Genomic DNA, 142,352 nt, shown 5'->3' on the forward strand with positions numbered 1-142,352 from the left:
AGATGGGGGGACTTAATAGCATCTCAAAAAAGTTGAGCATCATTTGTTACATTTTTTCCCCCTCTCTTATTGGTTTGTTGCTTTTCCGTCATCATGGATTGTTCACACGAAGTCATGGAAATTGTGAGAGAGTGGTGACGACTCAAAAGTGTTATATTCTAAAAACATCTCAAATTCAATTCAAAATATATGCTCTGTTATTTAAAACTTACATTTGAAGACTTCTTCTTCAATAGTGATTCATTTGGTACAATCTAAAATGTGTGTATGGACTATACAACATATTACAATAGTTCAAAAGTAATTAAAAGTAAAATTCAAATATAGCTAAAAACTATCTAATATTGTATAGAATCAATTCAATAGAAGCACCTGCCACATGATAAGACCTTTTATTGAGCGATTAACATACAAACAGTGGAGGAAAAAACTTGGATTATTTGGCTAATCAACAGTGTTGTCTCCAAGATAGAGGGAAGCAAACATATAAAGAAAATTGAGGAGAAAGTTGAGATGTAGTGTCAGTTAGGATGTTCCTATATCGAGGATTTCCTATTGATAAAGGATAAAAATCCCCGTGGAGCTATGACTACTACAGTCCAGAGTCTGGTGATCACTTTTGTAAGGAAAGAACAATTTTTTTTGGCAGGTTGACAATGCTATAACATGTTCCATAAGGTAAACCAAATATTAAAGCCACTGAAGTGCTAAAAGGAGTTCAAGCAGTAGTGGGCAGAGTTGGAAACCCATTTGGTAAACTCCTAATGTTTTTATTGTTATTGCAAATTATGTTAACTTGCTAAATTCCTAAATTCAATACTCACCTTGCAAAAATAGTGAAGTGAAAGATGGGGGAGGAGGATGATAAATGAAGGGGATGAGAATGGATGGTGGTACTTTAATTTATTTATTGATTTTGTTTTGTTATACGGTTCCCTAACTGTCGAACCTGTAAAGACTCAAATTCTCGTTAAGGGTATTTTCGTAAATTACATATCAAACCTAGGGACATTTATGTACTTGGTCGGTTGGGTTTACCTTTCAAACTTACATAACTTAATGAAACTTAACTCCGACTCATAAGCCACGTTAGGTAAGCAACTCATATGCGAAAATTATACAAAAATGTCGTTTAGCGGCTTTTCCGCGTTCAAAGCTGGCACGATTTAACAGCTTACATGCAGGAGTGGGTTATCATTATAACATGTGGTGGGATAGGATGTAGGAAATTAAATTTAGCTTGATGGGCCGAAAAATAATTATGATGCTAAGTCAAATTAGTTAGTGGGTAGAAGTTTAATTAAGACCTTAGGCTTAGTTTAGATATTGTGGGCTTGGGCTTAATTAACTTAACATGTAAAAAAAAAAAAAAAAAAAAAAAAAAAAAAAAAAAAAACAACTTATCGCACCAAACCAAAAATCGCCCAAAGTTATCGCACCCAATTTCTATTTCTTCCCCATTTCTCTACCTTGAACCCTAGGAGAGAGAAAACCCCATTCGTCCATTTTCATCGATTCAATCCAAAAAAAAATTCGCAACCCATCTCTTGTAAACACTAAAGTCAAGTGTGAAGTTTCGAAATATGACGTAGGTGTGGCTATCGGATTTTCTTCTCACGACAATGCGAGATTCGAATTTCCTCAAATTTCGGTTGTACCAAAGTGAAAGGTGAGTTAGTTTTATTCGCAATTAGATAGTTTAAACCCAATTTCGATGGAATTGGATATATTGATGAAAATAATTGAATTGGGGGTTTTAAATTTCGGCAGTAGCTATTGGTGGAGATAGAGTGGAGCGTTATTGGTAGAGCAGAAAGCTAAGGAGCTATTCTTACTGACTTGGTAAGAATCATATATATATTCACTCCATTTTGAGAAGTTATGATGGTTCTATACCCTGTTTAAGATTATGTTGATTATGGATTGAATGAGAATGAACACACACCTATTTTATTACTAGATTTAATGTGAAAGGAAGGGTGTGAAATTTGTTGTAGTTGGAATTTGGAATGGATAGGATTGGTGTTGGCATAAGGTCCTACAGTGGCTGTAAATGGACTACCGAGCCCTGTCAGAGTAGCAGTGCTAGAAATGGCCTATAGCGTTGTTGACATTAGTTATAGAGGAAAGTTACCGGAAACCCAAATTCTTAGCGTCGAGATTTATTCTCGGCTTAGATTAGATAAGAATTACTCGTTAGTGTTATAAATTCTAATAACCTACGTATGTATATGATGTTATAGGAGTAATTACGAGTGGATTCGGTTAAGTGGGATTCGAGGAGAAACGGAGCTTGCTAAGGTAGGAACTTACATACCAATATATAGCATGCTTATTTTCATGCATGATTTGATTGTTTTAAATTGGAAAAGATAGTTTGCTTATCAACCATGCATGTATATGTGCTATTCATGTTTTGCAATTGTATTTTTCCTCGATAAAAACTAGAGATATAAATAGCTTTTGTGTGAAAAATTGAGTTTGCGAAATCGGGGTAGCTGGGATTGTTTTACTTTGTTAAAAGAGAAAAACTGGGTTTGGGAAGGGCTGTCGTCTCTTGTCTCCGGAAGAGAGAGAGAGAGATGGATTTTGTAATGTGGGTAAAGATTACCCGGTTGTTTGTAACTATGTGTGAGGTTTTGGATTGTTCCATAGATGTAGTTTGTTGTTATTTACGATGATTCGCCGTTTGGGAATCATCAGTTGTCATTTACTATGACTGGCCCGTTTGGGAGTTATAGGTTATATTTATTTGATTGTTGGAAATCCATGAACTTACACATACAGGACCAACAATTTAAAAGGAAAACTAAATATGTAATTATAATATTTTGAAATAACCGGTAATACGAGTATATAGTACTATTCTTATCATGAGGGGATTTGGAAAAGAATTGGTGAATTCCTATAAAGAAGGAACTGTTGTCGCATTTCCGGAGACGGCAGTTCGCTCTAGGATTCCAACTGTGGTGTACACCTTTCGAGGTGGTGGCCCATCTTTAAAGGGATGCGTCACAGGATGTAGTATGGGAATTCCTTTTCTACTTTTCTAGATAACCATGCTTGTACGTGTCACGCTGTATGGTGATTAACTTGTGTGGGATTACATGTTACCTCGATGAGGTTTAGACGCGAGGAGTGAGAGTTTAGTCCACTCCTGGACATGTGTCAGGATCCGAACAGTCTGCAGTTGTCGAACGGTTGACCACCGTAAGTTAGGTGACAGCCCGTATGGGGATCGTGGTCACAGGGCCCACCTGAGCCCTAAAAGCTTTGAGGATTTTGTGTGTACAAACACAACAACGACATTTCATCTCCCTGCCGGTAAAATCAGGAAAACAACGGTGCATGGTTCACACTGGGAAGTACTGAACCGAGATATGCTTGTGACTGGGGCTGAGTACCAGTTGTACCCTCACCATTATAATAGGATGCAGCGGCCACAATAGTTGTATGATGTTTGTGAAAACTATATTTTGAATATTAACAAGGCATGTCGAAATGATTTCTGCTAGTTAGTGATGTATTATATAGTCACGATATTTGGATATTATTATGAAAATCTACATGTTTTAAATGTTTTGCTATAAGTAGTCTATTTATTGGTTATTTGCGTTTCTACTGGGCATAATTTGTTCATCCTACATTAACATTTCAGTCGAGCCAAATGCGGAGGAGGCTTTCCCTACCACCGATGATGATGGGTATGGGGATTTGGGTAGTTTCCCCCATGCTTGACGAGGGACAGAGTCAAGTTCATATTTTGGGTTGTATAGAGATAGTCTAGTTCATTTTTTGGTTGTATATATAGAGAGCTCCATTCATTTTGATGTATACTCGATGTAATTGAGTAACCGATACTCTTAAACATTTTGTGGATATATGTATATACATCACTGTTGTGTATAACGTAGATTTGTATATATATATGGTTGTTGGAAGAATGAATGTTGGGATTTCCAGGTTATGACAGGTTGTAGTATACGAAACGTCGATTAAACAAAGGAAACTCTGCCAAAATTTTGTTAGAATTGGGATAGTGTCGGCCTCGAGATTCACTCCTCGTCCTCGGGATGTGTGTTGGGTCTCGGGGTGTGACAAAACCATTTAAGGCGTATATCTATAAACTATCTAATAAAAATGAAAACATTATCTTAAACAGATGAAAAGAAGCCAATTTACTAACCCTTCATTGAACCTAGTTGAACTCCTGATATAGATATGGCATTAGGGCATCCTCAAGAAACGGGATCCTCCATGACAATGGAAGAATGTAAATCCTAAAAGACAGAAGGTCGACTTTCAAAATGTTTGAGGCACATAAATAACAACTTTTGATTAGAATGATGTCACGCAAATGTCACATATTAAAAATTGCTTACCTGCAATTGGCTATTGGATAGAGGATAGAAAATTGGCGAAAGTAATTATGGAGGTTGACTGATGCGAGAGTTATAGTTTTGTTTTGAACGGGCATCCCTTCTTTTGCTTCAACTGCCTGGTGCAGTCCATTACTCCATCGTCTAGGGTTTAGATTATCTAAAAATGAGCAGACATGCAATTCTCATCCCATATCAAGCACTCCACATTGGTCTGGATGGTTTATGTTACCTAATTGAAAGTCTATTCCTGGAGACTAATGAAAAATGTACAACCTGCACTCAGTTTCATACCTTCCCAAAGTATTCTAGTCAGTTCTCTATCACATAACCGTGAATAATACATGACAGTAGAAACCAGCACAATAAAACAATCTTTAATATATGTATCAGCCCCCGCTACCCAAAGGCTATTCTTAGGCAAGTAGCAAATGCTACTATATATCTACAACAGGAAAGTTAAACCATTATTTAAACACTCCTAATGGTTAGATATTATAAGCCTAGGACCAGTAACCCGTATCCAGGCTACAACGTTTAACGGTCTAGCCGGCGCCTTGAAATGCATAAAATAAGAATCATAATTTTGTAAACTACACCAGCATATGAGAATGATCAAGAGCGATAATAAATTATTAAAATGCGGAATTCAAATATAAGAAATACCAAAACTCGAGCAAAAATTACAACTATATTAATACCTAAGGAGATGAATGATCAGAGATAGGAAAGACTACCAGAGTTTTGGGCAAACTCTCATATCTGAATTATTCGAAAATGTAAGAGTTATAACTTATAATCATTTTTTTGAAAACTTTACCAACATCTGAGAAACACCAGAGCAACAATAGTTTATCAAAAGGAGGAAGTCAATTTTAAGAAAACCCAAAACCTGAGGAAAGTTATATTTATTATCACCGCAGGAGATGAATGATCAAACATAGCAAACCTTCTTCATGGTCTGACAATGAGACCTCGACTCCTCATCCTCTAATGAAGAATGGCTTGAGAGGAAAGAGAACAAAACGTATGGTTTCAAGTGTAAAAGATGTTAACATTTCGCTTTTCTACGGAAAATTGGCCCATAAAGAACTATAAAACTGAATCCACTCTGGACGAATTAGGCTTCAAACCATACACCATTATAAACATCTCTGAGTTAGCTTTCTAATGCAAAAAATGGATTGCCAAACTGATTCTTGAGCAGAAAGTTATCGCAGATTTCGTCAATCCTATCATAGCAGTCAAATTTCAAACGAAGTCGGACTCGTGAATTACAAAAGGAGAAAATCCATTAGAGTAATCTTTCTAATAACATGTTAGTGACTTATATCATGAACCATAAACATCAGCACGCTTAATGTCATGTAGTTAAAGCAACTTCACACACACAAAAAGAAATATGTTAACATGATGTTTACACACCTGACCTATACATCAAGATGGTCAACAAAGCGTCTGTGTCAAATACTCAAATCCCTTTTGGCTATACTTTCTTTTACTTAGCTTGAACAGTTCTACTTCAATTGCCGATAATATCGTTGATATATAGCCAGACAAAACACACAAAACACAGTGTAAATTGGCTTAATTGTCAGAATTATGGTCGTAGGCATTTCATCAGTTATTTCATGGGCACGTCGATATATCATGTGATGAACTTATAAGTTATATCGATCATAGAAGAAAAAATTGTTTGCGTAAAAAGCATAGACTTGGCTAAATACATACCTTTTTGTGGGACCTTCTTTGACGCAAATAATGATATTATAGTCACATAAAAAGGAAAAATGATATTTGCATCATGGAGTCAGGTAACAGCCACATCCAAGAAATTGGTTTTGAGTAGTGGAACTATTTTGAAACAGAGATTTTTTTTTCTTTGCTTCTAATAATATTCGGCAGTGGAGAGATAATCGGCAGTAGAGAGGGGATCTCTGGTTTTTTTTTTTGGCTTTTAGCTTTTGTAAGAGAGCGAATGAGGGGAGATTTTGTTTTTGGTAACTGAATGAGGGCCGGGAGATTTGAGAGATATAAAACTCATAATAGAGAAAAAACGTCTGGTTTCCTCGTATTTAAATTCGTTATAAATGGTAATATAAATAGTAATAATTTGGCAATTAATGTGAAGGCTAAGTCGCGAACAATTGAATAGTGGCGTGTAGTTGATTTCCAACTTGAATTTACACATACGTCCTTAAGATACTATGTAATCTTAATGGTATAAATGATAATAAATTTTGAAATGACGAAGTAGTCTTTTTTAAAGGCATTGAATAATTTGTTTGAATATTTTATCAAGGGTATTTAGTGGTAGAAAAAAAAACTGGTCCAATTTAAATGTCCATATTAATTATAGTGTATATATATATATATATATACAGCCCCGCTCTAAAGCGGATGTACTTAAACGGACTTTATCTAAATATTGAAATTTCGCCGAAATAAAATTCATGGTCCCTCAAAACCAAAAATCTCTCCCTCGATCTTTCTCTCTCTTATTCTCTCTCCCATCTCTTTCGTTAGAACATTCCTCTTTCCCTCCTAGCACTCTCTTTCTCTTTATATCTCCTGTTTTTCTGTTTCTCTCCACTTATAACCTTTTGATTTTAAGTTGGATGCTCATAATCTTTAAGAATCACCATAACTGACCTTGTTCCTGGACACTGAACACGGCAAGTTTGTAAATACTTTATAGGATGGTTGAACAACACCAAGAGATATTGAGGTGAAACTAAGAAAGTTTTTATCCGGACTTGGAAGTATCATATCAATGTTATTTATTATTCTTTGATAAATTGCATCAAACTTAGGGCAAAATCAAAAAGTTGAACCTTCGTTCTGAATCAATAATGTTTTGAATGCCATGCGTATTTGTTTATATTAGCTTTGCACGCGTATCAGTGTGCGCAGTTGGAGGTATGCTCCTGTTGTGTGGTCTATTTATACTCTACTGGGTTGACCAAGATGATGCAAGACATAGCTTTAGACATGCTGGAGGTATCTTTTATATTCAATCTCGCATTGCATTACTTCGAAGTTCTAAGAGAATAATGTATGTTAAAAACTCAGGCATGAAAGTGCTTATAATATAGAATTGATCATATAATTGATTGGATTTTCGGCAGGTTTCCTTTGCCCATTTGTTCCACTCCTCCCCATTGCGTGTATTCTAGTTAATGTCTATTTAATGATAAATCTTGGGTGAGTACTTTCTATTCTCCGATCGTGTGTTGTTTTAATTTATTTTCTTCTCTTCCTGTAGACGTGTAGCAAGCGTCCTTCATTTTCCGTGAATGTTTTGGATTTAGTACCGTGTTGTACCCTACCAGTCAGTAAGGTCTAATCTCATGTAAACTTCTAAAACATTTATCCTAACCTCAGAGCTGGCACATGGATTTGTGTTTCCATCTGGATGATTATTGGAATATTTGTCTATCTATTTTATGGAAGAACCCACTTTTTGCTTGAAATGCGGTTTATGTGACAACTTCTCGCTACCGTGAGGAGATCTACGTAAGCTCTTCTTAACATTTGGCCTAATAATAGAATGAATACATTTCGAGTGCTAAGTTCAAACGTATGAGTAAAAAACATGTACTAGTAGTCACATTGTTACCAAATTTTGTCATATATGAATACACATTTATATTTAGCGGGGCTGAATGACTTCAATCTTGTTTTTATAGCAATTCTTCGGTAAGGATGTTGTAAATTATCTCGCTACTCGAAAGATGTTAATTATTTTCTCTGTTTGATATATGCATTGAGATGTGTTCTCTACTGCAATTTATAGAATACTTGGGTTTTGTTGGCAGAATTGGGATCATCAAGGCCGCCTCGCATACATTCCAAGTCCATTGCAACAGTTGTTGTCCTTTATCGACCCCCGAGTCAAGTTCCGGTTCTTACAGAGATTCTTCCGGGCTTCCGCCACCAGCAGCATACATACATCTTCTCATTATCATCCCCTCAAGTTCATCAAGGAGGACCACTAGGTGTTGGTGGTCGAAGTGGGAGGTGCAAGTAACTTGCATAATCGTCTTAGAGCCACAGACTAACCGTTTTGCCCAGTTACAAGATCACCACCACCGCACTGTTCAACTCCAAGCACTGGATCATCTTTTTCCAATGATTCTCGACGGGCATAAGGGGGTAAATACAAAGACATGTTGCAAGATCTAATGTTTTGAACGCATTGCTATCGATCGAACCGGAGGCCCGGCCGGGTCGAATGAGAGGAGCTCTATCCGGGTCGGGCTTATTCTCACGTTCTTAGCAAGTATATGGTTCGCCAACTCAATCGGTTCAAGCCGCATCACCACCACCACATACAAACAGCCACTTTTAGTGTTTCTCGGAACTCCGGATACTCATTTCCAACAACATTAATTCCCATAGATCTTCACAGCAGGCTCAAACAAGGATTGGAGGTGCTTGCATCATCCCTAGTCATCCTCTAACTGTAGTCCTTTGTATGGATGTGCAAATTTTTGTCACCTGTAGATTGGAGGGTCAATTCAGTTAACGCTTGTGAAGTTTTTGGATTTGGAGGTAGTGATTAGTCTAGTGATTGTAAGTGTTTTTGGTAAAGCCGGGAAAAATGTTTGTTCAAGATCCCGCGGCTCTATCTACATGGAGCTTTGTTTCAATGAAGACGGCGACGACAACAAAGCAAGAACCACCAAAGCAAGCGGCAACAACAACTACAAAAGCTATACACCACACCGCGACTTCAAACACCGATGATTTATGTATAATGTTGGTGTGTGAATGTCTATGTCGATGTTTAAGTTCTTGTATAATGTTGGTGTGTGAATGTCCGTGTCGTCGCTTAAGTTCTTGTTGTGATACTACGTTTTAAAACTGTCCTAAATTAGCCAATGGTTGTGCAGTGTGCACTCTCTGTAGTTTTTTACTGATATATGAAGGGCCCAAACTAAGTACTCCTCGTTGCCTTGAAAAAACTTGCTGAATATTGATGTACCGATTCTCTGTTGACCTCATGAAAAAATATCTCCCCACGCTTGTTTTGAAGATCTTACACTTTCCCTCGTCCTTATCGCTCACTTTAAGAGTAAGATTGAAATGATGGAAACCCCGACTATTAGAAAAAGTTGATTCTACCATACACGCTCCCAATACCTTCACAAATTCGAGTTTTACATAAACTTTCCCAAAACGTTTGGCTCTTCGGTCGAACATAGCTCTCCAACTACGTAGTATATCCAACATTTAAACATTTGTCAACTTCTCAAAGCAATATATACTACGGTTACTACCACAGATAACAGAAACTAAATATAGTGTTACACATAGATGGAACTAGGGCGGTTTATGTAAATTCATCAAGTATGTAACGTATAAAGTATAAAGTGGTTGAAATGTTTGTAGTAAATACGTTGGATTACAAAAAATAAAGAAATGTTAACAGCAATATGTAACGTATGAGCATTCTGCAGTCCCATAATTCCCTTTCTTGTTTCTTCAAGATGTTAACAGCCCTCATAGAATCCGAGGCCACTTCCACCTTCAGAAGTTGTAGCTTCTGACACCCTTGCAGACCAGAAGTTTGTGATACATGACAGACCTTGGACTACTAGCTCCAGTGTAAGCTAACACTACTCTGCAACTTTTTTAATCAAGCGACATTCCTACACAAAAACATATGAATATTCAAAGCTATGAAAATACAATAAACATACATATAAAAAAATAATTAAAAATGTATATTTACCCGAAGATGAATAAGAATCATCATCTGTGGTAGAACCCAAAGTTGCGTCCTCGTCGTACAAGCAAGTTTTTTCACTGCAAATCAATTAACATAAGAAAATAATTTGTGAATACTTTAATAGGAATAAAAAGAAAGGAAGAAAAAATTTGCATTTCTTACCCATTGTTTAGCTCTTCTTTACCCTTCTTCTTAAGCTCCGGACAATTCCTTTTATCGTGTGACACTCCAATCTTGTTACATCCATTGCACCGTCTCCTTTTATATTTTTGTGCCTTTTTGAGTGCTTTCTTTTTATCTCCTTTAAGTCTTTTTCCACATCCTTTTGGTCTTGCTTGACTCGGTTCATGATAATTAATTGCCGAATTAGAACTCTTTGCTCCAGAAACTCCTACACTTGTATCACAACCAAACTCTTGACTACTTTTCTCATGTAGTGCTGCTACACTTGTATCACCACCAACCAACTTACTAATTTTTTCAAGTGCACCACTTAAAGCATCTGTAAACACTTTAGTTGCTTCTTCACTTTCGAGGGATTTATCAACTACAAGTGTTGACATTTGAATCAATTCATTTAAGCTTCATGATGTATAATTTATCATCTTGAACCTCCATTCCACCATCATCATCAATGACCTCCGACTTTTGCAGTTTTACACCATCTTTTCAAAATGTATTGATTCGCAACTTATCAAAATCATGCATCTTATTCAAATAAGCTAAAATATGCCTACAAGGGACCCCTAAGCTCTCAAACTTTTTACAAGTGCATGAAGCAAAATCTAGATCTTTTGATAAGAAATTTCCCGCGACTCTAGACTTTTCGGCTGCCATTTTTCTATCAACCTTATAAACGCCAACACTTCTCATTCTCACTAACAAGTACAAATCTATAATTCAAGCTCTCCCATAACTCATCTTGAAATTTAAAAATAACTCATGTGTATAAACATCAACCATGTGTACCAAAAAGCTATGGGGCATTTTCATTTTGGTTTCTCAATCATATCTTTGTTATCGCCATTAATTCTTCATGACGTTGGCGCACAAGTCCCCTACCAAACTGAACCATAAAATCTACCAGAGAATTTTCTTTTGAAACATACATTTTGAAAAATGAATGAGCGCTTTCCGCTCGTTGACTACTTGACATACCTGCAGAGAAGATGTGATTCACATGTGCGGGCACCCATTGTGATCGGATTTCGTACATTGACTCCAACCACTTGTTCTCATGTAAACCACTCTGCTGAAGAATACCATTCCACTTCAAGTCAAACTCATCTTTCATCTCAGATCCCCAAATGCAGTTTGAAAACTCAGTGTAGTACTTACTATATATAACTGAATCTATTTTCATCGAAAATTTCATCAGTATGTGCCAATTGCAATACTTGTTGACAGAGTACCCAAAATTTCAGCATGTAAAACAAATAAAAAAAAATAACGTTTGCAAATTAATTATTAAAATAAATAAATAAATAAGAAACCTGTGAAAAGTGGTTGGAAGAGTTTGAGAAATGGCTTTTGTCATTGCTGGATCTTGATCTGTAATAATCATCTTTGGGGGATTGCCTGGCATAGCTTCTAAAAATTGGTTGAACAACCAAATAAATGATTCTGTGGTCTCATCACATAAAAATGAACAAGCAAAAACAACTGTCTGACCATGATTATTAACCCCAAACAGCGGTGCAAGAATCAAGCCATATCGATTAGTGTTGTAGGTAGTATCAAAGATAACCACATCTCCATAAAATTTGTATGCTCGTCTCGAGGTTGCATCAGCCCAAAAACAACGTGTAATTCTCTGTTCATCGTTTGTCTCAATTTTAAAAGTGAAAGAAGGATTCCTCCCTTGTTCCAATTCTAAAAACTCATAAAACATATCTCCATCATGGCCTTTCATCTTATTACGCTTATCCCTTTCCTGGTTATTTAAATCTTTCTGTGTGAAACCAATATTTTCTATCCCTCTTGACTGAACTCCAAGAAGACTAAACTGCTGATGTTGTGGTATGTTTACCATGCCAAGTTGTTGTGTTAAACATTTTTGGGCACTGGAAACACCACGGTGAGATCTTAGAAGATGTACTCTTCGCGGGGTCGACAACGGGTGAGAATGCCCTTCAACAAATACAGTAACGACAAATGTACCAGAGTTTGACTTCGTCACAGCAACTTTTGCTTTACAATCTTCTTTTATATTGCCCCGACGTCTTTTTGTATCAACGTCCGCTATTTCTGAATTTTTTCCTTGCTTGTAACACACATATTCCTTTCTTACACATTCACCATCTTTCTTCCTTTCAGACCAACTACGAACACTGAATCCAGCGGCTTTGGCATAATTATTGTAGAAACTGTAGACATCATCAAGTGATTCAAACTCCTGTTCTTTTCTAGGTTTGGTATCATATGATACTTGGGGATTGTAAATGTGATTGGGTTTCCCACCTACACTCCCACTCTCAATTTCGAAATCCTCATTTTCCATCTCAATATAATCTAGAAAAAAAAATATATAACAAAAACCCAAGTTTAAATAAGCAGAATAACTAAACAATTGAAATTATAAAAAAAATTGTCGACATCGACAAGCAACGCATAAAACAATGTAGGAATAGAATAATTACATGACCGAAAATGACAGGACCAATATGTAAAGCTAATATAGCGATAGTTTTTTATCTGTAAAATTGAATATATGTAAAATTGGTAATAGTTTCATACTCTGCATTTCAACACAAACCGAATAAATAACTATTTATTTCAATACAGGTCAAATGAATGATATAGCTATAAGGAAATAGATGCAGGAACTTTAATTTATGCATTCACGTGTCAGCAACCACATTTATAAACAGCTTCCACAATCATTACATCACTTGGACCAGTACAACATTGAATCTTTAATGACTACACTATCTGAAAATAATCCCTCATTCCCTCATTTGCTTCAGAGATTCGTCTTTTACCTCAAAAAAAGTAATTTTCGTAAAGTACCAACTCTCTTTGCTTCCGCGGTGAACAATTAGATGATTCCAAATTGTGTGTGCCTGTCTTAAGGGTGTTGTCATGTGTACATTTTCCCCAAGTTAACTAGCAACAGTTGTGATAAATAATGGGGTGCTCTGTCTATCGATCGGTTTTGGAGAAAATGGTTCTTAACCGACACTAAGCAAATTTGAATTCAACGAGGTCGGATTTCAAGTAGGCTAAGCGCCGAGAATGAGTGGGAATATACGGGCGTGATCGAGGGGGAAGATAGGTCACTCTGTGTTTGGAGAGAGAATAGGAGAGAGGGAGCCAGTGAGAGAGTTTTGAGGATCCAGCTTCAAAACCCTTCGGTGAGATTATATTTTGAAATTTCGGTTTTTAAGTAAAGTACGTAAACGGACGTCCGTCTAAGAGCGGGGCTATATATATATATATATATATATATATATATATATATATATATATATATATATATATATAGCTACCTTGACAAACTCGTCCGTCCGTTTGATCACAACCCATCCAACGTCCAAGAACTATTCCTTATCAAACAAAGAATTCAGGGTGGGTATAATGGTCATTTTGATTTTCTATTCATAAAAAAAACAAAAAACCCAATAAAACACCCTGAGACTTCTTCTTCCTCTCTCTTCCTCACTCACTCTCTACAGAGAAACCCACGCCGGTTTCTTCTTCACAAAAGATCACCCGACTATTCAATTGGAGCCCATTATCTTTCTTTTTCACAAAAAATCACTATACTATTTTTTTGGAATTAGCCATCTCTGTAAACCAAGGTAAGTTAATCTTATTTTATCGTTCTTTTGGTTTTTCCGATTTGTAAGAAGTTAATATTTTTTGCTTTGATATTGTCCTTTTGAACTTAAGTGCTTTCTTTTCGAATTAGAATTCTTAGTTGCTTGTTCTCGAAGAATTGCTCTATAGCCCTCTTTTATACCATAATCGTTTTTTTCTAATTAGAATAGACGTTAAAATTGTCAATTTAATATATGGGAGACATTAATATCTATTTTGCATCATTTGATATTTTCTCTGTTTCTTTTTTTGCTAGAAATGGAAGAAAATGTTAGAGCTTTTGTTGGCACTTCTTCTTGTTGTACTGATTCTCAAAGTAATGACGTTAATAAATTAGTTGCTCCACACTTAGGTATGAAATTTAATAATGTTGATGAAAGCAAAGACTTACTATAGAGAGTTTGGTAAACAGGAGGGATTTGAGATTCGTGTTCGGACTACGGATAAAAAACAAACGGGTGTGGAATTGCCTTCTAGTTGTCTATTGGTTTGCTCACACGAGGGGGTCCATAACAAGAAAGAAGAAATTGAAGGTGTAGCTTCGAGAAGTATTTCGACTATTAGATGTGGTTGCCAAGCTAGAATGCGAGTTACAAAAAGAAAACTTGAAGATATATATGATGTGAGTTTGGCTGAAAATCGCCATAGCCATGGTTTCGTCACTCCATCAAAGAGACAATATATGAAAGGTAACAAAAATATGCCTGAAGCTGCAAAGAGTTTGACAGAGGTTTTTCATGACAACGGTATACCTGTAGGGAAAGTGGCAGACGTTTTCCATGGGGATGAGATTGGGTTTCGGAGAAAGCATTGTTGGAACCACCATTATGGTTTGACGAGAAAAATGCCTAAAGATAATGATGCAACAGCCGTGCTTCACTATTTTAGGCAGAAGAGTGCTGAAAATCCTCAGTTCTACTATGCCGTTCAATTAGATACAAAAGGTGTAGTAGTAAATTTCTTTTGAGTTGATGGAAGGTCCCGTGTCCAATATGAGTACTTTGGGGATGTCGTATCTTTTGATACAACATATAGAACTAATGTTTACGGTATGCCGTTTGCCCCTTTTATTGGAGTCAACCACCACATGCAGTCCATTCAGTTTGGTTGTGCCCTGCTACTTGATGAGACAGAAGAGACATTTGTGTGGTTGTTTCAGACATGGCTTGCAGCTATGGGTGGTCGTCCACCAACTTCAATACTTACTGACCAAGATTTAGCGATGACTGCAGCAGTTAGAAGAGTTTTCCCTACTATTCGACATCGATTTTGTCTTTGGCACATTATGCAGAAATTTTCAGAGAAGTTGTCATTTGTCTACCATAGGTTCGATGCTTTGTGTTCAGAGCTTACATATATTATTTGGAAGTCATATAGGATTGTTGATTTTGAAAGCGTGTGGTCTGCACTCATGTTGAAGTATAACTTGACCGAAAATACTTGGTTGACAAAATATATAAAAAACCGTGACGCCTTGGGTTCCGACTTATCACAATGACATTTTTTTTGCTGGTATGCATACGACTGGGCAAAGTGAATCAATGAATTCTCATTATGATCAATTCGTTAGTTCGACGACTACACTTATGGAATTTGTCCATGGTAATGAGAGGTCTTTGGAATCAATAGCCAGGAATGAAAGGGAATCTGATTACCGTACCGAACATACTTCTCGCATTGTGGCTAAGGATGTTTTCCTCCTCAAGCATGCAGGTAAAGTTTATACCATTAGTACTTTCAATAAATTCAAGAAACATTTAGAAAAGGCTAAAATGAAGTATAGAATTGTTGGAGAAGAGATAGACATACATGGAACAGGAATTTATACGGTGAAGACAAGAGACATTAAGCAAACTTCAATTTGGAAAGTGACTTTTAATAGAGGAACTTTGGAGGGTGACTGAATGTAAGAATTTTCAGTTCAAGGATTACTTTGTGCTCACATTTTAAAAGCTTTTTAGTGTTATGACATCAAGAGATTCCGGATCATTTTATTTTGAAACGGTGGATCTAAAAAGGCAAACACATACGAGCGGTGTTTGATGGTGGACTAGTGGCCGTCATGAAGACCATGAGCCGTTAAGAGTTGCCCATTGTATCAAGGTTGCTACTCAATTGGCTTATGATGCATCAACTAGTGTTGAGACATATGCATATTTTATTCAGAAGATGAGTGAAATGTCTATTGGAGTTTCGGAGCTCAAGGAAACTATCAACAAAACGGATGCAATGAATAATGAAGCACCTCCAAATTGAAGAGCCTATAGTTAATACCTCACAGGTAATTTATTTAGTTTGTTTTTTTTATCTTTGCAATGATAAAAATCCTATTTGATTTTAACTCTTAAATCTTCTTTTCAGCTCTTGGTTTTAAATCCCAACATTTCTCAAACGAAGGGGAGGAAGAAGAAAACGGAGAGAATGAAAGGCCCCAGGGAGGAAGCCTTAGAGAATCCAGGAAGAATGTGTAAATCTTGTAATAAGATTGCTAAGCACGACTCCAGAAATTGTCCAGAAAAATTAAAAAACAAGAGTGTGGAATGACATGCTTGTTGAGTGTGGAAGGACCGTTGGTTATGTTCTTACTGTCTTGTTTTTTTGGGTGTTTTTTTTCTAATTGTAAGAATTATAAAACTATCCAATTTTTTGGGAGCTTACACCAATGATTTCGGTTTTTTTTATGTCGGATAATTGATACTAGAAAAATGGTATGAGGCAGCTGATCCTAGGTTGTAGAAAGTCCGAGTGATTCGATTGTTGTTCCTGATGGAGCAACTTTGTCTACATATCAGTATTTTGAGAATGTGAGGAATTTCCTTGTAGCTGTGGAAGAAATGGGACTTCCCAATTTTGAAACATCTGATCTGGAATGGGTAGACACAATTTTGAGAAATTTCGGTTTTTGAGGATGTACATTGTTGCTTAGGTAGCTGAATTTGGACAGGCGGATGTGGTATGTCAAGATTTGGTGGGAGTCTAAAACCTAGCAATTCCGGAAAATATTTCACAAGGAAAAATTAAGAACCTTTTACGAATTCCTTGTCAAGGAACGCATCCAAATCATTGGTGTGGAACTGAATTCAAATGTTGATCTTGCCCATGATATTGATATGGTTTGTAGACTATAATTATTTTTCGGTTTGTGCTCAGAGTTTTCCATGTTATGTAGTGAGTTCAAAAGTTAAAATATCTACAAATTAAATTGGTGCAGAATAATCGTTCATTGAACATGTTTGTCCATACTCTTTTTTTCGGAGAAGAAACCGTAAGATGTCCCAATTGTAAGAGTTCTTTCTCGGTTTAGTTATTTCCTTTCAAGATATTAGTAAAATTGTTGTCCCAATTGTATGAGCTATGAACAATTGGACTATGAACAATGAGTGTTCATAGTCCATACTGTACTATGAACAATCAATGTTCATAGTCATGAGCTATGAACATTATTTGTTTTTATCACAATTGGACTATGAACAGTGATTGTTCATAGTCCATACTGTACTATGAACAATCAATGTTCATAGTCATGAGCAATGAACATTCTTTGTTCATATCACAATTGGACTATGAACAATGATTGTTCATAGTCATGAGCTATAAACATTCTTTGTTCATATCATTCAAAAAATGAGTTGGTGCAATATTGTCAGCATGCGCCTATATCCCAGGCACTATAAGAGGGCGGGCGCCTATTTGGGTTTAGGGGCATACGCCTATAGCCCAGACACTATAAGAGGGCGGGCGCTTATTTAGGTTTAGGGGTGCGCCTATATCCTAAACACTATAAGAGGGCGGGCGCCTATTTGGGTTTAGGGGCGTGAGCCTATATCCTAAGCACTATAAGAGGGCGGGCGCCTATTTGGGTTTTACTTTTCAGTTGTTATTTTCGGTGAGTAGATTGTGGGCTTTGTGACTATGAACAATTGGACTATGAACATTGATTGTTCATAGTCATGAGCTATGAACATTCTTTGTTCATAGTCCACAAAGAACTGTTTCTGTATCCAATTGGCATTCAAATACAACAATAATGAATGAACCCATATAAACAATAGCATAGCATTGAATTATTTTTTACATTGCTGATAACAAAGCTTTAAGTTTACAAAGCTTTCAATGTATACACTAACACACCTTGATCAAATACTTGAAGCTACACAAAACAGGTAACAAAATACAAACCAAGAAATGGCTAGATTTTCTTAATCAAACATTGCTTTTTCTTAATTCCCAAAAAAAGTTATTTAAGCTTAGCTCAAATTGCAACATGAAACAAGCTTGAGGGAGCTAGAACGAGTAGAACCTCGAGTAGCTCAAGTTCACTAATACTTTGTCGGAAGTCAAATTTCAAAGATGTTCGGACTCGCCCATATTACAAAGACAAAATGAACTTGCTCGAGCCAAGAATGAGCGGCGTCTGAGTAGATCAGTTAGTTTAGCAACCTTACGTGAGGCGGGGGCTTATCGGTGAGTTTAATAGCTAAACGACCAAGTGTTACAACTAAGTGAAGTAATACATTAAAATTAAGTCAGAATGAAACTTATTGCAGCTTCAGATGCTGTAGTGCCAAAAAAAAAAAGCCTTAGTTTTAAGGTCCAACATTATAGCCTTAAGGAAATCGACTTGAGAGTCAAAAGCCTTTCATCTTCTTTGTAATATATCAACAGTTTGCTTGGATGTTCGTTCGTCATAGTACCCTTCTCCTAACAGAACCTTCAGAGACATAATATAAGAACAAAAGGAAAAATTACACTTAGCAATTGTAGTGAAACGAACAACTTACCAAAAACTCATTCGTGTGTATTAGTCGACTAGGAAAGAATGCTGCTTTGCCAAAGGGAACCTGCCAAATATGCATAACACTTCATTTTCATATAGTGCAAATGTCAAGTAAAGAAGACTTACCATTACATCATGAAAAAGTTAATCTGGTAGCTTCTTCACAAGTTTGACCAAGTTATTATTGTCAGCAATGAAATGTTGCAATTAGTACTATTTTACTCAAACCTCCATATGCTTATATGCTTCAGTTGCAATTAGTACTATTTTAGCAAGAAGAAATCTATAAGCTCCTATAATATGCTTATATGCACCTCTACAGGCTACAGTTATAGTTCATTCTACCTAGGATAGTGTGGATGCAGACGGGTGCTATATATCTCATTGGTCAATATCCTCTATTGAAATATGAGATCCTTAGTTTAGGCCAGATGCAAAAATTTCGCACCCCACAACTTAAATTCATTGTTTATCAAAGAGGGAAAAAAATAAAAATGATCAAATTAAATAGCATCAGAAAATTAAATTATCAAATTAAATTGCATTGAAATCCACTGTTTATCATAACAAAAACATCAATTTATCTAATTTAGAACTCAACATTCATCTCAAACACTACATAATAGAAGAAAAGAGAGTTAATAGAAGAAAAAAAAAACTTACATCTTTTGAGTTAATCAAACGTGGTGGTGGGTTTCTTTGTAGTGGCGATGAGTTTCTCGATCTGTAGTGGTGGTGGTTCTCTCTGTAGTGGTGGTGGGTTTCTCGTTCTTGAGTGGTGGTGGGTCTCTCTGGTCATTTCTCTAGTGGTAGTGGATTTCATTTTCGTTGTTGAGGGGGAGGAAGCCACTTCGTCATCTTCACTATTCACTATTGGTGAGGAGAGAGACAGCGAGAAAGGAAGAGGTTTATGCGTTTTTTTTTGGATTTATTCAACAAGAAAGTTAAATGACTAGCTTACCCCCGTTCTATTCTTTAGTTGTTTGGGGTGTGTGATCTGTCCATTGGATTAGATGTAATCGAACGGACATAACGAGATGTCAAGATAAGCTGTCAATTGGGGCTGTCAAGGTAGCCAACCCCAATATATATATATATATATCAAAAAATGTGGAGCAATGGGTTATCCTGAGAAAGTATTTCATTTGATTATACTTCCATTCTTCTCCGGAATCATCACCTTGGCAGCATGTTTTGCACCCAAGTATGCTCCATGTGTTGATATTCATTACTCTCTGGATACTCTCATTCTTAACATCTACCAGGTTGTTTGGGATATACATCTCTTGGAATTCCAGCATTGCAGTATGTAATGTCAAGTTTCCCATACTTGGAGAGTTGGAGATAGTAGTTTCAACAAGATTTCGAACGTCGTCATCGTTTGTAACATCACAGTGATCGAACAAAAGAGATATCATTTGATCGAACCTATGTCTCTACATGCATAGTGTGTGGCTCAGGTTGTCTTGGACGTCTCCGATGACTACTTTAGCACTATGGCTGACAAACAATCGTGCAGTGCTTTCACCGATTCCACTAGCTCCGCCAGTAATGACTGCAATTGATATCTCTCACCAATTGTATGATGTATTGTTATGCGGAAGGCTCGAGTAGAACTTGCAAGTTGCAACTGATATTTCTCACCAATTCTCGTTGTTAAGGATGCCTCTTGTTTTCTTTTCTTCTCCATCAAAATCTCTCTTCTAATTATAATACATCTCATTTTCAACACTTGAATCATTAAGAAGAACAAGAGATTTCAAGCAATGGGTGTTCGTTCTTTTCTTTCTAATAAGAAGATAAAACTCAAATCATTGTCATCAAACACCCAAAATGTAGAAAACCCATTGTTCCAAACACATGGTTCAAGAACCCAAGTTGAAGAACTAAAGCATGCATCTTCTATATTTGAAGTCAACATACTTGAGTACACAAAGGATGTTTCATTTCATCCCATCAAACTCATTTCTACTCAAAACTTCCTAAAAACTTGAAAAACAAATCTATTCCGTAGACAGTGAACAACAACATTATCTCCCACTTAAAAAAAGGAAGTGCGGTCACAACCCCTCAATCAAAGAGACCGAAGCCCGACCATGTCATCATCAGACACCTTTGCCTCTTAGACATTCTCTTCTTTCTTTGATTCAGCAGCAGCAGGTGCTGCGACACCACCACCACCACCACTAGAAGGAACTGAAACCAATATGCGCCGACCACCTCTCTCTCTCTCTCAAAACACTAATAACGACGCGACCACCTTCATTTGAAGAATTTAAAGTTATTATGATACTAGGAAATTTTAATAATGAATCAACGGCTGAGATTGCACAACAGGGTCTGATTTGCGGTGTTAGGATGATGGCACGTGGCAGAGGAGGTAAATATGAGTGAGGGTAGTGGGGTAATTGTAGGGCTGTCAATGAGTTGGACCTGAATAAGACGCACCTAGGTCAGCCCCAGCCCAAAACATATATGAATTTTCGAGTCCAAGCCCGATTTAGGTCCTATTGGACAAGTTTGGATTTGGGTCAGGCCAGGCCGGCCTAGATCCGTTAGCAATACATGAAAACTATTTTTTTTTTTTTTCTAAAACTCAATCAAATTTGTAAGTAGCAAGAGTCAAACCCTCATCTCTTGTGTCACAAACACAATACTAACCAACAGTGCTTCCAATTTTCTATGTACAATATTAATAAATAACTAAATATATTGCTACTATTAACTATAAAATACACAAATCTACTAAAAATTTCGGGCCGGACCATTATCAAACCGGACAAAGGTATGTTCAGACCTGACCCAATAATCTTATCAGACTAAATATTAAGTCTAAGTCCTTGTTTTATCAATTCGGATTTAATTGGGTTTCGGACTTGTCCTAGTCCATTGACAACTCTAGGTAATTTTATGTGAGTATGGATAGTGCGTGTCATTTAAGAAAAAAAATTGGTGTGTTAGATTAGATGGATAGGATGATGACACTTTGCAATTGGCATGGTTTTGGTCTTGGGAGAGTTAATAAGTATTTTGGACATTTTACATTGTGAAGGGTAGATTTGACATTGTACGGGCAGTCGGGCACCAAATAAATGGAATTGAGTCCATGAGAGCTGAGTTGGTCATGATGTGAATTTGGGGACGAAATACTAATAATGAAAAAACTGGCGAGGGAATACTAATTGGGGCAAAGTTGCTGGGGACAGAACACTAAAAAACGGTTGGTCTTTTAACTACCTGACGGCTGATGCGTCGATTGATTTGATTCTTATCTTTATTTTTGACAAGAAAAATATATTCAAGGATATTGCGATGCCAATTTCTAAAATTTCACAAAATAAAGTGATATTTTGCAATATTTACCGATATTTTGTTCTGCTGTGCCACTTTGGTCAGATTTTAAGCTCTTTAAATGCAGAACATTTTGCATTTTTGCCGTACCTGAGTTGAGTTATCCTTAACCAACTGGAATACCTGCAGTCATACTGTCCTAGCCAATCTAGATGTCAATCCCACAAAAAGAACACAGATTATGGTATGCCCCTAATTACTTTCTTAAAGGAATTTTGAGATTAAATTTTTACAGGCCTGTTAATTACTGTCTTACCAGACCATGAATCAGTCCACCCAGGACTGAAACATTCCAGCAAGATATAAATGAATTATTTTTACTGGAAATATACATGGTTTAGACATTAGAATGAAGGTTTTATCACTTTAATAAAATTTATTTTTTGGTTTCAAAGTGGAGATTTAATCTAGTCCGGGGTGGTGCTTAATCCATATATTGTAACCTTATTATTATATATAATATATTCACATTTTGCCAAAAAAAAAAAAAAAAAAAAAATCAAAATCAGTTCATATCACCATACGAGTAAAGTTGCGAGATAACCCATTCAGCAAGCAACGTCATTTAATGGCACTTGACCAAATACTATGTATTGGCAAGCCAAGAACTGAAGAGTGTACGCACTTTGCAGTGACAAAATACACACCAAGAATTCAAGATAAAGAAGATCACCAGACAAGAGTCGTGGAATTATTTTGATGCCGACACTACAACATTGAAACCAAATGAATTCGGGGCATCAATCATTCAGAGTGTCAATCAGCCAATGCCAAGCAAAGCAAAACCCAATATATATGGACAATGTCATTTTTTATATATTGAACCAGGATCTTATCAACAGTTGTGTCTTTCTATAGGACCAAAATCTATTCGATCACTCTTTTTCCTTGGTACTAGCTTCTTCATACCTTCAGTTCGTCTATTAAATCTTTGATTTATTTGAAATATACGTTTCTTTCCAACATCTTTTGAAACTATAGTCATTAAACCTTGTAAAGGACAAGTTGAAAGGATTAAAGCAACAAAAATTGCTTAATACATAGTCTCCAAAGTATGTTTCACAATTGACAATATCACATGAACCAAGTTGATAACCAATTAATAAGTGCAGATGATCTGACCCAATAATTTGTGAACTCTGCTATGTAGGAGCCAAACAAGACCAAAAACCCCGCACTAAAAAGTTCATTAATATTTGGAATCATGCAATATGTCGGCTGTGTGAACATTAAGCACGCAAGGCCAGCAATAGGGTGAAGTTGTGCGCCATGCATTATCCCTTGTACCGTTGTACAAGCTTACAAATGTGTCTAAACATAAACGCTAGGTGAAAAGCAAATACCAAAAACTTACAGTAGTTAATGAACTCTATTGATTCCAAATTAAGTGATCTTCTTTCACATGATTAGGCTTCTGTGAGGGAGTAATATTCACATCTAATGAATATCACACACGTATTCAGCATATACAGAACTACCAACCGACTTCGTATCCTTGTCCTCAGAGCTCGCTTTATAGTGACTCGACTTGGGCAAGCAACCCGTTCAACTCGCACCCAGATCGATGTCACCACCAACCGATCTCACGTACTTGACCTGCGAGTTCACTTCAAAGTGACTCGAGTTGAATAGACGATCTCACCCAGAAGTGACCTCTATAGCACTCACTCCTCTCGCTCCACAACGGCTCGTAACGTATGCCTTTATTATAGCAATCAAGACCGAAACTTTAGTCACGCAGCTCATTAATTCTTCATAACTCGCCATGTGGCTCACAAGTGACCTGAAGACCTAAATCTGACCTAAAGCGGAAGAGCAGGAGGCGGGCACCTTGCCTATATAAAAAGAATGAAAATCTACGTTTGACCTGATTCAAGTCTCTCCCAGCAGAGAGAACTTGATAGGTAGACACTTCATCCAAACAAACTCAATCAAATCCAAATCATCAATCCCAATAATTCCAAATTGCCTACGGTTTATAAGATTAATCCAAATATAACATTTACAGTTTCTATTTTTGTTTTGAACCTATTTCATAATTTTTTACTTATATCTTCAATTCAAAACTACAACCCTATCAAACAAAGATAACTAAAATTGCGGTGATATTAGCACCCACTTTATAATTAAATTAAACTCGCATTCAAAGGAGTTTTGTTCAAAGAAGTTTGCACCCACTTTATTATTAAACCCACACTTGATACTTCATTGCGCTTTTCTCTCTCCATCATGCAACCTGTAACGATTGCTATTTTACAACATAGAAGACACAAATAGTTTAACTCTCAATCTTATCATTATACAACATGAAAATCTTTGCTTACTTATTTTTTCAGATGTGATTCTGTCTTTGCATAAGAAGACAATCACTGCTTACGTTGCGGGTACATAAAGAGTGAAGACACGGAAGACCAATATGGGGTGGATTGACAATACTTTGATTAATGGAAGTTGCTCAGGAGGGATGCGTATTTTACAACCAATTTGACAAGTAATAATACTGTAATACTAATAGCAATACCAAATTACCAAATTTGACAAGTAATATAGTGTGTAATACTAATACCAAATCACTACCAAGTACCAACCGACCAAAAAAAAATTGTAATACTAATACCAAACGAAAGGCGACTAAATTGGTTCCCCACTTTGTCGCTTTCATAGTTCACACAATCACATCTAAGATTCAACTAAGAATTTCTTCAACTTTCGTCGCCATTCGAGATGAACTTCTACTACAGAACCACATTTAGATATCAATATTTAAAAGCATTTTCAATGGTGTTTTATAATCTTATGTGTTGAGTGGGCAACTCAGATGTTCCACACCAATTCATATTCTATACCAAGTGGACAACTTATCACTCTATTTTGGGGTCAAATATAAAATTTGATTTGCTTAATATACTAGTTGTCTATATTGCCCATCCAACCTAAGATTGCTACATGTACAAACAAAAAATTTACTTACTTTTTTAAATAATTTCTAAAATTTAATAATAATGTCTATTTTAAAAAAATTTAATATAAAATAATATCTAAAACCATTATTGCACAGTGGGCGAAAATGCTCATATGGGTTTTCAGGAGGCCACGTCAGCACATTTTTTAAGTGGGTACCCAAAATTAATTAAAAGTCAGACCAATATTTTGATTATTTGCGACTCGGTCCCTACTACAAAATAAATGAGACGTTGGATAAATGTTGTCGAGATACATATAATAAGAACAAAACAATTACACACCCAATCTTTAAACCAATTCGCGATCACTATGAATTATTCAAACACAAAATTTGAATCTAAACAAAAAAAAACCTTCGACTTCAACTAGGAATCCTCAAGACCCAAAATACTATTAACCGAAAAAAATAAAACACCCAAAGCCAAAACCACGAGTTCTCAACCTTAAAAAACAGAAGAGCTCTTATTGACTAAGGAAGAAGAAGCAATTCGCCAGTCAATTGATTCGTAATCAATTAATAGTATCTACTGCCTTAATTTCGAATGAAAGATGTTGGAAACAATTGGTTGCCGCGGCGAAATCGTATCAAAGTGCATTTTTCTAATGGTTGGAGTTCAGGGATTGATTCAGATAGCACTGAGGTCATACGGAAAAGGTGCTCTCCCTCTCTCTTTGGTTCTTTTAATTAAATAACTCTGATTTTTCGTAATCTGAGTCATGACTTACAATTTTCAATGTATTTATCAATTGAACAAATCTTAACACCTGTTTTTGGGTTTAAAATGTCTATTCAATCGAAGCTATATAAAAACGCAATTCTTCTTCTTCTTAACAGAAAAAGGAAACCCCCAATCACAATGAAGAAGAAGGCAGTAAGGCCGTTCTAGGCAGTTCGATCAAGTAAGCAATTTTCCCCCATAACCTTCAGTTTCGCAATAAGGTTCTCTCTGTCGTTGTCTATATATTCTTTTTCCCAAAACTCCCATTCTAAAAACAATGACAGTAAATTACTTAATTTTTTCATGAATGGCAATTTGTTCTTTAAATATTTTTAAAAAAAAAAAAAGATAAAAGCCATTTCCCATGTAATACATCTTCAGTAGTTTGAATTGTACCTCATTAGTGTAAGTTTTTTCACATAAATGGTAAATATTAAATAGTTGAATTAATTGATCGTCGCACAATCAATTGAGATAAATATATTGAACAGGAGAGAAAGGGTATTTGAATTTTTGGGGTCCATATTAATTTGATTAGAAAGATGGTGTTTTTGCTGTATAAGGTACAAACTTTAAGGATGAACCATCTTGATTGATGGTGACCATTGTTCACATAGGAGGAGATAGTAGGTATATGTCTCAATATCTTGGAACTACTCGACAGTAGTGACTATATCATACATTTATGAAGATATGAAAAAAGCAATATGTCATGACCAATTTTTTTGATGAATCTATTTAGGTTTGTCTATAATTAAATTGTTTTTTTTTTCTATTTGTCAGCTTAGATTTGGAACGGTGGATTTAATGGAGCAGACTTGAAGAAGATTATGACAAATGATAAGCTACTTGAGAGTTGAGATTGCACCGGTGACCCAAAAACGCTCCTAAAGGTGAGTATATTTTTTTTAACTTTTATGTTCTTAGAGTAGTTTTTGCTACTATTGTAAGAATTACATTCATTCCGTGATATCCTTAGTTGGAAAAAATCCATATATTGAACCTGAAAACTTGGAGTTTTCTCACTAAGTCTAAGTCGCATATGGGATTCTGGGCCTCCCCACGAAAATGAGTGTTTGAATGTATGAGTATATTTTGGAGTTTTTGAGTATTTGGGGTGTGAAGGAGTCATGGAAGAGGTTGAAGTAGCTAACAAAGCAGCTGTTAAGAGCTGCTATAGAGTTGTTAGTCTCTTATCTAAACACTTAGATCAGACTCAGTATAGAAACTTAATGATGGAAACTGGGAATACTGTGTTTAAGTTTAAGAAAGTTTCTTAGTACTAATTCTGGTCATGGAAGAGTGAGAAAATTGAAAAATTATCACTTTCAATCTTCCTTGCCTCAAAATATCTTCTTAGACAGCCCAACTACTTTAAAAGGTTTTTCAATCCAGACTCTTCAACTTCTTGATAGATCTGAATTCAACAGCTAAGACTACTATGCAGCTTACTTCAAAAAATTTCCTCGAAAGCTCGATATTAGATAGGGGGTCTGTTTCTAAAAGTTCTTTCAACCTCACTCAACAACATCCTCCTTTAACTCCATATCAATTATTCCAACAACAACAACAACAACAACAACAACAACATAGATTACAATTTCAACAGCAGCAGCAGCAGATGAAATTCCAAGCTGAAATGATGTATTTAAGGAGAAATAGTAGCATAAGCTCTAAGTTTGATAGTTCGAGTTGCACGCCTACCATGTCGTCCACTAGATCTTTCATCTCATCTTTGAGCATGGACAGTAGTGTGGATAACTTGAGTAGCAACTCTTTCCAGTTGATTGGTGCACCACAGTTATCAAGTTCTCAACAAATGCACAAAAGGAGGTGTTCTGTTAGGGACCAGATGGAAATGTCAAATGTGGAAGTAGTGGTAAATGCCATTGCTCAAAGAGAAGGTTTAATTTCATATCATTTTTTATATATGTTAGTTTATTGCTCTTACCTATGCTTAGTTGCTAACTGCTATTGTGTTTATGCAGGAAACTAAGAGTGAAGAGATCAGTTAAGGTGTCAGCTATTAGTAATAAGGTTGCTGATAATCTTAAAAAAAAAACCTCTTCGACTTCAACTAGGAATCCTAAAAACCCAAAATACCTTGGACTACTATTAATCAAATAAATAAAAACACCCAAAATCCAAAACCCACGAGTTCTCAACCTCAACAAAATGAAGAGTTCTCTTATTGACGAAGGAAGAGGAAGCAATTCGCCAGTCCATTGATTCATAAGTTTTTTTTAGTAATCTATTTTTCACTATTTTTTCAATGAATATATTGAGATCTATATTAAATTTTGAGTTATTCTTATTGTATTTTTTGGTTAGAGATTTCTTTTTGTATGAATTGTTTTGGGTAATGGATGTGAATCATTTTCCATTGAAAAGAGAATTTTGTGTGTGCTGCACTTTAAATTTTGAGTTATTCTTACCAGTTTAACAATAACAAAACCGGAAAGCCAAGGAGCTTCAATGTTTCATTGGAAGCTAAGCAATGGCTTTAACACAACAAAGATATCATAGCCTTTTCGAACTTCCCAAATGAAGGGGACTAGAGGAGGATAATATGCCTAATGAATGTGGTGTGGACACTTTGATTTGACGGTCAAGAGACATGCCAACAAGGGCTGTGTGGGAGGTTTAGCATAGTTGGAAGAAGGCTTACCATCGATGTCTCGTTACCGTTGATAAGATCTCATTACCTACTAAGATCACGAACAACATTTGTTCTTTGGGAGTGTAAGAAAGCACATGAGTCTTGATCCATCACGAGCAAAGGAGAGCTTGGCAAGGTCGGTATTTGTTCATTAGGTACGCGATGATGGCTACTTCAATGCCGTGTGTACAAAAAGGTGATTACAAATGCAAGCAAGACAGGCAACAACCGGAAGTGGAGACACCATTTTCTTTCTCCATGTTTGAGGTGGGATGGTGGGGTGAATGGTTAGTAGGCGCTAGCTAGCCTCACTTAGAAATATTTGAAGTTGATCGATGATGCTTTTTTGGATATGGGGAGTTCCCCGATGCCATGGTATCAAGTGTAATGAGAGCAAACTATTTATTCATTCGTATATATTTTTTCTTTAGTCAAGTGACAGCAATCTATAATGTTTTTAAAACCATGTATGTATTTTTTTGCTTTAATAACCATTCTTTCTTTATGCTATCAAATTAGGTCCTTTCTATGGATTGTCGTTTTAGCTATAGATCATATGATTTTCATGCATACATGATTCTCATTTTCATACGCACACACCAGAATTTTGTTTGGGTGAATTCTTTGTCTATTGCATTCTATTTTATTTAGAAATTTTCAATTTTGATTCAGCTTTGAGTTATTCCATCTCACTGTTTTTCTTTCTGTTTTTTACATCCCATGTCGCCAAAATGGACTAAGCCAGTTAAGTATAGTTGACTCTAATAATTTTATAAAAATTAAGCCCAAAATACAGGTAAACCCAAACGTTTAAAGCATACAATGAAACAATCCCGGCATGGCCGGGTGAAATGCTAGTTATAAAGTGTGATGTAGTGGTGTAGACAATTTTTCATACTTCATCTTTTAAGTAGATGATGTCATACTCTAAATCAAATTGTTGCATTGAATATGCTCTAAGAACACATCATATGGGGACAATATGATATAGGTCATCTAGGTACAAGCCTACAAGGTACCTCATGAGCCAATCCAATAAGAACGTTAGACGTTAGCGGTTAGCCCAACAAATGAACCTGAGCTGGACTTCGATACAAAGGTCCATGGGTTCGGCTAGCTCTCCACTTTTCCTGGACTGTACAAAAAAAACACCGACTCAACGGTTATCTTGAAAACCCTTTTGTGTGGGGATTTCATACTGAGTTTGTCCCGGACAGGAGTGCATAGCCTCCAGGTTGAGCTTAATTGGCTCCAGCCTCCAGTGTGGGCTCCCTGAACTATGTATTCCTCCACAACAGGGACACCACGAGCTCCAAAAGGGGAAGGAAAAAAGAAAAACGAGAAATATTATTCTTGGCTTGATAGAATATTCGGCTGAGTCCTGTAAGAGACAGGAAGTGGTGCGATGTAATGGCAATTCAGTAACTCAGTAAGTGATATGCCGTGGCGTTTGTGCATTGTAATTAAGAGCTTCATTGCAACCAACTGCTCATTGTGAAAAATTCCCAGCCTTATGAACTAACGGGTACCTTGGGAGTTGGGACCAAAAATTTTACTTGGAAGCCAATAATAATCTTGTTATTTGAGAAAATACCACATCATGAAAAATGATCCACACCAAACACTAATTTATTCCTTAATCGTTAAAAGCCAACAGAACTGAAAGATAAACAATGCCGCCACAACAGATGCGCATAGCCAACCAATACATAGTATCATACACACATGAAACGCAACAGATCGATACCTATCCCCACATGCAAATCACCCAATTATATAACCATATTGAAGTTCTCAGTGTCCTCAAATTACCCCAGGCCATTTGTCTGATTTGAGTCACTTTTAAGATCGTGTCTATATGACAAGACTGCGAAGATAACCTGCAGAACTGTCAATATAAGAAGTATAATAGCACCAATGACTGAAAGAGTTCTCCAAGGATTCTTCAGGTACTCAGTTGTTAAAGACTCAAATGGATCTTTGCAGTAATTATGTACAAACTTCTCCCACTTGGTTGGTTCTCTATCACAAACTGCATTGATTTTTGCAATCACATCCCATATATAACCTTCAAACTTAAATATAACAACCCCTTCACACAGCTTATTCAATCTTTTAGCTACCTCTTCTTCAGTTCCAAGCCAACCTGGTATGATCTTCTTATTTCTAAGCAATGTCACATCCTTGGTGGATTTCACTAGTGCACTTAAAAGGTATGCATAAGCTGTAACATCTGAACCGGAGCTAGGATTTAGATGTTCAAATGCGACAAGACTTCGCAAAATGGGATAAGCAGGACCAGCTAGAGGTGGAATATCCAGTCTCCGATAGGCAAATCTTACGTTCATGAAGTTATCTGCCTTATTTTTGTAAAACCATCTAGCATCTTTCCTTAATTGAATTCCAGCATCTACGAGCTCACTAGCACTCGGCGTCCATGCATTTGAGAGTAATATGTGTCTTACATTAGCCTGTACAAATGCCTCGTCCGAGACCTGATGTTCTTTTCGAGGAACGTGATGTTGGTTTGGTGGGTCTTTCATGATATGTCTTGAATAATTTTCCATGACCAGACAATTGTGAAACAAATGAAGCAAATGATGAATGCGATCTGAACCGGAAACCTGAGTACTCACTTTTATGAAAGATTTAAAGAACTCAGTGACTAGGGACCTCAGAGATTCCGGTTGGTTTTCACCTTTTGGTACAGTTACAACAGTGAGATTGAACAAGGTTTCAAGAATGAAAAATGGTATTTGGTTCTCTAAGAGAAGCAAGTCCGTAGTTATTTGAGGCAACAGCAATGCAAATTTATTCTGTATCCGATTACTTTCAGTAGATGTAGAAGGCTGCGGCTTTGTTGCTATCCCGAGACCGAAAGGCCTTGGCGACGGAGTTGCCGCACTAGATGGTGTCTCCGAAGGTTCCTTTTCTTTTCTTGCAGTATGAAATTCCCATAATTTGAGGAGGAGCTCAATTATGAAGCAACCATCAAGAGCCATTTCATGCGAGAAATCATAGTTTGCATCAATATTGACATAGCATTTCCTGGCTTCAAATTCCAAAGACTTGACAACCCTAGTTACAGCATCAGGGTGAACTTTTTTTCTTTGAAGAAGGTGAGTTTGATAGTTTTGTTTGTGCTCTTGCATGGTTTTCTCTAGACCTGGTTTGTTGTGGTGATAAGGACCAATAGAGATTATTTGGGGCTCATAAGCATTGCAATCTGCATTGAGGATGTAATTAGGAACTCGTACAATGGTTGGGTGATTGTCACTCGAGGAAGAGGGATTCGTCATTCTCGTATAATGCTATGATTAGTTAGTTTTGTCCTGCATTGCCGTATTTATAATCGTGAGCGCAATGCTTAGCATGTACGTGCTCAGTACTCTTAGAAAAAATAATGTGATGGATTCACAGTTACAACTTGAATAGATTCATATGTGGTATATATTCCACATTCGTAGGACTTCATCATGTTTGGGGCGAATTAGCCAAAGAAATAATACACGGTTAGTGCTGTCAGATATAAAGAGAGAGTGCGAATCACAGGAAGCACGAGTAGACATCCTTTAATTCGAGCAAGAGTATATAGAGTGATAGGGGTGCTTCCAAACATATCTCTCCTTTTATCAGTTGTCACTTTTATCTCTTTATCCCTCGGGTTACATACTTAGGAAAGAATCTGTATGTTGCTGTTTCTCTGTTTTTTTCCCAACAAGTACGTGCCCAGTACTGTTAGAAAAAAAAGTGGGAAGAGCATAACTTTCTCTTTTCCATCGTTATTCTTTCAGTAAAATAATGAATAGTTCGATTCAAAGTTTTCAATTTGTTTCTTTATTCCTTTTCTTTTCGTTATCTAGTTTATTGAGACAAATATTTACCAATTATTTTTTGCAAAGGGCTAATTAGTATTACATCCACATTAGATGAGCCAATTAAGAATTTATCCTACTAGATGGGAAATTAGGGTCTCTCCCTCTAAGAGCCAACATATCTACTTTTGTTAGTCCCACCATGATCCATGGATATACATATATCGATCTTTATGTACATTTCATTTTTATAACCGTCACTTCTTAGTAGGGGTGTGCACAGGTTAGGTCGGGTTTGGAACTAAACCGAAGACTGAACGGTTTATATTTTTCTAGAACCAAACTGAACCGGCTGGGTTATACTAACCGAAGTACTGAACCAAATCGAACCCACTAGGCTACGGGGTTTAACTGATATTATTTGATCTGAACCGACCGGTTTTCACATATTTTTAAATTAAATTAATTAAATATATATAAATATATATATATATTAATATATATTATATATGGTGGGTCGGTTCGGATTGAGTTTAGAACTAAACTGACTACAGATCTTATCGGTTTTCACATATATTTAACCGAACCGAACCAACTAATAAGTATAACCAACCCAAAACCGACTAATTTGGTTCGGTTTTGTCAGTTCTAGCACAAAGACTTTGAAAATATTGGGTTGTTCTACACTGGAGGTTATCAAAGGAGATTAAGGATTCAATGAAGCAAGCAATGTTTGCGTTGTACCAGTTTTACTTTTAGAATGTATCTATTTCCATTAAGAAAACCAAAATGTAAACCAAAATGTAAGAGGGGACATCACATTATGATTAGAAGTTCATTCATATTTGGCGTTGAGTAAACAAGATTTTTAATGATTTTCATTTACCTCAAGTCTTACGGTTAGTTCTTGAGTTTTAGAAATTCTGATTTGCTAAACTTGGGAATATGGGTGGATTGTTGCCATCTAAGAGCATTTCTAGGTGATAGTATCATTTCCAAATTTGCTTCCATAACTCGGAATTTTGCGAAAAACCAACTCTAGGTGGAAGCAAATCCAGAGTTATCACCGGTTTAGCCGCATTCGTGGATGCAACATGCCACTTCTAATGTCGCTCGAACACTTTTTCAATTTGGTGCGCCATTACCAATGTCGCGTGGGATTTTTTTTTTCGAACTTTTTCCAACTTGGGCGACATAATCAATATCGCATGGTAGACCCTACTCCAAATTTGCGACTGATATTGGTAGAGTTGGTCAAAATTTGAAAATACTTTCTTCAAATTTCGGTCTCGGATATAGAGGTGATTCTACCACCACCTAGAAATGCTCTAAAGTCTTTCTCTATTAGCGCTAACCTTCCTTGAACCGTAGACAGTAATTTACTTAAACCTTTATCTTCTCAGATTTCCGTAGTCTTCCCATATTAGCTCCACTCTTTCCTACTTCTATTCATTAAGATAAACTGATTTTTGATGTGTAGAGGAGCTTAAAGCCCTCTGCTAAGCCAATCAGACAAATTTCAGTAAAGTTGAGTTTACTCATCTAACACGTTTCTTAAACGTTATTTAATCGTACTCATATGGGTACATGAAAATTTCCTAAGCAACTGGCCCGCCGGGCTTCCTAAGCCAGTCTATGTCTGTTTGGCGCTAATTAACCAAACAAAATAATACACGGTGTAAAGGTGTGATATGGTTTTCCCTTACAAACAGTCACTGGGGGACTGGAATAGATTATTGGATGGGACCGAGTTCGATTTGAGAGCGAACTGCCTACGTATCTTACTCTGGGTTGTATGGGGGAGAGTAGAATCAGGTCTGGCGTAGTTCATAGGAGAGGTATTTATAGAGATTGAGAGTGTATCTTTGCTCACCACGTGTAAAGGATGTCCCAAATGAGGGGTGGAGATTAGGATCACATGTGAGAACCGCCTCCTAGGTCTGGCTGTAATGATGTGGAGTGGCGATCTGTACAAGTAACTAGCGGCCGTGACCCGGTGGTCGACGGTCAAGATAGGTGTAAAGTACACCTTTAGTCATGATAAACTTCGGATAAGGAACCCGTGTCACTTCCTCGTGTAGTTAAGGATATCTTTGCGATCCGTTTGTAACGCTCTACTAGTTCATGGAGGCGACACGGATCCATAGGTCGATGTGTCATTCCCACCATGTTAGGCGCGTGCTGGATAGAGAATATCACTCCCCTACACAGCCCCCTCTCAGTAGGTTGTGAGAACGACCTGCTGAGAGAGATTGGTAGCGCGCGTGGAGTGTGTTAGAGGTGGAAATCTCCAACGACCTGTGAGGAATGGCTCGTGTTAACCATGTGAGCTAGTGGGTGCGAACGCGTTGACGCGTGTCGCGACGTGACGGATCCGAAAGCGATTCGAGAAGAAAACGTGGCACTCCATTTTCTCGGGATGTGAAAAGACAGGACAGTTGGTTGGAAGTCGTGGGCAGCTAGGGCTAGGGTGTAATCATGATGCCTTGGAAACTGGAGGGGCGGTTGCTCAAAAAATTTCACTTGCTCTGTTGAGACTTCATTTGGTCGCCGTGCGGTAGACGAACTTCATTACCGCATCATCCTCAGGTTAGTTCTCTGCCATTTTTGAACCTCTTCTTCTTGTTTGGTGCTAAGCCTCTGTTCTAGAGTTGTTAGGATACCCTGTTAGATACTAGTAGCTAGATTTGTTAGGGTTAGAAGAGAAAATGTCGGACTCCGATGACACTCGATCTAATGAGGTTCGCGAAGTTTCTCTTGGCTGGGATGACGAAGGCGATGAGAAAGATGAGTCTGTGTGTAGCCCCTGAGGGTGTGCTGCTCCTGAGAGCGTTCTCGCTGAGTTGGTCCTAGGAGTGCAGGTCCTCAACTTAGCAAGATTCGGAGAGGCGATACCTGTAAGCTCCTGAGAGCGTTATGCTCGCTTCAGAGCGTGAGTAGCCCCTGAGGGCGTGCTACTCCCCGAGGCGTTACGCTTTCGCTTGAGCGTGTGTAGCCCCGAGGGCGTCTTTGCTCTGAGCGTTCTCGAGTTGATCCTAGGAGTGTAGGTCCTCAACTTAGCAAGATTCGAGAGGCGATAAGCCCACAAGCTCCTCGAGGCGTTACGCTTCGCTGAGTAGCCCCCGAGGCGTGCTACTCCCCGAGCGTTACGCTTTCGCTTGAGGCGTGTGTAGCCCCCGGAGGGCTTTGCTCCCGCGTTCTCGCGAAGTTGATCCTAGGAGTGTAAGTCTTCAACTTAGCAAGATTCGGAGAGGCGATAAACCTGTAAGCTCCTGAGAGCGTTCTGCTCACTTGAGAGTGTGAGTAGCCCCTAAGGGCGTGCTGCTCCCAAGAGCATTTTGCTCGCTTGAGAGTGTGTGTAGCCCCTGAGGGCGTGCTGCTCCTAAGAGCGTTCTCGCTGAGTTGATCCTAGGAGTGTAGGTCCTCAACTTAGCAAGATTCGAAGAGGCGATAAGCCTGTAAGCTCCTGAGAGCGTTCTGCTCGCTTGAGAGCGTGAGTAGCCCCCGGGGCGTCTTTGCTCCCGGCGTTACGCTTCGCCAGAGGCGTGTGTAGCCCTTGAGGGCGTGCTACTCCTAAGAGCGTTCTCGCTCAGTTGATCCTAGGAGTGTAGGTCCTCAACTTAGCAAGATTCGGAGAGGCGATAAGCCTGTAAGCTCCTGAGAGCGTTCTGCTCGCTTGAGAGCGTGTGTAGCCCCTGAGTGTGGGGTCGAGGTTAGCCCCGACATAGACGAGTTTAGGGTCGTCTTCGGTTCCCAGATTCACTTGCTGCTTTTCTTGAGTCGGTGCTTGGTTCTGTGTGTTTTGCGTGCTCTCTGGAGGATTGCACTTTGCGATCTTTGGGTTTTCGATGACCGGCCGGAGTAGCCGTAGAGCTGGAGCGTCTTACGTGGTTCACGACAACGGGTCGAGGGTGACCGCTATTGCCGCGACAACGAAACCGGGTGGTTTCTTTGCAACTCCGCTAGTTGTATGAGAGCTGGTGGGGCGATCTCGAGGCTTTGTTTGCACGTGACGTTCTCCACTGGGGCGAACTCAAGGATTTGCAATGCTGGTACGACAACTGCCTTGGTGGAGGTCGGGATCCGGGCTAGTGAGAGGAAGTTCTTGTTGGAGCCCCCAGCGTTCTGTTTTGGTGCGCTGGCTCTCACCTCGGCCACCAAGTCTTTGGCCATTATATAGCTGGTGGGCTCGTTTCTGACGGTGATGGGAGGTTCAGCGATCTTGTTTGCTGCGATGATCTGGTTACAATGATGGGCCTCGAGCTGGTTGCTTCGAAGCTCCATCATTCCCCTTGGGCCCAGAAAACAGATCACTTGGTGCAAAGTGGACGATACTGCCTGCATTTGATGGATCCACCGCCGTCCTAGAATGGCGTTGTAAGACGACTTGGTATCTAGGACGCTGAAACGCATGTTGAAGCTGACCTTGTCTTCTCGGGAGCCCACTAAGATGGGGAGTATGATATCTCCTATTGGGTCGGCCCTGGAGCCATTGAATCCGAAGAGGGGTGCGATTGGGTCTATGAAGACTGACTTTGGCAGGTTCATCTCTTGGATCGTGTGGTAGAACAAAATATCGTAGGAGCTGCCAGGATCGATCAAAACTCGCTTGACGGTCCAGTCGCTGATTTTGACGTGGACCACGAGTGCGTCATTGTGCGGGAGGCAAACCTTGTTGAGGTCGACCTCTGAGAAGGTGATGTCTCCTGTCCTGCGTCCTGAACTGCGTGGCGCAGGTGCAGCTTGTGAAGAAAAGTTGTAAACTTCATGAAGGGGCCAAACGCCTTCTCTTTCTCGCGAACTTGAGGCGGAATCATCCCGAAGTGTGATCATGTGGATGGTTACGTCATGCTCGCGATTCCTCTTGATGGCCGACGCGATCTTGGCGGGGCGTTCTCGAACGCCCCTGCGCGTGAGGGCGACTTTGGGACCGCGGATCGCCGTCGTCGGGTGGGGATCGGCCAGATTCTCGCGAGCCATGAGCTTGTGGTGCGCAGTCGCCGTCGGGTATATTGGTGTATTGCTTGATGTGGCGGCTTCAACCAGTCCGAAGAATAATGCTTGAGCCCCAAAGACACGCGTCGGTCTCATGGCATCTAGCACGGTGAAACGCCAGTAGGGTCGGTCGAGGCGACGATCTGGTCGCTTTATCTCCGGTCGGTAGAAGGCGGCTCGCTTGATCTTCTAGTATGTAGCTAGGAGATCCGGTGAGCACGGGCGAATTCTCGGTTATTGCTTGGTTTGGGTTTGGAGGATTGCCCTTGTTGTCGGTCGCTTTTAGAGGATGATGTTACCTCGTAAACCTCTCCTTCTTCTGTTTCTTCTTCTTCTTGGTTCCGATCTTTCAAACCTTCTTGCGGCTTTGATATATTTGTCAACTCGAAGCGTCTTATTTCGGCCAGCGTTCACGGGTCTTTCTTCGAGCGATCCGGTGAGTCGCGGTATTGCGGGCGGCGGCAAAGCGGTTGTGAAAGCCATTCATCGCAAAATGACTCTTTGAGGCCGCTTTCCATGTCCAAAAGTTACGTTTTGAACCGCTTAGGAAGGAGTTGTAGGTTTTGTCCTTACCAAGAGCGAGCTGGAAGAGTGAATTGAGATCACCCTCCTTACGTCTATTATGGACGTATTGGCTTGCGAACAGGTCGGTGAGTTGTTCGAAGCTTTTTATTGAGTCTGCCTCGAGGGAGAAGAACCAATCGAGTGGGCCATCTTTTAGACTCGCCGGAAATAGTTTGCAATGGAGATGGTCGAACTCTGGTGCACTGTAGAGTACAAGACTTTGAACATATCGGGCTATATCTTTGGCCCGGCATGTCGCGCCGTCGTACATCGAACTGGGTTGGACAAAGTCCGGAGGAGAGACTTTGTAAAGTATTTCAGCAAGAAGAAATGGAGATCTTGCGGTAGGTTTTCGCATCTTTTGTACTATATGGGTGGAATCTTTCTTTACCGCGCTTTTGTCGAGCCTTTGGTTCATTTCGGTGATCTGTTGGTCCGACGTTGATGACGTCGTCCTCTGTGACACACCTAGTGGGTTACGTGTATCCACCGCGCGGAGTGTGACGTTTTCTTTACCCGAGCTCGGCTATTTGCTCGTTCACCGTCCCCTAGTTGTCCCGCTAAAAGGTGGAGTTGAGCTTCGAGGCTTGCCATGCTTTGTGGGCTTGAGAGTTTTGGCTACAGATTTGTTTGGAAATGGTCTGGTTTCTCAAGTAATCGAGACCACAGACGGCGCCAATGTAAAGGTGTGATATGGTTTTCTCTTACAAACAGTCACTGGGGGACTGGAATAGATTATTGGATGGGACCGAGTTCGACTTGAGAGCGAACTGCCTACGTATCTTACTCTGGGTTGTATGGGAGAGAGTAGAATCAGGTCTGGCGTAGTTCATAGGAGATGTATTTATAGAGATTGAGAGTGTATCCTTGCTCACCACGTGTAAAGGATGTCCCAAATGAGGGGTGGAGATTAGGATCACATGTGAGAACTGCCCTCCTAGGTCTGCTGTAATGATGTAGAGTGGCAGTCTGTACAAGTAGCTTGCGGCCGTGACCAGTGGCTGACGGTCAAGATAGGTGTAAGTACACCTTTAGTCATGATTGCTTCTGGATAAGGAACCCGTGTCACTTCCTCGTGTAGTTCGCGTGATACTGCAATCTGTCTATAGCGTTCTACTAGCTCATGGAGGCGACCTGAATCCATAGGTCGATGTGTCATTCCCACCATGTTAGGCGCGTACTGGATAGAGAATATCACTCCCCTACACACGGCTTAGTACTGTCAGAAATAAAGAGATATCGCGAATCAGAGGAAACACGAGTAGATGTGCTTTAATTCGAGCAAGACTATAACGAGTATTAGAGGTGCTTCCAAAGATATGTTCCCTTTTATCAGTTGTCACTTTCATCTCTTTATCCCTCGAGTTACTTATTCAGGAGAGAATAATCTGTGTGTTGCTGTTTTGTCTCTGTTTTTTTTCGTGTCCTACACTCCTACCCCATTTTACAGCAAGTACGAGGTGGAGAATAGCTTTCTCATTTCCATCTTTATTCTTTGAGTAAAATTATGACTAGTTCAAATCATGGCTTCAAAAATTTCAATTTATTTCATTCTTCTTTTTATTTTCGTTTTCTCATTTATTGAGTTATTCTATTAAGTATTAAGTATTAACTAATAATTCTTCTTGACCATTTCAAGATACAGTATCACTGTTCTGAGCATAACATGCAGAATGCGGTAAGGCCACACCATGCAAACGACTCGTTTTATTTTAAATAAATTAGTGTTCTTTTCCTTGAATGTTATACCCTTCAAAGAACGTGATTATCAATTTGGTGTTTCCCTCTTTACTAATTACAATCTAACACATTATTCTGTTTACATCTATCATTAATTTGACTTTTGTATTCTACAATATCACCATTGATTTTCCCGTTCTTGGAAACAAAGACAACCTTAGTGCTCAATTATTCTTTCCTTTGAAATGGCTAATTAGAGATGACAAAGCCGATTACCATCTTATTGTGCCAACACAGAGCACACATTTTTGTCATCGCTCATCAGCTCTCCTTGTGTGATTCTTTATATACTACACCGATAAGTATACACAGAATTCATCGTAAGGTATATCTGCTACTGGTTATTGAAGGACCTCCAGCTTAACTTGTCTACAAATTAAATCAACAATCATCTTTAGTTTTTCCTTTTTAATGTTCCTATCATTTTTTTCCCATTTCGAAAATTTTGAAGATAGAAATGAGATCCATATGTTTTATGAGGACGGTAAAGAGGATATAGAAAGAGAGAACGTTGATCTTTTTAGTAAGTTTACCGCTGTGTTTTTTGCATTTTAAAAAGAGTAGTGATATTGGTAATTGGTTAGACATACCCATATCCAAATCTTTTATTTTGTTCGACATAAGAGTCTTTTTCCTTTCGTTGTCAACTACACCCACCCATTTCAAACAAAAATGGGTTCTTTCTTATTTACAAGCAATAACAAGTAAGGGTTTCCTACTAATTTTTTTTTTCCTTAGCATCTTCTTCTTCATAATCTCATTTGAGTTTGTCATTCACATAGTTTAAAGGAGTTTACTTAATTGAGGTATGTAATGTAGAACAAGTAGTGATTTGGAAGAAAGAGATCAATTCGAAAATTTCGATTAGTAGAGAAGTGAAGAAGAAAGATAAAAAAATATAAATGAATTAGAATAATAAGTAAGAAGAAGATGAAATTTTAGAGTAGAAAGGTAGATAATAGACAAAAACAACTCAATTGAGAGAATTCTTAATTGTAATTTAATTCATAATAACATAATGGGTTCGTTCACAAAATGCTAGAGAAACCATAGTTATGGTTTCTTGGACTCTAAGCAATGCAAAGTAGAAACTAATAATACTAATTCTAGTTCGACACAAATAATTAAGAAATAACTTAACTACTAATTAAAACTCTTCTAGAACCAACTAGATCGAGATAGGTATCCTATCCTACATCAGTATGAGATTCTCAAGTTTGAGAATTTGAAATGTCAAATAAAATTGTATTTAAGTGAATAAAAAGTTATAGGTTTATCTCGTACACAAATCATAATACATCATCATCAATAGCGAACTAGTGATTGCTTAATAAGTTGATTACGATAATCAATTTACTGATACCATGTGTTAATAATTTTCTTCCTTCTTCCAATATTTAATGCTCATTTGTTTCTTAATAAGATGACAATTTTGTATGGAATCAATTGGAAGTAATTCTTAAAAATGAATTAAATTAAATGAATTCAATAATTTTTGTTTTATTATTATGTAATTAACTCTCAATTTTCGGATATATTCTCGTGATAGAGAAAGAGAAATGTGAAGTCTTTGGTGGGTTTATTGAGTAGGTGGGTGCATGCTGCTTTAAAGAGTGGGTTTAGTGATAAAGTGGGTGGCAATTCATAATAAGGTGGGTGCCAATATCACCATACTTTAAAAAACATAAGTGGTTTTATCACTTCAAGAAATTGGTCCCAAGGCACATTTTCGAGTGCAAATCACTCTTAGAACCAACGCTTTTTTTAAATCACTTACAAAGACAATTTTCAGGTGCAAATAATTCGGAGAACCAATTTTTAGGTGAAAATAACCTGTAAAGACAAATAGCCCTGATTTGAAATAAATATTTTCCAATTTTACCATTTTTATCGTTTTGCTATGAACAATGAGTGTTCATACCTTATGTTGATATATGAACAATGATTGTTTATACCCAAATAGGTGAACGTACCTCATACAATATGTTGATGTATGAACATAACTCATGTTGAGGTATAAATAATAAAGGTTTCATATTTTAATAGATGTTCTTATTGATCATATATTATGTTGAGGTATGAACACTGATTGTTCATACCAAAATAGATGAACGTATCTCATACAATATGTTGATGCATATATGAACAATGATTGTTCATAGCTCATGTTGAGGTATAAACAATAATTATTCATACTCCAATAGTTGTTCTTAATTACTGATCATACATTATATTGAGATATGAACAGTGATTGTTCATATCCCAAATAGGTATGAATAATGATTATTCATACTCAAATAGGTGTTCTTACAGATTATACATTATGTTGAGGGTATGAACAGTGATTATCCCTACCTCAAATAGGGATGAACAATGAGTGTTCATAGCTCATGTTGAGATATGAACAACCCAAATAGGGATGAACAATGATTGTTCATACTCCAATAGGTGTTCTGATTGATCATAAATTATGTTGAGGTATTAATAGTGATTGTTTACACGAATAGTAATTGTTCATATCCTAAATAGGTATGAACAAATGATTGTTCATATTTGTTCATATTATATGCACCATGTCATTTTAGTTAGGCCGGGCCACTTATTACTTCAATTCGTGCTAGGAGTATACTTGATATTTCACCTACCCGAGCCGTTTTTAATTTCATGTTAGGAATATATATAACTTTTCATCTACCTGGTCACAATGGTCCTTGTGAATTAAAAAAAAATGGTTGTAAGAGTTATATTTCCTCCCGATCTATCTCTAAGAATCACTAGTTGTTATCACTTTGTCCATATGGAAAAACGTTGTGAACTTATGTGTTCCATTGGATGCGATAAGGTTCTTAAAACCTGGAATATTGATAATCATAATATTGAAAATCTCAAAATTGATAGCGTAGGAACAATAAGAATAAAAATAAAAATTCACTGAACTCACCTCTTCCACTGCAGTTGCATCAAACATATCTTCAAGAACCCGCATAAAACTAAGGGGTTGTTTGTTTTTTTTGAATTCAGCATTCAGAGCCTCTTAAACTTAAGTTTTAAGCATTCAGAGGCTCAAAACTTGTTTTTTTTTTTTTAAGTAGTTTAAGCATTCAGTGGTACTTTTAGCATTCAGCATTCAGCACTAAAATTTCTTCTGAATGCTGAATTCTAATACTTGAAACAAGAAAATCCCTTCTTGCCCTTTCTTAAGAACCCAATCTTAAGAACCCATCTACTTTCCTACCTTGACTTTTATGGCTTCAAAATAAGTTCTTCAAAATTTGATGTTGGCGTGTCACGGGTTTTTTCATTTTTTTGGGTGAATGATATCCACTTTGTTAAAAATAGAATTACATATATATATTCTGAAAATAAACAAAATATGAAAATAAACCGTTAAAATATATTTGTGAAAACATATTTTAAATAAATTTATTTATCATTTATTTTTTTCGATAATCCATCTCTTCTCCTCAAATATAATATATATTTTGTTTAACAAGAAATCAAGTTAGTGTTTAAAATAGATAGCATGAGTAAAATTGTCCTAATGATTTATATTCAACCTTCGTCGAGGGTTATTCTAACAAAAAACACATGTTTTTTAGAATTCAAAGAATCAAATTTAGCATTCAGAGAATGAGTCATTCAGCATTCAGCATTCATAGGCTCAGAAAAACAAACGACCCCTAAGATGGAACTAATTAAACTTGAAAATAAAAAGGCTAAACTTCAAAAGGGAGTAGACACCCCGTACGTTTGATATTGTAACGGAAAGAACGAAAACAATCCCTGAGGCAATTCTTTCAAACGTATATTGAAGAATATTTAGGATTACAAAACAATGATCAATTAGAAAAATGCAAGTAAGCCTTACATTTGATCCCGGAAATGGAAATCGATGGTCGCAAAGTGTCTAATTTAAGTGTTGTTGACTCGTTGAAGAAAATGTTTCAGATGGGGACTAGAGGACGATCAATTTTTTGAAGTTAAATTTGGAAAGTGTCAAAATAGTGCGTCATCCGTTGGTTTATACAGTTTGCATTTTAAAGTACGGGGAATAGGTAATTACAACTTTACCTTTTTTTTTTGCTAGAAGGTAATTGTGTATATAGCAAAAAGAAAAAGATACAGTTATATCAGGTGAGAGACTCTTATAGCCCCTCCAACATTACAACGATTTAAGCAATAAATCTATAGTAGGTGAAGTGTTGGTTCTCCATACTATGTAGGAAATCTGGTGCGTGAGGCCACCATTGTTGTTCTTTGCCCATTCGCTAATGTTGCTCCTCTTTTGGCACATTTATCTGCTCCGAAATTCACTTCTCTCCATGTACTAGTGAGAATGATGTTTGCTTTGGTCTTGAGTCTATTCCATTCTGCTTTGCATCTCCAATGTACCTTGCTTTTCCGGAAGGCTTGAATTGCGACTTTTCGAAGTCCGATTCTACCACAATTCGATCCCACCCCAACTCGATAGCCTTCTTAACACCTTCAACAATTGCAACTGTTTCAGCCACATAGTTGGTTGTAATCCCGTGACCTCCTATGAGTGTTCCTATCATCACGCGCTTTGTGTGAATTTCCGAGAGTCACTCCCGGCCCGGCCCCCTGGATTTCCCCTAGCACAACCATCTCGTGTTCACCTTTAGAAAACCTTGGGAGGAAGAGACCAATAACATTCCATAATCCTAGGTGCTCTTCTGAGTTTATTTTGTAGGCCCAGAGTGTGCAAAGTGGCAAGTTCTTGAGATGTGTTATCCATAGTTCCAGCTGATTGCATGTAGGCTTCTAGAATTGCTTTTCTGATCTGTGCTCTTACATAGCTGTCCTTGACCTGCACTTCATCGTATAGTCTTTTGTTTCTTGATTTCCAAATGTGTACTAGGCACGTGATGGCTGCTGCAGACCATATATCTCTTGTTAGCGGGCTTCTCTTCTTGCAAGCATTGAGAACATCATTCCTTGAGTGAATAGTTCCCTGAATATAGAAGCTCTGTTTGAGATACTCCCAATGTTTCTGTGCAAAACTACAATCAAAGAGTATATGTTCTTGAGTCTCTTCATATTGCTTGCACATGCAACAAATGGACGCCAAGCTGAATTTCCTTGCCTTTAGCTTATCATCAGTGTGCATCACTCCTCGAAGAACTTTCCATCCAATTCCTTGAACACTAGGGTGAAGCACGGACTTCCATAAGAATGAATACCAGTTCACTTTTGTTTCTTTCTTCCGGGTAGCTTCATATGCAGTAGAGACTGAAAATAGCCCATCTGTGGCTGGCATCCAGATTCGGTTATCCTCTTGTGTAGAATCAGGTTGTTGTAGTAAGTTCAAGTTCACTCCCACCCTGTTCAGAATTTCTGTGAACTCTGCGGTGAATTCCCAGTGATCATTTCTGATACATTCACTCAACTTGGAGCTGCATTGCCTCCAGAAACCGTTGTGCATAGGGATTAAATCACAGAGAGCATCTAAACCTAGCCTGTCCAATTGTCTTTCCAGATGCTGATGTTTTTGCCTGTGCCAATGGTCCAACTAGTATGCGTCTTGGCTTCCTCGAGTGCCCACTTCATGCCAGACCAAATGGATGATTTCTTGTACTTTGTCCATTCACCATTTCGTCCCCTGTATTTCCCTCTCATAAAGCATGCCCAGTCACTGTTGTCATTTACCATACACCAAGCCATTTTTAGTAGCATCGAGAGATTTATATCTTTGAGTCTCCTTACTCCTAATCCACCTTCTTCTTTCGGCTTGCATGTCTTTTCCCAATTTAGTGTCATAAACTTCTGTTCTGAGGGGTTGCCACTCCAAATAAAATTTCTGATGATCTTTTCACACTCCTTGATTGTAGCAGTTGGCCATTTATAGATTGCCATATTATGAATAGGGATGCTATTCAACACATGCTTTGCCAACACCACTCTACCTTGAAAAGATAACAATTTGCCGGCCCAGCTTGATGCTTTCAATCTAACCTTATCTACCAATGGAGCCAAAGCTTGTTTAGTAATTCTGCCAGTAATGAGTGGTACACCGAGATATTTTTCTGGTAATGCTCCTTCTTGAATCCCAAGTAACTCGACAGTGGCATTTCTTCTTGTGGGAGTCATGGGGCTCAAGAATATCTTGCATTTTTCCTTGCTTATGTACTGCCCAGCTGAATTCTGATATCTCTCAATAAGAAGAAGTAAGTGTTTAAGACATCTTTTGTTCGCATTGCAAAATATAAAAATATCATCCGCAAACATGAGGTGAGAGGGGCTTGTGTACTTCGCATTTATGATCATCTTCTGGATTCTCCTCTGAGTTACAAGCCATTCCATTCCTTTACTGAGGCAGTCCTCAGAAAAAGCGAAGAGAAGAGGTGAAAGTGGGTCTCCCTGCCGGAGCCCCCTACTAGCTGTAAAGAAACCTTTTGGCCCTCCGTTGATCATCACTGAGACATTGTTGTTTGAAATTGCTCCTTTTACCCAAGAGATCCATGTGTGAGAGAATCCAAATCTTGATAAAACTGTCCAAAGAAATTTCCAATCAAGAGTGTCAAAAGCCTGGGAAATATCCAATTTGAGAGCTATGTTCCCTCCATGTCTTTGGACTTTCAACTCATTAATCATTTCTGACGCCAATCCAATTGCTTCATGAGAGTATCTGTTCAAGATGAAACCATATTGTTCCTTTGAAACTATCCGTGTGGCAACTGGAGCCAGTCTTGAAACTAGGATCTTGGTGATAACTTTATAGGAGAAATTGGAGAGGCAAATAGGGTAGGGAATTTATTCAACCGGTTTGTATTCCTTTCTTTTGGTATCAAAACTATAAAGTTTGAGTTGAAGCTTGAGGGTAGTCTACTCTTTATGAAGAAGTATCTCACAGCTCTGACTACATCTCTTCCAATAATGTTCCAGTAGACTTGATAGAAATGGCCATTGAAACCATCGGGTCCTGGTGAACTATCTGGGCATAGGTTAAAAACTGCTTTTCTAATTTCTTCATGGTTCGGCATCTTTGACATATCCTCATTCTCTTGCTCAGTTACAATCTGTGGGATGAGCTGTAGGAGACCTTCATCTAAGTCCAGATTCTCTGCTCTGAATTTCTTTGTGTAGTGACTTACAATGAAGTTGTTGATCTCCTCCTGCTCAGTTAGCATGTTACCTTGATAATCTTGCAGTTCCTTGATCATAGCTCTTGATTTTATTATGTTAACAAGGTTGTGGTAGTATTTTGTACTTCTATCAACCTCTTTATCCCATCGAGTTCTTGATCTTTGTTTCCAATACACTGCCTCTTGCTCAAGCAAAGATTCCACCTGTAACTCCTGTTCTGCAATCTCTAAGGCCAGCATCTCATTTTCATCTTGTTCAAATTGTTGTTGCAGGGCTTCCAAAGTTGCGGTCTCTTTGGCGATATTGGTACTGAGCATGCCAAATACATTCTTATTCCAGTGCTTAAGTTTTCTCTTCAGCCTCTTGAGCTTTTGAGCTAGAATGAAGAGAGAGTGTCCTGCTATAGGTGCCTTCCAGTTCTCCTCAACCACCTCAAGAAATTCAGGGTGTTTAGTCCACATGTTAAAGAAACGAAAAGGTGCATTCTTGGGCTTAGGAATAGAATCAATCCAACCAACCAGAGGAGAGTGATCGGAGCAGAATCTACTAAGCACTTTATATTGCCATCCAGGAAAAAGGGCAATCCAATTAGAGTTCATGAAAATTCTGTCTATTTTACCTCTTATCCTTTTATTGCCTTTCTGCTTGTTCGTCCAGGTAAAGAGGAAACCAGTGCTTGACGCTTCTATTAAGTGATTATGACTGACTGCATCTCTAAAATCTGCCATAGCTGCATTGGTGGGCTGAAGTCCTCCCTTTTTTTCTGTGACACTGAGATATGCATTGAAATCTCCCATTACAAGCCATGGGAGATTGTTTGGATTCATGTTGGATAGTTCATGCCATAAGGGTCTCCGTCGGATGTATAACGAGCTGGCATGAACCATTGTTATGATCAAACCATTGCAAATTTATCGTTAGTCTTGGGCCGGAAAATGAAATGAGGGTTGGAGTGGGCATGGATTCCTTCCAAAGCAACCAAATGTTGGGAGTGCTTTGGTTATACTGGTTTGTAAGGATAGAACTGCTCAACCCCAAGGACTGTATAAAACTAGAAGGAATGAGATTTGGCTGGATTTTAGGTTCTGCAATTCCTAAAATGTTGGGGTCCCAATCTTTAAAGAGTTTAAGGAGTCTGTTTTGTGTTTTGGCATTGGAGATGCCTCTTGAGTTCCAGAAAATGCACCTCATTTATAAAGAAAAGAGGGTTTATTGTGTGTTGAAAAGGTGGTTTACCTTGTGGCCTTCCTCCTCCCAATCTTCTTGGGAGTTGGTGGGGTCTTTGATGGATACAAGCTTAGGACGGGTACCGACTTTCTAACTGAGTGCCCAGTATCCTCTTCATCATGTATGTCTCCCCATTGCTCTTTGTCAGGTGGCTTCAAAGGGGACAATTGAGCCTCCTTTAACTTCATGACTTGCAACACTTCCGCTGTCTCATGCTGTAATTTTCCCTGTGTCTTCAGGGATGTTGAACTTGCGCAAGAAGACGGCGACATTACTCTCATTTCATGTGCCAGAGGCTGTATAGAGTCTAGGGTGTGCGTTGCTGAACCTTGGGCTGTGTGATGTTCTATTGGTTCCTCTCCATCTGAGAAGTTGTGTTCTGAACCATCGTTAAGGGCATCGGAAAATTCCTCATTATCGCCGCTCATGGCTCCAGCAGCTTGTAGAGAATTTTCATCACGTTGCTCTGCTGTGTCTTCCACACTGTCCTCAATCACTATATTCAATTCTTCTTCACCAGACTTGAGTGCCCCTTCCATGTTTATTATTTCATTCAAATCCTTAGTGCTTACCACTTCTGCTGCATTCAGTTGGGTTTGTGGCTCCACATGTTCATCTGAATGCACCTCTAAGGCTTCCACAGCCTCTTCCTCTTCCTCAACATCTGAGAAAGCCTCAACTGTTGCATATGTGGCTTCCAAGTCAGCAAGTATGCTGAACTTGTTACTTCCAGTGTTCACTACTGGAGTAGCATTGGGAACCCATGTCTCTTTGCCCTTATTTTGATCAGCCCCAGCTTTCCTTCTTCTCCTCTTGTTTACCACTGCAAGTAATACTACCTGAAAATTTCATGGGGGAGAATTCATTTTTGTCTTCAAGGTCTTCCAGTTTTAGCCTCTAGTGTGGCGTACCCTGAACTACACATTCCCCCACACTGGAGACACCATGAGGCGCAAAAGAAGGAAGGAAAAAGAAAAACGAAAAATATTACTAGAAAACTGCAAAGCGGTGGAGACTGACGTTAAGAAGAAAAGAAGTTGGAAAAACGAAGAAAAGAAAGAAAAAGATAATTGAAAGCAAGAAAAATATGATGATAAATATTGAAGAAGAAGTGGCAAGATTGTGAGATGGAAAATGAAGATAAAAATGAGGGGGGGAATTGGAGAAGAAGAAGTATTGAAGTTGTGACAGGACACCCAAATATTTATTAGCCTCCTTAATCCCAAGAGACTTCCTAACGTCAGTCAATTAACTTTTGGCTTGACAAAATATTATGCAGAATCATATAAAAGATTAAGTAAGTCATGAGATGCAATGGAAATTCAGTAACTCAGCAAGTAATACGCCACGCCATTGTGCTGTGATTAGGAATTTAGGAGTGTCATTGCAACCAACAGCTCGATCATTGTGACAAATTTTCAGCCAAAAATAATTTTTGTTATTTGAGAAAGTACCACATAATGAAAAATGAACCACACCAAACACAAATTTATTCCTTAATCGTTAAATGCCAACAGAACTGAAAGATACATAATGCCGCCAAAACAGATGCGCATGGCCATTACCACACTTGGACACAACCGATGCATAAAATCATACACACATGACACACGACTGATACCTACAACCACATGCAATGACAAGATTGCGTTTTCAACTTCTATATTTAAGATCACGATCGTTTTTATATGACAAAATTGCATACAAAACCTGCAGCCCTGTGCCCCTGTCAATATAAAAAGTATATATAATAGCACCAATTGTACCAAAAACTGAAAGAACTCTCCAAGGATGCTCCACGTACTTACCTAAGGCCTCAATTGGACCTTTCCTCAGATTACGTGTAAGCTTCTCGCACTTGGTTGGTTTCAAATCACAAACTGCATTAATCTTTGCAATCACATCCCATATATAACCTTTAAACTCGAATATAACAACCCCTTCACACAGCTTATTCAATCTTTTAGCTACCTCTTCTTCAGTTCCAAGCCAACCTGGTATGATCTTCTTATTTCTAAGCAATGTGACATCATTGGTGGATTTCACTAGTGCACTGAAAAGGTATGCATAAGCTGTAACATCTGAACCGGAGCTAGGATTAAGATGTTCAAACGCGATAAGACTTCGCAAAATGGGATAAGCATGACCAGCTAGAGGTGGAATATCCAGTATCTGATCGGCAAATTTTATGTCCATGAAGTTATCCGCATTCTTTTTGTAAAACCCTCTAGCATCTTTCCTTAATTGAATTCCTGCGTCTAGGAGCTCACTAGCACTCGGCGTCCATGTATTTGAGAGTAATATTTGTCTTACATTAGAGTGTACAAATGCTCTGCCCGAGACCTCATGCTTTTTCCGAGAAAAGTAACGTTGGATAGGTACAGTTCTCTTTCTTGACTTTTCCATGACCAGACATTTGTGAAACAAATGAAGCAAATGATGAATGTGATCTGAATCGGAAACTTCAGTACTCACATTTATGAAAGATTTAAAGAACGCAGTGGCTAGAGCTCTCAGAGAAACCGGCTGGTTTTCACCTTTTGGTACAGTGTGATTGAACAAGGTTTCAAGAATTAAAAATGGTATTTGGTTCTCTAAGAGAAGCAAGTCCAAAGTTATTTGAGGCAACAACAATACAAAATTATTCTGTATCTCGTTACTTATAGCCGCAGACGTAGAAGGCTGCATTGCTGGTGTCTTGTCACGCCAATTTTTCGGAGGTTTCTTCTCTTTTTCTGCCGGACGAATTTCCCATAATTTGAGAAGGAGCTCGATTATGAAGCAACCATCAAGACCCATTTCATGCGAGAAATCATAGTTTGCATCAATATTGACATAGCATTTCCTGGCTTCATTTTCCAAAGACTTGACGACCTCAGTTACGTCAGCATGGACTTTATTAGTTCTTTGAAGAAGGTGAGTTTGATAGTTTTGTTTGTGCACTTGCATGGTTTTTTCTAGACCAAGTTTGTCGCGGTGGTAAGGACCAATTGAGATTATTTGTGGATCGTAAGCATTACAATCTTCTTTGCGGATGTAAGGAGGAACTCGTACAATGGTTGGGTGATTGTCACTCGAGGAAGAGGAGGTCGTCATTCTCATCTATTGCTACGTTTATTGTCCAGCATTGTCGTATTTATAACACCATAATTAGCATGTACATACGTGCTCTTTACGTGCTCTTAGAAAAAGATGTGATGGATTCACAGTTACAACTTGAATCCATTCACGTGTGCCATTCCACGTTCGTAGGACTACATCTATGTCTGTTTAATAATAAACGCTTAGTACTGTCAAAGACATATTGCGAATCATAGGAAACAGAAATAGATATGCATTAATTCGAGCAAGACTCTATATAGAGTAATAGAGGTGTTCCCAAAGTTTTCTTCCCTAGTTTTATCAGTTGTCACTTTTATCTCTTTATTCCTCGAGTTACTTATTGAGGAAAGAATCTGTATGCTAACGTTGCTATTTTGTTTATGTTTTTTCTCCGTTTCCTTAATCCAATTCCCAGCAAGTACGAGCCTACGAGGTGGGGAATAGCTTAACTTTCTCTTTTCCATCTTTATTCTCTGAGGAAATGAGTAAAATAACAACTAATTCTTTGAGGAGTAGAATAATGACAAGTTCGAATCACGGCTTTCAATTTGTGATTCTATTCGTTCTCTCTTTTTAGTGATTTTATTAAAATAATTCTTTTTGACCATTTCAAAATATCACTGAACTGAGCGTAACATCAGATTGCAGCAATGCCACACCATGCTAACTACTCGTTTTTTAATTAGTGTTCTTGTATAATCAAATATCACAACCTTCAATATTACAACCTCCAATCTTCCTCTCTACAGTCCTCTCTCTCGAGTCTTTTTTTAACTTTTTCAGTATTCTCTCTCTCTTTATATATCCTCTAACCGCTCCATCTTCCTTAGATATATATTATAGCTATACCTTCTTGGCTCTATTTTTTTAGCCTTCACATAGTCTCCAATATTTGCTAAACACTTGAGTTAATTCTAAAAAAAATATGAGACTTTTAAGGAAAAATCTGACAAATAAGGAATTGACACTAAGGAAAATCAAACAGATAAGGGATTGACAGCTTCTTTGTTGGACATTTATTATCTTTTTCTTAGATCAGTTTAGCTTCTAGGTTTATGACTCATTGTTTGGTCTTGGTGTGGAACAGAATGACCAAGACATTGATAGAGCAACCAAATTTAGTACATGTCCATGAACGCTACAATATGGGTTGTATAAGAAATTTGTATTTTGTGTTAGATTTACCTTATAGTTTTTATAGGCTCATCTTGGGCCCAAGCTAGATGTATAGATGGGTTGCTATTGAGTTGACTCCAAATCCAACCCATCACACAGAATTTTTAACCATCCACCTAAGTTTCATCTCAGCTTTGGATGTAATTTGAGTTAAAAGCCTAAAAGCCAAAATAAAGCTCGATTTCATCCAACATAGTATGAAGCACATAAATATAACACTTAAACACAGGTTGGTAACTTGATATAGATCAAGAGAAATCAATAACAAAATCCGTCAGCCCAAAACAACTAAATGATAAAACCTATGTACGTAAATTATGCAAGCTTTGAGGGGCTTCAACCACTTGGTGGATGGTTACGTTATACTTAATACTTAATAGATATATATTATAGCTATACCCTCTTGGCTCTATTTTTTAGAGTCTTTACAGAGACTCTAATATTTTCACAACACTTAAACTAATTACAAATTTTAGAAAAAACCTTGCGTTGTCTCAAACTAGAAAGGAAAGCTTCTCCCTATTACCAAGTTCTCTTTAACCTCACCAAGAGAAGTCAATATACTTCTATCCTTATTCTCCCTATTACCAAGTTCTCTTAAACCTCACCAAGAGGAGTCAATATACTTCCATCATTATTCAATACCGAAAAAGTAAAAAAAATAAATAAACAAAATTTAGCAAGTTTGGTTAAGATATTAGATTAGATCGTATATAGCTCGAGCTTCTTCATGTGTTTGTGTCTTCGGAGAACTTGATATATGGCGAAGCTTTCCTTTATCAAATTATCTATGGGACTATGATTATTGTTTGTAATTGCAAATTTTGGATGGTTACCTTCTTCTCCAACGTTGCAACATTTCAAATCAAACTACACTTATGGGAGCAGTAGAGTAACTTCCGCTTCTTACGTGCTTTAAAGTTACAAGTTATTAAAAGAAGTAGTGGAACCTGAAATTGTAAATGCGTTGCTAACTCTTAACATGTTTTGATGATTCTAGTTAATAGTTTATATATCAATCTTAATTTTTATCCAATGTCATTTTTTGCCAGCAACTTTCAATCAACTTGCTTAGAGAGTTGACGCTTAATCACAATTTGGATCGTTACATATTCTTGAACTCTTTTATTAAATGGATAGTTGGATGCATTATAGACCAGTTAGGTAATTATGTAGAATCTGTAAAGTATTTAGCAGTAAATAATCATTAGAGAAAAAAACATTGTGGTAGTAAACACTCTCAAAACATATATATAGGTTTATGTTTTAGGAAATTGGTCTACAAGGGACACGCAAACCACAAATAAGATGTAGGACCAAAAGAAATATAGGCTATGGATAAGTGTATAGGTAAGATTTGTTAAACGCTAACAGGTGACTCATTCTCAATTTCTATTTTCATATGCACTACTATATCTAGAGTGTAGACTCCATATAGTTCAGTTTAATAGGAAATGGAATGAGGCAAAAAGAAAAAGGAAATCAGTTGACTTGAGGCGAGTTTTAAGTATGGGGTAAGATGTATGTTGTATACTTATATTAAACTTTTAAACATGATGTAGGTGAATGAAAAATCCAGCAAAATCAAGATAACACAAAGAAGAAGTTATTACTACTTATTTCGTTCACAAGGGATTCATTAAGAAAGATGTCACGGTTACTAAGACTGGCAACAGAGTAAATCTCAATGCAAAGTTGCTTGAGAAGGAGGGACACGAAGCAATTTTTATCTACATGCACTGTGTTACTATTGCGCATTCAAAACCCAAAATGAAATTGGGATTTCCCTTGCTTAAGAGTTGACTCCACTATTTTACCGTACCAATATTTGATTTGCATTCTAACCTAAACTCATGATCCATGTACTCTGTCTCAATTGGTCTAGATTTTACCAAGAGCATTCAAAATTCACCATTGCTATTTGATGGATTTATTATCTACTTTGAGGAAAATATTCAACTATGTATATTGTAAGAATTATCCCTTTTAACCATTAAATAAAAAATATCTAATGCAGTCAATTCTTAGTTATATTCATAGCAATCAATTACAATTTTTTTTAAAAACAAATGCAGTTAGAATTCTCTGATGATCCCACACAGTGAATCATGTATATATAGCAAACCTCACAGAATAATTAACGTAAAATCGGAAGGTGAATGCAAATGCATCGAACTAATCTCAAAGAATAATTAGCGGGAAATCAGAAACTGGATGCAAATGCATCGAACTAACTACAATGAATAATTAACGGGAAATTGGAAATTGAAAACTGGATGCAAATGAATTGAACTAACCTCAAAGAATAATTAACGGGAAATCGAAAACTGGAGGCAACTGCATTAAACTAACCACAAATAATAATTAATAAAAAATTAGAAACTGGATGCAAATGAATCAAACTAACATCAAAGAATAATTAACGGAAAATCAGAAACTCGATACAACATCATTGAACTAACCTCAAAGAATAATAAACGGGAAATCGAAAACTGGATGCAATTGCATGCAAATGCATTGAACTAGCCTCAATTCCTTTAAAGAATAATTAACATGAAATCGAAAACAGTTTGAAAGTGCATTATTGAACTATTCCGAAATAATAATTTACAGGAAATCAGAAGTTGTATACAATTGCATTAAATTAACTTCAAATTATAATTAACGGGAAATCAGAAACTCGATGCAACATCAAACTAACCTAAAAAATAATTAGCAAAAAATCGAAAACTTGAATAAACGGCAATGAACTAACCTCAAAGAATAATTAACGGGAAATCGAAAACTAGACGGATGAACTGCATCAAACTAACCTCAAAGAATAATTAACTAAAAACCGAAAATAGTATGCAAATGTAATGAACCAACCTCAAAGAATAATTAACGGGAAATCAGAAACTGCATAGAACTAACGTCAAAGAATAATTAACAGAAAATCAGAATTTTGACACAAATGCATTGAACCAACCTCAAAGAATAATTAACGGAAAATTAGAAACTAGATGCTAATGCATTTAACTAACCTAAAAAAATATTTAATGAAAAATTGGAAACTAAATGCAAATGCTTTGAACTAACCTAAAAAAATAATTAATATAAAATAAAAAATTGGACGCAACTGCATGGAAGTAACCTCAAAGGATAATTAACAAGAAATCGGAAACTAGATCCAAATGCATCGAACTAACTTCAAAAAATGATTAACGGGAAATCGTAAACTTAACCTCGAAGAATAATTAACAAGAAATAAAAAAAACTAAATACAAATGCATTAAACTAACCTCAAAGAATTATTAATTGGAAAATTATAAACTGGAGGCAAATACATTGAACTAACCTTAAAAAGGGGAGGGATCGAAAATCGGATACAACTGCATTGAAGTAACTCTATAGAATAATTAATGAAAATCAGAAATTGGATGCAAATACGTTGAACTAACCTCAAAGAATCGGAAACTTTATGCAAATGCATCGAGTTAACCTCAATTAATAATTAACTGAAAATTAGCAACTGGAGGCAAATGCATGTAACTAATCTCAAATAATAATTAACAGGAAATCGGAAACGGAATGCAAATGCAAATGCATTGAACTAACCTCAAAGAATAATGAATGGAAAATTATAAACTTGATACAAATGCATTAAACTAACCTCAAAGAATAATTAACGGGAAGTTTGAAACTGGATGCAAATGCATGCATTGATCTAATCTTAAAGAATAATTAATGGGAAATCGAAAACTAAATGCAACTACATTGAACTGACCTCAAAGAAGAACTAACGGGAAATCGAAAATTGGATGCAAATGCATCGAATTAATGTAAAAGAATAATTAAAAGGAAATCGGCACCGGGATGCAAAAACATTGAACTAGCCTCAGAGAATAATTATCAGGAAATCAGAAATTAGATGCAACTACATTGAACTAAGCTCAAAAAAATAATTAACGGAAAATAAGACACTAGATGCAAATGCATGAAACTAACCTCAGCTCAAAGAATAATTAACGAGAAATTGGAAACTGGATGCAACAGCATTAAGCTATCCTCAAAGACTAATTAACGGGAAATAAAAAACTGAATGCAAATGCATTGAACTAAACTCAAAGACTAATTAACGGAAAATCGGAAACTGGATGCAAATGCATTGAAGTAACCTTAAAAAATAGTTAACAGAAAAATCGGTAACTGGACGCAACTGTATAAAAATAACCTCAACAAATAGTTAACAGGAAATTGGAAACTGAATGCAACTGCATCGAACTAACCTTAAAAAATAATTAACGAGAAATCGTAAGCCTCAAAGAATAAGTAACGAGAAATGGGAAACTGGATGCAACTGTATTGAACTAGCCTAAAAAAATAATTAACGGGAGAAATCAGAAACCGGGTGCAACTGCATTGAAGTAATTAACCTCATAAAATAATTAATGAAAAATCAGAAACTGGATGCAAATGTATTGGACTAACCTCAAAGAATAATTAACAGGAAATCAGAAACTATAACTAATCTCAAAGAATAATTAACCGGGAAATCAGAAACTAGATGCAAATGCATCGAACTAACTTAAAAGAATAATTAACGGAAAATCGGAAACTGGATGTAAATGCATTGAATAACTATCCTTAAAGAATAATTAACTAACGGGAAATCAAAAACTTGATAATCTTTGATGACCCCATATAATGTATTATATATAATTACTTTTATGTCATGTTTGCAAGGACATTACATAATGATCAATAAAAGTTGGTATTATATACCACTTTGGATAATTAATATGAAATCATAAACTAATTGTACGCAAATACATTGAACTAACCTCAAAGAATAATTCACAGAAATCCAAAAACTGTATACAATTGCATTGAAATAACCTAAAGAATATTTAATGGTAAATCGGAAACTGGATGCAAATGTATTGAACTAACCTCAAAGAATAATTAACGGGAAATCGAAAACTAGATGCAACTGCATTGAACTAAACTCAATGGTAAATTTGAAACTATATGCAAATGCGTCGAACTAACCTCAAAACATAATTGTATTATATGTAGTAAGAATATCTCGACAAATATAGTTTTGCAATTAAAGTGGTGTTTATCATCTATCTTTTCGTATAATGGGAATGTCTTTCTATTCAAGTAGCTTCAATATCTTTTTGGCTTTATGTAGGCATTCTCAAACTGTGGGGTTTTTATTCACTTTGCAAGAAATTTAGATGAGTGATCAATATAATATTTATATTTCATTGTTTTGCACAATGTTAATGTTTTTTAGAATAATTTAATATAATGACACCCGTTCGTAGGACAGGTTCGAAAACTAGTTATATATATAATAGTAGTCCCTTTTCGAGCTCATTGGGGCTGTCCACGTAAGTAGGGGGGTTAAGAAAAAATAGGAGAAAAAAAATAGTAAGTAAGAGTCCCAATTAATTATGTTTCCTTTATATACTAAATCTCTTTTCAAGAGTCCTAATTAATTATGTTTCATGTTTCCTAATCTATACATATCCAAACAAAAAATAATAAGGATCACAGGAGAGACTCTCTTTTTCAAGAGTCCTAATTAATTATGTTTCATGTTTCTAATCTATATACATCCAAACAAAGAATAATAAATATTATAGGAGAGACTCTATTCAAATCAGGAGAAAAAAAGCTAGAGAAACAAGCTGCGAGAAAAAAAAACTAAATAGGAACTAAAAGTCCTAATTCTTGAACTTCTAAGTATCCCATATTCTCGAGTTCTTCAATTTACAACTATTGTGCTGATTTCAAAAGTCTTCTTTCCACAAGTCTTTTTTCTCTACCTACCCAGCAGTATGTATAACTGAGCACCATAATTAGCATGTACATACATGCTCAGTGCTCTTAGAAAAAGATGTGATGGATTCACAGTTACAACTTGAATCCATTCATGTGTGCTATTCCACGTTCGTAGGACCACATCTATGTCTGTTTGGCGCCAATTAACCAAAGAAAATAATACACGCTTAGTACTGTCAGAACTAAAAAGATATTGCGAATCATAGGAAACATGAATATATATGCTTTAATTCGAGCAATACTCTATAGTAGGGCAGGAAATGGAGCGGGTTCGGGTCGGATTCTCACTCAAAATTCTTTACCAAATCCGAATGGATTTGGATTCGGATTGGATTTCGGATATCCATATCCACTAAAAACACACACAAAAATACACTATTTTAATGATTTTCATATATAAATGTAAGATATAAATTATTTTTAGGCATCAAAATGTGAATCTTGTTAAAATAGTTTGAATTTTCGGATATTCAGGTCAGATAATTTAGATTCGGATATGGTCTATTCAGATAAAAATGAATTTGGATATGGGTCGGATTCGGGTTGATCCCGTACCATTCCCAGCCCTACTCTATAGAGTAATAGAGGTGTTCCCAAAGATTTCTTCCCTAGTTTTATCAGTTGTCACTTTTATCTCTTTATCCCTCGAGTTACTTATTGAGGAAAGAATCTGTATGCTAACGTTGCTATTTTGTTTATGTTTTTTCTCCGTTTCCTTAATCTAATTCCCAGCAAGTGCGAGCCTACGAGGTGGGGAATAGCTTAACTTTCTCTTTTCCATCTTTATTCTCTGAGGAAATGAGTAAAATAACAACTAATTCTTTGAGGAGTACACTACTAAAAAAAGGGCTTTTTATGACAGCTTTTAGTTGTCATGAAATACATATCATAGCACTTTCTGATTGAAAAACTAGCCGTCATTACTGGGGGTGTCATAAAAAGTCAACCAAAACCGTCATTAAAGTTATGACAGTTCATAGAAAGACGTCTTAAAACTTCCTCCCATTATGACATATATTAGTCTTTAAAGTGTCATTGTAGGTAAATTTTACTATGACACCTCATATGTAACCGTCATAAATTATAGTTGCAACCGTCAAGAAATGACCATTGACTACTGTGGAACAGTCATTTTATAGAACAAAAAATGTTAACAAATAGTTTACCCTATGATAGTTCTTCTAAAACCATCATCTTTTTTTTTTTTTTTAAAAAAATATATATATTATTATTATATTTTTCCCGCCAAATATACTGCATAATAACAACACATTTAAAAAAACAAATTGCTCCATAAAATGCACATGTACACCATCACTCCTATTATAGAATATAGTATTCATTCTATCATTGTACTTACATTTTCCTCCAAAAGAAAAATACAATACAAAAAATATACATTACATTGAACTTACAACTAGCTAGAAAGAAAATCTTGTTAGAAAATTCCCAAGTTGATGCAGTATAGACCACCTCCATTCTTCAAGGCAACAAACAAATGCCACATACGTTGCCTGTTTCATTTAACAACAGAGTTTAGATAGACTTCAATCTTAAATTGAAACTTAATATTAAGAACTTAGATGAAAGCTGGTAAGCACTAGACATGCATTCTACTAATAAAGACTACTTATCTCGACAAAACGAAAAATAAAATAACAATTAGGAAATCCTTTGGTCATGCATCCATATGTGTAGCGCCCCGATTTTTCGGACAATTGAATATTCAAATAAAAGAACTCGATCCAAATATTCAACCATCTAATAAACCAAGACGTGAGCGGTTTTGACTCACATGAGTCCAACTAGAACTAAAATATAAAACACCCCTTTGAACATCGCGTTCAAAGAAATTTTGACAGAGTTTCCTCTGTATTTCCAACATTTCATAAATTTACAACCTATCCTAACCTGAAAATCAAATAATATACTTCCATTACATATATTAAAACCTCAGCCTTAAACCCAACTACTAAAAGATATTGATTCGTGGCACCGGCTACTTAACCATCTCGACAAATATCAGTTAAATCAAGTAGATGCAGCGCCCCGAAACCAATCTCTTACTCTAGATCGGTCTTTCACACTTAGAACGTTCATCAACGTCATAATTCCTACCTAATGGATGCATTCTAATATGGATTCATTCTTAATAAATAAATAAATAATAAATTATTACAACATGCTCTTAGAAGGAATAAAGTTGAAATTAAAATAAATAGGTAAATGAACCGTTGTACCACTCAGAGTGTGCTTCATTCACGTTAAATTGTTCTTAACTTGCCCGTACGCCTTTTCTTGTGTTATGGGAGCACCTGTTTATCCCTGTGAAGATACTCCAACGCTTAACGTTGGATACGTAGTCAATATATAATAATCAACTTGAAATGAAATTGAAAACAAAAGACGAGGTTAACACATACCTTTAGCTGCTTAATACCACTTACCGTTTCCTTATTAAATCCCCGTAAGTGCATCGATTAACATAATCTCAAGAAAAACGTTAGCATTCAATATAATTCAATATATCCATGCATAACACGTACAATTATATATTTCTCATGTCCAACTTCAACAGCGATAAAGGAATATTAAACATTTCGTTTCCTTTCTCAAAGGGGTAGGGGTTTTCCTATGGAAGCTAAGCGGCTGAGCCGGTGGCTGCCTACATACCCATTTAGGGATCAAGCCAATCGTAGTTCTCCTATTGCGGTGTAAGGTACTATGGGAAGGAATTAAAGCCATTTCCGAGGAGGAAGGCGATATGGGTTCCTCATTTATGTTCTAATTATGTAACGTCCCCTAATTAACCAATTCCCAATCTTGAATCGGTATTCATGCTATCACATCATACCACGTTATGCACTTTGTATCCCCGAAGATCTACCAGGCAAGTCCTTAAGCTTCCAAGGTTTCACCTTCATTATCTAGAGTGAATTGACCTTTGCTAATCGATCTCTATCGGGAGGGACCTATTTGTCCCTCTTCCTTTGATTAGACCTTTTCGTACTGTACTCGGCAAAATTCTCGAAAATGTATTGGCCAGAAATATAGAAAGTAAATCTCATTCAATTCGATATATGTGTTAATAATAATAATACCAATATTCTCAATGTTAATAAAAATAAAACTAGATCACCACCAATTAAATACCACTGGCATTATTTCAACAAAGCTATAACAGTTGATCAGCCATAAATAAAAAGAATACCATTTAATCAATTTAACGTACTAAGAATAATATGCCGCAACAATAAAATTTATATCTAGTGGACATAGCTAATAGTACCGTTCACAAGGCATACCAGTTAAATGCGCGGAAACACAAAACACTTGCCTAGTGTTGAGGAATGCTTGCTAATATCCTTAATTATCTTTCTTCCAAAATTGCAGCTGGATCGCATAGAGTTTTGGGCTGCCAAGTTTAATTTAGAAATGTTACAGAGAGATAGAGACTCTCCACCTGTAAGCTCTTAAATATATACTCTTTGCCGCCACCAAGTTAAAGGCCAAATATAAGGTCTTCGCTTCTTGGCAGTGATTGTACATCACAAAGACAAAAATAAACAACCACACCCCGAATCATCATAGCCACACCGTGAGACATACACCACTAGACACTAGCGATTATCGACTTCAAGAACAAGGACAATGCCAGCACACTCGTCACCCAGATCAGTCTACAACATATTCTATAGTAACCCCGAACTAACATATAAAATGACCGGATTACCCTTAGATAAAATACCGAGCCATTACAATATGCAAGTAAACAACTCAAAACATATAAGTTTAAGGTAATAATAATAAAAATAAAGAAAAAATAAAGAAAGAAAGAAAGAAAGAAAGATGATTTCACTACTTTATTATGCGTTAAGTATATACCAATTAAGATTTCATGTAAGTAATACCTACAAGACAGAGTTAAGGATAAAGTATTAAAGGAAGCTCATATCTCACCACTTTACATACGAGAGGTTGCTTCTTTCCTTTCAACGTTCTTCCTGTTCGAATGGACCCAACCTAACAATAAGAAAGGGGTGGCCGAGGGTATGAGATGCTAGCTCAGAATGATTTAAAATAATAGAAGTATTTGGAGGAACAATGCATACTGTTGGTGATGAGACTAGAACATATCCATTTGATCCATGAGACTAGAACATATCCTTTTCAGGCATGGCTTGCACATGTGTGAATGTACCTAGAGAAACTGGCATCATAAAGTAACACATAAGAATTTAAACTACACCTCGTTGACTAGCTCTATATTAATATCTCAAGTAAACAGAATGTTGTGCTTGCATTGCCTTTCATTCCTAGACACTAAGATCTTTCTTGTCACAAGATTTACCATGTAAACTTACTTTCTTTTTGTTGTGATACATAACAGGAAAAAAATATCAATATTGATAGGTTGAAAATAAGATGTGCCATGAAAAAAATAAGATCTTTCCATAACCATGACTCCCATCTTCAATTCGATGCACCTCCCACCTCAACTTCAGGATCAGGAAAACTTTCACTATTTGTATAATCTACAATTTCGTTCTTGCCTTTTTAATTCCAAATAGATCATCCATGTAAGCCTTTACTAAAGGCGTTCTACACATTAATTACATAGGTTTTACAACATGCCCAGTATTCAATAACAAGTCTAGGGGCCATAGCTAAATCATTTCGAAAACGCCAGTAAGAACATGTCCCAGGAAGGACCTGACTCTTTTCACATTCACAGGCGTCGTCATTTCCAAGATCACCTTCACGGGTTCGCTCGTAATCCTTAACGGCTTTGTGTCCTCATCCCTGGTTCATTAAGAACTTACACTTCTGTGGATTCAAGGACAAGCCGCGTGACAGACGCCTAAGCACTCCTTTGTTAAGCTGTTCCAAGTGCTCCGCCCCTTTTCCAAAGACACTAATCATCCAAGTCAATCCTTACAGACCATAGGCTTTAGAGTAAGTGTAAGTAATCTTCTCAAAGAGAATGATGACTCCATTACACAATAAAAATGGCATCCGGTTGTAGGCGTAAATCCAAGACAACGTGACAAAGGTGGTAACTTATCCTATTCGGCGATATGAACGGCGATTCTAGAATAACCTTTCATATGCGCTGCTCATGTCATTCCCTCTTCTAAGATCACATCTTGGAATGACAACGGGAAGGGATGGGATCCTTCTTTGTCACCTTGTGAAGTTCTCTAAAGTCTACCTTGATTCATAGATAGCAAACTTTTCTCGTTTTTTTTTTATTAATAACTATTGGGCCAATAGCTAGTGCTAACTCTGAATATGATACCGGCATCAAGCATTCATTTAATCTCCTTTTCCACCGTCTCAGCATAATTAGGTTCATTCGTCTAGGCCTTTGTTTCACAGGCTTGGTGCCTTACCTCCCGCATCTGATTTGTGCTTGCAAATATAAAAAAGGGATTCCTTTAAGATCGTGGTATGTCCACGCGAGCACATCTTAGTACTCCTATCTTGTCTTGTTCAAGAAATTTTCCCTAGCAGAGCGTTCTTCACCCGAGGTGCTAAAATTATCTGTGGCATGGTATAACAGTATCCTCCGCCTAAGTGGATCAACGCCCGGCTCGGCATTTCAAAGCCACGGCACGGTCCCTTCAGCCTAATGTTGAATCACCTACCTTGGCCTGTTGCAGCCAAGGCCTACCTAATAAAATCATATGATCCTGCTTTCGGCAAGTAGTAAACGATATAACAAAATAGACTACATAGGAGCATCCTTGGATTCAAATTCTTATGTATTTATGAATCCCCTAAGTGGCTATGCCTCACGATCGATCATCCTCAACTTGAATGGGTGCCTTTTCGGCCGAATAGTTAACCCCAATATAAAAGACCGGGTTGTAAATCAAGGATAACCGCATAAATGGACTCAAAATACACGTAAGCTCTGTATAACCATATTGCACACTGAAAACCCCATCTGAGCATTTTATCAAACATCTGCCACCCAAAAAAAAAAGAAACCCCAAGTGTTGAAAAACTTTTAGACTACTATATATATAATACTAGAATCAACAATTTAACAGCGGTATAAGCATTTTAATTAATGCAACAACTCCTGTTTTGAAAGTTTTGATAAAAAATACCAACTTTTAGATCAATACATTCAAGTTAGTGATAACAAGATGCAGAGTACCAACTTTCTTTTTATAAAAAAAACATTAATAAAAAGGCTGGAAAAAAAAATGGAAAGGAAAACTCACTACTTTGCAATAAGTTGGGCAAAAATAGAGCCCTGGCTTCTTCTCAAGACGTGCAGCGATAATCTTCGAAAGCAGTTGGATTCGGTACCTGTACTGGAGAATCGAATATAATTTTTCACCAAACAAAAGATCATAGAGGAAAAGAGTCTAAAGGTAGCTCTTTGTGAACATCTCTTTCGTTCAAGTTCCATGTCAAGTTCGAACGAAAATCTTCATTTTTCTCAATTGATTCAATTTGTTTCAAAATTGTTTTGATGTGGGGGTTGTTTCAAAATTGTTTTGATGTGGGAACTTCAATTTTTTCTTTGACTTTCTTTCTTGGTGAGACCTTCTCTCGACTCTAGACGCTTAACTCAAGAGGTCCAAGACAATGAAACGAACGCACACAAATGACCAGCTTAGATGTATATTATAAGCACGTCATAAAAATTTATGACATCTGACAAAACCGTCAACAAATTTTTAAGTACAATGGTTTATTATATTGCTAATTTGACTGTTTTAGAATACCCGTCATAAAATCATCATATTTTTTGACGTCTTTGTGATAGACATCATAATATTGCAATAACCATCATAAAAATATCACTGGGACATGTATCACGACGGTTTTCAACAAAGCTATCAAAATAGAAAAAAAACAACCGTCATAAAAAGCTCTTTTTTTAGTAGTGGTAGAATAATGACAAGTTCGAATCACGGCTTTCAATTTGTGATTCTATTCGTTCTCTCTTTTTAGTGATTTTATTAAAATAATTCTTTTTGACCATTTCAAAATATCACTGAACTGAGCGTAACATCAGGTTGCGGCAATGCCACACCATGCTAACTACTCGTTTTATTTTTAGTTAGTGTTCTTTTCCTTCAATGTTATACCCTTCGAAGAACGTGATTATCAATTAGGTTTTTTTTTTTTTTTTGCTTGGTATAAGTGAGAATATATTAAAACTTAGAAACAAAAACAAAAGATGTTGTATAGGGTGGCTAACATGCTGACCCCCCTATTGCATGCTCCTACTTCATTACTACAACCATAAACAAGTACGGTGGTGGTAGATGTCTCGTTCTCTATTAGCGTGGCACCATGTTTTGCGAGTAAATCAGCTGTGAAGTTTCCCTCTCTCCAAATTGTTGAGATTCTCCACCTATACAAGTTCTCAGTGCATGTTAGCCATCTATGTTGCAACATCCATGGCACTGAACCAGTTTCAAAAGCTTGAGCTGTTGCTTCAGAGTCGGTTTCAATCTAGATTTTTCTCCACCCCTTTCGAAGTGCTGCCTCAACACCTACAAGAATGGCCATACACTAGTTATCTCCATGACCTATGTTCATGAGTGTGTAAAAGAATTGGCCTCGGCTTCCTCTGAAAGAGACGCCAATGCCAGAGGGTCCAGGATTTCCCATTGATGCACCATCTGTGTTAAGTTTGATTGTATCTGGCTCGGGTGGGATCCAATTACAATGTTTCACTTGTGGTGCCCTACGTAGTCTAATAGCCACATTCCAAAAAAATTAAATGCCAAGTTTTAGCGGGTTATTATAGCAGTGGCCTCTTGAGAGTCTACCTGTAATCTTGAGTTGTAGTCTTAAATACCGTTTGCAGTCCACAAACCTCGGTTTCTTACCATCAAAGCGAACCTTATTTCTTTATTTCCAGATGCTCACTAGACATGAAGCAATACCAGATTTCCACAAATCTTGTATCCTAGAGCTCCATCTCTGACTAGGCTTCAGAATGTCTTGTAGGTTACCAATTAGGTGTTTCCCTCTTTACAATCTAACACACGATTTGTTTTACGCTACCAATAATTTCACTTTTGTATTCTATAATAGACTAATACACGATTTGTTTTACACTACCAATAATTTCACTTTTGTATTCTATAATAGACTAATAGTACCCCTGATTTTCCAGTTCTTGGAATCAAAGACAGCCTTTAGGGTTCAATTCCTTCCTTTAAAATGGCTAGTTAGAAATGACAAAGCCGATTACCATCTTATTGTGCCAACACAGAGCACACATTTTTGTCATCATTCATCAGCTCTTTTTATTTTATTCTTCATGTACTACTCCGACAAGGATACACCCACAGACTTCATCAATTAAGTAAGGTATATCTGATGCTGGCTATTGAAGAAGCTTAACTTGTCTCTTGCTAAACGGTCTCCCTTGTGGTGTAACTTAATCAACACAGCGTGTCCAATCATTCGAAGGTCTCGTATGGGAGCTTGAAACAAAATACAGCTGTGCCTACAGACGACTTAGGTGTTCAACACAAAGCGTAACTTTTCTTTTGCACACATCTTCACAGATAGTCAGACAACTTTTCTATAATATACCCTCTGCTAGTCGCAATTACAGCAGGGCCTTAAGAAGCTGCGAGAATGCATTTTTCACAACTTTAAACAGCTGCATACTGAGACACTTAGACCATTATGAGCTACTAATCTGCTAAAACCTTAAAAATGCATGATCAAGCATAGAGCTTAGAACACAACTTATGTTTCAGCAACCTATATCTTCAAAATTGAGTAGAGAAATTAATAGTCAGGGTTATCAGAAGAAGTTTCGACTCTGAACGATATCTCGTACACCTATCTGTTTTAGTCCAGCATCCTACTTGAGTTGGTTAAGACTCCAGAGATGACTTACTACTTCTTGGATTAGGCAGATCAGATAACAAATTTATAGAGAAGCCTTCATCCTAGTGGAAAGTTGGGTGGGTCTAAGGAGATCTTTAAGAATTCCAGCACGGATGTTGACCACTAAAAATACCTTAGGTTGGATTTCAACCATCATGGCATGCTTGTAACAGAATTTCGTATCCCCCTCCTCCAAAACACAAAAGAACCAAATTCATGACATAACAGTTTCCACGTTCTGGGTCTCTGGTAGGAAATTTTGATTTCAATATCAGTTAATTTGTTGATAAAGCTGCCAGTAATATAAAGATCAGATGTCATGCAATTTAGCCAATTAACACAAGGGCGAAAAAAGCAAACAGTAAAAGCTTACAACAATTCACAAAGGAAATTTTCATTTCATTTCAAGTTGATCAACAAATACTAGAAATACAGTTATAACAAATATGCTGCATTAATAGTATAATCAAATTCTTCTGATAGCATGTACGAGAGTCGTATACAAAATTAGGAACTTGATAACTTACTCTCCTCCATGCTCTAACTGATGCCAATTCATTCCACCGCAAGCTCGAGCCACAACTTGCATCATGATATATGAAACTACCTTTTCTTCTTTTTTGATGGGTAATTCATGAAACTACATATTGCTGCACTTCTGGACAAAGCATAGACGACCAACCATGGCATTATTATACAGATGAGAGAACCCAAAAGAAACACACAACATAGATATTTAGCCGCCCCACCAATTTTCAGTCGATGCACTTCACACCCAAGAGGTAAACACGGCATTGGATGACACTACCCCCAATACGAAAACCAGGCATAACCATTAGACCAACCTTTGGGTTTTGATCTCCAAGCTCCACCACCACATTTTTCACCACACTCTCCATATAAACATCAGAGAACTCACTCCCTCTTTTAACCTGAAAGACCTTAACCTTGGGGTCAAAAGAATACGCTAGTTTGTGCAAAAGCCAGATAGACTTGGCTAATTTCAGAAACGCCTGGTAGAAAGGTGTCCTTGGATGCCCACCACTCATGACATGGTTTCGCTGATCCAAATTCCCAAAGAAGGAAGCTTCCATCTTGGGGTGAACAACAGCCAGGTACTTGCTACGACAAAATTTACCAAAAATAGAGTCCGCATTTTGGCTCAAAATGTCCAGAGGATCCACTACCCTTATGGCCAGAAATTGATGGAAGAAACTCTCATTAGAGACCGAAAGATTCTCTGATTCAACAGAGAAATTCTTATCCTGAAACCCGCTGAACATTCTTTGGCAGATGAGCGATTCAAACGCATATTTCTTGTGAGCCCTTTTTGCATAAACAACCGAGGGTTCAACTGAAGTAGCTGCCGCGTCAAGATCCCACCCTGCAGCTTTCATCATATTGATTAATGGTTTAGAAAAATCATGGATTGCCTTGTAAGAGGCTTCTGCAGAAGTTGTGAAGAGATCTGAATTTAATTCCAACGAGAAGAATTCATTTCTGTCTTCCAAATCTTCCGATACTTTCGCTGACAAGCCCTTGAGCTTTAGCTTCTTTTCAAGTTTCATACGCTTCTGGTTTGATTCCTGGATCTGCTGTTGCAACTGACTCATCTCAGAGTCCTTGGTTTGAAGCTGGGTCTGAAACTTTTTGACCATGACCTCATAGGTCTTCAACAAGTTCTGTTGCTCTTGGATTTCCGAAACAAGACGAGAATCTTGAGGAGAAGTAGAAACAGGTTTCGGGTTGTTCTCTCTGTATGAATGCTTGAGCTCGGAGAGGTTCTTGAGCTCTGAAATTACAAGTTTATCAGCCGCTTCGATTTTGTCTGGGTCATAAGGAGTGTGAGCAGCTTGAAGTTGGACGTACGCTGATTTAAGAGAGGAGATATTGCTGAAAATCTTGGACACCAGCGCCTCTGGAGTTTCTTGAACTGGACGTGTTACCTCTTCCATTGGTTGAGGGTGAACCTTCTGGTTGTTGCTCTCACGAATTTGGTTTTCTTTAGATCCCGTTGGTAGCATGTCTACTACTTGCTTAAAGTGTACTGCTCTGTGTCTCCTTCAGAAAACACTTCAACGGAACTTAACCTGCATCGCATCTGTCAGGTTTCAGACATATAAATGGTCAAATAAACCGTTACATTTCTACAACAGTGTTATCATTCTTGACTAAAATGATACATGATAAAGTTCATAACTAAATAACATGGACTCTTCTAGTACATACCATTTCTTCTATACCCTAGAAGACTAAGATAATAATCTATTCACATTAGTTACTACTCCGTGATGGCGCTTTGTAAGGTTTTGCGCCTAATGATTAGTTGTGTAAGTAAAGTATAACAATAGTCCTCTTATAAATTACCTGTGTCAATGTGACTTGGGTTCATAATAAGCCCCATTTTTTTTTATAAATAAGGTTCAATGTACGAAAAAGAATTCCAAAATAAACAAATTAACTAGTAACTAATAAATTTCAGTAAAAATATATGGATAAAAAAGAAACAGAACTAACCTATTTCGATAGCACGCGAGTAGTGAATCATTTCCAGCAAACATAATAATAAATCCCTACAAAATAAGATTGATAATCAAAATAGTAGTAAAAATCTTAACTTGATTGAATTTGAGTGTAATTTTGCTTACCAGAAAACTAGGGTTCGGTTTGGAGTTGCTTTCTTTTGCTGTATTTATTATTCTGACGACTACTGTTTTTCTTTTTCGCGGATTTCGAGATTTTGTGATTTATGTATTTTTCGGGTGGGAGGGAATTGAACAGAATCTCATGTTGTTTTTTAGATTGTAGATTTGGTAAAAGAAAAGAGAGTATTTATCTTTCTTTTCTTTTTTTCACTTTTCCTCAAATTTCAACCCAGTCACTTTTACAAGCGAAATTTCCTACTTATTATATCATTGCCCAGTCACCCATTACATGACGTCATGAGCAAATGTTTTCATGAGGTTATCTTCTTCAAGCTAACCAGATTATGTTAATTGCTACTGTTGCTCCAATGAAAACAAGTTACTGGATGTAATCAACAATACAAGTTTCAGTTACATTATTACACTTACACAGTTACACCACCATGAATACTCTCATCAAGAACAACACCGACCAAAATTATTACCATAACTTCCTACTTGTGTTCTTATATTGTTAATAGTTGGAACCATAGTATAAAATATCTCGATGTATCTCGATATTTGGGGATATCTATCCAAATTTCAAAAAAAAATATATAAATATTCCGATATATTTAGAGATATATACGACTGTAAATATCGGTAATATTTCAATGATATTTGTGATATTTAGAGATATTTTATGATATTTGAAGATATTTTGTGTATATAACAATTTTATTTAATATTTACCATTATATTTCAAATAAATATAAATAATATATCATGATATATATCAATAAATATCTATAATATTTACAATATTTATCGATATTTTGGATATATCTATGATATTTGTATGTGAAATAATGTCAAATATCCCAAAAAGAAATATATATCCACAATACATATCCAGAAATTAAATATCGATAAATACCCATATCATGATATTTTATACTATGGTTGGAACTGAGTCGTGGAAGACGGAGTTTCTTGGCGCTCTGTCCTCGGTTAAAACTTACCAATAATCTCGAAAATGGATTAGGACTTAATTATCACTGCCATACAATAGACGATTACTTGGAGACTCTATGCTAAAGGTCTGTGAGTCAAAGATATGGAAGTTTGGGAATTTGCTCCTTTGGTGCGAGTTGGCTATGGATTGGACAAAAGTTTGATTACGAGCGAAATCTAGTAACTTCGTACGATGATGGTGACTGGGGGTTATAGCACTCTATGGAGCGTTCGAACCGATGGTATTTACCGATGGCAAGGTAAAAGAATATTCAAGTTATTTGGAAAAGCACAGTGGTTACTTGTATGTTGTATGTCGTTGGGACTGAACATAAAGTTTATTAGATCGCTATAGACTATATATAACAATTGATCTCTGTGTTAAACTGTCCCTTCCTTCTCTGTCAATGCATTTCATTTCGGCTTATCTTTCTTTATACCAAAACTGATAGGGCAGAAGTATTTTCCTGTAATAATAGGGTGGTGAACTAGTGACTGGTCAATGTGCCCCAACGTTTTCTGATTGAATCCATCAATCATCTAATGCAGTAGCTTATGCCAAAAGAGGAAATAGAATGAGGATGGGGAAAGAGTTTAGTTTGAACTTTGAAGCGGTTCCTTCAACTTTGTTTGCTGCCATTTGGTCCCCTCCCTATATACACTATCAGTCGGGCTGGAGAAACAAATTGCCCCGCACTCCCGCACAAATGGACCCAAGGCCCTCCTTTAAGTTTTAATTGAGCTGTGGGACAGGTCAAAATTGAATTACAAACCAAGGACACGGGTCAACCACATTTTGAAGTGAACCCGTCCGTAATAGAGAATTTCACTTCACCATAGATGGTCATTATCTTCTTCTGGGTGAAAACTAGTCCCGCCTTATTGCTGCTACCATGCTCATACAGATTGCAGCCACCATGCTCATACAGATTGCAGCCAGATTGACAGCTTGCTGAAGAACGTCTTCCAACCCTATGTGGGATAGACCACTGTCTATAACACTGGACAGCTGCATATTTTGTATTCCAGCTCTGAATGTTTCATCGACAAGAACTGCTTGAACTCTTCTCAACAACTCTGTTAGGACAACCCCATAGCTGTAAACATCATTCGGTCGCCTGAAAGTAACATCATCGAAGTTGGCTTCCTGCAACAATAGTCCGTACATGTAGGCCGTCCTGTAATCCCATGAGTTTGCCCGGAAGGTACTAGCCTTGCAATTCCAAAGTCACAGAGCTTGCAAGAGTAATCAGCTGAAAAAGGATATTCTCGGATTTCAGGTCTCTGTGGATCACGATTTCTCTTGCATCAAAATGAAGATATTCAATAGCTGTTGCAACCTCTGCTGTGATCTTGAGACGTTGTCTCCATGAAATAGAAACAGTTGTTTTAAAAAGGAGTTCATAAAGTGTTCCATTAGGTGCATACTCATACATCAACACCGGACATTTGAATTCAACACATGCTTAAAAGGCGTATGATGTTCGGATGGCTGAGTCCGGATAGAAGAATTGCTTCACTAATAAAAACTTCCACTTGTCCCTCGTCAACCTTATTCGCTGCCTTTGCTGCGACAAGTTGTCCATCTACTTGATTTGCCCTAAAAACAGTACCCTGCCCACCTCTACTTATTCTGCGTTCTTTGCTGAAGTCGTCAGTCATTTTAAAAACTTCATCAGCAGATATTATTTTTAGAGACCTAAATGCCTCGTCATGTTTCTGAATATTTTTCAGTAACAACGGTCCCCCATATCTTTCAAAACAAAGTTTTCTGTGTTTCAATTAGCTTCATCTCTTGCACCAACGAACCAAGTCTCCACCCAAGTAGAACGCAAGTAAACAAGTGCTGCAAATCGCCCAAACTATATTGAAAAGAAAGAAAAAGTTTAAGCCAACTTCAGACTGGTCAAATTTATCACCATTTGATATCAGCCAAATGCCCCAATCCATCTATTTGGATTCATAGTTTTCAGTATTCTGAAACCAATATCAGCCAAATTCTATATTTAGACTAGTTATATAAAGTTGCAGCAAGTAAACCATTGGAGTTGGTCAAAAAAATGGCTTGTTAGGCCAAGTCCAATGGTTTTCCACCCCTCAAACCATAAAACCCAGAAGAATAGTGGATGAGGTTACGCTATAGTATTTGGATGTCCAATGGTACCCCTTAAAAGTTATCAACGCCACTGCAACGCAAGAGTTTTTCAACACTTACAAGAGTAAAAAAAAACGCAAAAAATAGCAGCGGCGTTGAACCTATTTCGCAAACATTCTCCACCCCACTGCTAGTGGCGTTGAGCCTATATTTCTCTTCCATGCCACTGGCAATGGCGTTGAGGCTAGGACCACTGGACTCAGATTTATAGTGGATGACAGAGTGACAGACTAGACAGGTATATGTTGAGAGGTGCAGTAGGGCATATGGTGATGCGGATTTAGTTGATTTAACACGTGACTTTATAAAAACCCCTGGAATTTGAAGGCAACGTTATGTATAAGTATTAAGAGGTATATAGGTTGCAAAATGGAACACATGCACAACCAAATTGACAATCTAAACGTATAGCTTGATACAAATCATCCAAACAGAGAAATGGTTTCAGGATTTGAGCACATCCAAAACAGCTAAACACCTTGAACTCATTTAAGGCAATGTGATGGAAAAGAAATAAAACAAAGACTAAAAAAAAGAGAGATTTACACAAAGCAACAATTTGTAAAGTTCCATACCATATGATGCAGCTTTTGCATAATAGGACACCGAACAGCCAATTCCGTTCTTTCTTCCATCTCCTTTGAATAAAATGGGACATCGGCTGACATATTTACCATCCTGATCATGGCAGGTAGCTCCAACTCTGCACGGATTACTAGCACAGTCGCCGATATCTGTTGTAAATTATATATATATATAATAAAATTAAAAAGTTTAGAACCAAAAATAAAACACCCATATTACAAATGTGTATTCACGTACAAGTACATTAGAGCAAAAACTACGTATATATAGTGAAAAAAAAAATACAAAAATACAAACATAAACTACAAATATGATAATTAATGTTTATATTAGAGCTTATCATAGGCTTAAAACAGAAGGGACTGTTCTTTGTATAATGCCAAAATGTTCAATATTTTGATCCACTTGTAGAAATTTGGTTTCATCATTATGATTTTTGTTCGATTTCTTTACTGTTTTTACTGTGGCTTTATAATAACAATAATAATGGGAAAATAACGAAAGCTTTACAACTTTCGCTACAAAAGAAGTCAGATATGTTTTGAAATAGATTTCACTGATTTGGGTGGAATGCAAGCGTCAAGCTCTCTCCCTATCAATTTTTCACATATATGAAGAAAACCAAGCTTGACTGCAGACCAATTAAGCTGCCAAGTTTGCATCTCTTGGATAAAGAAAATACTTACGTACTTAGTGGTAAACCCCATGGAAGCATAAATGAGAAGTACCATTTGCTTCTTATTTTTTATTTGGCTTAGTGTACATACATGGAAGACTGGAGTGGTCTGGACTCCTCATGACCAATAGCCATTTTATTTTCTTCCTTTAATGTATTTTATACTTTACCGAAAATAAATAAATAAATGATTTGTCGAGGTAACTAGTATATACGATGATAAATCTTGACTGAAACCAAGTTGTCAAAACTCAAAATACGACCTGCTTAGTTTGGAAGTGTGATTGTGCAAATCTCTCTCAAACTAGACCTTAACAGATACCGATGGCAGCTACATTTCCTTTTATGTCTTTTACGAAATTAGAAATATTACCTTTGCAGAATTGCAGCCTGCATCTGCTAAGGGTTGCCTCTGTAGGCATCATTGCAGTGGCAACGATATCTGCTTAAATAATTAAGGCATTTACTCTGCTCTTGGCATGTCAAAGTTGTTTTGTTCCTCTTTGCCACATCACAGGTGATGGTACCTCCCAGAACATCCATGACCTGTGGTACTTCAATAAAGTTGGTCGACAACATCCACGATACATTAAACTTTTTTTGTTCTTCGTAATCGCGGTCTATAATGAACGCCAAAGAACAACTTTCTTTTAGTGAGGGCTTGTTTCCAATATTGAATGTTCTTACTCCCCATTCATAAGCTTGCATCCCCTCTGGGATATTTGCAGTGCAACAGCCTGTTCCCTTGCATGTTGATGGATCTAAAATCATCTTATTTGTATAAGTCAAGTAGCAGCCTGCTAAATAATCACTGCTCCCGGTTGTGACCAGAATGGATGCGAAAACATCACATCCAAATCCCATAGAAATATTGTCGGTTGGGGAAAACGTAAGCATTGGGTTGCTAAAAGACTCTCCTGACTTCCATACACCATTTCCAATTGTACCTTTATAGCAGTTGCTTGCTATTTTAGTGATGATGCAGACATGATGTAGGTCCATATCGATGTGCATGACTCGAGCTGACCCGAATGCAGGCGGAAATCTTATTACAGGAGGGTCAAGCGGTTCACATACCAGTCAATAGGCCTCCGACAAGTAACACCCCTCACCAATCCCGAATGGTGGGTTGAATCGTAATATTGCCACATATTGTTTGGCAACCCCCATTGGCAGCTCCAGCAATTATAAGTGGTAGGCATAGTATGATTCTGAAAAGAAACATGTACAGAAATTGTTAACGTATACACTATCTTGGTGTATATTATCTAATCTCCTATATATTTGGTGTACATCTTTTGTATATATTCTCCATCCTAGTATAATTAGATTTCCTTCTATATATAAATTCTTGATGAGAAAATCTCTCAACTTGAAGAGAAAGTTTTCCTTCTTGTACTTGTAATAAGTTTATAAATACATTGAAGTTTTATGTCTCACATTCAAGTGAGGACCACCAAAATCATCTTCATTCTTCACATGGTATCAAGAGCAGTAACGATCCTTGGTTTCTGATTCTCCATTCTTTTCAATCAATAATCTCTAGTTGTCATGGCCAAACACCCAACGCCCTCAACAAAGTCTACTATTCGCGATTCTCTCAATGATCAAGGATCAACCAATGATCCTTTCTTTGTTCACCACTCTAATAGCCCCACCACTGTTCTAGTCTCTCCACTTCTCTCAGGCAACAACTATCCCACTTGGGTTCGATCTATGACCATGGCTCTTCGAGCCAAGAGCAAGTTGGGTTTTGTGGACGGTACAATCTCAAAACCTATTTTTGAAACCAAATATGCAAGTGGGACCGTTGTAATGATATGGTGAATTCTTGGATATTGAATTCAGTATCTAGCGATATTCGCGACAGTATTTTATATGCAGATAATGCAAGAGAAGCTTGGACAGATCTAAAGGAGCATTATTCACAATCAAATTCTCCAAAAATCTTCCAACTAAAGGATTCCATAGCCTTCCTTAACCAAGAAGATCTATCTATTTCGGCTTACTTCACCAAACTTAAGGCCCTTTGGGATGAGCTTAATTCATTCTCTATTGCTCAACCATATACTTGCGGTCATGGAAAATCTAATGTTGAGCAAGTTGAAAGAGATCAAGGCATGAAGTTTCTCCAAGGGCTTCATGACCGTTTTCGTTATAAGTTGCACAGTGTTCCTTGGAAGCAAACAAAGACGATTGGTTCTGCTTCAAATTCTAAGCTTGATGAACCTATGATGAATCCTCTGGCCCTCATTCAAGAGCAATACAATAAATTGCTCGCTATGCTCTCTTCAGGTAGCAGTAACTCTAATGCTAACCTAGCCGCAGGTATTGCTCTCTGTTCCTCCTAGTTCTATGTGGATCATAGATACAGGTGCAACAAACCATAAGTGTCATTCCTTATCTTTGTTTACTTCATATACATATATGTATCATTCCTTATCTTTGTTTACTTCATATACATCTTGTGTCATTCCTTATCTTTGTTTACTTCATATACATCTTGTTCTATGCCGTATTATGTTCAATTGTCTGATGGTACTCATGCTCCAGTTATACATATTGGTACAATCAGTGTTATCAGACCCAGCCCGGCCCAGCAGTTTGACCCGGTGAACCGGTGACCCAGTCACCAATACAAGTTGGGTCACTTAATAGATCGTTTAAGTAATTAACCCAGGTAGAACCCGGTTAACTCGTCTGGTTTTAGTGCAAACCGCTTAAACCATAACAGTTTAGACCAAACCAACCGGGCCATAAATAACATTAGAAATATTAATTGGAATTGGTTGTACAATGACTCGAACCTTGTGTGCATAGAAAACTACTCAAATGTTTTACCAGTACACTACATCAACTTGTGTTGTTAGTTTGTGATACAATATAGTAAATAACTAAATATAACCGTATTTAATTGTAAAGTAAATTGTGAAAAATTGAACACGCGTGGATTCGAACCTTGGCCTGTCACTCTGGTGGCAGTAAACTAGCTCTAAAACCAGCCGGCCAATACTAAACTTATGAGGCATATTAACAAATATAATTATATAACACCAAGCAATGATCCACTGGTTGAACCGGTGACACAGTGACCCAGTGCCTTTGCCGGGTCGGTGTCCGGGCTAGGTCTGATAACACTGGGTACAATCATTCTTACCCCCACAATTAGACTTGAAAACGTCTTTTACATTCCGTCGTTTAAGTTCAATCTCGTCTGTTAGCCAAATTACAAAATCTCTCAATTGTCTGCTAATTTTTTTATCACAATCAATGCATTTTTCAGGACCTATCGACGAAGAAGAGGATTGGACAAGGTAATTATCACTCACGAGGGGTTATATTACTTTCAGTCTCCATCTACTTTATCAGTCATCAAACCACCTACTATCGATCTCTAGCATTGGCGTTTGGGGCATTTATCTTATCCCTCTTTGCAAACTTTAAGTAGAGATATTCCTTTTATTTCATGTTCCAATAAAAGTACTCGTGAAATTTGCCCACAAGCTAAGCAACATCGCTTGCCTTTTCCTTCCAGTGAGATTACTACTAGTTATCCTTTTCAACTAATTCATTATGATATCTGGGGTGGGTTTTCCCATCCTTCGTAGAATGGATCTCGTTATTTCTTAACCATTGTCAATGATTATAGTCGTTGCACGTGGATATATCTCATGCATGTTAAATCTGAAACAAAAAGAATTTTGCAATCTTTCTTTGTCATAATTAGAACTCAATTCAACACTCATGTCCATAATCTTTATTCAGGAAATGGTCCTTTACTTTTCTCGCCAATTCAAAAGGTTCGTTCTGACAATGGCACTGAGTTCCTTTCTAACGACATGCAACGCTTCTTTTCTGATCATGGCGTCATCCACCAAAGGAGTTGTATCTCAACGCCACAACAGAATGGTGTTGTGGAACACACGCATCGTCATTTGCTTGAGGTTGCTAGAGCCTTAAGATTTCAAGCACACTTGCCGTTAAGGTTTTGGGGTGAATGTATTCTCACTACAACTTATCTTATCAATAAAATGCCATCACCTATTTTATCGGGTAAAAGTCCTCATGAACTCTTATTTAAATCTATATACCAAGTTACTCACATTTACGAGTCTTTGGTAGTCTTTGCTATGCTCACAACAGTAACATTAAGCATAAATTTGATCAAAGAGCTAAGCCTGACATTTTTGTTGGTTATCCCCATGGTTAAAAGGGATATCGAGTATTTGATATTACAAGTAAAACCACATATGTTTCTCGAGATGTTAATTTTTTGAAGGAACTTTTCCTTTTCGTGATGTTTCTAAATCTACTTCTACATCTCCATATGTTACTCCCCTTCCTTTAAATAATAATGATAGTATGGAAGTTATTTCTCATGATCTTACTGAAGTCAATCATCATACTATAGTGGAAGGGGATAATGGTGGTAATCCAGGTTCTCCTAGTTCAGAAATTATTCCTGTCAATGACGCACCATTGTCTCCTGCTGATCATAACTCTCCAACACCCATTGTTCCGCAACAATATCATCATCCACAGCGTGATTGACATCCTCTTATAAAGCTTAGTGACTATGTATGCACATGGGTTACTCATGATAGCTCATCTCCTCCATCCAATTCCAAGTTGACAGATAATCCATATCCTATTCATAAGTACCTTTCCAATTCTAATATCTCTATTGCACATAAAAGGTTTCTTTCTAGTGTTTGTTCCAGAGATGTGCCTACTTCTTTCAGTCAAGCAGTTAAGTGTCCTAAGTGGCGTGAGGCGATACAAAAGGAACTTCAAGCACTTGAACAGAATAATACATGGAGTCTCTGTCCTCTTCCATCCCACAAGAAACTCATTGGGTCCAAATGGGTTTACAAAATCAAATACATATCTGATGAAAGCGCCTAACGGTATAAAGCATGATTGGTCGCTAAAGGATTTACACAAGTCGAAGGGATGGATTATCACAATACCTTTGCACCGGTTGCTAAACCGGTCACAGTTCAACCTTTACTAAGTGTCGCTTCTGTTAAGCAATGGCCACTATATCAGCTTGATGTCAATAACGCTTTTTTACAAGGTGACCTTGAAGAAGTCTATATGAGAATACCACCTAGCTTTTCCCGTCAGGGGGAGCATCGAGTATGCCGCCTAAACAAGTCCATATATGACTTCAAAGTTGAAACAAGCTTCACGCCAGTGGTTTTCGAAATTTTCTTCTGCTCTTCTTGAAATTGGGTTTTCTCAATCCAAAGCAGATTATTCTCTGTCACAGGTCAATCATCCACTTTTGTGTTAGTTTATGTCGATGACATTATCATAACAGGTAATGATGATTCCGTTATCAAGCATCTCAAACACTTTCTTGAGAACAAATTCATTATCAAAGATCTTGAACGTCTAAAATATTTCCTTGGTATTGAAGTGGCACGTTCATGCAAAGGTATATTTTGTCTCAAAGGAAATATCTTCTGGACATCCTTAAGAATATTGGCCTAAGTGGCGGCCGTATTTCAGCATTTCCCATGGAACAAAATTTGCGATTATCTCCAACTGATGGGACGCCTTTGCCTAACCCGACTATTATCGACGCCTGATTGGACGACTTATTTACTTGACAGTTACTCGACCTGATATCACTTATTCAGTTTATATCCTTAGTCAGTTTATGCAATCTCCAAGGAGCGCACATATGGATGCAGTACACCGTGTTCTTCGTTATCTCAAAGGTTCGGCTAGTAAGGGAATCCTTCTGTCATCATCTAGCTCTCTTCATTTGCATGGATTTTGTGATTCTAATTGGGCAGGATACCCATCTTCTCGTTGTTCTACAACGAGATATTGTGTTCTTCTTGGTAACAGTCCTATATCTTGGAAAACAAATAAGCAAACCACCGTTTCTCGCTCTTCCGCTGAAGCAGAGTATCGTGCTATGGCAACCTTAACTAGTGAGCTCCAATGGCTGCAATATGTGCTCAAAGATTTCGGCATTTATCACTCCTCCCCTGTCACAATGTATTGTGATAATCAGGCAGTTTTGCACATTGCTTAAAATCCCGTTTTCCATGAACGTACAAAACATATCGAAATTGATTGTCACTTTGTACGTGAAAAGATTCAAAAAGGCCTCGTTCGTCCTCCGTACATTCCTTCTTCCAATCAGATAGCAGATATTTTCACAAAGCCGCTCGGTGCAGATCCATTTCATCGTCTTATGGGCAAGCTAGGCGTTACTGATGTACACACTCAGCTTGAAGGGGAGTGTATACACTATCTTGGTGTACTCTCTAATCTCCTATATATTTTGTGTACATCTTTTATATATATTCTCTTTCCTAGTATAATTAGATTTCCTTTTATATGTAAATTCTTGATGAGAAAGTCTCTCAACTTGAAGAGAAACTTTTCCTTCTTGTACTTGTAATACGTTTATAAATACATTAAAGTTTTATGTCTCACATTCAAGTGAAGACACCAAAATCATCTTCATTCTTCACAAATCCCTGAAAAAAAATTGGCTAGAAAGGAACAAAAAGATCTTTCACTTCAAAAAAATCTTGCTTATAGGGATGACGTGCTGATGGAGATAGTTGTTTAACTAACTTTTCTACCTGAAATGGTGGGCGAATGGATTATGTGGCTCTGTGCTAGCATTGTCATCCACTAGAAAAAAACACGCCCTATTAATGGATTTTCATCATTTCAACTAGTGTCAAATTTAGCTACAAAATGTCCAACGGGTGTATTAAACGACATATATGTAGATCTCGAAATTGAAAGAATGATTAATACATATTAGTATAACAATTACGAAAAAAAGACGTACCTTTGACAGTTGATCTTGAAGTCTTGGAATTCTAATGACGTTCGGCATAGAGACTGCAAAAATTAACAACTGATAATGAGTTTGAGATAATTGAAAATCCGGGAGAAAAATAAGAAGCCTCGGACTACGAACAGAAATACCTGCTATTGATCAATTAGAAATGTCCCGCAATGATTGGACTATTGAATAGTGCTTGTTGCGCGCGAAGAGGAAGGTGATACCACAAGAAACCGCGGTAATGTTTACCCCTAACAAAGCAGCTTTTGTTTTATGCATTTACCCTTCCAACTGTCCCGTGTTGGACACTTGGACCTTTCCTGTTTTTGATTTGAGCCAACAATTGCGTTAGGGCCAGGAGAGCCGGAGAGGGCTTAAAATCCAGTTCAAGTGTCAAATCTGACTCCATTTCAATCCAATTTTCTTCCTCGATCTCGTCGTCTTCTCACTCGCCTAGAACCTCACCCTCTTTTCACTCGCTGCGTCTCGATCGCCATCTCTTTCAGTTTTCTCACGGAGAAGTAAAAGATAGAGACTTTCGTCTGTAAGACTGAGCGAAAACTTCAGCATAAGGCTCCCTTCAATGCGGATTTGAACTTCACTAAATTCTGAACCAAAATGCATTCCCTACAGAGTAGGGTTCACATATGACATAACGCAATAGGAATGGCAGGGTGACTACTTGAAATCCTTCAGTAACTTAAATAAGACCCATACAAAATTCAAAATTCATAGACCGCAGAGCGGTGGGCGGTCAAATTCTAACCGTGATTGCTATATAAACAAGAATGCAGTAAGCCAGTAATGCTACACCGACCCACTTATTTGACCTACTATTTGAACCTACTGATGTGTATTGCAATGCAAACCAACGGTATCCAAATAGTGAGTCGCAACAGTAGGTCTAAAAGTAGGTCCGTGTAGCACACTCACAAGAATGTGCGAAATTTCTGTAAAGACTGTAGACACAGTGGTCTAGTATGGGTTCCAAAAGGATAAAGCTCTAGCGTCAAGTCTCTTGTCCCCGCACCAATTTCGGCAAGCAAGAGAAACTTCACCAAATCAATTTTGACATTGTATAACAATTTCTGACCACCCAAAAGAAAGTATCAGTGAACAAATTCAAAAAGACAGAGGTAGAGAGGGTATCACAAGCCTATGGGTAAAACGTCTATTTCAAAATTGACGGGGTTGCATAACCCAAAAACATCATCCATTTCATATTTAAATGCATCCAAGAAAAGACCTAAGGAAAGCCCAGCCTTCCAATAATTAAACATTGTGATTAGACTCCTAATTTGGCTAAGTACAGGAAAAGAAGCCTTATACATGAGATCCCCGATTCCCTCTACTACCACCACAGCCAAGCCAGCAGACAAAATGTCCCAATCACCTGTTTGCCCAATAACAGTGGCAAAGGCAGTTGCACAGTAGAAACCCACCAAGAAACACAGTACCTTCATTGGGAAACCTTTCTTCATCTCCGCAATTCTTGTATTTAACTTGTCTTGAAAATCTTGAATAGCTTTAATTAATCGAGTTCGGCCATTAGGACTATTCCTAGTAGAACCAGATCCTTCACCATCTACACTGCTCCTAGCAGGCCAGGCTATACTCATTCTCCTATAATAAACCAAGTAACTTCATATCATTTATATGAAGAAAAATTAAAACAAAAGCTGATATCTACTTATTGTCAGGGAACAATCTCAGCACTTCCATTTTCAATTAGAGAGAATTACTGTCATTTTCTTCGAACTAATCAGAACCCTGAAGGGAGCTTAGCTCTGTACTTCATTAGAAAGGAAGGACTACTACTTGAATGACCAAAATCTTTATTGACACTAAAAGACATGCACACCAATAACAGTTTGGCAGTTTTACAAAGACGGAATACATCCACCATAATATAACACGGGTCTATAAATTTACAAAACTAACCATTTAACTCTAACATTTGCAATTAACCAATACATCCAATTATGCACCATAAGCTAGGATGTAACAAATAACTATACATATCGTAATTCTCTATAACTCGTAACTTTTACTGCTATGCTTTAAGACAAAGTGGGAAAATTCAGTATACACATGCACACATACACAGACAAACAGCCTGTCTTCTGAACAAAAAGTAAACCATCATATACTAATGAACATCAACTACGCAATGGCCTAAATAAGGGGGATTGTCACCTAATACCCCATAGGCGAGAAACCTGTTCTGGATCCTTGGTATATAAACTATAGTAACGATTTATCACAACTAATGTCGAAGCCTCTTGAAGGACAGCCTCGCCCATGAATGATCTAACATACTCACTAACAACTATTACATTTCCTTCAACAACAACAAGAACACCACATTGAATCCCACATCAATCGACGCAAATAAGAACCAGACCATATTTCTTCTTGTGTGAGAGACTAACTTATCATCAAAGAGTTAGGGAACCCAAAGCATCCCGAGAACCAATACCCATGTGTAAAATCCAGTCTCCTTTAGATAACAATGCTAATTGCAGATAGAACATGAATTCATGGACAAAAAAAAAAAAAACAGAGGTCCTACTGATATAGAGATCTCTCAAAGCAACCTACAGAGACAACCTAAAGAAGCTTAGAAGATGAAATTGAATCAAAATATTCACAGAACTATGAAGTGTCATGGTAGACGGTAGTAATTAGTGGGACTAGGCATTACACTTGCAAGAGGAAACAACTGTGGCAAACTTAGCCACAAGAAAGATATACAGAATTAAGTAATTTGCTTCCCTTAAATACTGTCTTTCCTTTTGCTTTTCTAAGTTTGTTTGTTTGTTTGCTGTTGTTGTTTTTTTTTTTTTGTTGCTTTCTTCATTAGTTGTTTCATATTACTATTTCCAAGCTCCAACATTAGAAAGAAACTAAAATCACAAGAGTAATGGTTCACAGGCAAGTCCGCGCATTTGCTTGGGAAAAGAATTTGCTTACAGGCAAATGAAAATATTTTCTGTTGTCCTCTTAGGCTGCTTCATGTTCAAGCTAAGCAATCAAAAGAAAGCTGTCAATTACAAAACTATGATCAACCTTCACATTGACTTCACACTATCCACAGATCATGAAAAAAAGACACTAGTTACTAAACATCTACTCAATCCATGTGTACAAGGAAAAGTGGGAAATATTTGACATGGAATGATAGAAAATTTTCAAATGTAGCTGTAATAGAAATATACAGTCAAGCACTCAAGCCTACAAACTACTTAAAGGTATAATGGCCATGTTTCCAGATATTATATAGTTCCTTCCCGCATCAATTGTAAATTCTTGGTCATTGAGATTTATGGGTCATTCAGATGTCAGGCAGGTGCAACATACACATCGGGATAAAGTGAATGAGACACTCCTTAGTCCTAATTTATACACACCAGAAAAACTATAAACACTTCTCTTCCCATTTTTCATGTATCACGTATACCAAGACTTACTTATACATGCAATGCACAAATATGCATACAACAACACATAAGAAAACCTATGTTACATGGACAAGACATTTTAGAAATAATCCGTGTCATACATGTCGGCGTCACACACGACACACATATTGTATGTGATATACCTCAATTTTTTATATTTCGCTGTGTCGGACACTTGGTATCCGACAAGTAACCATGTCAGTGTAACATAGTAGAAAACACATTTAAACCAATTAAGATGAGAACTACAATTTAGTTTCCATGTAACATGAGAGCAGCTTCCAAGTAATGTATAAGTACACACATGATCTATGATGCACGGATACAGGTACGGGTACCGATACGGCGACACCGGTACGTACGGAGTACGATACGACTTTTTTGAAATATTAGGATACGGATATGAATATTTTAAAATATGTGTATTCTAAAAATTATGTTAGTTCTTTGAGTAAAGTTAGTCAGGAACATGTAAAAAACTATTATAACACATGTCAAAGTCAATACAGCTTAAAACCTCAAGAACAATTTACATTTCAATGGAGTAGAACTATTGGATCAGGTCTATGTTAGGGATTCCAATACCCTAAAAGAATCATAAAAGTATCCAGTACCCGTATCGGTGTTATACCTGACCGATACGGGTGCAATGACATTTTAGGAGTATTCGTGCATCATAGCATATTACCATAGACGCACTTACATTAGACTTTCACAGTTTCACATATTGAGGAAAAAAACTAAACAAATGGATGAACTCATATTATTAACGTAGTACTAAAATCTTATTGGTACACCTATAAGAATGGTGTATATAATTGTATGGTCGACCCATTTATATGCATATGTGCATCATATGCTCGTACTTGATTTGTGTACTTGTCCCTCAAAATAAAGTAATAAGCACAAAATCGACAAAGTCAAAAATAATGCAGTTAACTTCACTCTTAACCCCCGTAACAATCTCTGTTTCTTTTTATTAGTAATGTCATCATCGTTAGCTAATTCCCCGTCTTAGGGTATAGAAAACTCTCATAACAAATGGTTTCACATTTTCACTTCCTTAGAGAAAGATACAGCAAGCTATTCGAATTCCCTAAAACTTCACTAAGAAAACCGAACTTCTTGTAACTTTCTTAGGAAATGCTTCTCTAACTAAAAAAAAAAGTTGATATGAAGTGTCCTTAAAAGACCTTTTAAATCTCATTTACGAGAAGGGTGATGCTTACTATAGTTCGAAGTTTATATTTTTTTTCTATTGAAACAGTCAAGAATAGACATTGTATCTTGAAGTGGGGTGCATCTTCAGGTTTTGGCCATCTTTGCCTATGCCTAACCCCCACTTGACCAAGTGAGGTGCATCTTTGGGTTTTGTCTGTGTGTGTGAGAGAGAGACAGGGTACCTTCTATAAGAACCAAGAAGATTCATAACAATCAGAAATCTTTTGCTATTATGAGGTCTATCAATATAATGCATTGTATAACATGGTAAGAAAAAACTATGTGAGTGAATTGATATAATTACTTACACCAATTAAACCGGAGAGCTTGGTAGCATTGGAGGAAGGTGGAGTCCAGGTCTTGACTCCCATCCTTTGCGCTTTCTATATGCTTCAACAGCTTGCAAACGAAGTCTCTCATGCGAAGCGTCTTGGATTTTCTTCTTCAATAGCTTCAAAAGATCAGAATACCTCTCTTTAAAATACAGAATAGAGCAATCGCAATTTCACATCAATAACATTAAAACCGGAAGACGTAGTACCTTAGGAAGTGCTAACAACTTTGGTGGAGCATCAACTATGTCTCCAAACTTAATCTCTCCATGCCCAGGAAACTCTTGGTCGTCTCCTATCTTGCCCCTCTTATGCTTCTTTTTTTTTGTTTCCAAGTACCTACATAAATTCAATTTCCATGTGTTAACATGTGAGATTGATAAAAGAAAGGAAATGAAAGAAGAGTAAAGGAATGAGTTATTACTTTTTCCTGCGTTCTCGTTTCTTGGAGCCATAAGAACCACCCAGCTCCTTAATTGGATCGAAGCAAAGGTCTTTCACAGGCTTTCTCTTTTTCTTTACCTTTTCCTTATCAATTATCGAAATATTACCTTTCTCCTTCAGTCTATTATTAGTTTTGGAGCTAGATTCTTCTTTTTGGCTCAGTTTCTGCAAATAAATTAATCATATCACAATGCTACGGAATTCAAATTTAGAAGTAATAACTAATATAAGAGAGAACTACTACATCTGTTTTTATCTTCTGCTTCTTATTATTAGTCGTCTTACTTTCAACATCATTTGAAATTTTCCCTGCAAGAAAAGAACCCGTTAAATAACGTTGCCACACAAAGAGAGAGAGAGAAGAAGAATAGGGGTGGTACGTTTATTGGTGGGCGGATTGTTGGTGACGTCAATGAGGCGGCGTAGTTTTGAAGGAAGAGCATCAATTTCAGAAGTTTTAAGAGGTGGTGGAAGACGAGAATACCCTCCTCCACCATCTCCATGTGCTGCTCTATAATTCTTCTCTCTCCTCCTCTGCCCTTTCCCTCCCATCTCTCTCTAGGAGGGTGGTTTGTTTTTTTGAGCCTCTGAATGCTGAATGCTAAATGGCCCACCCTCTGAATGCTGAATGCTGAATGCTGATTGCTGAACTCTGAAAAACATGTTTGTTTTCTGTCAGAATGACCTGGCTCTGAATGCTGAATATAAATTATTTGGACAATTTTACCCCTGTTATCAATTTTGAACACAAACTTATAGTTTATAAAAACAAAATATCTGATTTTTTTTACAGAGTTTCCTTTGTTTATTCAACATTTTGAGCACATGTATGACATCTAAAACATTGCATATAGTAATATAGGATAAAAATAAAACTAAAAAGACAAACAGAAATAGTTTTACAACCATAACTCCAAAGTACTTCCGCAGCTCAAGTTTCTTAGATACCACGGATTAACAACTAACAACTAACAGGGACAATCCTCAATACAGTGATCCCACCTCTATCATGATGACTGACCGGTCATGATAATATGCATTAATACAGCATCATGTCAGATAATAAACCCCATATTATTATGGTATTATTCAACATTGAGTTGTCTGGGACCTGAATAACCAGTACTTGCAAGTTGCAACACTGCGGATTCAAACTGGGGAGATCACATAGTCAACCTAGCTACCCTTCCAATTCCTCTCTGGTACATGTTCTGACGTACAAAAGTATCTTGTGAATTCTCTCGAGTCAATTTAGAGTGCGTGGAAATCCCTATGCAACTGAAAAAAACTACTGACAAATTGGCCTTTTTATAATACATAATGCCGAATCTTTAAAGACATACTTAATCTATAAACCCTTAGAAAGAATTACTGGTCTAAAGAGTACCGATATTTATAACAAAAGAAAAAATAAAAGAAAGAGTACCTGATTTTAAGCAACCTTTAATAGAATAGGGTTATATGTTGTAGGATAGGTTGTCTAATGAGGGAGAGTGATGGAGAGAAAGGTTTAGCATTTGTTTGTTTCGGACCTAACTTCTTATAAACTGACTTGGGTGTGACCAGTTTGGACCGAGCCATTTTGACACTTAAGGACCAGGTCTGGTTCACTATATCGACTTGGTCAGGTCCAACCCATAAGGACTGGTCCGGTTTTGGCCCATTACAGTGGTCATTTATGTAGGCCCAATTCGTTTTTATAGCTATTTTGTTTTCAAGAACTTGAAGTTCTAAAATCATGAACGTGAATATTTGATGCCATCAATTTTTTTTTTTCAACTCCATGTATGTTTAATCTGTTACAGTTACTTGAAAGATGTCAAACCTTACTAAACTCGATTTTCAAGCTCTTTCAATTAGAGGCGACAATTATTTATCATGGCAGTTGGATGCCAAGATCCATTTACAATCTTAAAAACTTGGTGATGCTATTAAAAAAGGAAACAAAATGAGCCCAGAGGAAAAGGTCACAACTCTCATATTCCTACGTCATCATATTCACGACGACTTAAATAATGAGTACCTAACAGAGGAAGACCCAGCAGGTCTTTGGAAATCCCTGAAAGATAGGTATGATCACCAGAAGATGGTCATACTACCAAATACTTAAAGTGAATGGCTCAACCTGAGGTTCCAAGACTATAAGACAGTTTCTAAATACAACTCTACTTTGTTTAATATAGTTTCTCAGTTGAAATTGTGTGGTGAAAATGTAACTGATGAGCAGATGTTAGAGAAAACTCTTTCTACCTTTCATGCCTCGAATGTACTCCTGCAGCAGCAGTATCGAGAGAGACAATTCTCCAAATATTCTGATATTATAACATGTCTCTTTGTTGCAAAGCAAAATAGTAACATTTTAATCAAGAACCACAACTCCAGACCAACTGGGTCAATGACAATTCCATAAGCAAATGCCAGCTTTCAAGCTAGTGGTAGTCGTGGTAAAGGACATGGGAGAGGGCGTGAAAGAGGCAGAAATACTAGAAGAGGTGGTCGAGGTTATCATCCTTATGGAGATGGCAATGGTAATAGAAAAAAGGGTCATTGGAATACTAATGACCAACAAAAGGGTAATTAGAACAAGTGGACATCTCCACCACATAAAGGGGACTCAAATCCTCATAACAAACAAAAGGAGAGCAGTGATATTTGCTACAGATTAGGGGTGGGCAATGGGCCGAGTCGGGCTAGCCCGGCCCTAAACATTTAAAGCCCTTCAGATATTAGGGTTGGATTAGCCCTACCTAAAAGTCGGATAGGGCGGTCGGGCCGGTCACAAGTCTAAATCTCAAGCCACGACCACGACCCTAGCCCTCTTTAAGGGCTTTAGGGTCGGGCTTTAGGGCCGGGCTTTAGGGCCGGGCCTATATATTTTCTTTTTTTTTACTACATCAGTTTTAAAACTCATTTATATTACAAAAATGTATAATAATCTACAAACTCAAAGTCCAACCAATCTAGTAATAATCCTGTATAAGTCCAAAAATTTTAAATGCACATCCACAATCTAATGAACTGAAGTACATCGAGAGTTCGGAATTTGTTCTTCCTTGTACTCAAACCTCACTAAAATTACATTTAACATTTAAATACATAGACAAATAATTATATTATCATTTTAAAGGAAGAAGTAATAGATATAAAGAAGAAACATAATAGTTTTGGTTAAGGGTCATGGAAGTTGTTAAACTATTTGTAATATCATAAATTATTTCTATAATAGATTCAAACAAATATAATATTACCTTTCTTCTAATTTAAAAGTGATTCAAGCTTTGTATATGGAAATGAAAATATTGGCTTTTGAACAAGTGATGGAGAAAGGTTTGAGATTACAAATGTCATTTTTCTGACAAAGGGTGTTTTTTGGTTTCTATGTTACAAATGTCCGCTCGTATTTTGCTTTAATGGTGTGGAAGGAAACCTTTAGTTTTAGACTTGGCTTGGATGTGAATAAAAATATAATTTATAAGAAATAAGTGAGAAAAGAAATTGAGAATAATAAGTTATGGACTTTGACTTGATGATCAAAGGAATAAAGTATTATTTTTATTATCTTAGTGCTCATTGTTCTTCATGGTCGCTAAAGTTGACAAGTTTTTGTTATATAAAACAAGTTATTGGAAGTACCCTTGGGTGTAAGTGATAAATTACAAAGGACAATGTTATTTTAATTGAAAATATTTAACAAAGAGTTGGACAATTATGGTATGTGTATTTATAGTGAAAGTATGAAACAGGGCCGGTTAGGGCTTGGTTAGGGTCGGGCCTATGTTTTAGAATCTTAGCCCTAGCCCCACTTTCTAGAAGGCATTAGGGGGCGGCCGGCCCGGCCCTAAACTCTGTGAGGGCTTTAGTTGTGAGGGCTTTATAGGGCTTAGGGTCGGGTCGGTCAGGGCCGGGTTAGGGTCGTTAGGGCCAAATTCCCACCCCTACTACAGATGTGGTAGTAATGATGGACATTGGGCAAAATACTGTCGAGCTCCTATAGAAGAGGTTGAAAGGTATAAAGTCTCTAGGAGAATGGAAACAAATGTGATAGAGAATTGGAAGAGTGACCACTTTCATGATGGTACTCATTTGGATTGTTCCGATTTCCTTGAGGTTCAGTATGATGATCCAAATAGCAATGGGCAAGTTTCATCCTTGGAATGATTTATTTAGTTAATTATATTTTTATTATCAGTTCATGGAACGTTTACAATTAATATTGTGTTCTCTTCATGGAAAGTCTAGGCCTTGATTGTTGTTAATATTTTGAATTTTCTTATTATGAATCTCAAGTTTTATTTTTCTCATACACTTGTGCTAGTATCAATATTTACAAATTTATTTTGTTTTATGTTAAAATGTATGGATATATAAATGGAGAAAAGTATTATGGATATATGTCCGGTAGACTATACCCATAAATGAGAAAGACATTGTGTATTAGGGGTGGGCAATGGGCCAGGTCGGGCTAGCCCGGCCCTAAACATTTAAAGCCTTTCAGTTATTAGGGCCGGGCAGGGCCGGGTCGGGCCGGGTCATAAGTCTAAATTTCAAGCCCTGACCCTACCCTAAGCCCTCTTTAACAGTTTAGGGCCGGGTCGGGCCGGGCCTATATATTTTCTTCTTTTTTTGCATCGCTTTTTAAACTCATTTATATTATAAAAAAAATTCAAAGATTTGCAAACTCAAAGTCCCACCACTTTGAAATTTGAATAACAACCAATCTAGTAATAATTCTTGATAAGTCCAACAATTTAAAATGCATATCCATAATCTAATAAACTGAAGTATATAGAGACTCATATTTATATTTCAAAATTACAGTTAAAATGCACAAGACACATTTTGGAATGAGCTTTCACTGACATAAATCCGTTATTTCTTGTACTCAAATATCACCAAAATTACATTTAACGTTGAAGAACACAAAGACAAATAAGAGTATGGAATGAGTTTTTACTGACGTCAACCTATTTTTCATTAGGCTAGTGCCCAGTGCTCATTATTGTTCTTGGCGACTAGGTTAGACGGGGAGTTATGAGGTGTACGTGAGTTGTGAGATAGAAACAATTAGGTTTACAAGTTTTTATGATATAAGACAAATTATTAGAAGTACCTATACGGTAAGTGATAAATTACAAAGGACAGTGTTATTTTAATTGAAAATATGTAACAAAGAGTTGGATAGTTTTAGTTGTGTATTTTATAGTGAAATTATAATTAGGGCATGGTTAGGACTTAGTTAGGGTCGGGCCTATGTTTCAGAACCTTAGCCCTGGCCCTGCCTTAGAAGGCATTAGGGCCAGGTCGGCCCTGCCCTAAACTCTGTGAGGGCTTTAGTTGTAAGGGCTTTATAGGGCTTAGGGTCGGGTCGGTCAGGGCCGGGTTAGGGTCGTTAGGGCCAAATTCTCACCCCTATTGTGTATCATATCTAACGTTGGGAGCAAGAAAGACAGTCTGTATTACATAATTGTCAATTTAATGAGACAGTATTCCCGTCGTTAGGGGGAGAAAAGCAATGGTTGCTCTAAGGAACGACGTGAAGCAACTTGGATCACGTCCTCTGTCTCATTAAGGATAATGAATGTGACTATATGAGATAAGGAGAATGATACACTTGCAAGCGGTTGCAGAGAAAATGCCTAAGCATTTAATGATATGGTAAAAGTAACAATGAATGTACTAGCCAGAATTGATGTTCTATTTGGAGGGGTCCAAACATGGCAACAAATGAATCTATTATACGCTAAAAGTGTGGTAGACCTATAGGATCCAAAGAGCGTGCTCCTAGGAGAGGATAACTGAGGAACCATCTTGTCCAGATAATAGACAGGTAATGGCTGGAGCTCCATAAACAAATAATAAAAATGTGCAAATATCCAAAATTCATTGAAATGTCTATGGTTGCCCATGAAGAGGCACATATACCTGAGAATGAAGAGATCGATCTCAATATTCCATGTATGTTTAGGTGAATTGTGGGATAAGAAAGCACTTGTCATAGATGACATATTTAGCTATGGTATAGCTATTGGAACATCGAAGGACAATGATGAAAAATAAATGAACCACGTGTTCTGTCAACAAAGGAAATATTGACCAATCTGGAATTTGTTATTCAAGCATAATTAAACTCTTTAAAAAATGTGGTGTGGACCTATAGTAAAATCCGAGGTTGGATTCAATATAGTAGTAGCAAGTTTGGTTGGTATAAACTTGATTGGGACTTTTAAGGAATTAGAGAAAACTGCTGACTATAGATTTTTTTGAAATGAAATGGACAAAGCACATGGTTGTGCAAAACTTGGATTTGGATAAAGATCCATTTCGACTAAGGGAAAAACATGAGAAAGTTCTTGGTCTTGAAAATGATAGGGTTATATACTAAAAGCATTACTTTTGTATTAACTCTAATTCTTTATATTTTGAATGAGAATCATATGGGTAAATGTTATGCATATTATATATGTTATTAGTTATACGCATGTGTCTAATACTTTATGTTGTAGATGATATGGTCTGAACACACATAAGATCATATCATCAGTACCTTATAAAGTATAAGTAATCGTTCATAACCTATATAGATTTGGACAAACCATTAGTACGGTTGTAGTATAATCTGGTATTAGTCTATCTTGACTATATGATTACACTAGTACACTTTGTGTGTATTGAACAAGACCAAGTGAGGTTGTTTCTCATTATACTGACTATATAAGAGAACAAACGCCTCTGTTATTATGGATGTTTGTCCTCCTAATCCGGATAATAATGGGCACTTACATGCATTGTACATTGCTTTAAATCATCAATGAGTAAGATTCATTTGTGAATCAACAAACTCAATGGATTGGGTAATGACATTGTATGTAAGGTGTGATGTTGATTATAGAAGGAATCCGTGTCCCGCAAGAAATCGGGTTGATGATGTCCCCTTGAGGAGCTTAAAAAGATTGTCATGTAAATCTTACAGGTGGATTTATTCCGACATGACAATGAGGTTGAGTGGTACTACTCAAGGACATAAGAAGTTGATTAATGTAGTTGTCAGTAACTTGACTTAATCAACGGACATTCGATATCTTAAACACTGGGAGATCAACGAGCATATAATATGGAGCCCATAAACGCTGACACGTAATTTGGGATTAGGGTGGTAGTGCAACAATGGCCTTTAGTGGAATAAGTCATTTGTTGACGGACTTGGCCGTGTGTTCGGGGCGAACATGGGAAGCCCAATCCCGTCATGAGGCCCAACCCGAATTTCTCCTCATGGTCCCTGTTGTAGCCTATAAATAGAATACTCTTTCTCTCTGGCCGAAATTAACCTATTCACTATTCACCTGGTTTAGAAAAAGAGGCAAGGAAAGATAGATCCAAAATTGGATCTAGATCTGTGAGAAAGAAGGGGATTGGTAGATCGTTGTCCACACAACGTCCAATCTATTCTAAAGGAATACAACAGAAGATCAAGGGGTTGATTTCGGATTTGATAAAGCTTTGATTCTCAGAGATTACATCTAAGCCGATTCTCAAAAGGTATGTTCTCTATCCAAACTCGTGAGAACCCCATTGATTCCGCTGCGCGTGGGTTCTCGCGGTTTGTAGAAATATTCATTATGAAATAACGTATCCTACAAAAAATACCCTACTTGAGTGATATTGAAGCATTTATGTATCTATCACAATACGTGCAGAAGATCATACATTGCATTTTCTATTAGTTTCTTATCAAGATATAATTGTGCACATACACTTAGACACTGGAATGATGTTAAACACATATTGAGATATTTTTATGGAATAACTGGTATGAAACTATTTTATTCTTATGGTTCCACTAATGACTATGATCTAGTTGGATATGCAGTCTTTGGTTATTCATCTGACCCTCATAATGGTCACTCTCAAACAAGTTCAATTTTTATTAATAAATATACAACTATGTCTTGGCAATCGACAAAGCAAGATCCAGCAATAGCTTCCTTAAATCGCGAAGATTTCACCACCAAGCCATGTAAAGACTTATTTTTATTAGGGGGTAATAAAATAGGGGGAGCATCCTGAAGAATGTATCCCAGGCGGACATATGCACTGTATTATTTTTCCTTACCTAGGTTTTATTCCACTGGGTTTTCCTACTAAAGGTTTTAATGAGGCAGTATAAAGCAAGTCACAATGATTCTGAGTAATGTTGTACTATTTTTCCTTCGCTTTGGTTTTTCCCACTGGGTTTTCCTTAGCAAGGTTTTAATGAGGCAACTGTCATTGGATAATTATAGAGCATCCAGAAGAATGTTACAAAATATGCATCCACCAAAATTTATACAATAATGGTGGACATCCAAAGAGGAGTGTTATGAAATCTGTGGGCCTATATGGATGCCCACCATTGAACCCATATGAGACACCTCCTTATATGTATTTATCCTGGTAATCCTTTGTCTTGGTGTTTATCTTGATAATCCTTTATCTCGGTGTAATCCTTTATCTTGGTGTTTATCCTGGTAATCTTTTATCTTGGAAGGGAGGTTACCTAGTTGTATATAAATGTAACCTCCTCCCATTCAAACTTACCTTAATGAATAAGAATTCTCTATCTCATTCTCTCAATTATTCAATACATGTTAAGTTAGTGTGGTGTTCTCTCTAAGTCGGTTTAATTCTAATAGTCATATTGCATTTTTCAGTTACTTACTTCCATCTCTGTTTTACTTCCATCTTAATTACAATTAAGTGGCATTTATAGTAGTTTTGGTTTAATACCGTACTAAATGAATTTTATATATACTATTATTCAAATTTAATTGTGTTTATATATATATTTGTCAAATTGTGTTGATATATCTCAAAGGTACCAATATTGTACATACGAAAAATATATTAAATTGCACGAAAAATAAAATAAAATTCAACTGAACATTAACAAATTAAAATATAGGAAAACAACCTAATCACAAATCATTTAACTTATTATTGGTAAAGTGCTTTGAATTGATGTCATTTTATCACAAACTCAATTTGAACCATTCTATTAAGTTTCTTTTTCCTTCATTTTGTTTTTTTTTTTGCATGCAATTATTTGAAATTTTTTTGTCAAACAACACTAATTCACTTGTGGATTTTATTAGAAGTTTCAAATAGACGGAGGTCTATTGTACCCTAGTATACACCTTTTAGAATAGGGCGATTGTGCACAAATATGTACTTAACACTTATTATTATAAACAAAATGAACAAAATAAGCAAGAAGGAGAAAAATATAACAAATTCATCAAAACAACATTAATTCACTTTTGGAATTAATTATAAAATTTTGAAATAGACTAAGGACTATTGTAATAATATTGCTATTATATGTGTACCCTGGTATGCACCTTTTAGAATACGGCGATTGGGCACAAATATGTATTTAACACTTAAGATTTTTTTTAAAAAAAAAAATGAAACAAATAAATAATATAAAAGAAGAAAGATAAAAAATAAAAAATCATCAATAAATATTAGTTCATTTTCGGATTTGATTAGAAGTTTTTGAAATAGACAAAGGACTACTGTAATAATATTGTTATACTATGTGTACCCTAGAATAGTGTTATGGGGAACTATTATGAATTTATTGACACATATTATCAGTAAAACAAAACGAACATATTTATTTAATAATATTAATATTCCTCAAACAATATTAGTTCATGTTCGGATTTGATCGGAAATTTTAAAATAAACAAAGCTCTGAAGTACTAGGGAATCGATATATAGACAAAGTTCTAAAGTAATGTGGAATCGATACATAGACATCTATACAACCATCTCACTCAAAAGATGAACTTGCAAAGTGAGTTGAGACCAGGTTTTTTTAGGTATAAATGATATTCATATATTTATGTGTACACTTATGTAAAAAATTATAGAATAGCGACGAGGGACACTAATATGATAAAGATTATAGAGTTTTCAAATCTCGGCTCACCAATGACAACCTATTAAAGGTTTTTGACACTTGAAACATATAATTGAACGTCTCACCCTTATAGATTATATGGTCTATAAGGGCGTCTCCAATGGGGAGTGTAAACCGTATAGAGTGGAAAGTTAACGCTCAAAGTATCCAAAAACTCTATCCAATGGGAGTGCTAAACCGTAGATAATAGACTATTAGTTGATAGAGGAGGTGGGGAATTCTCCATCTCGCTATCAGTTGATAAATAGCCCAGACGACACTTGAACACACGTTTGAACAAAAGAAATATTTGGATGTCACTTGGAGTGTCGTCCCTAGTGGCTTCCCTCGACTCCATGTTTTCTTGATCTACGACTCGCTCACACTAAGTGTTTTGTCCTCCTTTAATAATATATTACTTGCGTAATTTAGTCCCATCTTAATTAAACGGTATTGTTAATTTCATGTTATAACTTTTATCATTAACTAAATGTTATTGTGGATTATAAATTGGCAAAAGAAAATCATTTAGCCCTTTTATCTTCTACAAAATTAAGTAGAAGATTATTATAACCTATTTAGTGACACCTCATTAGAATCAGTAAGGGGTAGCGCACCGTATCATCCGACAAGATAGACTTCTCACTTTCTCAAGGCTCACTTTCCATATAAATAGAAAGAGATAAGAGATAGGGTTTGTCACTATCCACTCACTTTCCTTATAAAATTCTCCAGCTTCACTAAAAGCAACATAAAGACAACATTAAAGCTCAAACCGACAAAGATGGAACCAAGTGGGGGGTTAGATTTGTCGCATTCAAAGGCATTAACCTTCGTACATCTAGATTTTATTACTTGAAGATCACCGCATACAAAGATTCCTCACAAAGGTAAACGTTTAAAATACTCTTAGATCCCTCCAATTTTAGTAAAGTTTCTTCCAACTTTAGTCAATAATAAAAATGCTGACTTCTTGTTTGTCTGTTGCCATTTTTCAAAGTGAACAAAATGAGTTCTCCAAAACAACGCAAGCCCAAGGCAAGTAAACCGCAAACTCCATTGTGGAAGTATATCGAGAAACTTGAAAAGCATGATGGTGGGGGAAATAACAGGTGCCGCTGTAAGTTTTGCAAACTAGAATTCACTGGTTCGTATACGAGAGTGAGGGATCACCTTCAACGCATCCCACGTTCTGGAATAGAAATTTGTGAAGCTGTTGATAGTGATACCTTAGAAAAACTCTTAAAAATCCAAGCTGATGCAGATGCGAAGGCAATAGGAGTTGATATGCAATCAATCCCCCTCCCGAATGTCGAGAACTATGGCTTGATAAAGAGAAAGGGTGATGGAGGTTTGGGTGAGTTATTTAACATGCCTGCAAGAGATAAACTAGATAATTTGATTGCTCGTGCTTTCTTTGGTTGTGCTATCGCCAACAATGCACTCCGATCACCTCTGTTTAGGGAGGTTATCCAGTTTGCATGTGATAATAACCTTACGGGCTAATATACCACCAATTGTTGATCGTCTTCGAACAGTTTTGCTACAGCAGGAGAGGGAACACATAGAGAGTTTGCTGGTTTCAACAAAAAATGGTTGGAGAAGGATTGGTGTCTCCAATATAAGTGATAGGTGGACTGACAACAACAACAGACCACTCATTAACTTCATGGATTCTTCTGGAAGCAGACCTGTATTTTTGAAGGCAATCGACTCTTCTGGAAATTTGAAGGATGGTCCATATATTGCTGGTTTGTTATTAGATGTAATTAATGAAGTAGGACCATCTAAGGTGGTTCAGACAGTTACTGACAATGCACCTGTAATGGCTGCCACAGCAAAGAAAGTTCAAGATGCTCACCCGCACATATTTTGGATTCCATGTGTATGTCACACATTGAACTTAGCATTGAAAGATGTGTGCGACCCAACTCCTAGAGATGTGTCTAGATTTCGCCATTGTAAGTGGATCAAAGAGCTGATTGTGCAAGCTAGAGCTGTCAAGATGTTTGTTGCAAATCACAACAATGCTTTGTTGATTTACAAGAAGTATGCAAAATTGAAGCTATTGAGTATCGTTGAAACAAGGTTCGCTTCAAACATCATTATGCTTCGCCGATTATATGAAGTCAAATCTTCTTTGCTATCTATGGTTTGTGATGCTGATTGGAAATTTTACAAAGGCGATGATACGAGAAAAGCTCAAGCTGTAAAAGACTCAATTGTAGATGATAGTTGGTGGGAAAATGTGGCTTATTTACTTGAGTTTATGAATCCACTCATTGGCATGCTAAGGGTTTGTGATACCGATAGACCATCGCTGCACTTGGTATATGATATGTGGGATGTAATGATCGAAGAAGTAAGAATGGTTGTTTACAAGCATGAAAATAAAGATGTAGCTACTGAAATAAAGTCAGACTTTTACACTGAACTCCATGATATTCTTGTAAAAAGGTGGGACAAAAGCAATACTCTCCTCATTTGTCTTGCACACTCCTTACATCCTAAGTTTTATAGTGACAAGTGGTTAGCAGGAGGAAGTGGTTTGCAGCGTGTGGCCCCACATCGTGATGGGGAGATATCAACAGGGCACAATAGTTGTTTCGAACGCTTGTTTCCAAATATTGATGAAAGAAAGAAGGTCAAAGAAGAATATGGGAGGTTTTCTGGTTGCTTGGGAGGCTTTGCAGATTGGGAGTCACAAAAGGATAGGTATACTGAAGATGCTTCAGCTTGGTGGAACAATTATGGATCAACTGCACCTGCACTTGCCATTTTGGCAGATAGGTACATTTTAATTTATGTTATCTTTTGTTGTTTTTTTGTGTAGCGGAAGACTAATATATTTGTTTTACGTTTTTATACATAGGTTGATGAATCAACCTTGTTCTTCTTCTTGTTGTGCGGAATTGGTCAACATACGGTCTCATTCAAAGTATAAAGCGCAACCGATTGGACCCAAAGTGAGCGGAGGATTTGGTTTTTGTCCATAGTAGTCTTTGACTGTTATCAAGAAATAATGAGAATTACACTAAGGGTCCTACAAAGTATTGGGACGTACTTGGTGATGAATCAAGCATGGAAGGACCTACTGAGTTGGAGATGGCTAATCTGAATTTCTTTGAGACGGTTCCTCCTCAAGATGAGGAGGGGACATCGACTCAATGAGAAATTCCTTCTCCTTTTTTGGGACTTTTTTGTTTGAGGTATATATTTTGATTTTTTTGTAGAATATTAGAATGATAATAATGATAATATTAAATATTTTAGTATCTAAAACAACTTTTTTGAACTGTTGCAGAGCAAATTTGTGTGTAGGAGAATTGTTTGACAAACTACACTTTGGTCATGAAATATATGAGCTCTCTGTCTATTTTTTTTGGATGTGTGACACATTTTGGGAGATTAGTGGATTAAGTTCCAAATTATTTGCAACTTGCAATTCTCTTTGCTTGCATATTATGCAACTTTGTAAGTTCCCAACAAGTCAACTATATGCTCATTTTATATTTCTATCACTTTAATAGTCACTTTCATATTTGTTTAGTATGCAATACTTTTTTCTCCTATTTATCACTATTTTTCTCACTGAAAAAACTTCTAATTTATAAATTTAAATTAGCGATTGCCCCCTGTTTTGAAGATTGGTTTTGCGATACCCCCACATAATAATTTAATTTGGATTACCCCCACATTCTAACTTCTCGTCAGTCAAACAGTTAGTTGACTTTGTTGACCGTGGTCAAAATTTCTAGCAGATGATATATGTCTTGTATCATCGTGCTACACGTCATGTATCATCGTGATACATGTCATGTATCATTGTGTAAGAGGGTGATACATGTCATATATCACGATGATACATGACATCCGCAAAAAATCTTGACCACGGTCAATGAAGTCAACTAACTGTTTGACTGACGGGAAGTTAGAATGTGGGTGGTAATCCGAATTAAATTATTATGTGGTGGGTATCGCAAAACCAATCTTCAAAATAGGGGGCAATCGCTAATTTACCCTATAAATTTTATATCTATTAAAAAATTAATTAATTATTTTTATCCGTGTCCCGGTGTCAAACTCCTACAACTCGCCGTATCCGACACCCCATATTTGTGTCGGACACGATACGCGTGCCCGTGTCAATGTAACCTAGAAAATACCATCACTTAGAAATGTCCCGCAATGATTGGACTATTGAATAGTGCTTGTTGGCGCAAAGTGAAAGGTGATACCACAAGAAACCGCGGTAATGTCTGCAATGTGTTGTTTACCCCTAACAAAGCGGTTTTGTTTTACGCATTTACCCTTCCAACTGTCCTGTGTTGGACACTTGGACCTTTCCTGTTTTTGATTTGAGCCAACAATTGCGTTAGGGCCAGGGGTGTGTGGGGAGAGCCGGAGAGGGCTTAAAATCCATTTCAAGTGTCCAATCTGACTCCATTTCAATCCAATTTTCTTCCTCGATCTCACTCGCCTGTAACCTCACTCTCTTTTCACTCGCTGCGTCTCGATCGCCATCTCTTTCAGTTTTCTCACGAAGAAGTAAAAGATAGAGACTTTCGTCTGTAAGACAGCAAAAACTTCAGCATAAGGCTCCCTTCAATGCGGATTTGAACTTCACTGAATTCTGAACCAAAATGCATTCCCTATAGAGTAGGGTTCACATATGACATAACGCAATAGGAACGGCAGGGTGACCACTTGAAATCCTTCATTAACTTAAATAAGACCCAGACAAAATTCATAGACCGGAGAGCGGTGGCGTCATATAAACAAAAATGCAGTAATGCTACACCGACCCACTTATTTGACCTACTATTTGAACCTACTGATGTGTATTGCAATGCAAACCAACGGTATCCAAATAGTGAGTCGCAATGGTAGGTCTAAAAGTAGGTCCGTGTGGCACACTCACAAGAATGTGCGAAATTTCTGTAAAGACTGTAGACACAGTGGTCTAGTATGGGTTCCAAAAGGATAAAGCTCTAGCGTCAAGTCTCTTGTCCCCGCACCAATTTTGGCAAGCAAGAGAAACTTCACCAAATCAATTTTGACATTGTATAACAATTTCTGACCACCCAAAAGAAAGTATCAGTGAACAAATTCAAAAAGACAGAGGTAGAGAGGGCATCACAAGCCTATGGGTAAAACATCTATTTCAAAATTGACGGGGTTACATAACCCAAAAACATCATCCATTTCATATTTAAATGCATCCAAGAAAAGACCTAAGGAAAGCCCAGCCTTCCAATAATTAAACATTGTGATTAGACTCCTAATTTGGCTAAGTACAGGAAAAGAAGCCTTATACATGAGAGCCCCTATTCCCTCTACTACCACCACAGCCAAGCCAGCAGACAAAATGTCCCAATCACCTGTTTGCCCAATAACAGTGGCAAAGGCAGTTGCACAGTAGAAACCCACCAAGAAACACAGTACCTTCATTGGGAAACCTTTCTTCATCTCCGCAATTCTTGCATTTAACTTGTCTTGAAAATCTTGAATAGCTTTAACTAATCGAGTTCGGCCATTAGGACTATTCCCAGTAGAACCAGATCCTTCACCATCTACACTGCTCCTAGCAGGCCAGGCTATACTCATTCTCCTAGAGTAAACCAAGTAACTTCATATCATTTATATGAAGAAAAATTAAAACAAAAGCTGATATCTACTTATTGTCAGGAACAATCTCAGCACTTCCATTTTTAATTAGAGAGAATTACTGTCATTTTCTTCGAACTAATCAGAACCCTGAAGGGAGCTTAGCTCTGTACTTCATTAGAAAGGAAGGACTACTACTTGAATGACCAAAAACTTTATTGACACTAAAAGACATGCACACCAATAACAGTTTGGCAGTTTTACAAAGACGGAATACATCCACCATAATATAACACGGGTCTATAAATTTACAAAACTAACCATTTAACTCTTAACATTTGCAATTAACCAATACATCCAATTATGCACCATAAGCTAGGATGAAACAAATAACTATACATATCGTAATTCTCCATAATTATAATATTAGAATCAACTCGTAACTTTTACTGCTATGCTTTAAGACAAAGTGGGAAAATTCAGTATACACATGCACACATACACAGACAAACATCCTGTCTTCTGAACAAAAGTAAACCATCATATATCCTATTTTTAATATCTTTAGAGTTTTAAAAGCCAACTACAAATGGAACTTACTTGGAACTTAACGCTGAAGAAGACAGTGGTAAATGAAAGAAACCAAGTCGTGGATACAACCGCAGAATAGAATGACTGCGGAGACAAGCCACATCCAGAAATCTTGATCTAAAAAAATTGGGAATTCGAAGCACAGCATTTCTTGGATAGTTAGGTAAGACCAACATCTTAATTTCCATTGCTGTGCATGAGCCTACAAGTATAGTTAAGAACAAATGTCAAAAAGTACAAAAATACATACACTTCCTATTGTTATTTAACAAAAAGCTAAAAACTGGTTATTGACTGGCCAAAATTAAAAGACCAGCAGGGAGGAATTGAGTGTCCCACACAAATGAAACAAGTTGTAGAACTGTTCAATACCGTGAGTTGGCAAACGATTCCCAAGAGTTACCTCTATCATATGTAGAGATAGCGAATTACCCAATAGTAGAAGTTTGTCCAATTAAACTAACTACACAAAGATATATATATCCTTATTATGATGCACCAGCCCTAGTTGCAAGCTACAACTTGTAAAAAGCAAGTCTAGAAAAAGATCATTCTCGACATATATACATAAGTGAAAACCATTCTCTCTGACTAAAAACTTGTCGAACATTAGGTTTGTTTCTAACTGAGCACTTGAGTGATAACTACATTATTTTAATTTATCAAGCAATTCATTTCTATTGGTTTTAATCAACTAATTTACCCCATTATATGCTAATTACACATTCATTCAACGAACTTTATCAAGGTCAGACGAAAAACACATACCTCAAAATAATAACTCGTTTGAATATCATCTTTGATGGCAAGTTGCAACCACATTGTAATAATCTAGTGAAAATGTAAACAGTCTTCTCAACTAACATCATTGAATAGCAGCAATACACATGGGTACGAATCGTGTAAATGATTATTTGTGGGGAAAAAATCTCGTGAGCTTGCTTAATACTTAATACAAATATTAAAGGGTCTGTTTGGAGTTTGGACTGCCATTTGGAAAACTTTTACGTGTACAACAACTATGCTCCCTTTTAAAATGAGTAAAAAGGGTACCTAATTATTCAAAAGTTAAAGAACGCGATTGAAGAAAAATGTGCAAAGTAAAACTCTAATAATAAATAACAAATTAAGTAAGGAACACGAATAAAGAGAGAATCAATAAAAGCTTACTCGAAGAATATCTAAACCGTCTTCTTTTCTTCCTTCTCCAAAGTCTCTCTCTCTGTGGGTTAGTAGTTTGTTTTCTTGTAAACCCGGTTTTTGTGGATGTTTAGCCCTTCGGTTTTTGTGGTCTTCACTCTTTAATAGTCTTTTTAAATATACAGACATACAGTCAATTTTCACTACAGTTTTCACTTTAAGGACAATCGATTATTGTTTTTTTCTGTGTTTTTAACGAAAGTTTGACCCCATTCTTTAGTTTATGGAATGATTTAATTTTCTAAACGTTTTCAACTAATCAACCGCACTAAAGGCCTAAATCCAGCCCAACAACTTGTGGAGCTGAACGGGTCCAGATATCTTTAAACATACAATTTGTTAACAAGAAAAACCGGAGGTGTAGTCCATAACTTTGCGTATACCATGTTAAAGAGCAAACAATTTGTGTTACAAAGCTGTTACAGAACCAAGAGCAATTAATTATACTAGCCTGCTTGCTTCATAAACATTCTGGAATGGGGAGAAACTATTCAGTTTTCTTTTTCCCATCAAGAACAAGGTTTCATCTCAAAGAGATTGTGTAACAAGCTGCAAGAGGAAATTAAGTCCGTGTCTCTGTGACATATATTGGTACTTACAGTAAATCTCTCTTAGAGAACCATTTTGTCATACCACATCTTCGCTGAATTACCTCTTTGTGACGAGCCATAAGTATCGAATATACACTAATAGACATGTTTGTGACTACGAGTCTAGACCTCTATCTGCCATTGACTGCATCACCTTCTCCACCTTATCCCACCTACCAGCATTGCCATATATCTTTATCAGAAGCTCAAAATTATGTGCATTGTCGGGCTCCAAATCAAAAAGTCTTGCTGCTGCAGTCTCACCCACATCCATGTTGCCATGAGCAGAGCAAGCATAGAGTAGAGCTCCCCACACAGTTGGACCTGCATCAAACTCCATCTGCTTCACTACAATATCATAAGCATCATTGATCAAGCCCGCTCTTCCCAAGAGGTTAACCATACATGCATAGTGCTCCATACGTGGCTTTATTCCATATCTGTTTTTCATCTTCACAAACAATTCCCTTCCATCTTCTACCAAACCAAGATGAGCACAAACGGATAGCAATGATACAAACGTAACACTGTCCGGCGAAATGTTAGAATTCTCCATCTGGTTAAAATATTCTAGAGCCTGAGGGTGTTTCCAGTGTCCAGAAATTATAGTATTCCAAGAGACAACATCCCTGTCCACCATCTTGTCAAACAACCAGCATGCTTCATCCAACTTTCCTTGCTCGAATATAAAGCAATCAAAGAATTCGCTATGGACAAACTTTGCTCATGCCCGCGCCGAAGAACGCAAGCATGGACCTCAAAAGCAACCTTAGACGATGAAAACTTTGACAAAATTGTAGATATTGCAACTGAATCCGGCTCAAATCCATCATCAATCATCCCGCGAAAAATGTCCAAGGCTTCAACCATAAGACCATGATGAATGTATCCCGTCAACATTGAATTCCACGAAACTGAATCCCTAACACCAATCTTATTAAAAACCTTTCTGGCCATCACAATATCACCACATTTAGCATACATATCAACAAGTGCATTTAAAACAAACCCATCTAAAACAAAACCACGACGAACAATATCTCGATGAACAGCCTCCCCAACACGAATCGAACCAAGTCCAGCACACGCTTTCAAAACTCGAGGAAACGTGAACTGATCAGGCTCAACACCCTCTTCTTCCATTTGAAGATAAAGTGCCAATGCATCTTCATATCTACCCAACTCAGCATACCCTGAAATAAGTGAGTTCCAAGGAAATGCCGATAAATCACGCTTATACATTTCATCAAACACTTGATGAGCTGTCTCAATGAGTCCACATGATGCATAGAGTCTTAAAAGCTTTGAGGATAAACTCGCGCTTTTACGTAAAAGGTTTGGTGGAATTAAATGGTGTAATTGTATACCATGGTTAATGGATTGTGTATGAAAACATGTTTCAAGAAGTGATGAGAATATTTCGGTATCGATAATTATGCCGCGGTTTATTGAAGTTTGGATGTCTTTGATAATAGCATCAAGTGCTTGGTCTTTGGTTTGGGGGGTTTTGTATGGAGTTTGGATGAGAAGTGGTGTTGGGGGTGATTTTGGGTAAGTGATGGAGTTTTGTTTTTGTTTTTGTTTTTGAATCTGTCTTTGGAGTTGTTCTTGTTTTTTCTTTTTCTTGCTTTTGGGAGAGTTTTTTTGTTGGCAACTGAATAATGAAGGAGTGTGGGTAACGAATAGTGAAGTGTTCATTGAGAGTGCTGCATGTGAAACAAGTTTGCATGGATTTTATCCCTCATCCCTCACTCACATGAGAGAACTGATTTTGGTTATATACTGCTGTGCTGTGTTTAGGCCCCGGACTATGGGCCTAAACAAAACCCAACAAATTATGGAGTTCAGATGCGCATTGCCCAAGAGCCCAGACACGTTTAAATAAATATAATTAGTATGCTCCATTGCAGTGGGGCGTGAGCGGAAAAAGAGTGGAGAAAAGAGAGACATATTGGTGAGAAAAGAGAGAGGGAGAAATTGGTTTTGTCGACAATTTAAGAGAAGAAAATAAGTGAGAAGTGAGGGGGGGATGTTAAACAGACAGCAGACAACATTACACTAAAAAACGTTCACTTGATTAATTACACAAAGAAACCGAAGGTGTAGCACAAAACTTGATTATGTTATCTGATTCTTGACTTTACATTTAATTAAGTAGGTTGTGGCAACATCAGGGTTCGAATCCCTGCACCTCCACGAAGTAGACGGTGTGCGGAAATCTTTTACAAAGCCTGTAATATATGACTGAGTTACAACTTACACCATCTCTAATGAGCTTTGTTAACCGTATCAATGTGTACAGGTGTTGGCATCGAGCACAGAATAACAGGTTTTGTTGAATGAATGAAGCTGCCATGCAATGTTACAAATATGCAATTACCCATCAACATCTGGGCTAGGTATTATATACTTGTTATACGCTAAAACTCTACAACAGGCTTCCCACCGTGAAATGGTTGAGAGAGATTTTGACTTGTGTTTGAATCTGGAAGGATGGCACAAAAGATTGATACGGCAAGAGATAGAAGTGTTTAGCTAACAGAATTGTCAATGCCAAGGCCCCTCCACGAACTAAGTTCAAATGACTTCGCAAAGGTTAATACTTCAAGATCAGCATTTATATATACATAGCAGTCAATGATTACAGCGTGTACAGAGGTTTGCTTTGGTAATGCTAATGTATATGCAGATTCTATGAGGTACATACCCTTCAGTCTTGATGCTACGCCCCAATGGCAGAACGAATTCTCTGCTATAAGATATGCCTGTGTTACCAAAAATTTAAATTTGCAAGATAATCAAATGTCGTCTCAAAGCCTACTGAAGCAACCACCAGCATATGAGCTTGAAGAAATCCATCTCTAACGTTGAATACTTGAATGGGCTTAGTTGACCATTTACCAATATACAAACGCAGGCAATATCATCTCATTGAGCAGAATATGTCAGGTATTGTGGAATGAATTTGTCATGCATTTACGCATCAACAGCAGGGCCTGGATAAGCAGGTAAACTCATTATACGTTTGTCTACAACCGGGCTTCCCACCGTGAAATGGTAGAGACTTTGGAACTCTGATCCCTTCAGCCCAAGTACCTCATGTACTGCGAGAGATTGTGAAAAGAAACCCTTTAGCACACATAACTCATCTCTAAATTGCTAAAATAAAGGGGATCAAACAAGAAGAGTAAGAGATAGAAACTTTATAAGAGCATTTGGAGTTGGGCAGGTTCAAAGACTTATAAAAGTGAATCTATCTTTTGGTGATGAAGTATACCAAAAGTGAGAGACTAACACCATTATGCACGCTGACCTTCCCAAGAAAAGTATCCAACAATAGGCTGAGGTGAACATTAATCCGTTTTTTATCACCCAATTGTAACCTGGTAGCCTCAGCCTAAAATCTCATATGCGCAAGCTGCCCTTGCTATTAAATCTAATAAAGTAAATCGTCAGAGCCCTTTAAGGAGACCAAAGTAAATGTCTGATATAGGATACCATGAGTATAGTTGAGCATAAAGAGAACTCGTCTGGTGCTGGAGTCATCTTCCAAAAAGATATGTCTTAAAACTGTTATGAGCATCATAGGGTGCTGGAGTCATCTTCCAATAAAATTTGTATTAAACCGTTTGCTCCGCGCAGCTTAAGACTTCCTAGATTGCAACTCAGCAATATGTTTTCTTCTCTTATTTCCTCCCATTAGGACACTTCAGCTTGATATTCTCACAAAATCAAAAAAAGATGGAGGGAGAAGCAATGAATGACTATCTCAGAACACCATGCGCTCAATAGGTGTAAAGTTACTTTGCATTGAGGGTGGGGCTGGTTAACAAACGGAATTACTCATTACTTATGCTCGGCTTGTTTTTGGTTTGCTCAAGCACATTTCTGTTGCCCTATGAGCCAGAGCCTTTCAGAGCTTGTCTAGAAAATGAGCTGAGCTTTAACATATTAACGCTTGACTGCCTCGGTCATATACCATCCCTTAGCTATAAACTAACCGAACTACTCGGGCTTAGCTCGTTTTTTGGTCCGCTCGAGCTCATTCATGTTGCAATATGAGCCACTCCTAAACAACGTTTATGGCTCATTTAGAAAAATAAGCAGAGCTTGGACATGCTGAAGCTCAACTAGCTCGTTTCAGTTAGCAGCCCTAGTAAGGGTATAGTCAGTGAACAAATTCAAAAGACTGTGTCACAAATAGAAGTCTCCCTTTCTTGGTTGGACAAACCCAACCGGCGATTTCCAACAAGTCTCTCTTAATATATCTATGAGGATAATTTTCATTGCATTCTAGAGGAAAAAGATGACAGACCACATTACAATAGAGAAAGACTTACCAGCATCATCGAAGTAGCAACCTATTCCAGTAGCAGAGATGCCAACTGCATGAGCTTCAAGGTATAACACTTGACCAAGAATTCCAGTCTCCCAGAACAACCGCGGGTACATCCAAACATTCTTATCACGCAATGATTGCCCAAAACGAGCCACCATTCCCAAACTGAAGCAGCCATCCGCAGCAATGTCCTAAATTTATTGAACAGGGATTTAATAAGTAAATGAAATGCCTCTTAATACATATAACAATATTATCCACAGGCACTGCACTACACAAACTAATAACACACATTTGGCTCTAGGATGAACATCAGTAACCAAGGTATGTGTAAAATTTGCACTAAGGTCCGAATTTAATATCTTATTCTAAAATGTAGTAAGTTCAATGCTTTTCAACAGTAAAGTCCATCGCTTCTTCAAAAAAAACGAAAGTGATACTACTGCCGAATCTTCTTCGTGAAAGAAGCATATAATGTCATATGACTGCTAAAAGAAAAATTATGAATTAAGTTCTTCAGTACACAAACTTGATACTACTAAAGAACCAGAATAGTAAAATATCATATAACTATATAAGTAACCTAATCCTATACCTGATGACAAGAAAGTCGCTTCGCAATCTGCTGACAATCACCTCTAGTAAGCATATAAAATGGGAGATCAGCAGGACAACCTTCAGGCTTCACCCACTCAAATTCAGACCTTGTCGCCTGCTTAAGATCATGAAAATGATCTTCATTCCTCACCAAGAAATACACACCCTTAGGCAATCCCACCACCCTGTGAACAAAAACGACAGCATGAACTTCTGAATCCCAGGGAAGTACCCGGAACGGCAATGCAAGCTGTTTCCCTTGCTTCTCTCCACCACCTTGAGAACCCGAAGGAAGACAATGTAACAGAATTTGATAAAAAGTTTCTCTCTTCATTACATGAACTCCATCCATATCTACTGCACTCCTTCTCTTTCTAACAATTTCCCTCGCTGTAAACCCCTTATACAAATCTTCTGAAATCAATCCACTACTTTGAAATGGCTTGATTTCAAAACCATCCCCATGTGTCAATGGCTTCTTTACAGCTTCAGCTGTCCTATATATTATATCCCAACAAATATGTTCTTTACTAAGTAAATTTGGTGTACCTATCCATTCCAATTCGGATAAGGACTCCGTTATCAAAGAACTCAAACTCTTATAATCCACAGAAAATTCCTTACTATCATTAGGGAAAACAACAATAACACAATCTGGATGTTCAAATTCGATCTCCGGCAACTTCCCCTTAACGGGGCGAGACGGAATTTGTAAAGTAGGAAAACAGTCTAATCCCATTAACTTTTCTAAATCAGAATAACCCAAACCATCAAGTACCTTGACATCCCACCCAAGTTCAGTAGCAGCAATAGCAACAGCACCAATAGCATGTCCAACATCATGATTACAATACCGAAACGCGCGTTCCCCATACTTCCAAGCTTCTCTCCAGAAAATCGACGATAGCCCAACAAGAAAAGAACCTTTAGGGAAAAAGTCCAACACCCCAAGTGGTATTTTAGCCCGAAGCTCAAGGGAATGGTGTTTGGGGGCGTAATGCGCAACGAAAGGGGAGTCGGAAAGAGAGTTAATAGGAGGAGAAATGATGTAAGTTTCAGTTGGGTGAAGGTTTCCACTACTTGGGTTAACACGAAGTGACCAAGTAGACAAACCAGTTGACTTCCAAGCGGAAAGTGAAAGAGAGTGATAAAGAAAGTGTGAGAGGGTTGCAAGAGAAAGGGGTTGTGGAGAAGGAGGAGAAAGAAAGAGTGAAGAATATGAAATTGAGGACGGGTCTTGTTTTTGGTGTTGAAGAGGGAGAAGTGGGGAGGAAATGTAACGACGAAATGGGTTGGGTTGATTTGCCCAGTCAAGACCATGTGGACCTCTTGCGTAGTTGTTGAATGAGTGTTTGGTTTGGTTGTGGTATTTCAAGACTTGGGCTAATAATAACTCTTGTTCATTTGATTCTTGTTTTGAAGAAGTGGGAGAAGTAGACATTGAAGCGGTTGTTGGTGTAAATATTCTTTTGTTGAGGGGTATCATGTTTTTTGAGAGAGTGAAGGTGGTGGAAGGAGAGAATCTAGGAGGAATGAGTAACATCTCCTTTGTGCTGGTTTTGTTCCTGTTTGTTGGTGTTGCACTTTGTTCTGGACATCATTTGAATGTTCCAGATTTCCAGATGCTATGGGGTTGTTTGACTTCTTCAGTTCTTCGTGATTGTAGTCTGGAGCACTGGATCAAGAATGGATAGCAAGCCCAAAAGCCCATTTGGTCTGCGAACTTCGGCGCAAGATACGCGTAAGAGATTGAGAGGCTACTCAAAATCATGACTTGTGTGACTTCTGGCCCAATGCCACGATCTTTGCCCTCTAAACTTTAAAGACTACTACAAGATAATAACGGTTCTCATCGTCTAACTAGTAACTACTGGGAGATTGAGAGGCATGGGTCCTGTGAAATCTCTATGCAGAGATTGTTTTTCTCCAGTGGGTTGAAAAATAGGACGTAAGCATTCCTCTTACTCATATACCTCATTCCAAATCGATCCTTACAACCTTATTTCTGTTTGAAGTAAATTATTAAGCTGATTGATGATGATGAAACAACTTAACTATTAAAGTCGCTTTTGACGAAAATAATAGCAAAAGTTTTGATGATTCCTGTTGATTCCAAATTAACCAGTGGAGTTGTGTGCATTCCCTTAATGCAGTGAGTTCCACTGCATTCTTAGTGACCGTTTGATCACGCAGTTTTCCGGCCAACTAAAACCAATGGAATAGTGAAAAGTATACTTCTCTACTAACCTAACAAGTAACAGATGCTTATGAGTTACGACTATAATCCACGAAATAGCAGTCCCCTGTTAAAAGAGCTCACTAATAACTATTAGAGAGAGAGTTTAGGTATAGCAAACTCCTCAGGTAAACAATGAAGAATGTAATGAAAGATGATATAATAATAGCTCGATCCCAAAACTCCCCACATGCACTAGTAAGGATTATTACATTTACACTTGCTCATCAACCAAAATTTGATTTTATATGAACTGGAGACATTACATTATAAGCTGAAAGGGTTTGCTGCATGTCTTGAAAGAACAGATGTTGCAGGTTTAAACCCTGCATAACCCAGCTTTATCCAAAATTTGAGGTGTAGTATTAGTGTAAGAGAACAAAATTTAGCAAGTTCAGGATAGCCATTAGCGCACTGTGCACCTCATCTTTAAATGATGATGTCTGAAAACTTCGAAAGGATAATAGAAGCAGTTGTGTTCTCTTGCTGCTTGTCGTTCGCACATCTCATGTTTCATATGATGGCCTTCTGCACAACAATATGGACAAAGTCATCAAACTTTGCCTGAAGAAGCCAATATGTTAATCTAATAATAAAAATACAGTTTCTACCCAAAGAGCATGTCTACCAGCTGAAAATTTTGGCAGCATAGGTAAGAACTTTTCAATCTCAACAGGAATGCCTCTAGAGATTTGTTCCGAGGGACAAGTGATTTGAATGGTAGGTAAGCCATATCAACTTGCAAGTAATAGTTCTTACTTTGCCATACATGATAAGTATGACAATCAGGACAAACTTGTTATTGTGTAACCTCAGACATCAGTTTTGCCGTTTTAATTCTCCACAAAATTTCAGCATATACTCCTCAAAAGTACAGTAACCATAAAGGTAAAGGCACATACCAGTGCCCTAAGATAATCGTTATATTAAATGAGAGTTGTGGTTCTGAATACTACCAAAACTAAAGTATAGATTGTAGCCAGACAGGAAGATAAGACACTGACTTGCCATTTATTCCATTGAACTATATCTCACTCTCAACTGCTGTAGAGTTGCATTAGTTAAAAATAAAAATAAGTATTATTCATACCTCATATGCAGCAAAAACTGTGCGAACTCGATCAAATATCTCATCAGTTGTTCCAACCGCATTGATCTGCACACATTACCATCTATCACTACTCCCCTATAGTACCATATATAAAAATGACCACGAGTCTTTACAGATCTACATTATCTGAACAATTAATAGCCGCACAGATAGTTAGACTTGTAAGTTGTAACTGACCAAACTAAATACACAAAATAAAGACATACATTTTGAATTGTTGATAAATTAAAAGGATACGTATGTTTGCTGAATTAAACAATATTCATCCCTAAAGTGTATAGCCGTATACTAATACAGACCCAAGTAACATCCATTCTATGTCCAACAGTCCCCATATAAATTTTCAGTAATGGGTCAATGTTACCTTTTGAACTTTTCCCAATTCAGAATAGTGCTTGATAACAGGAAGATTTAGTGCGGCAAAAACTTCTAGGCGTTTCTTTACTGTATCTATATTATCATCAATTCTTCCCTGCAGTGATGAGAGAAACAAAAAGCGGTCAGTAGATTCATAAAACCTATTTGACGAATGGAAAAAGGAAAATTTGATAATACGCTACAACCTGATTACGACCTAGCACCCGCTTGACCATCTCTTCTTCAGGAACGTCAAAGAAAAGCACAACATCTGGTTCAGCTCCAATCTACATTGGAGTTAAAATGTTAGGAATTGAAGTCTATACGTGACAAACTAGAGTAGTACGGAGGAATTTAAAGGGTGTATACATCCGTCTCCTACCATTACCTATTTACGGGGAGGGGACTTTAAATGTGCTTTCCTTAAACAAGAAACTCTATATCAGTTGAAGATTGTTTCCTTCAGGGCTGCACTTAGATGCCATCATCGTGAGGATAATTATCTAGAGATTTAAGGATGAGATTCCCATTAATAAAACATCGGTTAAGTGTTGTTTACCAAAAAAAAAAGTCGTGTTAATTTAGTCATACTTTTCCTCACACAATTGACTTCCACCCTCCCCCACCCTGTTTACTCTTGTGTTGTTGTTATTGTACTCAAATTGTCCTTTTGGCTTTTGCTTACGCCAGAAAAAAAAAAATCGTGCCAACGAAAGGAACAATGAATTCCTATGGATAGTGCTGCCTATAGATCCAAATACATCTGAAAATGCCTTGGTAAAATCTTCCAGAAGCAACCCAACTGTGCTTTGCCTGAATGCGAATACATGATGTGGAAGACCTTCTCCATCTCCAACGATAAGTTTCAGATGGTGCAGGTATATTTGAAAAACAGGGTGAAAACACATATTTCAATGAACTCTTCAACAAAGGTTTTCTTCTGCTAGGCTCTTCATAAAGAACTCAGAGAGATAGGAAGAGACTTACTATTTTTTCAAAAGCAACGCGGTTCTCTTCACTTCTCGGGAAACCATCAATGAGAAACTTATAGTTGCTACTTGACTCAATTGCTCTTTGAATCAATTGGACTGTTACTTCTGATGGAACAATCTTTCCTTCCTTAATCGTGTTAAAAATCATCGCACTGAAAACAACATTACAAAATCTCTTAAACTGCGTTTTTTGTAGTTAGAAATGCTATATAATTTAAAGAACAGCATAACAGAGATATTCATTTTCTGTAAATACCTATCCTCATAATTAGAAGAGATAGCCTGCCTTAGCAGATCACCAGCACTGAGATGTGTGAATCCATAAGTTTCTACAATCTTTTCACATTGTGTACCTTTTCCACTACCAGGGCCACCTAATGGCATTGTATGACATGAGCTTATTAAGCATATGGAATCATATAGTATTCCTCCAATCCAAACAAACTACTTAAATATTGAAAACATACCCAGGACAAATGCTACGAACGGGGTTCTTACAGTTGGTGATGCTCCATCTTTAGCCTACATGAAACCGAGGATTCTGTCATTCTGTCATAGCACGACTTGATTATACAAGTGGAAAGCTTAACATTATAGATTCACAATTATATATAGAATGACAAATATTGTACGTAATTTAAATTCTACTACTATAGAAGAAAAAAAAAAGTTACCCGTGTCAAAACTTGAGCGGTAAAGGCTTCCAAAAGGTTAAATCTGTGCGGTGCCTACAAATACAATTGAATGAAAGTAAGCTAAAACATTTGACTTGGAAAAAAAAAGGATCAGATGGAGATTATTACCTGGTTAAGAAGAGAGGGTTTGGAATGAGAAAGTAATCCAGTAAGAGAAGAAACTCGCCTCCACATATTTCTGTTGTATGTGATCTCTTTTTTCAAGTTGGTTTTCTTTCTTCAATGTGTCACTTCTTCAAATAATTTCCGCGCATTATAGGCACTTGTATGGGCTTTTCGCCGCAAACTTAAATAACAATTTTAAAAGTGACTTTTCTTACCGTCTTATGCCGTTTCGGTTTTCAAGAAAACCGAAATCTCCGTTAAAATTCCGACGTTTCCTTCCAAATTCGAATCACGGACTTATGGTTATGACTTAGGAGTTATGACGACAATCCATAAGTCCATAACACATGCCTCCTTCGTGACTTCACGAATCAGTACAAAATTTGGCATTGATCAAATTTTCTATTTGCATGAGCCAATACATAATTTGCTGGAAAAGAGGTTAGGCAGATTTTCTCAAATGGGAAAGGACAACTTTCGCCATTTTATTGTCTTGTCTGATCGAAATTGTGTTTCTTTCTAATTTAAATCAACACGGTACTGGAAAGTGAAAATTTGAAAAGCAATAGAGTTACACCTACATGTTTGACTGATATATGTGAACAATGAACTTTTGAAAATGATGTTGGACGATATGAATGACACAATTTACCACCATTGAAGCTAAGAGGCTTCCATGGTTAGTGGCCTAGTGCTACAGAGATCATGGCCATCTAACTCAGTGCTATGTGAAAAAACATATATATGATATAATTGAAACAAAATATCTTAATAAAGACAATTTTGATTTATTCATGCACGATAAGTTTATATAGTTTAACACAACACAACATGAACTATAACAGATCAATTTTATTAACTAAGACACCAGATTTAGCAAAAAAAACTAAGACACCAGTTCAATTCATGCTGGCTCTGTATGCTCCTCCTTCGTCAGACTCCGAGGAGACTAATTAGATCCATCTTCCGAAGTACCATCTGTAAAGGAGCGTTTTGGTTTTCTCCTAATTACTACTAGGATGAACGGGAAGGGTTAGGATTTTTGATGTGACCGAGGTCGCTGTGAGCGAATCTGCCTACGATCTTCTCGTTTTTCCTTTTTCCGGGGAGAAGAATCAGTCCGGCGTAGTTCCATGTAGGTGGTATTTATAGAGTTTTGAGAGAGGAGATCCTTCCGACCGCGTGTATTCTTTTGTACAAATGTAGGGTGGAGATCGCGGATGAGTGTTGAATTGGATCCGTTATGATTGGGGGTAGATCACGGTAGTCCCTATTTCCGGTGTTGAGATTACCACTAAGATTTTGGCAATCATTACACCAAAGTGGGGCGTGTTTCTATTCAGCGTTACGTATTTGGCGAAGTGTTAAATGATCGAGGTATCTCCGTTCGCACCACCTACTCGAGCTCGCTCGCAGTCGGTCTTGAGGTCGCCTTGGATTCATCTATCTTTAGCGCTGCGCAGGTGTCTGCGAGGGGTGGGCTCGTTATCGCCCCGTCTTGGAGGTCGATATCTTCGGTTAAACTTATGCTCTCTCGCGAAGGTCACGATGCCCTATGAGGATATCGCTCCCCTACCGCACCCCTCCGATAGGGGCGTTGGTGTAAGGAAAACGCTTTCTTGAGAAAAGAGTCGACGAAGCGTGGTGGGCGTGGCGAAACGATGAGTGGATGAACCGGACCGGGTAGCCGCTACTTTTGAATGTTGTGGCCTCGCGTGAATTGGCGGGGAAAAGGTAGTTTTAACTTACGTGCACGCGATGTAATCGTAGCGGTTGAAGCGAAACGATGTCGCCGCGCGTTATCGCGGAATCGCTGAAAAGGGCGATGCCTTGGAACACGTGTGCGGGCTACAGCGTAGGCTGTAATGATTACTCCTTGGTAACTGAACGGGCGGTTTATACAAAATCAGATTTGGAATACGAAAAAGTTACTTCGTGTTTTCTTCTTCCGCAAAAACGCCGACTAGGGTTTTCAGTGTGGAGTGCTCTGTCATTTTTCTTTCCCATTTCCATTTGCTTTCCTCTCTGTCCGCCTTCGTTATTTTAAGTAAGTAGGTTATTGTAAAGGCTATAGGGTTTAGAACTGAATCTTTGATAGAAAAGGGTTGTTATAATGTCGATTCGATGACACTTTCGGTCGGAGGAGGTCCGAGATATCTTTGAGTTGTGGAAATCACGAGGATGAAGAATCCGATAGGTGTCGGCGTGGGGTTGAGTTAGAAGAAAGAAGATAGAATGGGGGGGTAACGCCCGATCTCGGTCGAGGAGATGGCGGCTAGCTAAATGCGTCAGTCGAGGGAGAGGTCGGCATCAAGCGATGTGCCCCTAGAAGAGTGAACCGTCGTCTTTGCTAACTCTTTCCCGAAATGAGGCGGCGTATGGGATTAATGTCCCCGACACGGAGATATCTGAGCCACGGCCGAGTGAAAATGTTAAGTAGTGAGGAGTATAACCAGCCCGACGGTGGAGTTATAATCTGTGAGGGCGGTGAGGCCTTGAGATGCACATACCGTTCTCGCGGTATCGACTTCTTGGCGCTTTGTTGGAAGTCGCCACTGTCGGTTAAATGGGTAACACCGGCGATTATTTAAGGTGTTCGACCTGCTGAACGCGAGTGGGAATATGACATAGGTGTATCGATATAGTGGAGCACTATGTGATACGTCGATCGGGGAACATGAACTTTAGCTTGCAAACCATGACGGCGCGCGTTACTGCGGTGATCGATGGAGTAAGCAATGAGGCTGGACTAAGAGACCGTTGTTGCTAGTTGGCAATTACCGTGTGGCGGGTGTATACGCAAACTAGGATTTGTAACATATCCGGTGGGTAGGAATACTTTTCCGTTGTTATTTTTCAGGGCGTTTGATAGGCTGCTCTAACAGTCTTTGTTTTGCTTTGGCTGCGAGTTTTTCGTGAAGCGGCCCGATCGTGGGGAGATAGAAAGATTAAACTCGGTGACTCGTCTTGAAAAACAAAAGCGAATTACCCGAGGTCGCTCATTTCTTTGAGGAAAAGGGAGGGGCTGCGATCCGGAGAAGAGGAAGGTGCAAAAGGCGGGCTCTAAGTCGAACCAAGCGAGGGTGATGGAGAAGCGTGCCGATGATCGATAACACGAGGAGAGAGGAGAGTCGTGGGCGAGGGGCGCAAAGCGGTTGTGAGGGGAATCCTCGGGAGTTTGGAGGATCGAACAATCGGCTGAATGGGGTTCGATGGAGGCTCTGTAGAGTTGGAGCCGATGGTTTTATTTTCGTGCTAGAAGGCGAGTCGGAGAGGGCCCCGCGATGTCTCTCGGCGGGGATCGGACGAAGCTGCGAAGGTAGCTCGACATGCTCGTGGAGATGGTGCTACGGGGCGGATCGATGGTGGAAGCGGTTTGGGGCCGCGGTATCTACGCCCGTAGTGGGGCCCGACTGGCGAGTCATGGACTTGGCCACTTTGGAATGGGGTCCGTGCGCCTCGGCGAGGCGCGATCCCATCCGGTGAAAGAACCAAAACTCCCACGTAAAGCGGCCCGGAAAAGCGGTGGCGTCTTGGACGATCTGGAAGGACATTTTGTCTATCACGGGCGAGAATGGGCGCATGGCCTTTATTTGTAAACAAGCGGCTAACGCTTTATCCAAAGAAGATAGCGGGTTGTTTGCTAGAACAAATAGCTCGGATGGCAACCGAGAGAGCTAGATGAGAAGGGGGTTAGTGACAACTTGAAGCGAATGGAAATTAGCGCGTCGTGGTATGTCTATAACTTCATCCGAGGTACTTGCTTGCTTATGCAAATTCTGTTGTGCTAACCATGTGTATGTTCGTCTTTGGTGGCCGGTTCGAAGTTGAAAGAGATCGCCCGGTTCCGAGAATCGGATAGGAAAATGGTCTTTGAAAGGCTGGGTGAGAGCTGAAAAATGTCGGGGCGCCGCCATGAGATGGAAGCCGGAGAAAGAGACTTGAAGAAAGCCCATGAAGCGTTGACTCTGGCCAAATTTGTTGAAAGATCTGAAGCGGAAGAGCCGAGGCAAAAGCTAGGAGGAGGCCGAAGATAATGTCGCGGCGATTTCTTTGTGGAAATGGAAGGTTGAGCGATCGCCTTACCGCAAAGAAGGTTGCTCGGGGCTTAATCGAGGGCCTATGACCGCATTGGGCCCGACTTCCGACTTGTTGAACCGAGACTGACTACAATGCCTTGAAGGAGGAACACGCCCGCTGTGCGTCCCGTCCCTCGGTGGAGGAGGTTCCAGGGGATGCCGGTGGGGCGATTGCCTCTTCGTGGCGTGCGAAGCGGGGGTTACTTTCGAAATGAAAGGCCGTTGCACCGATCACGATGATGAAGCCAGAGTTGGATGGCATAGCGATCATTGTGGACGGGAGAGAGGCTGAGGTCGATGAAGCGTTTGAGCGTGGAGGAGTAGTTAATGTGGCTGGAGATGAGGAGTTGTAAAATTTGTTCTTGGTCTTTTTATCAGCTTATATGCTGTGATACAATAGAACTGGTTTCCTGGGGTAACCTGGGCAGTTCGCCTTTCTTATGTTTGTGTATCTTGTAATCTGAACAAAGTAGGTGTTTCTTGCTGATTCGGGGTAGCGAATGTAAAGCGAACTTCGTGTGGGGCGGGTTGGATTTCTGAGTAATCTCAAAGAACTCGGCTCAACACCGAAGCTATCTGATAAAGCTATTAAACGGAACTTCCCTTGTTTATATCACGATGGTAAATAGTTGTGTTGTGTGTATGTCCGAAGTCGTCCCGCCCGCTCGTAGTGATGTAGGATGACCACGGCTTAGAATGGAACGTGGTAGGCCCATTGTGGTGGCGACCTCCTTACTTATGATTGGTAAAATGGGGGCCTGTTGTTGGAGTGCTTGAGATTGCGAAGTCGACGCCAGCCTTGGCGTGAACATCGGATCGGCGGAGTCCGGCTCGAGATCACGAGTCGAAATTACTCTGGATTGATTACGCCAACCGGTGTTCCGTTCGTCGTGACACGTGTAGGGAGACGGCGGTTCATGGGACATAATGATGGCGGGCGGATGGCGTTTGGCGTCTCAAAGGTGATAATGAGGGACTTAGGAAAAGACGTTTCCTAAGGAATATAAACCGCCGCACATATCATCAAGAGGTCTTTGTCATTGTTTTAAAAAAGCTTTCCTTCCTCCTCGTTGCTCTGCTCTTGCAGACTTTGTGCTTTTCAATGCAGCTTGTTCATCGGTATGTGGCTTCTTCTCTATCGTTTTATTCGGTTTGAAATACCTAGAGTAAGTATTAACTTTCTTTTTGCAACTTTCTTTGCTAGGGTAAGATGGCTAGATGTCGATGCGTTTGTGAGAAACGTCCCCTCTATCAATGGAGGAAATGGAGTTTGAGCCTCATGTTCATGGCGATCGAGGGAAGAGGGAAGGTTCTTGATGGAGAAACGAAGGGTCATAAGCGAGCAAGGAGAGATAGTCGCCTGGCCGGGCGGGATTGTCTTCAATTCGCCACGGCCCGAGTGAAAGCGAAATATGGTTGGTCATTTCGTCGGCATACGAAACAATTTAAAGGTCAAGCCCGATTAGAGGTGAGAGTTCGGCCCCGCCATGTAAGGGCGATGGGGGCGAATTCTACTACAGGAAAGGCGGGGAAGAAGCGGATGGTGAAAGCTCGGTTCGGTTAGCTTTCACTCGGCCCCCATAGCGACCAGCGTTCTGAAGGGGATTGTGCTAGATGGTGATAAAGCAGAAGTTGAGGACGAGGACATGGGGACACTACTGGGGACGATGGATATGGCCGCTTGTTTGGTGAGTTCTTGATAGCTTAAGTTGTTGTCATCCGACTTCCGGGGAGTCGGTGTTCTAACTATGTTCATCACGGTTTCTTGCGGGGTATGATAAAATTTGAAAGAGGTGCGGCGCTCGAGACTGTGGTAACCCGCGTGGGAGTTTGGGGTTGATCGAGCTGCGTGGGGGTGGACAAGAAGAAATGGAGGTGATGTCCACCAAGTACCGTAGCGTGGATCACTTGAAAACGCCAGATGGTGTCGGATGTGGTGAAATTTGGAAAGGAACCGGCGGTTGTGGACGGCTTATCGCGAAGAAATGTCGGAAGGTGGCGAAAAGCGAAGAAGGCGATATCTTGAAGCTGTATATCGCCTATGCGCCGCTCTGGACGAAAAGTATGACCGCGAGGTCATTTCGACATCTTGCCTCGACTAGCGCAGCCCCGGAAGACAAGCATGTCATTACTGAAAATTGATAAGGTGATCATCGTCTGTCTCTGTTAAGCTGAAGTTGTGATTGTAGTTTACATTTCTCTCTCTTATACGGGAGCAAACAATAGAGCTGTGTTTTCAGGCTTGCACGGCGATTCGACATTTTCATTCGGCTGGTTTTCCACGAAAGTGGCAGTTCAAGACTTGTTGAATTTTTGTAATGATCATCGATCTGGATTTCCTGGGTAATCCCAGCAGATCGGTGGACGTAGTTGTGATGACGTATTGTCATGTAACGTTGTTTTGGATGTGTATGCATGCTGCTGTGTGTTTGTGTGTAACTAATATCTTGATCTTAGAAATATCGTCTGTTAAGTAGTCAACCCTAGAAATATAGGATGTAGCGTTGATGTGCACAGAACTCGGGCTGGATGGGTTATAGGTGCCCAGTGTAGCTCCGGGAGCGTTTGCTTTCGAGGAGAGGTGTTCTCGTATAGTCGACCCTAGAAATATAGGTCCTCGGCGTAACAAAATTGGAGAGGCTATGTAGCTAGCTGAGCTCTCGAGATCCTAGAAATATAGGTCCTCGGCGCAAAATTGGAGAGGCTATGTAGCTGGTGAGGCGTTCTCGTTCTCGTAGTCGATCCTAGAAATATAGGTCCTCGGCGTAACAAAATTGGAGAGGCTATGTAGCCTCCCGTGAGCTCTGAGAGCGTTCGTGTAATCGCCTAGCCCTTAACGGAGAGGCGTTCTCGTATAATCGATCCTAGAAATATAGGTCCTCGGCGTAACAAGAATTGGAGAGGCTATGTAGCCCGAGGCGTTCACCGTGTAATCAATCAACTAAGCTAACAAAATTGGAGTAGATAGTATCGGTCGACGGCCGCAAAAACTTGTCTTACATTAATGAAAACAAAAGATTTACAACATGAATGGCTTTTTGATAAAATTTTTTGGTAGATAAGTATTCCAAGGTCGAGGCAACATCTTCCCCTTTGGTTTCTTATCCGGTATGCTCCATTGCCACGCGGCGTTCCACGATGTAGGGGCCTTCCCATGTGGGTGCTAACTTGGAGTCGATCTGCGTCTTTTTGAGCACTAGGTCACGGGTTGAAAAAGACCTAGGATGAACTTCGCTTGTTGTAGGAGTTCTTGAGTTTGCTGATAAGAGGCGACTCGGCGGCGGACTAAGTCCCGCTTTTTCTTCCAAAGAGGTCGGCGTCTCGCGTGATAACCGAGTCGTTATGCCCCTGATTCGACAAGTTACGTCGAGTTGTAGTGACGGTCGGTTCGGTTGGGAATTACGGCCGCGTGCCATAACATAAGGAGAATGGCGACTTCGCCCGATCTTGGAAAGCGAAGCTGTTGTCGCGGTGAGCCCATAGAATGTTTTCAACCGGATTTGGCCATTGGCTCTTATTCTTCTCAATCTTTTTCTTCAAATTTTCCAAGATAGCTTTGTTCGGGCTTCCGCTTGACCATTACTCTGGCGTCTTCGCGGAGTAGAAAACGCATGAATGATCTTCCACTTGGCTAGGAACTCTTTTTGGTATTCGGCCTTTGAATTGAGGCCCATTGTCCATTACCGTGTATGTGGTAACCCAAATCTGGTGATAATATGAGTCCGGATGAAGTTGCGGACATGGGACTCTTTGGCGTGTCTTGAGGAATGGCCTCGACCCACTTGGTGAAGTAGTCGGTGGCAGCTAGGACAAAGCGGAAGCCGATTACTCTTACATTAGGATGAATGGTCCCATAATGTCCATGCCCCACATGTGAAATGGCCACGGGCTCGCTATCTTGTCGGTTAAGTTGGATGATATTGTGGCGAGCGTTTGGCATTTGAGACATTTGAGGGCGTATGCTTTAGCATCGATCTGCATCCGGGGGCGAAATATCCTTGAAGATGGCCTTGTGAGCTAATGAAATGACGCCCGGCGTGATTTCCACATTCTCGCCCGTGGATTTACGCAAAAATTAATTGACCACCGCTGCGGGGTAATGCATCGTAGGTGTGGGCCACCAGCGGATTTCCTGAATAACTTGTTTTGGACTAAACAATAACGCCGAGCTTGATAAGAGACCTGCCGGGCCTTGATGCGGCTCCTCGGGGGCGTCGTGCGTCTTCGAATATAATCGATGATGGGTTGCATCCATGTTTGGCTCAACTGACTGGCGGAGAGAGGAAATAGGTCGCTTATCATCAAGGTATGGTCGACTTGGTATGCAGGTCGATCGACTACCTCAATGAGGACTTGTCGGGGAACGCAGTTCGGGGTCTGGGTAGCCAAATAAGCTAAACTGTCTGCGTGGCGGTTCTCCTCACGCAAGAAATGATGTATGTGTACCTGCTTAAAAGAAGGCAATAACTGATGAACGACCTGAAGATACTTTGAAAGGTTACCTTCGTGGGTAGTGTACTCTTTTGCAACCTGGCGAACGACCAGTTGCGAGTCACTAAAGACTTGGAGCTCTTCGACACCGAGCTGCAGCGCCATCCTTAGTCCCCTAATTAGTGCTTCGTATTCCGCTTCATTGTTGGAAGTGGCAAAGTCAATGCGAACTGACTTTTCAATCATATTTCCGTCGGGGGAAACTAATACGACTCCGATGCCGCTTCCACGAGGTTACTTTCGAACCATCCACAAAGAGAGACCGGGGATTTACTTCGCGATTTCGTGTTTGGGAGCTCCGTTTCTTGTTCCCGGTTAGGGTCCTCGGGAAATCTGCGAGGAAATCGTGACGACGACCTTTCGAGAAGTCGCGGGGGGACGAACTTCATGTGGTGTTCTCCGAGTTCTTATTTAAACGCCATTCGAGTAGTCTTGTTTTCTTTATGAAGGACTTTCTTCAATGGAAGGTCGGTGAGAACCTTGATTGGATGTGCACGAAAGTACGGTCTGAATTTCCGTCGCGGAATCTGAACAAAGCGAAAGTCTGGCTCGTTCGGAAGGAGTAGTTCTTTTTAATTTTGGCGTGAGTGTCTTACTCGTGAAGTAGATCGGCTTCTCTGAATTGTTCTCCTCTTTAAAGAGAACTGAGCTGATGGCGAAATCGGATATGGCCAGATAAAGCCCCAGTGTCTCTCCATGTACTGGCTTGGCTAAGACGGGAGGCGTGGTGAGATACTCTTTGAGAGTAGCGAATGCATGATGACATTGATCGCTCCATGAGAACGGCTCGCCTTTTTTGAGGAGCTGTAGGAACGGTCTACACTTATCTGAGGCCCTTGATATGAACCGGTTAAGCGCCGCGACCATTCCTGACAACTTCTGTATCTGTTTCTTTGTGCGTGGATCGGGCATATCCAAGAACGCTCGGATCTGGTCAGGATTGGCCCGATCCCATCGCCGCGACACGATACCCTAAAACTTGGGGAGGGCGCCCCAAGAGGCATTTTTGGGTTCAACTTCATGCCCGTCACGTGCGTGAAAGTCCGGAGAACGCTTGTTCTAAGTGGGTGAGGTGATCACCAGCTTTTTTGCTTTTGACCACCATGTCGTCAATATAGACCTCCATGGTGTCGCCTAACATGTCTTGAAACATGTCCGTGACCAGGCGTTGGTATGTCGCTCCAGTTCTTCTGAACCGAGCGGAGGGGCGTTGTAACAATAGATGCCTTGTTCCGTGATGAACGAAGTCTTCTCTTGATCTTCCTCGGCGAGTGGGATTTGGTTGTACCCATTATGCGCATCCATAAAGGAGAGAGGAGTTAAGTGACCACGGTTTTGGTCGACCGGTTGGTCAATCGAGGCAAAGGAAAGCTATCTTTAAGCGTGGCCGATTGACATTTGTGAAATCGACACATAAGCTTTAACCGCGTGCCATTCTTTTTGGGGCGGCGACAATGTTGGCAATCCACTCGGGGGGTAGTCTACCTTTTACGATGAAACCGACTTGCTTGAGTTTTTTCGACCTGCGTCATTGATGGCTTTTGAAAGCGGGGATAGTCGGCGAAGGTCGTTGTCGAACTGATGCGGCATTGGGGTTCACATTTAATTTGTGGCATCGCGAAGTTAGGATCGATTCCGGACATCGATATACACCACCAAGCAAAAACATCTTTATTCATAGATAAGAAATTTACAAGTTGTGATCCGAGTGTGGGGTCGAGGTTAGCCCCTACATACACAAACTTAGTCGTCTTCGGTGCCAAGATTCACTCTTTCTTTTTCTGCGCATTTGGAGGCTTTTTGAATTGATGGCGAAACATTGCTTAACAACTTCGCCATCGGAGGAGATCGAGCACACGTGGGGCGACTGACCGTCGGATGAATGTGGAAGCGATCTTCGTAACGCCGCCGCGAGGGTATCCACGACACGGGGAGGGCCCACGCCTGCAAATGATGATGGAAGCGGTTGCGGTACAAATTGTGGCGGCTTGATATGAGGGGGCGATCTCTCAAACTTTAACCCGACAAAGGTGCGACGACAAAAGGTAATCGTTGGTTCGATCTTTGGAAGTCTGCTTATTTGGCGTCTCGAGGACTTCGGGGAAGCGAAAAGGGTATCGGCATTGAGAGAACTTCGCTTGTAAGAGCCCCGGTTACCTTGGCGGTTGAGGGTTGGACTTGTCGCGACTAAGTCTCGTGCCATTGTGTAGGCTGGAGGGGCTCTGTATGGTGGGAAGCAATTCACGGCGAGTGCATCTGTTGATTGGACTGGTTCGCAATGGTGCGCTTCAAGTTGATTGCTTCAAGCTCCATCATGCCTCGAGGTCCGGAAGCGGAGAACTTGATGTAAAGTGGGCCAGTGCGACTTGCATCCGATGAATCCAAATGTCGTCCGAGGATGGCATTGTATGGCGACTTCTTTGTCGAGAACGCTTGAACCGAGTATTACGGTAATCTTATCCTCTCGAGATCCCACCGATCTTGGTAAGATAATGTCACCAATGGGTCGGCTCTGGAGCCATTGAACCGTAAAGGGGCGATTAATCAACGAGAAACGGATTTGGGGAGGTTCATCTCTTGCGTAGTGTGGTAAAATAGGATGTCACAGAACCGCCGGTCGTCGGGGCGCCGCTGATCGTCGGTCGCTGATTTTGACGTGAAACGCGACCAATCGTCATTATGAGGAAGGCAAACTTTGCTTAAGTCGGCCTCCTCGAAAGTGATATCGCTCTTCTTTGCGACTGAACCAGCGCGTGGAGTCGCAATGAAGTAAAATGATAAACTTCTGAAGAGCGCCAACCCGTCTTTTCTCGGGGAAGAGGTCACGAATCGTCCGGAAAGGTAATCACATGAATAGTCGCGAGCATTGTCCGCGATCGGACGAGTCTTTGCCCGCTTCGTGGCGAAACGCCACGGGGGCGTCCTCGACTGTGAGACGAGCCCGTAGTATCCCTTAGCGGTGGCGGTGGGGGTGGAATCGATCGCACCACGACGAAACCGACAACTTGTGACGCAGTCGCCATCGGGAATGCTAATGTAGTGTTTGATATAACCAGCTTCCACCAGGTCTTGGAGATAATGCTTGAGCCCCCAGCATGCATCAGTTTCATGGCACTTTGCTTTATGAAATGCACAAAAAGGCTTGCCAGGTCGATCTGCGGGCTGCCTGATGGTTGGCCGGAAAAATGAGGCGCGCTTAATCTTATCCAGTATGTGACTGGGAGAACGTGTCAGGACAGTGAACTCTCTGTTATTATCTGATCGTGCACGAGCTGCTGGGGCATGCGACCTGGCGCGCTTCTTGCCCCGTGGGGAACGATCCGAGACTTCGGCGACCTCGTGCCTCTCTGCTAAACCATGAAGTTTTAAGGTTTCCTGCAGCTTGATGTACTTGTCGACACGAGCGTAGAGCTCGGACAATGTCTCTGGGCGTTCCTTCATCAGCCCTAGCAAAGGTCACCGCTGTTTACGACTCGGCAAGCATTAGAAAAAGCCGATTAATGGCGAAAGATTCTTTCAAGCCACTTTCCATGCACGCCATTCGGCCTTGAACCGCCCTAGGAATTCACGAATGGTTTAAATACTCCTTGAAAGATAATTGAAACAGAGAATCAAGATCCGCCTTCTTCCGCTGTTGTTTGTGGGCGTCTTGGGCGGCGAACAAATCGATAAAAGCCGCTTTCGAAGGTGTTGATAGAATCGGACTCGATTGAAAAGAACCAATCGAGGCGCCATCCTTGAAATTTGGCTGGAAATAATCTGCGATGGAGATAATCAAACTTCGGTTGAGTCAGAAGTGCGGACTTTGGATATAGCGAGCCACATCTTGACCGAGGCGAGTCTTTGCCGTTACATAGGAAAAGCGTGGGTGGATGAAGTCGTGTGGAAGGATTTCTTTGAGGACCTCTGCGGTGAAGCGGAGATCGCGATCGTCTTAAGCATCTTGTGTACAATCTGTGGTCGAGTCCTTCTTCGCGAGAGTCCCGGCCAATCCTTTGGGACAACTTCGTTAAAGGCTGGCGATTAACGTCATTGATGCTGTGTTCGGCTCCGTTTCCGACTTGTTGTTGCTGATAACTATCCACCTGAGCGCGTAACGTAGCATTTTCCTCCCTGAGCAAGGAAATGCTCTCATTCGTTACTCCCAACTGGTGAGCAAGGTTTTGAACTTGAGCTTCTATGCTAACCATGCTTCGTGGGCTGGAGAATTAGAGATGATCTCAAGTGGCTCTCCAGTAATCGAAACCACAGACGGCGCCAATGTAAAGGAGCGTTTTGGTTTTCTCCTAATTACTACTAGGATGAACGGGAAGGGTTAGGATTTTTGATGTGACCGAGGTCGCTGTGAGCGAACTGCCTACGTATCTTCTCTCGTTTTTCCTTTTTCTGGGGAGAGAAGAATCAGGTCTGACGTAGTTCCAGTAGGTGGTATTTATAGAGTTTTGAGAGAGGAGATCCTTCCGACCGTGTATTCTTTTGTACAAATGTAGGGTGGAGATCGCGGATGAGTGTTGAATTGGATCCGGTATGATTGGGGGTAGATCACGGTAGTCCCTATTTCCGGTGTTGAGATTACCACTAAGATTTTGGCAATCATTACACCAAAGGGCGTTTTATTCTATTCAGCGTTCAGATTTGGCGAAGTGTTAAATGCGAGGTATCTCCGTTCGCACCACCTACTCGAAACTTTCGCGCAGTCGGTCTTGGAGGTCGCCTTGGATTCATCTATCTTTGCGCAAGACACGCAGTCCGCTGCGAGCGGCTGTTTATCAGTCTGTCTTGGAGGTCGATATCTTCAGTTCGCTTATGCTCCTCGCGAGTGCGATGCCCTATGAGGATATCGCTCCCCTACACCATCTGCTTGACTTGGAACGTTCAGGTCCTAGCCATAAGAAACAAAAAAAATATTCGAATGCTGAAATAGCTTCAATAGTAAAATGCATTTGAACTGCCGAAAAGAGTAAATAAATAAAATAAATGTTGAATATCAGAAAATGTTATTAACGAGTAATAGAGGACAACTTACAAAGTCATGGTGAATAGTTGCTCTCCGGGCCTGGGTTCTTCCTATTGTGCTTCGTCGAGTTCCATTTTCTAAGAACTCAAGAACTTCATTTTTAGAACGAAATTGGCGATGCTTAACTGGGTCGTAGTAGAACTGCAAAATGATCGATATATATTTTTAACTATTTATTACAAATATTACATTTTTTTTCTTGGGAATTGTAAGCATGTTTTAAATCAGTTTTTCTTTATGAACGAGTCATATTTTTAGTTTGGTTTAGTATCCATAAGCCAATAAAATAACAACACCATGAGGCCGCCCAAACCACTGTACCAGAGTATATATGGATGTAAAAATGGGGCAGGTCGGGATGGGTTTGCCATCCCCCAATTCCCAATCCCATCATATCTCTTATACTCGCGGCTCGCCCCATCCCCACATGCCCTGTCCCGTAGGTATTTTGGACATCCTTCTGCTGGAGACTAGACATGTATGGCACGAGTACGAAACGGAATTTTATAATACAATCACATTTTCAAGATGTTCAAATGGTGATAAATAAAAATAACTATTTTGGTAAAAATAAAACAACGCTAAAAACAAATGGTGGAAAGCCTAAGCATGAGCACATTCAATTCAATCGTGCGTATATATATATATATATGGCCGATCTTAGAAGTATATATTTATTTTAACTTAACATATTTATTTTAACTTAAAATAAGTATGTAAGTAAAACTTCATTTAGAAAATGAATTCAAATGTAATTTTTTGTGGATATGACATATTCACCATAAAGATTATCTCCATAAAATTTCAATTTATTTGGAAATTTCTAACATAGATAAAAATTGATGTCATATTTAAGAAAAAATCTAACGGTCCAGAAATGTCGAGTTTTTGCAATCATATTTTATTTAGGTTAAAAGTTTCCAAATGAACTAAAATTTTGTAGATATGATCTTTATGGTGAATATATGGGGATTGCTAGTGTCCTGCCTCTTTTGATCCTAACCCAAAAAAGACAAAACATAATGACCAGGTACTTGTAAAATTTTCTAAAACTAATCAACTCAAAGTTTCTTCGCTTTCTCTCTTCTCTCAAGCACCACCACCACCAATCCATTACCACTGTCAATCACCACCACTGCTGCCGTCCATCTTGTTTTTTCTTTTCACTTCTTTCTTGGTATTTCCTTATTCATTTTTTTTGTTTGATTTTTCTTCTCTTATTTCCCTCTTAAGTCTCAATCCCTCTTCTCACTCTCCACACCTCCACCACTACTTACTAAATTTCGAAATTGAAAGAAGATGGGAGTGTCATAGTAGTTTAATTTCTCCAACCCCTCTTCTCACTATCCACAGCCCCACCACTACTTACCAAATTCCGAAATTAAAAGAAAATGGGAGCCTCATAGTAGTTTAATTGCTCTAAACTTAATAAAGGGGGTTTCTTTAGTTTTACTCTTACTATGCTTTATTTTTGGATTTAAGACTCACTTGAAAATATATAGAATTTTTAACTTTTGAATATAGAATATATTGACTCTTGTGTTTGGATGATTTTTATCTCAAATTGGTAGGTATCTTATTTTGATGTTATACTTATATGTTCTCCTTATAATTTCAAATGAATAATGTTGTATGGATTAAAAAAAAGCAAAAATATAAAAAAAAATTGTTTGGTTGGAATCTGGTTAGCTGGGGCTGGTTGGGACTTAGGTTAGGTTTTATTGTTTGCAAATGTCTTTTTTTTGCTAATAAATAAAGTGGAACCTTTTAAATAGGTGAGCAAGTAGTATTCTTTTGTCTGTAATGGGTTAGGATGGTCCTACCCCTTTAGAGGGCAGGACGCTAGCAATTCTCATATATTATATCCACAAAATATTACGTTTGAATTCATTGTCTAGATGAAGTTTACTTACGTACTTACTTTTAACTGTATGTACTTCTAAGATCGGCCTATATGTGTGTGTGTGTGTGTTTTCAAAATAACTTAGGGGAAAAATTGCAAACATCAATTTAGGAGAAAATTAAAACCACGGGTTTGTACCATAAGCCTCTTATTGTTTGGGACAATCTAAAGATAAAAACTTAATCGAAATCTAATCCATTTGCATGAGGTCAATCCCCGTAATTTGAAGTTTTCAAAGAAACTTAGGAAAGTACTGATCTTCTTTTAAACCAATATATGACAATTGGAATACAAGTTTTTCTAAATTGTATCGAAAAAGGAAACAAATCTAGACCGCTCCTCTTTTTTTTAATCTTGAAATTGTAATCATAGAAAAATAAATAATAATAGAAAAAATAAAATAAAATAAGACATAGATTCTAAATGTACATACAATATCCACCAATCCAGCTGTTTTCCCATGTATTCTTTTGCGGATTTTAATCTCCCAATCAGACGGGAGCCATTCAAGTTTCTTGGTGAGTTCCGATCGTTCCACAGTTTTCAATAGTCCCCCTTTATTGCGGTTATGTTGGCGTGACGACATTGATGGAGAATCAATTAGATGCTCTAAATTGAGATGGTTGAAATGTTCGGCGTTGCAGAAAACGCCTTAAGAAGAACTTTGTTTTTTCTCTACACTAAAAAACGCCAAATTGTTATTTTGTGGACACATTTAGGGTTACAACGTCTTATATATAGACATAATTGGCATATACAGAGTAGGTGTGGCATTGCAATGGGTATGTAAATAAGGAAAGTATTTTTAGTTGTCGGTATATATATCACTGGATTTAGATGATTTACGCTTAGATATTTTCCGTAAAAATTATTTTTAATCCCAATAAAAAGCTAAAAAAAATAATGTTTCAGAGTATTTTGTCCCTTATTAACCATTTAAATTATAGATAATTTTGGGTCTACTTGATTGTACAGGTCAATAATTTAGGCTCAGTATGATGATCAGGGGCGCCCCTAAACTTTGAGGGCCTAAGGCGAGTTTTTTAAAATGGGCCTATATTATTGAGAAAAAAAACACAAGTCTTTTACACAAGGGGTCGTAGCCTAATGTTTGAGTGGACTGGACTACACATAATTTGACTGGATTGAACAGTCTTTACATGTGGCCTAATGGGTATAAGATTAGGCTCGGTATGATGAATTGATGATATAGATATTTAGGAGTACAAATTTATTATACATTTTTCTTCCATAATAAGTTTATTTTATTGGGTATAAGATTATACTTGGGGGTCCAAATTTTGACTAATAAGCAGGGCTCTAGGCGGCTGCCTAGTTGGCCTACCCTCAGAGGGGGCTGCCCTGATGATGATATATATATTTAGGAGTACAAATTTGTTATATATTTTTCTTCCAGAATAGGCTTCTTTTCTTAAGTTCCTCCATAAATTTTTTAACGAAAGTTTATTATCAATAACAAAGTTTTCATATAAGCGTTAGTATATTCTTCCTATTTCATAACATTGTACACTAAATACGCCTTAGTATATTCTTCCTATTTCATAACATTGTACACTACAAATTGAGATAAGCCTAATGGAAACTCCCACAATCAAAACCAACTTAAGAAATCTGATACACTGTAGGACACAAGTAAAAAGGGGCATGTTTGTTTACTATCCTATGGAAAATATAGGAAAATAGAAAAAAAAAAAAAAAAAAAATCCCGAGAAAAATATTCGAAGGCAGCTAATATTTTCCAAGTAATTGAGTCTAGGACGGTAGGACCAAAATCTAAATTATCAAATAATTTTAACCCAAAACCTAATTACGTATCAGTTGAGGGACCAAAAGCTAAAAAACAATAAAAAAGGAAAACGAGGGAACCAAAACAAATGGATAAGACAGCAAATAAAAGGATATTTCGAGTGTAGAGCTCGTTGAGGATCACTTATGGCAGCTCTTAGCATTACGAGTACATCCATCTTCGGCCGCCGTGTAGTAATATCTAGAAACAACAACACTTCCAAATTCAGAATTGCCAGCGTCGCATGGGTATTTTCTCTCTCTCTCTTCTCCATTTCATGAAAGCTAAATTTATCCAAACATCTCGTATTTTTCTTTAAGGAAGGATCCAGAAGGTTTATTAGGCCCACCACAAACAGGACACATAGCTAGAAAAGAGTTTAGAGATAAGTTTGAGAAGGATTCTGATGCTCGTGAAGCTTATGAGCGACAACTTGTACAAGAGAAAGAGCGACGTCGTGCTGCTCGACAGGTTTCTTTATTTATTTGAAAACACATTTTTATTGTTCAATTATAGTTTTATTGCTTTACTTTTTTTTCTAATTTATGCTACGTTTTGTTTTCCCTTCTAGGCTCGTGTTGTGCCAGATGATCCTGCAGGGCTAACTGAGTATTTTCTTGATACTGAAGCTCGTGAGCTTGAGTTTGAGATAGCACGGTTGCGGCCTCGGTGAGTTTCAATTCTACTTGATATTGAATATTCTGTTTTCCGCTTGAGAAATTGCATGTGTTTGGTGATAGTTAGGCGTGGCAATCGTTAAGGCATAAAGATAAACTGTTCTAAGGTGGAAATGCACAGGATTTATCTTACATGCCAAAGCTTTCCTGTGATTCTCAAGAATCTCTGCATTCGTGCGAGTCTAATTCTTAGCGAACAAGTCAGTCTGTAGTGGTATTGCGAAATTACAAATGATTTCTAAGCTATTAACAGATGTGAGCTATCCTGTGTTCAAGAATCATTTTCTGGTCCAACTGATTACGCATCATAGAAACTGGAATTCACTTGCTTACTCCATTAAGTTGTGTTTGTTTCACAACCTGAAATGGAGACACGATGGAAAAAACATAGTGTCTTCTCAACTTTACGCTTTGCAGGGCTAGCTGAGGCACTAGGCTTTTCAACTGGTGCCACCAGGGGTGAAGGTGGGTCTAATTGGGGAACTTTTATGTGCTACTATCTTTTGGTCCCTGTTTTGGTGTATTGCATTTTTAAACACCTAGTATGAGTGTCTTAGTTTCTTTCCTCTCTAGGTTCCTAATCTATTAGATAACAGTCAGGACATCAATGGGATTGCCCACAGAAATTAGGTCATTGATGCCTAGTTTTGGTAAGAGTTTAGGCACTCTCGTGGAACTGTGAAGTTGTACCATATGGTATGCGTGACATTCAACTTATGCTTGTTTAGACAATTGCACCATATGGTATGTGTTAAGTATCTGGTGGGTGGGGACGTTGTTAGAGATATTCATACAGTATGGTCCAGGTTTGAGCTTGACTCTTTCTTGCTTGAAACAAACCACTCGAGCGAGAAGTAAGATAAGACAGATTCGAAGGTAGGGTGGGAGATAAAGAGTTGAGACTAAAGGACAAGGACCGTACATAACTGACAGGATCAATTGGTAGTCCTTGAAGTAGCTCATTTCTATGCCAAAGAGGCCGAAAAAGGTGCCTGGACTGCCCTTACACTATTGTGGCTAGCATGTCCAAATGAGTTGTTAAGCAGATATTTATATAGACCTGACACCTCTAATATCAGTAAAGGCGGCGTGCATAGTGGTGTGCTTCGCCTGTAGAAACCTGGCGTACTCTTGGTGATGTTCCATGTAGTTGCTCAGTTCTGCTACATGTAGGGAAAAAAAAGCGGTCAAAGAATTTCCAACTGCCCCCGTTATGTTCAACATGACCACAGTCGCGGATATTGTCATGGAGTTTGCTACCTAAATATTCATTTGAACTTGACACCTCTAGCCTCCTGATAGTCAGAGCCTATTAGTGGCCTGCTGTGCCTTGAGGTACCCCAACCCCACACAATAAAACGTTAAGGCTGTGTTTGGTTCGCAGAATTTTGTTTCAAGTGGAAATCAAAAACCCTGAAATTGAATTCAAAGAATTCATTAACAAAAATCTGTTTTCCGGTTGTTTGGTTGTTATTTGAAAAGTGGAAAAGTCTGTTTTAATTAAGTTATACTTAGACCATTGGATCAAGGCCTTCAAAACACCGGATCAAACCTTTGACAAAAACCCCCACCTCGTAACAATATCTCTCTCCTCAAAGTTGAAAACAATTTCCTCTTTCCGAAAAAGGAGGTTGAATTCCATCGTCTTGACCTCTTTGAAGAATTCATTTTCCATTTTTCTGTTTCCGGAGCTAACCAAACAGCAAGAGGATTATACTTTCCAGAAAAATGTTTTATTTTCACTCATTTTCCGTGAACCAGACGTAGCCTAAATAAGATAAAACGGTAAATAACAAAAACAAAGACAAATAAAAATTTAGGTATAATTTCTAGAACTAAACTTGTTTTTCTTACTCCGTTTAGGCTATGATTTGATTCCATGAGGCATTTAAGATCCATAAACCTAATGCTCAAACAGTTGATGCCAGAAGAGGGAGCTGAGGGTGGGGGGGGGGGGACCCTTTCTTCTTTATCGGAAGACCTAACAGGCTGCTTCCCATCAGGAATCCACCGAACCCCATCCGGTTTTGAGTGAACCCCCATTCCACCTCACTTCCGTTCCCCCTTTACTCTTCTTGCTCCCTACCTCACAAGTCACAATGTTTTATTATACATATACTGTTGTGTATAGACATAATATTAGCATATTGCTCACTTTTAAGAAAAAGTTAATCCAGCATTTCTTCTATTAGCAGAAGCCCAGAAATTCTGTAATCTCATAGGATCTTAGAGTTATTAGTGTCTATGTGTGATCCTAATACTTGTGAACACTGTATACTAATCTAATTTATATCTCTTCTGTTTATTAATGAGACACTCCACTCTGAAGAAGATATTCATCAAGGAAATGTGGAATACTGTAACAAATAAATTTTGCAGACTAAACCAGGAATTTTTCTCCCATCTAAAGTTTGAACTGGGTCAACTTCGATTCGCTGTGTCAAGAACTAAGGTATTTCTTAAATTGAGAAGTGCAGAGTGAACTATTTAGACAATTGATCAGAATAAAAAAGAAAGAGTTGCCAATAATTTCTTCATTTATTTTTGCAGGATATGGAGGATAGATTGATTGAGCTCGAAGCTATGCAAAAGGTTCTACTGGAAGGAACAGGTTTGACTTGACTGAGTCTAGAAGCCAAAGATTGCTATAGTATCCATCCACTTATTTAAATGGTGATCGTTCTGTCTCTAATATTATGTTGCAGAAGCCTATGATAAATTGCAAACCGACGTTATTACAGCAAAAGAAAGTTTAACCAAAATATTGAGATCAGAAGATGTGAAAGCCACGGTATGACAAAACTTCAATCCTGAACTTCTCTAGCCTTCTTTTTTCCGCATGTCCCCTTTATTACTCATCTGAGGTATTGATGTTTATTGGGTCAGTTATTGGATATGGTGGGGCGCAATGAGCTCAATAGGTCCTTACTGACTCTTCTTGATGAAAACATAGCAAATGCACAGAAAGTTGACCAGGTCTGGCTAATTGTTTGCTTTTGTTTCATCTGTATTTGTTTTACTTTTAGTCAGGTCCCCGAGTTTTTGCTAACTCTGTGATGTGAAACCCTTTCTTTTGCAGAAGCAAGCTGCAGCGTACATGGAGAAGGTGCGAGCTGCAGTTCTCAAATACATGACAGTTAGTACTTAATGGTATATTACTCATGTTTGGATTTGTAAATGTCATTTTTAAATAAGAAATTTTGTGGTATCGGCTCAACACAAATTACACTGCACAATATGTTGTATATTGGCATTTATGAGATATATGAATTGAACAATTTTGTTGCCTACAACCATCTGTAACTTAAAAGTAAACTACATGCTTTGCAACCTTTAAACTTCCTGTTACTTAAAACAAATTACACATTTCGAGTTTTGACTCTTTAGAATATTGTGCAAAGAGTACTCTTGTGCAAATGTGCAAACCCTTAACAGACATGACTGTAGCGATAAAGAAGTAGATTTATGTCTTGAGTGTAATTCAAAGGCACTATAGAGTCAAGGATTCTACTTGTGGTTCTTAATTGGTGTGATTTAGGCCTTACGTGTATAGTTGTATGACACAGAAGAGTGCATTGGAAATTTTGGATTCGAAATGGTTTGAAGGATTAGGTAATCAGATTGTGTATTTTTAGAAAGTTTAACTATTGATATGAACAGCTCTAGAATCTTATAATGGGTGTAACTACTTTGTAGTTCCCCTTAAAGCTATACTTCACGCCATTGTGGGTGAGGACAAACCAGGTCATGTGTATTTCAGATTTTAAACTAATGAACAGGGTGTCTATAACCTCAAGCTTTATTAAAAAAAAAACTATTGATATGAAAATAGGGTGATATAGAGTTTTAGCAAAATTTTGTGTTATGAATGCGTTACTCTGAAGAGATTGGTGTTCCAAAGCAAAAGGAACATGAGTGCTTTACTCATTTACTCTCAAGTCTCAAGAGATTGGTTTTCCATACCACCGTGAGGAAGTTGGTATAGAAAAGGCTCTCAATGACTCCAAACACTCAAATGCTATCAGATTGACGCATTGAGCTACCTGATTTTCCACACAAGTAATTCGGTTGCTCGTCAAACTAGTGAACCATTGTTCATACCCAATACCCAAGAAAGATGAAAATTCCTACTATTTTTGTTTGTGTTCGAAATTTCCTTGGAGATGCCAAGTTCCTTTCCTATACTTTAAGGTGACTATTGACGGCTTTGTTGTCTGTCCTCCTCCCTTTCGTCAACCGAAAGTATTCTTTATGAGAGTCATTGAGGATAACACGCCTCCAACAAAAGAGAAATGTTTCTCATAAATTTTTTTCTTCTCACAGTGGGTTCCACAACACACCACAAACTTACAAGAAAGTTCATCGTCATGGAATATATGAAACAACATTTTAATTTGCCAAGAAGTCATCATATCTCGTGTACTCGTACGATGACTTGCAGCCATTGTACTATTGTAGGGACTAGGGTGTAGAGGCGAACTGGAATCGCAATGTCTTAAAACGGTCAATCAACCTGAATTTTCTGTTTTAAGAAACTAGGTTATTGATTAAGAGCATCTTTAGGAGTGATATCAACCTAGCACCAAAACACCAAATTGCCAACAATTTAGTATTTTTTCAATTTCAGGAGAGCTACATGTTGATGAAAACACCAAAAAAACACTAAACCAAACACCAAATCGGCCAATATTTGGTTCCAGGTTTGATGTTGTAACAAATATTTGGTTTTGGGACCCGATGTTGTAAACATCACCCTTGCTAAATGGAGTTTATATTTTTTGTGAAACTTGGGAAAGAAAAAAAAAAAAAGAAAAAAGTTTATGTGCAATACACATAGTTCGTGATTCCGAACGAAACTTCGGAATTCCGTTTGGAATTTCGATTTTTTTAAAAAACGGAATTCCGAATATAAAGTCGAAATATCCAAAATTTCAAAATCATCCGAAATTCCGAATGTGATAGGGGTCGAAATTTAATGAATTTTGGATTTTAAATTTGTCGAAATTCCAAACTATGGCGATACATAGCGCGGTTTTCTGAAAACCGCGTAGGTTTGAACTTGTCAGTTGGGCCTCTTTAGTGGCGCGGTTTTGGCAAAACCGCGTAGTTGCTTGGTGAAATTTTGATATTGTTCTTAAAATTATTTGGTGTTTTTTTGGTTTGGTGTTTTTTTAGTTCAAAATTTTAGTATTTTTTTGGTAGTTTTCTTAAAGATGCTATAAGCGCGTTTACACTAAAGAGTGGAGTGGATTTTGGTATAAATTGACATTTGGCCGTACACAAATCTCCTCGACATATATATTGCTAATAATGACTGTTTCCCACAACGGTAATATACCTTACGAAAAAAAAAATACAAATCCTTATCGAAAAAAAGAAAGAAAAATTTAACGTGACATAAGCTTGTGCAGTTTGACCTGGTCGTTACTTGTTGGGCTTCCGCGAAAATTGAAAATTATTGGTAGTCTGGTTATCTGGTAGACTGGTACCATGTTGTGATCTGCATCTGCTTGACCCTTTATAGCTTTAGAGGGACCGGTACAAAAAACAATTAGATCTTTACTGATGATCCCTCAAACACTAATTTCTTCTACGCTTTCTTTTTCCATTTATACTTGCTGACATACAGGTTCCAATGTTCCGTATGACCACATGTACCACAGATGTTAATGAGTGCCACATCAAGTTTTATTGATCTTGCAGGTGACAATGATGCAAATGCAGCCGGCTTTCCTCGTAGATTCTTTAAAGAAGAATAATAGATTTTATCTAGATTAATTTGACTTATGGGCATAGTCAGATATGCTTGAATACTTGAATGAATGGCTCCAGATGTACCCATGTACGTAGGGACTAGGGAAAGCCTCAAATCCCAAGTGATTCGAGAAGCGAAGAACAGCAAATATTAATATATATCGCAGTCTCAAATAATGAAAAAGTAAAACTACAGAATAAATCCACGCGTTTTTAGGTAATTGTTGCTTTCTTGAGTGAGCTGTCAACACATGTACTGTTGCGTTTATTATTTTAAAGATTTGGATGAGTGTTTCAAGACCGTTGGATTAAAATCAAAAACAAAAAAAAAAGAGAACGGTCTCGGCTGGCGTCCCTATAGGGATATCCTCGTGGTAGACGAACTCCCAAACAAATGTGAAATGTCCATGTGAATGAGACTGAGAATTGAGCAGAGTGATTCTAATGTTAGCTTACACACTGGAAATAGGTCCCACCATCAAGAACCAGTGATAGCATAGGACTATAGCAGCAAGACAAGTAGCTCCATCAAAGATCTTCTGGCCTTTCTAGGACAGAAGAGACCTAATCAGTAATCATGCATTTTCCAAGAGGAAATATAACATGGTGTGAAACTTCCTGTCAGAAACTGCAATTAATAAACCAGAATGTTACTTAAAAGTGAAAACTGGTTTAGAAGTGAATTTTAAATCCTAAATTTGCACAAATATCCCACTCATTTAGATTCTGTTCTTATACATCTATACTCAATATTTGCATTTGTATACTTCTGTTGTTATATTTTATGAATTTAAGAAACTTAATTTGCTATAAATTACTCACACGCCACTTTTTTGTCACTTTGCTGTTTGCCTTAAGCGTTGACCCTCAAGTCGTCGAAACTCGAGAGTGCAACATCTGTTGTTTCCAATAAGAAAATGAATTATTTACAAGAACACTAAAGAAGACTATTTACAGACGGTCAAAATACTGTACGTATAGTATGAGGCTATGAGCGGTTGAATATTAAATTTCAAGACGTCACTCATTCACATTATAAATCAAGTAGCATCAAAACCCATCAAAGAAAAGTGAAAAACAGAGAGAAATAATGGCTTCTTTCAAGAGAATTGCTCTACTACTTGCAGCTATAGTAGCAATTTCAATGGTTGTAGAAACAAAAGCACAAATTCCAGACTGTGCAACCAAATTGACTCCATGTGCCAACTTTTTTAACTCAACCAAGCCACCTGAGTCATGTTGCACACCACTTAGAGAAACTATTCAAAACCAAAGGGATTGTCTTTGCAATCTTTATTCAAACCCTGGTTTGATTTCAGCTTTTGGAATTAATATCACTCAAGCTCTTGAACTTCCTAAGTACTGCGGTGTTCCTTCTGATACTAGCCTATGTGGCAAAGGTATATTGACTCACTTGACTCAGTTATTTTTATTGTTTTCTGCTCAGTGTTTTAACAGGCGCGTCGTCAAGGGCTAGCCAAAAAGCCTTGCGTCGCGCTTTCACGTTTTAAAACACTGTTTCTGTCTTTGGGACTCTTTTGATTTTGGAGAGTTTGGATGAGTTGACTCGGTTAAGTTGTTCTTACACTTTTTATCTTTTTCGCTGCACAGCTTCCTCACCGGTTCCTAGCTCTGTGCCAGGTAATCGGGGTCCTCCAGGTACTCCGGGTACTCCGGGTACTTCAGGTACTAGATCAATTTTATTATTTTTCTATTTACACTATTTTTTCTGATAATTAACTTACAGTATTTGATGAGTTGTAATATATGGAAAAATTATTTTGGCCATGGTCTTTATGATTTCATTGATTTTTTTTTTTTTAATCTAAACTGGCCAACTGGGTTTAGAGGCAAAAGCCCAAAACGTTGAATCATCGCGTGTAGCAAAGCCCAAAATGTTCAAACGCTTGCGCATAGCCTAAGGGCCAAACGATCCCCTTTTGCTAGTATTGAATTATTGATGATAGCCCCAGTTTGCTGATTTTTCTCTCACAAGAGAATGCTGAAAGTTATGAGCATCAAGAACTTTATAATCTCTTTGCTTTAAGGACATTGCATGTATCTGGTGTACTCTATTTCCGTGATAGATAATTCAGTTTTTCTTATAAAAAAGAATCGGTTATTTGTAAGACTTGTGATACAATTGTATACGGAGAGAATTTTCCACAGATTTTAACGACAGGATAACTTTGATGGAATTTGCATCATTTTTCATGATGCATATGGTTGTTTTAGGCCACCTGCAAAGAGTCAAAGATAACGACAATCATTGTATTTTTTATTCTTTCGAAAATAACTACAGGATACTTACTTATGCCTGCATACCACGACTGTTTTATGGTATTTAATGTTTTGAAGATTAAGATAAATGAAGATCCTTCTCTTTCATCTTTCACTATTTAATTTCACCTGACAAGAAATTGAACTGTTCAGGAACACCTGGAAGTGATGGGAACAGAGTGGGCATGATGGCATGGACAGGAGCGTCTGCCTTGCTTTTGTTATGGGCGTCAGCGTCAGTATTGTAGAGTCTGAGTGTATACATGCTGTATTTTCCTACCAAATCATTTAGCAGGAGAGGTTTGGCAGGATTTTGTATTTCCAGATTTGATGTATGGGTGTATCCATGATTTATTTTTATCAGTATATTTACATTTATTTTAATATTTACACTACCAATTCTTCAGTTTACCTACCTGTGTTCTCTACATTGCTCATGAAGTCATGATTAGGCCTGCTTAATGTTTCTGATCACCAGGATGAGAATTGAGAGTGAGACCCTGTCGTGACTCGTGAGATGCTTCGTTACAACAGTATCTTTATCTCAATTTTCAACTATATGTTTTCCCAGTTATAATCAGGCTTGTCTTCTGGATTGGAGTGATTTTGGCCATTTGTGTGTCAGTGGATCTTGCGTTCACTACAAGCGTACTTTTTGCATGACGTCTGTGTGAATTCCAATAAATATTTAGATATATATTATAGCTATATCTTATATTAGTAAAACTCTTTAACTAATTATGAAAAAATCAGACTTCAATTTTTTCTAAACTATATTATTAATTACTAAAAAAAATATAATATAAAGAAGGAAACAATCCCATCTAGAGTTTCATAGATTTTCAAATTTTTCTAAACACTATAGATAATTATGAAAAAATAGGAGACAAAAAACTAAATTGTTAAAAACAATAGTTTTCACCGAAAACGATTTTTCTAAAATTCTTACGCCACGAAGAATAGTTTCTACACTAATCTTAGGTGAAGTTTAACATAACAAAGTTTCTTTTTAGAAAAAGACAGTGAAATAACGAAGGAAAAAATAAATTGAGTTGCCTGAACATTTACTTTCTATATTTGTTAACTACACATGTGACTGAGACAAAAAAGAAAAAATAAAAATCAACTAATCATAAAATAAGTAACGGTGTACAATCAAAACTAAGCGGACAACAAATAAAATTGAATTGTATGCACTATATGTCTATATGAGCCTAAACAAATAAAGTTGGATAGATTTAATGCATCATCCACTTTGGATGCAAATTCATTGAACTAACTTCAAACAATAATTAACGGGCAATCGGAAACTAAATGCAAATGCAACCTTATCGAATAATAAACGAGAAATAAAAAATTGGATGCAAATGCATTAAAATAATTTCAAAAAATAATTAACGGGAAATCGGAAATTGGATGCAAATGCATTGAACTAACCTCGAAGAACAATTAATAGAAAATTGGATGCAAATGCATTGAACTAACTGCATTGAACTAACCTAAAAAAATAAATAACGGGAAATCGAAAACTAGATACAACTGCATTGAACTAACATCAAAAAATAAATAATGGAATTGAAAATTAGAAACTGGATGCAAATGCAATAAACTAACCTTTTTTTTTGCTCGGTAAGTGTAAATTGAATTAAGGAAAGAAACGAAATAAAAGAACTGTATAGGAGTGGTAAAACCTACATGCTATACGATGTAGGCTCAAGATATTATAAAATAGCAACCATATGGAACTTTCCATTCATATAGCCATGGGGGTCTGCCATTTGATACAAAAGCCTCATTCTCAGCTAAGAAAGATCCAAA

At 38.1% G+C, this 142,352-nt stretch overlaps 13 protein-coding genes, 5 long non-coding RNA genes and 2 pseudogenes across 24 annotated transcripts; 8 read left to right on the top strand and 12 right to left on the bottom strand.

Annotated features, from left to right (window-relative positions):
- The first annotated feature begins 6,840 nt into the window (after positions 1-6,840).
- Positions 6,841-9,280, top strand: LOC147513140 (uncharacterized). Its single transcript, XR_015217343.1, has 2 exons — positions 6,841-7,379; positions 8,198-9,280. It is a non-coding gene; the product is annotated as an uncharacterized LOC147513140 (long non-coding RNA).
- A 736-nt stretch (positions 9,281-10,016) lies between these two features.
- Positions 10,017-12,613, bottom strand: LOC147513141 (protein FAR1-RELATED SEQUENCE 5-like). Its single transcript, XM_086598864.1, has 5 exons — positions 11,692-12,613; positions 11,272-11,466; positions 10,276-10,660; positions 10,117-10,190; positions 10,017-10,033 (listed from the first exon to the last, which is right to left on the bottom strand). Exons 1-5 carry the CDS (start codon positions 12,611-12,613, stop codon positions 10,017-10,019), a joined length of 1,593 nt encoding a protein of 530 aa, XP_086454990.1.
- A 1,686-nt stretch (positions 12,614-14,299) lies between these two features.
- Positions 14,300-14,899, top strand: LOC147513142 (protein FAR1-RELATED SEQUENCE 5-like). Its single transcript, XM_086598865.1, has one exon. It carries the CDS (start codon positions 14,300-14,302, stop codon positions 14,897-14,899), a length of 600 nt encoding a protein of 199 aa, XP_086454991.1.
- An 84-nt stretch (positions 14,900-14,983) lies between these two features.
- On the top strand, positions 14,984-15,836 carry LOC147513143 (protein FAR1-RELATED SEQUENCE 5-like). Its single transcript, XM_086598866.1, has 2 exons — positions 14,984-15,333; positions 15,503-15,836. Exons 1-2 carry the CDS (start codon positions 14,984-14,986, stop codon positions 15,834-15,836), a joined length of 684 nt encoding a protein of 227 aa, XP_086454992.1.
- A 2,509-nt stretch (positions 15,837-18,345) lies between these two features.
- On the bottom strand, positions 18,346-19,620 carry LOC147513144 (uncharacterized). Its single transcript, XR_015217344.1, has 3 exons — positions 19,373-19,620; positions 18,714-18,773; positions 18,346-18,643 (listed from the first exon to the last, which is right to left on the bottom strand). It is a non-coding gene; the product is annotated as an uncharacterized LOC147513144 (long non-coding RNA).
- Positions 19,621-25,285: 5,665 nt separating this feature from the next.
- LOC147513145 (uncharacterized) lies at positions 25,286-26,793 on the top strand. The gene is made up of 3 exons (XR_015217345.1): positions 25,286-25,679; positions 25,860-25,924; positions 26,527-26,793. It is a non-coding gene; the product is annotated as an uncharacterized LOC147513145 (long non-coding RNA).
- Positions 26,794-26,813: 20 nt separating this feature from the next.
- On the top strand, positions 26,814-27,992 carry LOC147513146 (putative WRKY transcription factor 21; annotated as a pseudogene). The gene is made up of 2 exons (XR_015217346.1): positions 26,814-27,647; positions 27,732-27,992. The product of XR_015217346.1 is annotated as a putative WRKY transcription factor 21 (transcript).
- A 2,018-nt stretch (positions 27,993-30,010) lies between these two features.
- On the bottom strand, positions 30,011-31,898 carry LOC147513147 (UPF0481 protein At3g47200-like). Its single transcript, XM_086599519.1, has one exon. It carries the CDS (start codon positions 31,699-31,701, stop codon positions 30,211-30,213), a length of 1,491 nt encoding a protein of 496 aa, XP_086455645.1. The 5' UTR covers positions 31,702-31,898; the 3' UTR covers positions 30,011-30,210.
- Positions 31,899-44,155: 12,257 nt separating this feature from the next.
- On the bottom strand, positions 44,156-44,959 carry LOC147513148 (uncharacterized). The gene has a single exon (XM_086598867.1). The coding sequence runs from the start codon at positions 44,957-44,959 to the stop codon at positions 44,156-44,158; it is 804 nt and encodes a 267-aa protein (XP_086454993.1).
- Positions 44,960-59,229: 14,270 nt separating this feature from the next.
- Positions 59,230-61,747, bottom strand: LOC147513149 (uncharacterized). Its single transcript, XR_015217347.1, has 2 exons — positions 60,198-61,747; positions 59,230-59,471 (listed from the first exon to the last, which is right to left on the bottom strand). It is a non-coding gene; the product is annotated as an uncharacterized LOC147513149 (long non-coding RNA).
- A 5,465-nt stretch (positions 61,748-67,212) lies between these two features.
- Positions 67,213-69,711, bottom strand: LOC147513150 (myosin-4 protein (DUF641)). 2 transcript variants are annotated; one of them, XM_086596162.1, is made up of 3 exons: positions 69,483-69,711; positions 69,352-69,407; positions 67,213-68,924 (listed from the first exon to the last, which is right to left on the bottom strand). In XM_086596162.1, the coding sequence occupies exon 3, from the start codon at positions 68,856-68,858 to the stop codon at positions 67,590-67,592; it is 1,269 nt and encodes a 422-aa protein (XP_086452288.1). In that variant the 5' UTR covers positions 68,859-68,924; positions 69,352-69,407; positions 69,483-69,711; the 3' UTR covers positions 67,213-67,589. The 2 variants fall into 2 exon arrangements, with proteins under 2 accessions (XP_086452288.1, XP_086452287.1); XM_086596161.1 differs by having other exon boundaries at positions 67,213-68,935; positions 69,483-69,710.
- Positions 69,712-71,065: 1,354 nt separating this feature from the next.
- LOC147513151 (uncharacterized) lies at positions 71,066-82,305 on the bottom strand. 2 transcript variants are annotated; one of them, XR_015215222.1, is made up of 6 exons: positions 82,166-82,305; positions 80,852-81,316; positions 80,712-80,764; positions 74,262-75,099; positions 73,203-73,361; positions 71,066-72,334 (listed from the first exon to the last, which is right to left on the bottom strand). It is a non-coding gene; the product is annotated as an uncharacterized LOC147513151 (long non-coding RNA). The 2 variants fall into 2 exon arrangements; XR_015215223.1 differs by having other exon boundaries at positions 73,174-73,361; positions 80,852-81,335; positions 82,166-82,303.
- A 3,394-nt stretch (positions 82,306-85,699) lies between these two features.
- Positions 85,700-87,714, bottom strand: LOC147513152 (uncharacterized). The gene is made up of 6 exons (XM_086596163.1): positions 87,593-87,714; positions 86,547-86,818; positions 86,411-86,475; positions 86,147-86,331; positions 85,932-86,061; positions 85,700-85,841 (listed from the first exon to the last, which is right to left on the bottom strand). Exons 2-6 carry the CDS (start codon positions 86,716-86,718, stop codon positions 85,704-85,706), a joined length of 690 nt encoding a protein of 229 aa, XP_086452289.1. The 5' UTR covers positions 86,719-86,818; positions 87,593-87,714; the 3' UTR covers positions 85,700-85,703.
- Positions 87,715-97,131: 9,417 nt separating this feature from the next.
- LOC147513153 (uncharacterized) lies at positions 97,132-99,649 on the top strand. Its single transcript, XM_086599520.1, has 3 exons — positions 97,132-98,896; positions 98,979-99,315; positions 99,411-99,649. The coding sequence occupies exons 1-2, from the start codon at positions 97,545-97,547 to the stop codon at positions 99,100-99,102; spliced, it is 1,476 nt and encodes a 491-aa protein (XP_086455646.1). The 5' UTR covers positions 97,132-97,544; the 3' UTR covers positions 99,103-99,315; positions 99,411-99,649.
- Positions 99,650-101,231: 1,582 nt separating this feature from the next.
- Positions 101,232-103,573, bottom strand: LOC147513154 (YCF20-like protein (DUF565)). Its single transcript, XM_086596168.1, has 3 exons — positions 103,475-103,573; positions 102,314-102,506; positions 101,232-101,717 (listed from the first exon to the last, which is right to left on the bottom strand). The coding sequence occupies exons 2-3, from the start codon at positions 102,490-102,492 to the stop codon at positions 101,243-101,245; spliced, it is 654 nt and encodes a 217-aa protein (XP_086452294.1). The 5' UTR covers positions 102,493-102,506; positions 103,475-103,573; the 3' UTR covers positions 101,232-101,242.
- A 292-nt stretch (positions 103,574-103,865) lies between these two features.
- Positions 103,866-105,863, bottom strand: LOC147513155 (pentatricopeptide repeat-containing protein At4g25270, chloroplastic pseudogene; annotated as a pseudogene). The gene has a single exon (XR_015215224.1). The product of XR_015215224.1 is annotated as a pentatricopeptide repeat-containing protein At4g25270, chloroplastic pseudogene (transcript).
- Positions 105,864-106,690: 827 nt separating this feature from the next.
- On the bottom strand, positions 106,691-110,650 carry LOC147513156 (nitroreductase family protein). The gene is made up of 3 exons (XM_086596164.1): positions 109,029-110,650; positions 108,435-108,624; positions 106,691-107,198 (listed from the first exon to the last, which is right to left on the bottom strand). Exons 1-3 carry the CDS (start codon positions 110,571-110,573, stop codon positions 107,071-107,073), a joined length of 1,863 nt encoding a protein of 620 aa, XP_086452290.1. The 5' UTR covers positions 110,574-110,650; the 3' UTR covers positions 106,691-107,070.
- A 759-nt stretch (positions 110,651-111,409) lies between these two features.
- Positions 111,410-115,054, bottom strand: LOC147513157 (UMP-CMP kinase-like). 2 transcript variants are annotated; one of them, XM_086596166.1, is made up of 9 exons: positions 114,530-115,054; positions 114,401-114,454; positions 114,194-114,248; positions 113,983-114,100; positions 113,722-113,878; positions 112,941-113,021; positions 112,742-112,849; positions 112,357-112,422; positions 111,410-111,791 (listed from the first exon to the last, which is right to left on the bottom strand). In XM_086596166.1, the coding sequence occupies exons 1-9, from the start codon at positions 114,593-114,595 to the stop codon at positions 111,780-111,782; spliced, it is 717 nt and encodes a 238-aa protein (XP_086452292.1). In that variant the 5' UTR covers positions 114,596-115,054; the 3' UTR covers positions 111,410-111,779. The 2 variants fall into 2 exon arrangements, with proteins under 2 accessions (XP_086452292.1, XP_086452291.1); XM_086596165.1 differs by having other exon boundaries at positions 111,410-111,794; positions 114,530-115,048.
- A 16,803-nt stretch (positions 115,055-131,857) lies between these two features.
- Positions 131,858-135,793, top strand: LOC147513158 (dimethylallyl, adenosine tRNA methylthiotransferase). Its single transcript, XM_086596169.1, has 8 exons — positions 131,858-132,071; positions 132,148-132,294; positions 132,395-132,492; positions 134,880-134,952; positions 135,051-135,111; positions 135,206-135,291; positions 135,387-135,476; positions 135,580-135,793. Exons 1-8 carry the CDS (start codon positions 131,970-131,972, stop codon positions 135,646-135,648), a joined length of 726 nt encoding a protein of 241 aa, XP_086452295.1. The 5' UTR covers positions 131,858-131,969; the 3' UTR covers positions 135,649-135,793.
- A 3,419-nt stretch (positions 135,794-139,212) lies between these two features.
- LOC147513159 (non-specific lipid transfer protein GPI-anchored 9-like) lies at positions 139,213-140,945 on the top strand. Of its 2 annotated transcripts, none has more exons than XM_086596170.1 (3): positions 139,213-139,654; positions 139,866-139,940; positions 140,688-140,945. In XM_086596170.1, the coding sequence occupies exons 1-3, from the start codon at positions 139,345-139,347 to the stop codon at positions 140,780-140,782; spliced, it is 480 nt and encodes a 159-aa protein (XP_086452296.1). In that variant the 5' UTR covers positions 139,213-139,344; the 3' UTR covers positions 140,783-140,945. The 2 variants fall into 2 exon arrangements, with proteins under 2 accessions (XP_086452296.1, XP_086452297.1); XM_086596171.1 differs by having other exon boundaries at positions 139,280-139,654; positions 139,866-139,931.
- The last annotated feature ends 1,407 nt before the right edge of the window (positions 140,946-142,352 follow it).

Source organism: Coptis chinensis, chromosome 3, assembly GCF_015680905.1.
Source record: "Coptis chinensis isolate HL-2020 chromosome 3, ASM1568090v1, whole genome shotgun sequence".
In the NCBI taxonomy this organism is placed as follows: domain Eukaryota; kingdom Viridiplantae; phylum Streptophyta; class Magnoliopsida; order Ranunculales; family Ranunculaceae; genus Coptis; species Coptis chinensis.

Coding starts and splice junctions, on each gene's coding strand:
- LOC147513141 (XM_086598864.1), bottom strand. CDS start 12,613: ATGGAAAATGAGGATTTCGAAATTGAGAGTGGGAGTGTAGGTGGGAAA. Junction 11,467..11,691: donor ATTTTTAGAAGCTATGCCAG/GCAATCCCCCAA, acceptor CGATGAAAATAG/ATTCAGTTATATATAGTAAG. Junction 10,191..10,275: donor AAAGAAGAGCTAAACAATGG/GTAAGAAATGCA, acceptor ATTGATTTGCAG/TGAAAAAACTTGCTTGTACG.
- LOC147513142 (XM_086598865.1), top strand. CDS start 14,300: ATGTTGATGAAAGCAAAGACTTACTATAGAGAGTTTGGTAAACAGGAG.
- LOC147513143 (XM_086598866.1), top strand. CDS start 14,984: ATGCCGTTTGCCCCTTTTATTGGAGTCAACCACCACATGCAGTCCATT. Junction 15,334..15,502: donor GTTGATTTTGAAAGCGTGTG/GTCTGCACTCAT, acceptor TCAATTCGTTAG/TTCGACGACTACACTTATGG.
- LOC147513147 (XM_086599519.1), bottom strand. CDS start 31,701: ATGACGAATCCCTCTTCCTCGAGTGACAATCACCCAACCATTGTACGA.
- LOC147513148 (XM_086598867.1), bottom strand. CDS start 44,959: ATGCACAACGGTTTCTGGAGGCAATGCAGCTCCAAGTTGAGTGAATGT.
- LOC147513150 (XM_086596162.1), bottom strand. CDS start 68,858: ATGCTACCAACGGGATCTAAAGAAAACCAAATTCGTGAGAGCAACAAC.
- LOC147513152 (XM_086596163.1), bottom strand. CDS start 86,718: ATGGGAGGGAAAGGGCAGAGGAGGAGAGAGAAGAATTATAGAGCAGCA. Junction 86,062..86,146: donor AAACGAGAACGCAGGAAAAA/GTAATAACTCAT, acceptor GAATTTATGTAG/GTACTTGGAAACAAAAAAAA. Junction 85,842..85,931: donor AGTTGTTAGCACTTCCTAAG/GTACTACGTCTT, acceptor GATCTTTTGAAG/CTATTGAAGAAGAAAATCCA.
- LOC147513153 (XM_086599520.1), top strand. CDS start 97,545: ATGCACTCCGATCACCTCTGTTTAGGGAGGTTATCCAGTTTGCATGTG. Junction 98,897..98,978: donor CTTGCCATTTTGGCAGATAG/GTACATTTTAAT, acceptor TTTTATACATAG/GTTGATGAATCAACCTTGTT.
- LOC147513154 (XM_086596168.1), bottom strand. CDS start 102,492: ATGGAAATTAAGATGTTGGTCTTACCTAACTATCCAAGAAATGCTGTG. Junction 101,718..102,313: donor TCTTCAGCGTTAAGTTCCAA/GTAAGTTCCATT, acceptor GGTTTACTCTAG/GAGAATGAGTATAGCCTGGC.
- LOC147513156 (XM_086596164.1), bottom strand. CDS start 110,573: ATGTTACTCATTCCTCCTAGATTCTCTCCTTCCACCACCTTCACTCTC. Junction 108,625..109,028: donor AGCGACTTTCTTGTCATCAG/GTATAGGATTAG, acceptor CAATAAATTTAG/GACATTGCTGCGGATGGCTG. Junction 107,199..108,434: donor TTGCTACTTCGATGATGCTG/GTAAGTCTTTCT, acceptor AATCTCTCGCAG/TACATGAGGTACTTGGGCTG.
- LOC147513157 (XM_086596165.1), bottom strand. CDS start 114,595: ATGTGGAGGCGAGTTTCTTCTCTTACTGGATTACTTTCTCATTCCAAA. Junction 114,249..114,400: donor CCGCTCAAGTTTTGACACGG/GTAACTTTTTTT, acceptor GGTTTCATGTAG/GCTAAAGATGGAGCATCACC. Junction 113,879..113,982: donor TCTTCTAATTATGAGGATAG/GTATTTACAGAA, acceptor TGTTGTTTTCAG/TGCGATGATTTTTAACACGA.
- LOC147513158 (XM_086596169.1), top strand. CDS start 131,970: ATGGCAGCTCTTAGCATTACGAGTACATCCATCTTCGGCCGCCGTGTA. Junction 132,072..132,147: donor GAATTGCCAGCGTCGCATGG/GTATTTTCTCTC, acceptor TCTTTAAGGAAG/GATCCAGAAGGTTTATTAGG. Junction 132,493..134,879: donor ATAGCACGGTTGCGGCCTCG/GTGAGTTTCAAT, acceptor TAAATTTTGCAG/ACTAAACCAGGAATTTTTCT.
- LOC147513159 (XM_086596170.1), top strand. CDS start 139,345: ATGGCTTCTTTCAAGAGAATTGCTCTACTACTTGCAGCTATAGTAGCA. Junction 139,655..139,865: donor TACTAGCCTATGTGGCAAAG/GTATATTGACTC, acceptor TTCGCTGCACAG/CTTCCTCACCGGTTCCTAGC. Junction 139,941..140,687: donor GGGTACTCCGGGTACTTCAG/GTACTAGATCAA, acceptor TGAACTGTTCAG/GAACACCTGGAAGTGATGGG.